The 144,179-nt window shown below is 39.4% G+C and overlaps 2 protein-coding genes and 1 pseudogene across 3 annotated transcripts; 1 reads left to right on the top strand and 2 right to left on the bottom strand.

Annotated features, from left to right (window-relative positions):
• Positions 1 to 31,751: 31,751 nt before the first annotated feature.
• LOC123847779 (macrophage metalloelastase-like) lies at positions 31,752 to 35,955 on the bottom strand (annotated as a pseudogene).
• Positions 35,956 to 59,376: 23,421 nt separating this feature from the next.
• PPP2R2A (protein phosphatase 2 regulatory subunit Balpha) lies at positions 59,377 to 143,750 on the top strand. Of its 2 annotated transcripts, XM_064585359.1 has the most exons (11): positions 59,377 to 59,702; positions 61,559 to 61,633; positions 94,638 to 94,776; positions 110,507 to 110,604; positions 127,016 to 127,181; positions 133,217 to 133,329; positions 134,017 to 134,194; positions 135,508 to 135,672; positions 136,614 to 136,783; positions 139,568 to 139,659; positions 142,749 to 143,750. In XM_064585359.1, the coding sequence occupies exons 3-11, from the start codon at positions 94,761 to 94,763 to the stop codon at positions 143,026 to 143,028; spliced, it is 1,278 nt and encodes a 425-aa protein (XP_064441429.1). In that variant the 5' UTR covers positions 59,377 to 59,702; positions 61,559 to 61,633; positions 94,638 to 94,760; the 3' UTR covers positions 143,029 to 143,750. The 2 variants fall into 2 exon arrangements, with proteins under 2 accessions (XP_064441429.1, XP_045736001.1); XM_045880045.3 differs by lacking the exon at positions 94,638 to 94,776.
• On the bottom strand, positions 82,307 to 83,483 carry LOC123848043 (calcyclin-binding protein-like). Its single transcript, XM_045880047.2, has one exon. It carries the CDS (start codon positions 83,437 to 83,439, stop codon positions 82,777 to 82,779), a length of 663 nt encoding a protein of 220 aa, XP_045736003.1. The 5' UTR covers positions 83,440 to 83,483; the 3' UTR covers positions 82,307 to 82,776.
• Positions 143,751 to 144,179: the final 429 nt, after the last annotated feature.

Below are 144,179 nucleotides of genomic sequence, written 5' to 3'. Positions count from 1 at the left end.
ACTGGATCTGTCTGGGGGTAATGCTACGTGACGGTGAACCATTGGGCATCTCTCCCCCACACCGTGCGCAGTGGGGGACAGCACGTTAGTAGCTTGAAACCCGCCACGATGGGACTATTTCCACCACAGAAACTGGCAAACAGAAATCAGTGCTTTTCCCCACCAAGAGCCACGTGTGAAACAGTTATCAGCATACCACTGCTTTTAAGAGACCAAGGAAAGGACAGTGGGAGGGAGGGACTGTATAGAAAGAACTCTGAGAATGGTTTTGTCTTTTCTTTCCTTGACTCAGTCACTTCAACAGACTCTGCTAGTTTCCTACCCAACCCCCATCTCCGTTTCTTCCTTACCAGCAACACCCTGACTTTGTTTAGGGGAGTATCATCCTCGACTACAAATACTTGCCCTCTCAAACTCCGTGATCAGTGGAGTTGGATTCTCTGCTGCCTACATTTCTAAGTGCTTTACCTACACATCTGCAACATGAAACTGAGAGCCATAGCCTTTGGGGGTAATAGACAAACACCAGGGACAGAGAAGGCATGCTCTGGATGCCCACAGATCATCTCAGCCAAGGGTCAAAATCTCAGTTTCAAGAATTGGAAAAACTATACACACCAAAATATTTTAAACGAAGGATGAAACAGGAAGTTGGAAGTTGCAATATTAACTTAAAAGAGACAAATTCCTTATGCTGCTTATGCACCTATAAAAACCAAGGCAAACGCACTCCTCAGGAAGTCCAAATCAAAATACAAAACCAATAATATCTAAATGAACATTATCGATGTAATATGCTAGATCACGTTTTGTTTAATTAACTCATACATGTTGTGTTTAAAAATAAGACCCTATAGCCTCAGGTCCATCTCTTGACTTAAGCTTCTCCGTCCTTTGACTTCGGTAATAGCGAGGCAGAGACCCTCTATTTGCATAGTGTGTTGTACAAAACGGCATTCATAATTTCAAAGCTTTGTTTGCTAGTTCAAGATGGTCCAACCCCATGCTTAACCAAAACTCTGCCAGCAGGTGATTTTCAATGCCAATTTAATGCGCTGTCATTTGATCTCTGCAAAGCAGTTTTGTTCATTTGAACGTGACGTTAACATCGCAGCTTTATTGAAATCTGTACTAAATAAGTATCTAATCCAATTATTGCTGGAATTGGTGACAGAAAATGTCTTCATGGCACATTTACCACTACATTTATAGCTAATGAACTGTTGCCAAGCCGGCATGCTCAGTGATCGGCTCCACACAGAACATCTGATTGCCCTGCCCTACAGGACTGATGTCCTGGCCCAGGGCTTTTGAGGTCATGTGTGGTGGTTTAAGCCGTTCCTATTTGTTCTATTTGAATTCCCGAAAACTTTCGGTTATATTTTATACTGTGATGTTATTTGAAGCAGTCTATCCTAAATGGTTGAGATTGCAGCTCCAGACGCAAAGCGCCTGAGTTCATTCTTGGCTCCATATTTTACTAGCTCCGTGGTCTTTGGCAAGATATTAACCTCCCTTTGTGCCTCAGTCGTCTCATCTAAAATAGGGGCACTAAGGGGTGCCTGGGTGGTCCAGCTGGTTGAGTGTCTGACTCTTTTTTTTTTTATTTTTTAAAGATTTTATTTATTTTTGAAAGAGAGAGTGCGCACACGCTCATGGGTGGGGGACGGCGTTGGGGGGGAGGACAGAGGGAGAAGCAGACTCCCTACTGAGCAGGATGCAGGACTCAATCCTAAGACCCTGGGATCATGACCTGAGCCTAAAGCAGATGCTTATCCGGCTGAACCACCCAGGTGCCAGAGCATCGGACTCTTGATCTCGGCTCAGTTCATGATCTCAGGGTTGTGGGATCACGCCCTGTATCAAGCATATTGGGCTCTATACTGAGCATGGCACCTGCTTAAGATTCTCTCTCTCCCTCTCCCTCCCGCCACCCGTCCCCCCACCCTGCTCTCTCTCGCTCTATCTCTCTCTCTCAATCTCTCTTAAAAAATAAAAAATAAAATAGGGACACTGAGAGTATAATCTTCATAAAGTTGCTGTCAGGGTACATGAGATAATACATGGGCTCGGAAGAGTGCCTAACACATAGGATGTGCTCAGTAAACCTTGCTGCTACTGTTTTTATTCTCACCGTTGGGCTTTCACTTGACATGAATTCAATCTTAAACACAAGTTCAAAGAGGAACACTTCTGATGATTCAGCTTAAGCACCAGCACCTTCCTGAGACCCTTCCTTACATACTCACTCCTGCATCGCACAGAATTAACCCCTCTCCTCTGAGTCCCCGTGTGTGCCATGCAGTCCTCCGGCACCAAATATGGAAACGTCTGCTGCCTTCCTACGTGGGTCTCCACCAGCTAGACCATAAGTTCCTACCGTCAGAGATGAATCCTGACCCGTCTTTGCAGACCAGTGTCTGGCTTGATGTCCAACGTGGAGTTGCCATCGGTAAATTCTGAAAGGGAAGAGGAAGAGAAAGAGGGTTGGAGGAGGGGAAGTAAAGAGAAGTAGGAGGAGGAGGAGGAGACGGAGGAGGGAGGAAGGACCTAGAAGGGAGGAGGAATTCCCACACCCCAACCTTTCCAGATAGATTTCTATCTCGAAGGGAGCCCCACCTTACTGATGGTGGACTAGTAACTGCATGTGGTGGGAAGGCGCTGTCTGGGGGTGCAGTGGGTGCAGCGGGAGCCTGCTCACCCTGGCTCCCCAGCGCCAATTATCCTCATTCCAACTTGGGAAGCTTGACACTGGCCATGGCGGGCGAGCATTCACACTGCCAAACCTTTCTCGAGAGCCAACGTTCCCAGCACAGCCCTGGCAACAGGGTTTTTCTGTGACTCCGAAAGCAATGAAATCTGCTTTCATACCAAGTGACACAAGAGTGTGTGAGGCACAGAGGGACCCCGAAAGCAGAGTCACCATTTGCCCAGGCTGAGGTCGACCCTGTGTGTGTGGGGGAGAGTTGGTTTGCCAACCCTCTGTGCACCCCCGCACACCACAGCCCTGGCCCCAGTCACATCTCTGGGGTCACACCTTCAGCATCCCCATCAGAGTCATCATGGAGGCATCCATGGCGATTCTTGTCTTGTTCCTGTGGATGGCTTCTAAGCTGTTAAAAGTAGGCTAATAATACAATGCATTATGTTAACGACTTACTAGTCATAACACCAAACAATCGAATGAACTATTGGCTTCATATTTTCATGAGAGTCCGTGCACGTGACTTTGCAGCTCGGTGCCAGTTACATTGCTATTTACATGGAGACCGGGGACAATTAGCACATTTATCTCACTTAGTCACTCGTCCCCCTTATCCCCGACTCTCCTCTCCCTCTTCCCAAAAGAAATGAAAAAACGTTTTCATTATAAACTGCTATCTGTTGGTGAAAGCAGCTATTTTTAAAAAATGATGTCACAGCGTCTAGAATGCTACATTGTTCTGTTGCAGAAAACACTCAATGGATTCTTCAGTTCTAGCTGTTTCTACATGTTAAGTGAACACTAAGTAACCTCCCCTCCTCATCGCCTATCTTTTTACACATTTTCAGAACTGTCACTTGATAGCTAGGGAAACTTCTGTGAGTTTATATTTCTTTCTGGCCTTCAAATAATACATATTTTCTTGTATTGTATGTGCATATAACCATCTTCATCCTTTATAGGACTTCAAGTCACCATCTTTGTAACTCCAACTCAGAATATTCCTGTTACATAACTATCTATTTGTATACTGAAGCAACATTTACTTATTCTAAAAACCTGAGTAAGTCCCAAACACTGAATTATTTTCTATAGGATACCCTCAGGAATAGAAAATATGGGTGTGTGTTTTTTTCATTTTTTGAAACAAGGGAGAGGCAGTGGGAGAGGGACAAGCAGACTCCTCACTGAGCAGGGAGCCCAACATGGGGCTCGATCTCAGGACCCGGGGATCAGGACCTGAGCCGAAGGCAGACACAACCGACTGAGCCACCCAGGTGCCCCACATTTGTCGTTTATAACCTAGCACCTTCTGCTTTTTCCCAAATGTTAGATGGGAAGCATTAGGTTCAGCCCATGCTCAAGGAGAGGCGAATTAGGTTCTGCTTTTTGAAGGGAGTGCCAATTTGTAGATTCTAATTTCTCAGGCCCATTTGATTTTCATTTCCTTCCACATATATTCTAGATCCCATTTGGTCCATCAGTTCACCTAGTTTCTTGCCAATATCCTCATTATTTTGTCCTATTATCCTTTTATAGCTTCCACCTAAAGGAAGGGGGATGAAAGCATGGTTCAAACCAAGCATCCACCTGATGCCATCCCAAGACAGTTGGGTGCCACTGGAGGTTATCACCATACCCGAGCAAACGGATGCTATTCCATGGCATCCTACCGTCAGCAGGCCCTCAACACAACACAGCTCTTCTGTTTCCCCAGTCACCAGAGTGGCTATTTCCTTCCTTCCCATTGCCCCCAAATGTCCCTCAACTCCATGAATCAGATTCAGCATCTTCCCTCCTCCCCAGACCCTGTAGTGCTCCTCCTCATCCACCCCCCCCCACTCAGAAATCTTCCCACACAGCCCCCTTCCCCCTCAGTCACAGTAGGAGTTATGAAGAGGTACCTCTGAGACCCAACCCTCTATGGAGTAGGCACTCAAGGGATATGTCTTTAAAAAGAGAAGGACCTGAACTCTGGGTCAGAAACCACCCACAGCTCAGAAACCTCATGGTTCCTCTAATCTGTCCTCCCTGTGTCTTCAGCTTCCCTGTCTAGACTCCTTCCCATCAGCATTTACACATGCTCAAATCTCCCCATCTTACAGAAAAACTTTCCCCTTCTAGACCAACCCTCTTCAGGTTAACCTGTTGTTACTCTTCATACTTAAAAAAGTTTTTCAAAGGGGGACAGAGTGATTTATGCTCCCCTTCTCCATTCCTTACTTCTTCTCACTTCTGGAACACACTCAGCCATCCACTAAAATGGCTCTTGCTAAGGTCACCTCCATGGTGCTGACGCCATGCTCACCTCCTCATCTTCTTCAAGGTTGTCACAGCATTGACACATGCGGCCATACTGCCCTAAAAAGGTTCCCCTCCCTAGGTTTCCGTGTCTTCCCACTTTCCAGCCACTGCAGACAGGCTCCATTTCCATGGGCCTATGAACACTGGGGTTCCTCGAGTTTTTCCCATAGCCTTTTTCTCTTTTTAACCTGCACAGCTATTCACTTCCATGGCTTTAAATACCATCTGTAGGCTGATAAACCACAAGTCTGTATTCCCCACTCATATTTCTTGCCTGAGCTTCAATTTTGGGACTCCAACTACCCACGAGACATATTCTCTGGGACACCTTATAGGTCTCGAACACTCCAAGGGGAAGCAGGATAATACGTGGTTACAAGCAAGGACTCTGCTGTAAACTGGTTCTGGTGTCAACTATGGCACTTTGTGGGTGTGAGGCTTGGAATAAATCACTCAGGCCCTCTGAACCTCAGTCTCCTCAACTGTAAAATAGGGGATAATAATATCTCCACTCATAAGGTGACTGTGAATAAGTCAATTCATGTAAAGTTCTTTGCATGGTGCCTGGTATGTGGTAATAATATGGCTCAGAAAGGTGAATGCTATGAGGATTAAATAAGACAATACATGTACAATCCATGGCCCTTGATAAGTGTGGACTAAGCATTATCTGGTATGATTCCATCTCAGCCTGAGTGGATCTCCCTGGGCCTCTCTGTCTCCCTCAGACAAGTCTGCTCTTCCTCCAGCATTCCGTCACTCAGCAAATGGGGCCTTTATCTCCCCCGCCCCTGCTCCCCATAGCCAAGCCATCACCAAGTTCTGGCTCTTCTAATTTATTACTCCCTTTCTAATCAGTCCACTTCTTCCATCCCCAGTGGCATGCCACAATGTGTCTTCCCTGGATTACCGCAAAGCCTCCCACCTGGTCTCTCTGCCTCCAGTCCTGCCCCTGGCCGATCCATCCTTCACACTGCAGCCAGAGCGATCAGTCCAAGATGTGCATCAAATCTTGTAATTTCCCTGAGGCCTTTGCATTGCCCTCAGGCTAAAGTCCAATGCTCTTAATTGGATTACAAAGCTAGTTATTGTATGAATTTTGCTTTCCTTTCTAGAGTGAACTCTCAAGCTCACACTTGTTTCAGCTTCTCTGCTTTCTCTAGCCTCTAGCATATTCTTCCAAAACCTCCTCACCTTGCCGACCATCTCGTGCTGGTCCTTTAGCTCTTAACTTGGATGACATCTCCTCCAGGAAGTTTAGCTGACTGTCCCCAAACTAGATTAAGTATAACTCCCAATTTACTCTCCTAGAACCATGTATACTCTCCAAAATTACAATTTTACTGTTGTAACTAGCTGTTTATTTTCTCCCCAACTTATATCATAAAGATCACCACATAATGGTTGAATGCATATATGATCAACAAATGAAGAGCTGTCCTTTATCCTGAATGGCCTGTGACACTGTTGATGACTCTCACGCCAGTATGGGTGGCCCTTTCCAACCTCTCCATAACAATATAGGTACGATGGAGGGTCCACGTGGGAAATTGGAGAGCTGAGTTTAAGTCTCATACCATTTACTAGCTATGAGATCTTGGTAAAGCCACTTATGCATCTAAGAAATGGGGACAATAATACCTTTCTCCTGGATTGCTGGGAAGCTCAAATAATGTATATGAAAGTGTTGTGTAAACTCAAATCGCCACGTGGTACCAATTCCGACTCTTTCCTTTTTGGAGTTATTGCTTTGCTCTCTTTCCTCCCTCAGGCTCACTCTCTTTTTTCCCCTCTTCTTCTTCTCATCCCCGCTAGAGGCACCCAAAACTTGCTGACAGTGGTTCTCAGAATACCCAGGGTCAGGGAATTACCAACCATTGAGGGCAAGAATGGAAGAGCATAGAACTGGTTAATCAAGACACAGAGTTGGAGCTCCTTAGACTCCTTGAATAGCATTGTCTCATCACTTCTCACTGGATGCCTCAGTGTCCCCCACCCTTTAGATGCTGGAAGAATTGCACATAGAATTCCTAGAGTGGCACATTGCTTCCCAATTATAAACACACTACATCATTATCATTCAGAGATCTCTACAGGACCTTTTCCTTCTCTGAATTAAGTTCTTCTCCAACAAATTATGGAGCATTTATGATGGAAAAGTTAGGAATTTGGGGATTTATATTAAAGCAAATACAACAGTCTGAGGCAAAAGAAACTAAGTGCTTTTAAACATTTAATAGATGCCAGGAGCTTTCCATATTTTTATTTCATTTTCTCTTTACAACAACTGTGGAGGTACCTATTATTTCCCTCTTCTTATAGATGGGGAAACTATGTTTCAGAGAAGTTAAGTAACTTTCCCAAGAATATGCAGTAGGTAAATTGTGAATTCAAATCTAGTTCGTACTTCTATCCTGAGCTTTCTATAATAGAAAAAGTGTTTAGTTCATTTGCTCTTAAATTTCTCCTTACCAGCAATTCAGAACTGCTTTTCCCTCCTTCCATTGCATGTCCTAAACCCATCCCAATCCTACATAATTTGAATACACTATAGAAATATCCTACTTAAACTGTTGGTTGACTAAGGGCTATAGCGAACTCACACCAAGAACTTGGAAGCCTGAGAGCAGATCACAAGCTCTCTGCAACAATAGCTACTCCCCATAACTCCGTTATTCTTAGAAATAGTGATGGAGAGGCTAAGAAGCAAGCTGGTAGCCCATAGAGAGAAGATGGGGGAAGAGGGGGAAAAGGAAGAAGACGAAGGGTCTTTCAGTGTGGCCCAAAGCTGAGACAGTGGCCAGCAACTCTAACTTACAATGAGGTTATTATGTAGATATAAGCACTATAGAGCTTCAATCTGAGTTTTACTTTCCTCATCTGTAAAACTGGGATCATTATCCTTTTTTTCCCTACCGGCATGTTGAGCCACTAAGCAAGCGGGAGATCACCAATAAATCAATGCATCAATAAACCAATGCACCAATGCATCAGAACAAATATCACAACCTAAAAAGAAAAATCATTCCTCCATTCTCAGGGTATCCATCAGCTTCCATGCCTTTCAGCCACAGGACCATTGGCCCTCCTCTTTCAAGCCAGGCCTGCCCTCAGATATTCTGCTGGGGCTGTGTGAACCCAAGTCAGCATTCCCCATGATGGGATCTAATCCGTTTAGCAGCAGGTGAGTTCTGCAGGATTGAACCATTCAGTGTGCAAGGCCAAGTGAGTTTTAAGGATGACAGATTGATTTTTGCTTCCTGAAAACAAATTTAAATTGATGAGACCTTAATGAATTCTTTCTCCTGTTCCTGGGGGAGGGGGAGGGTTCAGATAATGCTTTAATCACACTGTGAATAAGAACTGTTTGCCAAGCTCTCCGATTCCGAGAAGGCACTTGATTTCCCCTGCTGAAGAATTGTGTGCTTGTTCGGTGAGAGCAGTTTCAGGGTCTGATAAAAACTGTCTGTTTCCACTTTCGCTGTCAAGGACTCGCTCTTCAACTTCTCAGAAGTCAGTCAAGCCGCAAGGATTTATTTAGTCCAAGTGATCTGGACCATTCTAGGGGCTTGGTGGGGAGTGAGAGAATAGAATCCATAGCCTCTCATTCAATGCCACCTCTGTTCGAAGGATTTGGAGTACATCATTAAAAACAAAACAAAACAAAAAAAACTTAAAAAAAAAATCCCTAACCCTCCTGAGAACATTCTATTTGGAAGAAGCAGATAAAAACCAATAAATCTAATGAGTAAATTATACAATATATAAGGGGATGCTATGGAAAAGCTAGAAGGGGGCACGGGGAAAGAGAATGTAAAGTGAACTAAGATTATCAGTTTTAAAGAGGGTGCTCAGGGTAGGCATCTTGCTCACTTCAGTCGATAAGCCCACAGAGCCCACGTTGACACAGTGGTGGCAGCTAAGGTGGAGAGAGCAATTGTGGATCCAAGAGATGAGGGAGTCCAAGAAAATCTGAAGAATACATAGTGTGTCTCTAATACGCCACTGATATGCCGAAGCCAACCTGTGCTGGCTCATTCGAACCGATCACGCGCATTCCTTCCCAACTCAGTGTGCAGTGTTGTCATGTCTGTAGCTTGCGATCAGTCATGATGGGAGTATTTACACCATGGAAACTGGCAAACCTTACAAATCAGGGCTTTTTATAAAAAAAAAAAATTAAGAGCTGACTGTTAAGCATTTCTTAGCATCCCACTAAGTGGACTCTACGGCCTTGGAGAAGAACAGATATGTGCCCCTTAATGATAAGCATAAACATGGGGTCAATTCAGTACAACACTTACAGGGAGGGATCACTATGGCAAAGTTTCAGGGAACAGCTCTTTGGAAGAGGGCCTCTTAAGGGAGGAGCTAGGTCAAGTTTGCACAGTGGAGAAGAAAGAGAGGGCAGAGTGAGTAAAAAGGGGTGATTGCAGGGGCAGGGCATGCCCATTGGGCTGACATGGTGTTAGGAAAACCTGCATTGAGTGAGCCCCAAACTGACACCCAATTCAGTTTCTCACAAGGTGGGATGGGATGCTTCCCAAAATTGAACTAAAATTATCTTGTCTTTCATGCCCCCACCAAAATCATTCCTAGCTCTCCAAAAGCTTTGCAAGCCTTGATGAACCTGGTCCACACGTATCTTTAGGAATAGAATGTAGGCTCAGCGTCTGTTTGATTGGAGTTCTCCAAATTTTTCTCCATGGAAACACAAGCTGGTAAATAGAAACTAGAAAGCCGAGTGTCTGTGTTCTTTTTCCATCTCTGTAACTGCTTTGCTTGGTAACATCAGGCAAGTTATCTCAATGCTCAATTTCCCCACTTTAAAATTACCAACTCACATTCTTCACTCACTAGTAGATAAAGATGAACAATATCATCTTTGGGAACTATTCCAAGCTTTTTTAAAAAAAGACATAAACAATTATATGCTTATGAGAAATGGAATCATCTTATTTTTATTCCAAATATGAATATAAACATCCTCGAAAAGCTCAAAAGGGAGAGAAATCCCTATTAAATATTTCTGTTGTCAGGGAAGCCTTTTTCTCTCAGAGTATTCCTCCTCCAGACCATAAATTTGCAAAAGGAATTCTTGCTCCAGACTGTGGTTAATCTGGCCTCTAATCACTGGTTCAGAATATCAGGTGGTCCAGCAGAAGAAATCTAGTGGGGGTGGAGGAAATGTCCCGTTCAGATGCCATGTCCCGTTGGGCATGACATTCATTCTCTCAAATCCTCTCACCTCCCCAGCACTGTCCTTCTCCTGTCACATTCCAGTGCTGGCCAAGTCCAGCAATTTGCTTTGTTTCAACTTACACTGGTGCCTTAGGGGGTGGGAGAAAAGTCATCCAACTTGGCACATCGGTGATCCTTTAAATTCTTGATCACTGACATCGAATGGGCATTCAGGATCCACTCAGTCAGGTTACAGTGTTTTTCGGATGTGAGTTTTACCATCCTCACCACAGAAACAATTTCATATCTTCTCCACATCTTCCTTCACCCTCAGCTAGTAATTATCTTCGTTCAGCCTGCAGTAGCAAAAATACCATAGTCTGGTTGACTTAAACAACAGATATTTATTTCTCAAAGTTCTGGAGGCTGGAGGTCTAAGGTCAAGACTGGCAGATTCTGTGTCGGGGCAGAGCCCTTTTTCTGGTTTGTAGACCACTGCCTCCTGGCTATGTCCTCACATCGTGGAGAAAGAGAGAGGAAACAAGCTTTCAAGTCTCTTCCTCTAAGGACACCAATCCCATTAGGAGGGCTCCGCCTTCATGAGCCAATTATCTCCCAAAGGCTCCACCTCCAAATACTGTCACAGTGGTGATTAAGCTTCAAATTTAGGAATTTGGACAGGGGAACACAATCAGTTCATAGCACTAGCCTTGCCCTACTCCTAATTTAGAGCATGTAAGTCACCAGGCAAAACTTTCCCCATTTTCCCACCACTAAATCCACATTCCTACCTGCTACTACATCCGTTCTTTTTTTTCTCTCTCTCTTCTTGCAAAGAAGAGTCCCTTCTCCCAGAACCCAGTTCCTCCAAGTGGGTCTTTAATCCCATCTTCTCTCATTTTTTCAGAGACTCCAAATCATTGTTTATCACCTCTTTTTCCTTAATCTTCCAGGGAGGAAGGGATGAATAGAAAGAGAGAAAACACATGTGGCAATATGTTAAAAGTTGGTGAATATGTCAAAAAAAAATGGTCAAGTCATGGAGCGCCTGGGTGGCTCAGTAGGTTGAGCATCTGCCTTCCGCTCAGGTCATGATCCCTGAGTCCTGGGACTGAGCCCCAGGTCGGGCTCCCTGCTCAACGGGGAGTCTGCTTCTCCCTCTGCCCTTCCCCCTCTGCCCTTCCCCCTGCTCGTGCTCTCTCTCAAATAAATAAATAAAATCTTAAAAACTATGTTAAAAATATCAATAAATAAAATAATTCTACACATTAGAATAATTGGAAAGGATGTAAAATTATGTGTCCTGTTGATGCACAAACTATGTAATTAACAAAAATTGGTAAAGGAAAAGAGAAAGTAGGTGAGAGGTAAAATAAGTTTAGTGATTTTTAGTGATTTCTACATCTGTAATAATGGGGAGTCAAAACACATTCCTTGGGTCACCTGGCTGGCTCAGTCAGACGAACATGTGACTCTTGATCTCGGGGCCATAAGTTCAAGCCCCACATTGAGCATAGAGATTACTAAAAAAGGTAAACAAAAAAAGAACATTCCTCAAAGCTGACAAACCAACTATTAAAATAAGTATTTTATTTAAAAATATACACAAAAGAAGTTGTCAAATCTGGGTAAAGGGTATATTAGAGTTTTGTGCCATTGTTATAATTTTTCTTAAAATTTGGTATTATTTTAAATGCCATTTCTTCAGAGAGGTCTTCCTAAACTGTTAAATCCAGAGAAGTCACCTAATATTTTCTCTCCTAGGAAGCTGTTCTTTTCATTTGTAGAGCCTACCATACCTTCTAATTCCATAGCTACGACAGCCATCTCAGCCATGTTTAACTGATGATGCAGACATGATGAAATCCATCTGAAAGGCTGGTGGGAATGGACTCAGGGCCAAGACTAGGGTGAATGAGGCAAGTGAGGCATTCGCCTTGGGCACATAATTTTTTTGTATATCAATAGTTTGTTCCTTTTTATTTCTAAATACTATTCCATTGTATGGAAGGACCAGAATGTGTTTATCCATTCACCTACTGAAGGGCATTTAGTTCATGTGGTTTTTCTTTTTTTTTTTTTTCATATTTTTACATAAATTCTAGTTAGTTAACATGTAGTGTAATACTGGTTTCAGGAGTAGAATTTAGTGATTCATCACTTACATATAACACCTAGTACTCATCACAAGTGCGCTCCTTAATACCCATTAGCCATCTAGCCCATCCCCCACCCACCCCCCCTCCATCAGGGCACATAATTTATAGGAGCACCAAAACCTCAGAAGTCAAGATAAATAATGTCCTAAGATGTTAAAAAGTCAAAATTAATGTAAAAATCCATGATGGACAAAATATCACAATTTTAAATGAAAACAGGATCCAAGCCTGTACTTTCATGATCCTGCCTCACTCACCTTACCCTAATCTTATGTTGGTTCCAATAAAACTCTATTTTTTTTTAAAGATTTTATTTATTTATTTGTCAGAGAGAGAGAGACCATGCACACAAACAGGGGAAGGGGCAGGCAGAGGCAGAGGGAGAAGCAAGCTCCCTGCTGAGCAGGGAGCCCGATGCAGGACTTGATCCCAGGATCCTGGGATCAAGACCTGAGCCGAAGGCAGACGCTTAACGACTGAGCCACCCAGGCATCCCTAAAACTCTATTTTTAAAACCAAGCAGTTGGCCTATAGGCCATAATTTATCATTATTTTAAAAATATATAAAATCTCAATTACTAAGCTTTTGGTAAACCCTTAGAATTTGCTTCATCTTAGTCCCAGCCCTGGGGAGACCCCTCTACCGCTAGAAAGCATCCAGGAAATGAGCAGAGGGGTACATGTATTTGTTCAAAGATAATGGGCTAGCCTTGGAGAGGAGGGACAGTTGGGAGCTCAGAACAGACGGTGGCTGTCTGTCTGTCGCTCAGATTGTTGCTTGTCCTGGTTAATTTAAAAGCCCCTCCTTTGTGGTTCCCTAGCACCCCATGGACACTTTGCAAGCTGCATATTCAAGTATTACACTCATCAAAACTATTTATTTATAGTCTGTGTGCTCCCTGAAGGCCAAATTGTGTCTTTTATCTTGAACTCTAAAGCCTGAGCCATAGTATGTAATGGGGCACCCGGGATTCAGAACCTAGCGTTTTTATATTTGTGACAGGCTGCCAATCAGTGGGCTGAGTGGAGGACTCAACTCCACTGAATGCCCCTCAGTCTGCAAAGCTGTTTGGTGGTTGCTCTTGTTTGGAGGGGGGTAAGAGGAGATGAAATGAATGAATCCACAAAGCATCTAAGGGTTCTTTTGGGGGCAAGCAAATGGATTGAGACCCCAATTCTTTTCTTATCGGAGTCCAACAGTATTAGAAACTGTCCAATGAGGTTGATGCTGGCAGGGAAACTCTCAGAGGTGGACTGCCACAGGGAGGGGAATCTGAGCTGGGGGAGAGCTTCCTAGAAGGGTAGTTAATGCTATGAAGTGAACCTCCTTGGCAACAGGGTCCTGCTTTAGAGTAATGCCTAAGTATGTCAGTGTTAATTAAAAGAGTTCTAAACTTGGAGTCCAAAGTTGAGGCACCACTACCACGGATGGGGGGTCTGGACAAGTAATGCGTCATCAGCATAATGCATGAGCATCCACAGTTAGGAGCGGGACCAGCTTTAACAGCAACAGCGAGGCGTAACATAAGCAATGTTAGCAGTACACTGATTTAGCTACTGTTCTCCCTGCTGGCAGAACCAGGACTAGCCTAGCATTTTGGACTGATCTGATGCTCTCGGACAAATCAGAGATGCCTCAAGAGGGAGACGATGTACTTCCTGTGAAGTTGGGCGTGGGATCTTGCATGATTAATTGGAAAAAGAGAAGAGAGGTGATCACATTTGCACATCCAAGCTGCTGACCAGACCATGCTAGCTTCAGTAGATATTCAATAAAAGTTTGATGAATGAATGCAGGTTGTAATCTCTTCTGCCCCATTGTCTGGGTCCACATTTTACCCTACTGGCTAATTAGAGGAGAAGGGGCTAGATAATGAGAAGGAAAGTGAAGGTCAGTAGGAACTATGATGATTATATTTGCCAGCTACTAGCTTCTCTTAGATTAAAAAAAAAAAAAATCCTATCTTTTTACAAGAGAGACTGTATATTTACATACCATCTTTCCTCAAATCAGCAAATATTTATCATGCACTTGTGCTAAGTACACCTTTCCTCCAAAAAATTTGCCTATTAAAGTGTTTAGAATTCATTCTCAGTCAGCTTCATTACTATGCAGGATGACTCATGGATCTGCCTCTCCGTGGTATCGAGTAAAGAGGTTACGGCAGAATAGAGACCACATATTTGCATATTCAGATTTTCTTCCTTATTTAGACACACAAAGATCCTTTCACATCCAATAATACTTCTGGTACCATAAATAAGCAAGATCAAAGCAGGGCAGATCCAGGTTTTATAAAGTCTTAAGCTTGTGCAACTTAGGGGGCCTACTTTCACTGAAAAAGGTTAAAATTAAAATTAGATATGAAAGTAAAAATTCAATCAAAATGAGAAAATACATCACAACAAATAGCAATTTTTAAAAGCTGATACCTCTAGAAAAGCTGACCAAAAAAATCCAGAGAGAGTAATAGAATGTTTCTGTCAATTTGCTGCCTAATATCCCTCTATAATACATTTTTCCTATATTTTTTACTACATCATCTTTGATCATTTCTTGATCTGAAAGTGATTTTGTGATATAATTTATAGAGAGAATAGAAAGATAAAGCCCTCTTTTTTTCTAACATGGTTCTTTGAAATTTGTTTTTTTATTATTGATAGTTCCAATTTCTAGAGCTGTCATTAAATTTAATCTTTATCAGATTCCTTTCATATGAGCTGTAGAATTTGGAAGAATTTTCCACATACTTACCTTTGACTCTACATTTCAAGGCTTGTTTCTCTTCCACTCTCCTCCTGCTTCTGGGGCTGGGTATGGTGGGACACATCTGTACCCTGATAAGTCTTCTTACCCTGCACCTTCAGGTCACCACACCTGATGGCCAGCAGTAACTGAGTAGAAGTGGAAGTGACTGTGAACCATATAAATCTATTCCATTAAGCCCAGATTAAATTCACAAATCAATCTCCGCTTAACTGTATCCCCAAAATGCCCATGGCTATCCCAACACCACCATCATAAGGGGAAATGTGACAGAGAGCAAGACCAAGGCCAAGGACAGCAGCCCTAGTGAACTGGGGCTAAAATGTTTTAATTTTGAAAGTTTTATTAACGTGTAATTCCCTGTCAACACATTCCCAGGCCCCCCAACAGGGTCTTGGAAGGGGACTAAGCAAGTGAGAGGGGCCCAAGGCTTCAGATTCATTGGCTTGACAGTAAATCCTCCTCTATGGTTATAGATTGTCACCCTTTGCCCAGGTCAAGATGTTCTTGTGTGTCCCTAGAGGCTCTTTTGCTGCCAACTGGATCCACAGTCAAGCTCTCCACTATCCTCATCTCTCCCACATCCCTGGCCCAGTTCCTACAAAGGGGGCTTCTGTTTTGTCCTTTCTCTCTATCTTACTCTTGATGGTTCTTTTTTCCAGAGCCTTGAGTGTTCACTGATAACTCCAGCATGCTGGTGGGTCCACTCTCTTACAGAAAGGCCTGTTGGTCTGGGATGATCATGACCTCCCAGCTGGACTCTGAGAACCAGCTGCCCCAGACTCTCCCCTCAAGTTGTACTTGGCTTGCTAGATTCTGACTTAGGTGCCTCCCATTAGAAATGCTTTGAAACACTGTTGGAGTAAAGGAGAAGCATGCCTATAGGCTTTGGGCTCTGTACCTTGGACTTAAGTCCTTGGAGCTAAATCCTCAGATATATATTCTATTCCTGCCCTAATTTCTGAGCCAGTCATAACGAAGGGGCAGAAGTGGTCTAGAGAACCTCAGCTCTACTCCCACTCTCCCTTAGGAAAGAGTTAACCTAAGTCACCTCTCCCTCCTTCTTCCACCCACTTGCAAATTTGCTTCCAGTGTACTTCACTTTCCACTCCAGTAGACTCGTTATCTCAAAATTTCCTAAGTATGACACTCAACATATTAATTAGTGACATTCAACTCATGTCTTGTCAAATTTTCTATAATACACCAACTTTTGACCACTGTTTCTTAAAATTCTTTCCCTTGGTTTCCATACTACCTGCATCCTCACCTACCCCTCTTATTTCTCAGTTGTTTTCCCTAGTTTCTTTCCCTAATTATTGCTTAAATTTAGGCCTTCTCCATTGATCTGCTTCTCGGTCCTCTTCTTCCAAACAATCTCCCTTAGCGTTAACTATAATCTCCAGAGATGATTTAAATCTGCATCTCTGGCTCTGGTGTTCTCCTAGACTCCAGACTGTATTTTCCAACTGCCTTCTAGACCTCCCACATGTTTGTCCCGCCTGGTTTCAAGCTCCACACACCAAAGCTGAACTCCTAATCCTCACCCCTCAAGAGCTCCCATCTCCATTAATAGCCTAACCACTCCGTCTGGGCTAGAAATCTCTCATTTTCTCCCTCCTCCCTTCAACAAACCTTATGACTTGATCAGATCATGCAGGGTCCAGCTCTACCACAGCTCAAACCCTTCCCGGTCCATGCATTCTCTATGGCCATCTCCCTTAGCCAGGCGGAATTCTGTGCAGACTGCCACAGTGGCCCCCGAACTGATTTCCCTGTCTCCAATCATGCCCTAGTCCAATTTTCCCTGCTTACTGTTGGCTTTCACTCTTCTGCAACACAGATTCATTTTCCTGTTCAAAAACATTTTCATACTTGACAAAGAAAGTTCAGACTTGGGGATGTGGCCTTGAACATCTCTGTAATATGCCCACAGCCTAGCCTCCTACATAAGTCCCATGCCCTTCAAACTCCAGCCACCTAACCACACTGGCCTTCCCCATGCCTTGCACATGCTGTTCTGTCAGCTCCATGCTCCCCCTCTCCTCCCAAATCACCCTCTGCTCCTTCAAACAAGCCATGTTCTTAACTCCAGAGAATCAGCCTCTCCTCAGGGCCATGGCCTTGGTCTGGAATGACGTCAGTCAGGATGACTGGCATATGGTTCATATATATTTAGTTGGAGACCTGCTTCCCCATTAAGCAGTCTGCTTTCCAAGAGCAAGTAGTGGGTCTTCCTCCTACTTGTTTTTCTCTATTCTTGGCACTCTGCCTCTGCTCAGTAAACTCGAGGTTGTTGTGAAGGCCATGGTATAAATCCTCAGGGACAGCATGACTCACTGGTGGCGTGGCCAAGTTGCTCTGTAGAAAGGGCCCTGGGTTCACCATCAAAGGGACCCAGATTCCAAACCAAACTACACCATTCTTTCATAGTACGGCTTTGAGCAAATTCCTCCCCTACCTCTGGCCACAGCTTCCTCTTCAGTAAAATTGGAATAATCATAACGTCACAAAGATCAAATGGTGTAATCGGCACAGGAGTGTTTGGGCCTGGGAGCCTCTTAAAATATTGATTGGACCTCATCAGTGAAGTCCCTGCCAATCCCACCTTGACTTCTTATTTTTGTTTTTTCTTTTTTTAACCTGGGAAATGTATCACAGTCCAAAAATTTACTTTGGAATGAAAAACACTTCAAAAAATCTCTTTTAGAATTCACAGGGAGGGAATAAAATGAGTGGCTAACACAGGAAAGTGATGAGTGTCATAAAACCCTGATTATGGTGCTTACCACATTACATTATAATAATTTATTGGCTATATGTCTCCTGTGAGTTTGTCAAGGAAAAGGACTGTGACCTTTTATCCCTAGCACCCAGTACAATGTTGAGCACAGAGAGAGCTTTCCGTCTACGTTTCTAGGCTGGTTGGAGAGCAACCTCACAAACTTTCACCAATTAAATTGCACGTAGCTTTTGACCTAAATATTCCACTTCTAGGAATTTATTTAACAAACAAACTTGCACAAATGTAAACAGATTAATCTCCAAAAATGAGGTTTGTGGTATTGTTCATAGTAACAAACCAAGAAAATAAACAAAGAAACAAAAAACACCCCAAACGTCCAAATCAGAGGGCCAGTTAAATAAATAATTCACTCGCACACCAAGGAACACTATGTAACATTAAAAACTATGAGGTAGGAGCGCCTGGGTGGCTCGGTTGTTAAGCGTCTGCCTTCGGTTCGGGTCATGATCCCAGGGTCCTGGGATCGAGCCCCGCATCGCCTCCCTGCTTGGCGGGAAGCCTGCTTCTCCCTCTCCCACTCCCCCTGCTTGTGTTCCCTCTCTCGCTGTGTCTCTCTCTGTCAAATAAATAAATAAAATCTTTAAAAAAAACACAAAAACTATGAAGTAGCTCTCTGGGCACCGGTAAGAAAAGGTGTCCAATATATATGGTTAAATGAAAAAAAACCCTGTGTAGTGCAAATATATACACACATACACACATAGGCTTGTATGCACAAGAACAAGTTTCCTGAAGGATATACAGCAAACTTTAGAGTGGTAACCTCTACAGAATGGGACTAAGAAGTTAGGAGAAAGAGAACTAATTTTCATGTTCACTGTTTACCCTCCAAAACAATTTCAACTTTTTACCATCAGCAGGAATGAATTAAAACATTTTTTTAAATAGTAAATAAGTATCCGTTGAACAAATTCTACTTTGACCTTGTCAAGGTAGAATGTTTGATTATTAATTTTCATCAGCCCGATAAAGGAAGTGATATGCATAGACGCCTTTCTTTTCCCCTGACATGAGTTCAAAGACCATAGAACGATTTCCGGAACATTCGGCTGCAAAGCGGGCGTCTCTGGTGGTTTATCAGTGTCACTAAGAGCTCCAGATGCATTTATAATCCCACCCAGAAGAGTCAATTGTGGCTTGTTCTCTGTGATCAATTACCAGCCCGGTCTTACTCTCTTAGCGGAAAACACATCCTCCCCAGGACAAAAGAGAAGGGAGTAAATCCGCTTGCCAATTGTCTGTGCAGACTTCACCCTCTTTCGCTGGAAGCCCTGCGGCTGCCTGAACAGTTGTCCCAAAGCTGGCACTGCATAAAGGAGAGGGCTCTCTCGCAGCAAGTGGTGGTGATTAATTTTAAGCTGTCATGGAAAATGTTTTTTGCACTTCAGTGTCAGAGATCTGAATTATTATTATAGGTCTGATGTTCCCTTGCCAAAGCTGTGTGTTTGTTCCCCGGATGCAAAATGAACACAGAAAGCTCTCTGGTTGGCTCCCAGGAGCATCTTTTAGAGAAAAGACAAAAGGAATGCCGCCAAGCCAGCCAAGTCCTCCTGGGGCCCTCAGCGGGAGTGTCAGACCCTCCCCCACCTGCCTGCCTCCCTGCTCCAGGCTGGAGGAAACCCTGTCTATTCCCCTCTGCCCTTACATCGTCTGCCTGGATCCAGCTCGCCTTCGTGGGCCATTTGGAAACCCCAGAGGGTGATAGACACCTCGGAGGAGAAGAGGATAGAGAAGGTCAAGATTCACTACAGGGAAGAGAAGTTGCTGACAGTGCAGAAACAGGTGGAAGAGAGCATGGGGGCCAAGATCAAGCCGTACATGAGGTCTTTCAGATCCATGCCATCTGGATCTGAGTCAGAAACAAAACCGCACCCACTTCTGTGCCTACTACCCCTCCTCACTCCCCACACACAGGGGTGGGGAGGAAAGGGGTGCAAAAACTGACTAGCTTTTGCATTTCAATAAAATATTTATTTCTTGCATAATCTGCCAGCAAATTAGATCAAAGAGCTGTCAGTTTAAAATCATGCAATTCATTAAGGGAACAAACTTAAAATATACTTAGTCTAAAATAACATTTACCAAGAAGCAAGACTGATTTATGTAGCTAGAACAGATCTAGGAACTAGAAGAGAGTACAAAAAACAGAGAATCAGAACATTGGCTTTCTGGCACTGTAGCAAATCTCTTTTTAAAAACATAAGATCGTCATATTAATAATGACAACTACTATTTATTGAGATCCTACCCTGCGCCTGGCCAGGCGTTTTACACGGGTTTTATCTGTAATCTATCACATGGAAAATGTATTCAGTTATTCTCATTTTTCAGAGGAGAAATCTGAGAATCCGAGAACTTGCTAAGAGCACACAGCAAGTAAGTGGCGAGTGCTGCCTTGTCTGTCTGCCTGTCTGTCTGTCCGCTGAGCCAGACCGCTTCCTGGTGTGTGCTGTGGAGAGGGATACCCGTTACGGGTATATAGGCTACATTTTAAGCTAGTCTGGCATTCAAATATTTCTTTTCACTGCATCATATCCAACCCTTGACAGAAGACAGGTCCTAATTTAAGCTTAAAAAAAATATGGTCCTTGAAGTTATTCAAATACTGGCTATATAACAAGCCAGTGGGAGAAACTGACCTTGGGCCCTTGACTCAAGAAATATTGCTATATTTCATGTTTGAGTTTGCTGGAAGGGGGCTGAAAGACAATCTTGTATATAATATATGTTATAGTATCTATAGCCGTATGCCTCCAGATTTTTCTAGCAGCTTCATTGAGATAAAATTCACATATCATACAATTTACCCATTTAAAGTCTATATAGTTCCTTGGTTTTAGTATATTAACAGAACTGCCCAACCATCAACACAATCAATTTTTGAATATCTTCATCACCTAAAAGGAAACCCCATACCCATTAGCAGTCACTCCCTATTTCTCCCCAACTCCCTCTAGTCCCTGGCAATCAATGATCAACTTTCTGTCTCTATAAATTTGCCTAGTCTGACATTTTATATAAATGGAAATCACACAATACGTGGTCTTTTATGACTGACTCCTTTCACTTAGCATCACGTTTTCCAGGTTCATCCATGCTGTATGAGCATCAGCACTTTGTTCCTTTTTTATGGCTGAATAATATTCCATCGTATGCCTCGTCCACCTTTGTTTATCTGTTCATCAGCTGATGGGTATTTACGTTGTTTCCACCTTTAGACTATTATGAATAATGCTGCTATGAACATTCACATACAAGTCTTTCCATGGATATACATTTTTGTTTCTCTTGGCCAGACATGAGTGAAATTGCTGGGTCATATTTAACTTTTTTATATTTAACTTTTTAAGAAACTGCCAAGCTGTTTCCTAAAGTAGCTGTACTAACCCCAGATATTTTTTTTTGTCTTTTTTTTTTTTTAAGATTTTATTTATTTATTTGAGAGAGAGAGAGAGAGAGCACATGAGATGGGGGAGGTCAGAGGGAGAAGCAGACTCCCTGCTGAGCAGGGAGCCCGATGAGGGACTCGATCCGAGGACTCCAGGATCATGACCTGAGCCGAAGGCAGTTGCTTATCCAACTGAGCCACCCAGGCGCCCGAACCCCAGATATTTTTAAATCCAAGTTGTTTAATGGGATTTACAAGGCCCTTCCTAATCTGGTTACAGCCTACCTTTCCATCCTCATCTCCATCTATACCCCAATTCAAACCGTCTACTTCGATTATATCTTAGTACTCCCTAAAAAAAAAAAAATCTTCTGTCTCATTTGGCTCTGTAAACATTGTTTCCCATGCTTGGACGACTCCTCTCCAGGTTAATGCCCACTGGTCCTCAGGCCTCAGTTTCTGTGACACTTCTCCCCAGAGCACCCCACCAGACTGGCATTAATCTTGTGCTCCCTTGTGTGGACCCTGAATTTACTACTCCAGCAGCGTTTGTCACGTTACTTTATCATTGCCTGTTTGCTGGCCTTGGTCCTTTACTCCCTGAAAGTAAGGATTAAACCTTTTGTCCTCAGCTGAAAACAGTTCCTGATACCTCAGAGATTCCCAATAAATATTCGATAAATGTATAAATCCCCTGGCATATAGAAGGTCATCACTCCTCTTCCCTCATGAATGGAAACTGTGGTGCAAATGGTCTAGATCTCCCTTCACCCAAAGGAAATGGTTCACAAACCATCTTGGAAATGCACAATCTAATTTTTAAAATAAAACATTGGTGGTTCCTTCCTAATTCTGTTTTGCTTGGGCTAATAATAAAATGAGTTGGCATTTCTTGGGTATATATCAACTGACTGTAGAGGGAGCCAAGCCAAGAATGTGTTAGGTGGCGGGTAGGAATCTGTATGTGATTAAAAATAGGCCGTGTGTAATAATGAAAAACTGAAAATTACTCAAATGACCAACAATTAGGAAATAATTAAATTGACTCTGATAGTAGATAAATAATACCGCCATTAAAATTGTGAATATGGAAAGGTCTGTTTGAAATAATCTTAAAAATATAACTGGAACACCAACTATAATATATGCATTGATTGCAAGTATGCAACATGGTGTGTGTATAATGACAACAACAGAGGTCATGTCATAGAACCATATCATGGGTGTTTTCTAGTGAAATTTAGAATTTTGCTTTTTCAATGTTTTTTAGCTTTTGCTATAAAAATCTATAACAAATAATTGCCATGTATTGTTCCAAAAGTGTGTATCACAAATTGAACCTGCTGAGTTTTTCTAAGGTCTCTCATGGCACCGTTTAAGATTTGTTGGATTGGGGCATCTGGGTGGCTCAGTCATTAAGGGACTGCCTTCAGCTCAGGTCATGATCCCAGGGTCCTAGGATCGAGCCCCGCATCGGGCAGGGAGCCTGCTTCTCCCTCTCCCACTCCCCCTGCTCGTGTTCTCTCTCTCCCTCTCTCTCTGTCTGTCAAATAAATAAATAATCTTTAAAAGATTAAATTAAATTAAATTTGTTGGATATATATGATGCATTGCATCCCTTAATTTAAAAATCTATATGTACTTACATATTCCATACATATATTGTACACATATATATATATAAAATACATGTGTGTATGTCTTTCATAGTGCTCTCAAGGAAGGCAAAATACTTTCACCCTACCATTGCAACTTGCCTCCAATACCTTTGGGAGTCAGACAAAACAAGCACTGTGGTATTATCCCCTCTTCATCAATTTAACTTTATACATAAGTTGAAACTGAGATTTATGAGATGCCTTTCTCAAGGTTACACAGCTAACAGGGATCAGAAGCAAGATTAGAACCCAGGTGCCTTGACACAAACACAGCTCCTTAACTCTGCCCAGAAACTAGAGCTAACATGAGATGGGCCAGGGCCCACAAGTACTCAGGACCTGCAGAATTCTTTACTGAAGAATCTCTCACAGCATCCTGCACTAGGAGATGCTCAGGTAGCGTGTGTTCAAAGGATCAATGGATTGATGGGTCCATCGACGGCCGTGAATTTAACAGCTCAATGCGGATCAGCAAAAATTCTTTGGTATTCCATGGTGTCCGTCTTCACCAGAACTTCACCACGACTTCCAACTTTTCCTCTACAAAAATTCCATCATTTCATTTATTCATTCAGCAATTAATTGGTGCTTATTGATTATTAGGCAACTACTATGGGCAAGAAGCTGTGTTAGTAGTTTAAGAACTTAGAGAAATACGGTATTATTCTTACCTTTAATATAGGAGAATGAGATTTGTATTAAAAAAATCCCTGAAATTCCTGGCAAAATCTGAGGTTAAGAGAAGACAAACACTGTTCAGGGGATCCGGAGGGAAGAGATACGGTGTTTAGTTGAAAGAACAGAGGCAAGCATCATGGAAATGTGGCATTTCGGCAGGGCATTGAATGACAGGTACAATTTCACAAGAAGAGATGGGGGAGGACATTTCAGGAGAAGCAAAGCTTTTTAACAAAGGCATGAGGTAAAAATTTCACAAAGGCAAGGTTCTAAGAAACAGTCAGTTTCCTTGGAGAAATGCATTTCTGCTGAAATATGTTCTCTTTTTCCACAGGTCCCTTTGTCTAAAATGAGACAGATGGTCACCCAGTCACCTCACCCACCTTGTGCCTGCACTTGGGTCCCAGGGAGGTAGGAACACGCTATGGACTTGTGTGTTCATTTCCTATCAAGGTAGGAAGTATTATTAGCCCTGGTTTACAGCAGAGTGTGAAACAAAGGTGCAGAGAGACCGAGAACTTTCTCAAGGTCACAGGATGAGTCAGCTGGAAAGAAACCCTGGAACAAGGGCTGCGCCTCTCCAAAGGAAGTTGCAGAGGCATGTCTTCATGAGAGCACGATGTGTTCCCACCCCATCCCCTCTGCCTCCAAGTAGAGCCTCCTTCCTAGGAACCCCGGGCGTGTGCTGCAGACATTATTTACTCCATTCTCTCAGCACCCCTGCGGTTGAAGTAGGGTGAAGGCATGTTTACCTTCTTTTCTCAAATAGACAAACCAAAGTCCACAAGGAATCCTAAGCAGTTGATCTGATAGCATGTACTGTGTGCTCGAGTAAAGCCAGCTATTGGTCCCAGAGCGACGTTCCATGTGGCTCTTGGGCTGAGACCTCAGGTTGGTGGGAGAGGTGATGGGTTGAGCCGTGGGCCAGGCATTTGAAGACCTGGCTTGTGATCCCGGCTCTGTCACTTGCCTACAGTTCCATCTTGGGCAGTTGCTCAACCTCTTTGAACCTCTGTCCTCATCTGTAAATGGGAATACCCTGGTACATTTGTCCCTGTCCTCAACACATATTTTTAAGTGCTAAGGAACGCATCTGAGAGAATACCCACAAATCTATTAAAAATGGTTACTTTGGGGGAAGAAAGTGGAAATGATTGGCTTCTACTTGTTCTTGATGTACTTCTGTTTCATTCGGGATTGCTTACAATGACCGAGGCAAACGATAAAGGATACAAACAATAGCCATCTCCTAAATTACCACATAAAATGTACCTAGCACAGTGGTTGGTTGCCAAGTACTGCGGCCTCAATAAAAGTTGGTCCTGTTTTTGAAAATTAATCATTATGCTCCGTGGGGCAGCACAGGTGGAATGCAAGGCAGGAAAACCAAAGAACAATAAAAGAGTAACACAAAGTTTCTAATCAAGAGCTAAATTCCTTGAGAGAGAGAATGAATGGAGGAGAAAGTACACGGGTCCTAGCCTTGAAAAACGGACCTGGTGTTGAATCTGTCGCTGCCACACATCCATTCTGTGACATGGGAGAAGTCACAGCCTCTCTGGGCCTCAGTTTCCTTATCTGGAAATGGAGATAAAAATTCTCACCTCCTAAGTTTAGGGTGAGGATTATATGAGACAAACATGTCAGGTGCTTTAGGAGGCACTGAATATCACACCGACTGAGGGCCACAGACATAGAAACACTGTGGATATCTACGAAGCTCCCATTTTACCTGCGGGTGGCAGATTGTTCTATAGCGTGTCTCTAGGACCGTATCACAGGGCATCTCCTAAACTGCTTAAGCCATAAATTATCCTTTTAAAAATATTTTGTATTGTATATTTGAAATTTGCTGTTAAGTGTAGATCTTTGCTGTTCCTACCGTAACAACAAAATGGTAATTATGTCAGGTACTAACCTTACTGAGGTAAACATTTTGCAGTGTGTATGTGTATCAAGCCATCCCACCCTCCACCTTAAACTTACACAATGTTACATGTCGACGGCATCTCCATAAATCCGGAAAAAAAAACATCTTAACAGATATAAACTAAAGCCAAGAAAGCACATTGAAGGCCAGCCCAAGTGGATCTACCTTTCAGTCTTTCTGACCGAGACAGGCTTTTCAAGCTCACATACTTGTGGTCGAGTGCTGGCCTCGGTGATCTCCCGGTACTTCCTGCACATAATGTGTTTACCCTCCTGCAGCCTTTGGTAGCAGATGTTTTTCAAGAGCCATAAACTCAAGGAAGCAAAAAAAAAAAAAAAAAAAAAAGAGCCATAAACTCAGCAGTGATAGCTAGGAACATGCTTGCTTGCTTCTGGCCTTCCTTGTTCTGATTCAAAGAGTTTTCCCTGTGTAGGAACCTGGCCTGTGTGCTCTGTTTGGTGTACGTAGCTGGGGGATATTTTTATAGGAAGCTCTACATGGGGATGATCTCGGTCCACTTCAGCTCAGAGCAGTTGGCTTTCTGTTTCTTCACCTGTGAAATGAAGCGGCCTCGTTGTCATGACAGCCTAACGCCATGGCTTGTTGTGAGATTTAAATGAGGCACTATATGTGGCAGTGTTTTGCAAACTGGGAATAATAAACCATCCGGGAGAAAAAACACGAGGGGAGCGGAGGTCCCAAACTCTGCAACTGTGGCGCCAATGTTCTTGTCGAAGGAAAGCCTTAATGAAAACTTCCCCAAAACTCAGTGGAAGAGGAACATTTTGCTTCTGAATTTTATAGATGTCTTTTCTCCCCCTAAAATCGCCCACTTCTTGTGTCCTTACTCCCAGTGTTACGCTTTGGATCTCAGTTTGGTGCGTCGGCCTGTGCGTCTTGAGCTTTGGTTCTCTCTCTCCCCTCCCCTCCCTCTCTCTCTGCTACCGTGGGCTCTTCCAGGCAGAGGTGGGCACGGTGCTTCTGCCCTGTGAGGTGGGGGAGCAATATTTCTCTGAGGAAGCACGAGGGAAGGTCGTGGTCGGCACGCCCAGCCTGTCCTGCTGATTCCGTCTCTTAGTTATGCCACAAAGGACGACGCCGATCCCCTGAGGAAGCTTGTCTTCTTTCTTTTTGGGGGGGCTCCCAGTGTGCCAGTCACTGGGCTAAGTGCCTCACCTTTGGTCTCGCTCACATTCCTCACAACAGTCTGCGAGAGAGGACTTTTATCTATGTCATAGATAAGGAGACTAAGATTCTAAGAAAGAACTTAGGTGGCTTGTTCATAGTCACCCGGCTAATCAATGACCGAGGTGGGATTAAAATTGAGGTGCAGCTGGGGCACCTGGCTGACTCAGTCAGAAGAGCATGCAGCTCTTGATCTCAAGTCTGTGAGTTTGAGCCCCATGCTGGGTGTAGAGATTACTTAAAAATACAATCTTAAAAAAATAAGTAAAAGTTTTTTTAAGTAAAATAAAAATAAATAAAATTGAGGTGCATCCGACATGGAAGCTTTTAGCCACTGGACTACACTACTTCCTACTGTGCTAAAACTTGTATTTGACCTGGAGCAAATCAGACCCCCACCGCCCACCCCGCCTTCTTCGTTCATCGAGCTGGGACGTTCTTTGCTCTCCCTCAAAACGCTGGCTAACTCCTACCTGCCTTTCAAGACTCAGTTCAGGAGACAACTTTGCTGAGAAACCCCCACTGACAATCCCAAGCTGACTTCAGGGCCCCATCTAGGTTCCCACAGTCCTAACACGATGTATTTTTATATTTCCATTTTGGGTTTACTTGTGTGTCTCCCTCCTAACACAGCGAGCAACCTGAGGGCAAGTTCATGTGCATCCCCAATGCTTAACCAGTGCCTGGCACTGGACCGTAGTTGGCCCCATGTACTTGTCTGTTGAATGAATAAATGGATTAATATATAATGAATACCTGAACAGCAACAAAAGCTACAACAAAGAACAACCCAACCCTGCTCCTTACTTCTTGTACCCTCATCCATATCCACGCAGCCAACCAAGTAGCATTAAATCAATTCAACAAAGATTTATTGAGCTGTAGGGTGGGGTAGCAGAGTGCTGGCACTTTGCATCAGAATATCTTAGAAGCCAGGACCCTGGGCACAGACTTCTTGTCTGTAAAAGGAGTATAATAATCCAGCTTGATCACGGGATTGCATGGGGTCAAATCGCAGAGAGATATAAAAGCACTTCCCAAACTGCAAAGCAATATGCAAATGTGGGTGGTTGGTATTTTACTGTTATTATTATGTACAAGGCACTCTGTCAGGCCCCAAAGGAGAACTTGCAGATGAGTGAGCGACTGCCCACAGGACACTGGCAATATAATGAAGCACTCAAAAGGCGATGAAATAAGGCAGAAGTTCAAAGACCTAGAGGGGCTCAAAGGAGGGAGAAAAATCAGGGGCCGGGGGGCAGGGGCCAATTGTCAGGACAGGGGCCAAGTTAGACATTTGTCTAACACTGTGGGAACTGTGAGGGAGGTTTAATGACGAGGTCAGACTCCCAAGCCGTTTATGGTTATAGACGATGTCATGAGCAGCTGAAATATGTGGTATTGGAGCATAGCAAGGTCTTGGAGTGTGTGGTCAGTGAAGACATCAGAGACCTGGGCTGGATCTCAAAGAGGGGTTGGATTCGGGTCAGGGGAGAGGAGGCAAGGTGTTCCTTGCAGGCTGGAGGGTGCAAACAATGGCAGGCTGGAGCTTGGAGGGTCTGCGAGATGAACATGGAGAGCAGAGCCAGGGCTCATGGCACTCCATCGCCACCTCATCCCATGACCCCAGGCAAGGCATCAAAACCTTAGGAAGTGCCATGCTGGGTGGATCAATAGGCCATTCAGTACTCTATATTTGGACCATAGCTCCAGGGGAAATTTTGGGAGAGCCTCTGGTTGTACTATTTGGATGACTCTTTAATGATTAGGAAGATAAATTGTATAATAACCCATCCTGGAACAATCATTCATGAATTGTTATTAACTCTATCTGCATCTATAGGCAAAAAAAAAATTTTTTTAAGGCTATCTTAAAGGAATGCTCTATAATACATAACTGTTTCATGGGCTCTCAGATGGCTGATAGAAAAAAAAATTTTATATAAAAAGCAACTCTTAAAAAACCCCTGAATTACAGATATGGAAAGCAGATCAGAGGTTGCCTAGAGCTGGGGGTGGGAATGGGGATTAATTGTGCAAATTGTGCAATTGGCACAAGGGAATATTTGAAATGACCAGGGGTGGATTTTAAGGTATGTACATTACAGCTCACAAAACTTAAAAAAAAAAAACTATATAAATGTTTTCTTTAGTCTTTACCCATAAAACATTATTCTTTATAAAGAAAGAAATTGCAAGGACACCTGGGGATGCTCAAATTAGGAAAGCAAGGGGGAAGGGAAGAGAACCATGGGGGGGACCTGTGTGGGAAAGGGATCAGCAGTACTCTGTGTGACCCAGGGGAGGCTGAATTAGCCGAGATGGATGAAGGTGAAGTTTGCTCTGAGAAGTCAGGAGCTAGCCAGCACTGGTTCAAGTCTAGGCCCCATGCCCTGCTGTTGATGTTGCAGGATTTAAACAATGGATGAGGTGTGGTATATAAGGACTTTAAGGCCCTTTCTCTTTCTGTCTATGATTATATAAACTTGGTGACATGTGGGTTTGCCACCCACATTAGGAGAACTGATTAAACATACCAGATTTATGCTCCTTTCCTTTCCAAAGGGTCTGACTACAAAACTGGGCAAAAAGATTCAGCAAGTAGGAAGGGGACCTGGATGTCAACAGTTCACCCTCCTTTCCCTCCCCCAGAGTTTTATTTCTTTACAGTACCTAGAGGTTGAGAATCAATTCTGTTGTACCTTTGGGTCTTAAGGGCCTTGAGTTCAGTCCTCGGCTTGGCATCTAGAAGTTTCCATTGGTAGAACTCTGAGCTCCAGTCTTACTTCAGTGTTCCATGCTGCAAACCATCTGTTCCAGATGAGCTGACCAACAGAGAGCCCCCCAAACGCCTTTCGCATTTTCCATTCTGCATCTTCTTTAGATCATGGCCCCTGCATGAAATGCCCTACTGTGATCACCACAACTGCTTAAGTCTTAACCTACCCACAAGGCCAAAACCCAGTTGCTTCCTGCCACTGCCTCACAGGGGAGATGGTCGTGGAGGTGTGTCCTGGGAGAACCTCACTGGGAGCTGTCTGCCAGAAAAGGCCAAAGCTGGCCATTGTGGGGCTGAGGCTACAAGAGGCGAACTGGGAATCCAAAGAGGTCAAAGCCGGGGGGATGTTGACAAGATTAGGGGATCCAAACAGAACACTGATCCAGTGGGGTGTTTTTTCTTTCAAAGTTTTAATTTATGTATACTTTATATGTAACATTAAGAGAGTCAGTCCTGAAAAATAATAAAATTAGATTAGTTTACACAATTGCCACTTTTCTTCAGTTCCAAGATGTGTTCTGTATTTACTATTATTATTATTATTATTATTATTATTATTTAACTAATCTCTACACCCAACGTGGGGCCCAAACTCACAACCCCGAGATGAAGAGTCACATGCTCTTCAGACTGAGCCAGCCGGTCACCTCTTTGTAATTAATCTTAATTAAAATGATGCCCTTGTTGAAAAATGTAATGGTCATTGAAACATCACTCCTTAATTTTTGACAAGTCAGAGAGGGATAATTATAATTTCTCTGCCAAAAGCTCTTAAGAACTAACTTACTTAGTATTCTCCAAAAGGTATCCTCTTGGCCTTTGATGGTCTCTATTTTCAAACTTAACAGGAAAAATTGCAAATGAAGAGACTATATCCTGGAGGGGTTTTCAAAATTGAAAAATGTTATGAAAATTTCATATTTTTCATAATTATTAATCTATGGTCTCTATATAGATATTACCTTATTATTTGAAGATACCACTACATAAAGGCACACTAGGCACAAGGCCCACATGCAGTAAAAATGTAATTAGATGAAGTAAATTGATGCACAGCATTAGTTACACCATTCCCAACAACCAGACCCACTATGGCTTCCCAGCCTTTGGCGATGTGGTTGGATGGCTTGTCAGATTCAAGTTGATTACATCCTTGGAAGAAACAGTTGTATCCTTTGGAGTAGGTCCAATTCCTGGAAATCTCTCAGTAATCAAGGTGGAATAACCAAGGTCCACAGATGGTCTCCTCTCACCTCACCTCCCATATTTTTTTTTTTTTAAGATTTTATTTATTTATTTGACAGAGAGAGACTGAGAGAGAGAGAGCATGAGAGGGGGGAGGGTCGGGAGGGTCAGAGGGAGAAGCAGGCTCCCCGCCGAGCAGGGAGCCCGATGTGGGACTCGATCCCGGGACTCCAGGATCATGACCTGAGCCGAAGGCAGTCGCTTAACCAACTGAGCCATCCAGGCACCCTCACCTCCCATATTTTTTATGCACAAAGAGAAAGGGCTTGTAGATTAATGGATTAAAAACAGCAGCAGCAATCTTTTCCAGAGTCAGGGAAGCCCAGACAATGTGTGCTCTTGGGATAGTTTGGCTGTGGTCTGAAATCACTGATTAACCAGCACTTGTCATCTTTATAAAGAAAAACTTGACTCCTGGCTCCAGTTTCATAAGGGGCTTGATAGCTTGGGAAGCTTCCACCAAAAACACCACCTTTAAAGAAAGAGATTTTTCCTCCAGGTGTGGTGATAGTTTCAGCATTCAAACTGGGGCCACAGGTGGCTGGTTCCATAGTGTAAGGATGTGACATAGACTGGTGCTTTTACGACTCTCCTCAGAAAAACTGAACGTCACAGATGTCATCGTTAGAGAGGCAAAAATCCGTTGAAGTCAACATAAGTGTAGAGGGAGAATGTGATAGCCTTTGGATCTTTGGAACGGCTAGGCTCATGAACAGCAAGGAAAAACAAGTTTATGGGGGCGCCTGGGTGGCTCAGTTGGTTGAGCGACTGCCTTCGGCTCAGGTCATGATCCCGGAGTCCTGGGATCGAGTCCCACGTCGGGCTCCCGGCTCAGCGGGGAGCCTGCTTCTCCCTCTGACCCTATCCCCTCTCATGCTGTTTCTCCCCCGCTCTCTCTCTCAAATAAATAAATAAAATCTTTAAAAAAAAAAAAAAGAAACAAGTTTATGCCTTTGGTGTATTTAATCTAGATTTCAGCCTCATCAAAATGCAAGTCTCCTCCAATACCAGCTCAGGGTCCAGAAGCATGGGTGATGCCATCAAAAGGACTGGAGTCCCTATGAACTCATTGTGTGAAATATATCATAATGTCAGCCTCACCCCATCTCATCTGTCTGAATTTCAGGGGGTCACATCACTCCATACTTGAACGCCTTCTGGATGGCATAGTCAGTATCCTTCCACACCATGTCAATCAATTCTTGATTCCATAGGTGACACATGATGTTTTGTCCCTACTGGCTTCCCCATCATTGTGCTGGCCAAGTGAACAATGGACCCTTCACAGTGAAGTGCATACATCAGTGTTAGAAGAGATACATCCAATTGCCCACTCACATTTAGCCCCAAGACCGGCTACATGTCCTGGATTTTGCCCACCACCAAGTTGCTAATGACTCTCATTTTGAGCATTGGAGTTCTTTCCATCTGCATCTGGAGGCCATCAAAGGTGCCCAGGTACCTTTGTGCAGACACCACATCATCTTCTTCTGGACTTGTACTATTAGGCAGAGGAACAGCTCCAGAAGCAGGAGCTTGAAGGACCAGACTTAAGAGAAGAAACTTCTAAACTTCTCTTGAATAGTTCAACCCAATTAATTTACTTCGTTCCTTTTCAATCTCCAGCTAGCTTTTATTCCTGCCTTATATATATGCAGATATTTCCACCCCCGTCATTCCTCAATGTCTCTGACACCAGATCTCAGGGAACACTCCCACCTCTAAGTTCCTCATTATCTGTACTTCCTATTTAATAATACCTTATATTACCACTTAGCTTTTCATAAAAATGATCTGATTTACCAACTGTATTGTAAGACCCTTGAGGGCACACAAGCCACCCTGGGTTTCCAAATGTATTGTTATCGTTGTTTGCTTGCTACTTTTTATTTTGTAGGTTGACATCTCCCTTCTACTTCTCACTGTCTCCTTTGACCCTGAATCTTCAACTTTAGAGCAAAAATGTGTTCACCGGTACATTCACATGAAAGTGAGGTAAGGAACGTAGAGCTACTCTAGCCAGAGGGGAAGGAAACCCCAGCATTCAGGATCAGTGTCCACAAATGATGGCATTGTAAGCACCTCACATCAAGCCTGATTTTTCAAATTAGGGCTCTGTATTCTACAAATCCATGTCTAGAACTTTTAGGTTTTTCTGAGTCTTGTGTTGTTGTGAAAGCAAACAAACGCTCTTGGGGGGAGGGGGGAGGGTCCAGCCTGCATGTAATAGGTTCTCTCAGAATGAAAGGACTTAATTTAAAACATTTTACTGGGGGCGCCTGGGTGGCTCAGTCGTTGGGCGTCTGCCTTCGGCTCAGGTCATGATCCCAGGGTCCTGGGATCGAGTCCCGCATCGGGCTCCCTGCTCTGCGGGGAAGCCTGCTTCTCCCTCTCCCACTCCCCCTGCTTGTGTTCCCTCTCTCTCTGTGTCTCTCTCTGTCAAATAAATAAATAAAATCTTTAAAAAAAAAAATAAAACATTTTACTGGAAGTCATTCCAGATTCTTTGAGTACTATTGCTGGTTTTTGTCTTGCTTCTTAAATGGGCGTCCGCGGCACATTTCTTAAGCCCCTTTTATTAGTGAGGGGACCATACACATGTTTATAAATGACACTAAGTACAAGGGGAGGCGGCTAGTACCACCTCACACACATCCACCTGCCATGGAAGTCCAGGGGCGGGGAGATTGCTTTATCATTCATTCCAATGACTCGCGCTTGCGTCGGCATAGAATTGTGTTTAAAAGGGCTCTTCAAGGTAATTTAGTTCAAACTCCCAGCAAGTTCTGGGATTTGTTTTCGCATCTGGCTTGTGTTCGACCACTCCCCGAGGTGGCAGATCACTCCTGTGTGGCAGTCCCACCCACCACACCCAGCTCTAGTAATCAGGAATCTTCCCACAAGCGGGGATGGATCTTCTCGATATTTGTTTGAAATTGCCCCTCTGTCTGCTCCCTTCACTGAGTGTAATGTCTGGAATGACCAAGGCTGGTCTAACCCAACAGGGCATGGACAGCATTCAGCTGTTGTACCCCTGGATGTCAGAGATGATGTTGGAATATGCAGGGTGGCATATCCTCTCTCTCATTTCTTGCTTCCATCATTTCAGATAAGTTAAATTTAGAAAGTTATATAATTCTTAAACTTATAAGGGACCTCAAAGTTCATCTAGATCATGAATTTGCAACAGAAGCAAAAAAGCACCTGACTCTTTTCATGCATAAAATACAGACATACATACAGCACATGGAACAGATCTATGGTATATCTGGTGGTGGTCAATTTTTATGGGAGAGGGCAATTAGGAAAATATATCTTTAAAAAGGATCTTAGGGGAGAGATAATGAAAACAAAAAGTTGAGAATCACTGATAGGCCAACGTCTTCAGGTCAATTAAGTCAGAATCTATGAGGAAGGAGTGGGATCCAAACAACACCATTTTTTAAAGCTATTTTTCTACTAGAGCCAGGATTGAGCACCACTGACCTAGATGATGAACCCCCTCTTATCCCATGGGGCATTTGGGAACCAAAAAAGAGAAATCACCTGTCGAGATGAGCAAACTAGACAGGAGTAGCGTCCCTCTTGACTGCTATTCTAATATTGTTTTCACCATGCCATGATGCCTTTTTCAACTTTTATTCTATACAACTTTATTATGCTTTATAACATGTTAGCCTGTTGACAGTTTGGTCCATGTGTTTAGGCCAAAGTTTATCCTGACAGCTTGAGTAATGATGTACTTGTGAAAATGGAAAATGTGCTATATGCACACGGGTTTGAAAATTCAAGTATAAAAAGTATATTCTATTTCTCAACCCCAACTCCAGTCTCCCAGTCACCGTCAGTCAGACTCCCTCCCCCAGATGAGTGCTCTGTGCCAGGTGGCTGTCCAACAAGATTCTGTGCCTCCTTCGGTAGCTTTTAAATAATGAAATCACTTGATAATTAAGCAGAAAACGATAGTGCTCAAATCAGGGCTCCCAAGTGGCTTTACTCCCAGCTTCATTGTATCTTCCTTAGGGTTTGGTAACAAGTACACACTCTTTTCCAGGGGTGAAATAACATTACTTTGAGCAACACTACTACTATACTTTCATTTTATACCGAACCTGCCTATATTGAAAATAGTCCTGTAAAATACGACCACAGCAGGCTGTCTCATTGTCCTGTTAGATGTCAGCAGGAGTGGGAAATTACCCAGCACTTCACAGAAAGAGCTAGAAAACTTTGCCTATCACAGATTTCCTCATTTTTGCTTTGCTCTGCTTTTTTTTTTGCTTCAAAAGCAAATTGCTTTAAGCACAAATTGATCAAAATCCTGCATAACTTATATATTTAATAAGCTGTAAAAGTGGGTGCCTGGGTGGCTCAGTCGTTAAGCGTCTGCCTTCGGCTCAGGTCATGATCTCAGGGTCCTGGGATCGAGCCCCGCGTTGGGCTCCCTGCTCAGCGGAGAGCCTGCTTCTCCCTCTCCCTCTGCCTGCCGCTCTGCCTACTTGTGCTATCTCTCTGTCTCTCTGTCAAATAAATAAATAAAATCTTAAAAAAAATAATAAGCTGTAAAAGTCATGGTGGTCTTTCCAGATGCATGTAATCATATATTATCTTCGTTGGGTAATTTGGATAGTTTGATTATTGATTCCTCTCTTTTGGAGAGTTTTAGATTAGAACATCTTTCTTTTAAAACAAATTTTTTTTTAAGATTTTATTTATTTATTTATTTGTTGGGGAGGAGGGAGAGAGAGAGCACAAACTGGGGGAGCGGCAAGCAGAGGGAGAAGCAGGCTCCTCGCTGAGCAAGGAGCATGACGCGGGACTCGATCCCAGGACTCTGGGATCACAACCCGAGCTGAACGCAGATGCCCAACCGACTGAGCCACCCAGGCATCCCAAAATAAAACATCTTTCAAAAAAAAAAAAAAATAGAACGTCTATCTGTCTTTCTTAACAAGATATTCCTGATATCCCAAATGATGACCTGAGGCAGTGACAAGCAATTATCTCTAGACGCTTACGCTAGGCTGATAATTAATCTCCAAAATTCTGCTCCTCTTCCCCACCCAACCCTCAACACCAAAGTGTTACCTTAAGGAGAAAAACAATTTTATTTCTCGGGGAAGATAAATTCTTAAAACTGTTCTCTTGGAATTTATCCCTACCCTGAACATGCTGACATAGAAGTGATAACAGTTAAATTTAGAAAGTTCTTTCTCAAATCAAAGAATACTCAAGCTGAGAGGAAAAACAGCTCATTCCACCCCGTTATTTCATCTGGTCTGACAGAAAGAAAATGGAAGACTGGGGAGGTTAACTGGTTTGTCCAAGGTCACATGGGAAAATTCACTCATAGTAGGTCATTGTTGAGCGTCTACCATGTGTCCAGCATGTCCCCGTGGGTTTCTACTGGGGACACGAGTGGCAGTGCCAGGGCTGGAATTCAGGTTCCCTCCTCTCTCACCACCCTCCACTACAGTCCCCTCTGGGGGACCTCTGGCCTTGCCGCCTCAGAGGATTAGCATTCAGAGTGATAAAAATAAAACCATTTCCAGGAAGATGGAGCCTCATTTTTCTCAGCCCCTTCTGGCAGGAATTGAAGGATATTTGGGAGGAAGCCAGGGACATGAATGTGTCCTTAATTGTAGAGATGATGCCACTGTCCCAAAACCCACAGGACACAGCCTTGACTGATTTTATAGATAGCCCTCCTGTGATTATGCACCCCTTTATGAATCAAGAGGGTGGTGGGTGCTAGATGGGGGCTGTCACCCTAGGACACACACCACCAGAAAGCTGACCCTGTCAGAGCTTACAACCCAGACTTATCTCCCCTAGAACAGTGCTAGAGCCAACGGAACCATAAACAAAACAGCCCTGGAATCTGACTTTCGACCAACGACTTACTGTTCCTGAAATGTCTGTTTATTTTGGCTTCATGACTTAACAGGAATAGTGTGAGGTAAAATGACACGAATCACTTCGAGCCTTTCAGATGGTGAGGCACCAGCCTTGACTAGAAAAATAGAACAAGCCAGACAGACAGGCACAAAGTGTGCACATGTGCAAATGCACACAGGCGCGTGCGCGCACACACACGGAAGCTCAGACTTATCCCCACGAAAATAAAATCTGACAATAAGAAGCTTCATGGAACAGTGACTCTGGAATATCTCTATGAATGAATATTCATTTTGTTTAAAAAATTCATACAGATGGATAAACCTTGAGAACATGATGCTAAGTGAAATAAGCCAGTCACAAAAAGGCAAATACTGTATGATTCCACTCACACGAGGTATCTAGAGCGGTCAACAGACGTAGAAGGTAGAATGGTGGTAGCCAGGAGCTGGGGGGAGGGGAGAATGGGAAGTGGTTGCTTAATGGATACAGAGTTTCCATTTTGCAAGATGAAAATGTTCTGGAGATTGGTTGCACCATGATGTGAATACACTTAAGAATACTGAATTATGCTCATAAAATTGATTATGATGGTACATTTTATGTTATACGCATTTCATCATAATTTAAGAAAAAATTTTAAATAGAAATGAAGTAATACATGTTCTCCATCAAGAGTTTTCCATCATATATGAATCATATAGGGGTTGCAAAGGAAAAACCTTTCCTCTACCCTCTTGGGTTTGGTACTTGGGGCCTGTGAATTAAATTGCCAAAAGCCAGATGGGCGAGAGAGAGAAAAGATATTGTTTATTTACATAGGTATTTGGGAGCTCACAAAGAAAGCGATTCAGCTCAACAACTAAAACTAAGGATTTACACACCTAACTTAACAGGGGAAAAGGAAGGGGTAGGAAAAAGCTCCTATGGGAAGAACAAATGGTTTCTTTGGGAAAAACAAATGGGCTTTTAGCAGAAAAAAAAAGGGAGATAAGATAGTTTGTGATAATGTTTGTTTATGCAAGTGTGAGTGGTCTTCTTTATCTTCTTTGGGGCAAGAAACTTCCCTGGAGAGGGGATTTATGATCATTTCATCCTAGGTATCTTTCATGGGAGTAAAACTGCCCAGAAGAGGGGAATTATGACAGTCTCATTCCGAGGAGTTTCTGCTTTTAGTCAGATAAGTGTGTGTGGTGGGGGTGGGGAGGGGGGAGCAGTCAGACAAAGCTTCTTTCTGCATATGTTGATTCTCAAATGTCTTCAGCTCAAAAAAATTTTTATGCCACTGTGATGTAATTTGGACTACTTCATAAGTGTTCTTCCAAATATTAAAAAAAAGTGCTGTTTGTAATATTTCCCAAAACTTTAGTTAATATGTATGCCAAATGACCCTCTTCCCTCCTTGCAAAAGGGCCCAATACAAATTTGTAAAAACCTTACCTGTTAGTTCAACTTTAGTCCACGAAAAGCTGAGACTAAAAGCTCAAAAGATCTTTTGAGATCAGTTGTCATCGACAAAAGGCAGTGAAGTGATAAAACTGGGGGGGTATACGTCAATACAAAAATGTGATTTGACACCTGGGAGGCACCAGCTGTGGGTGGCACAGAGGATTTTATTTTTGCTCTAGATTCTAGAGCCGAGAAGAAATGATCTTATAAGAACATGCCCTCCTCAAGGGGCTGTTCACTGGTGCTCAGGACCAGAGCGATGCAGCTCTGATTGGTTTTAGAAGGGACGTTTGTCTATTTCAGGGCATTTCTCAATATTGCTTCTTAAATTCTAAGTGTTTCGCCTTCACTGCAAGTGTTTGAAATAAACCTAAGGAGTTTTCCAGGCAGAGTAGAAATTTACAGAGCCTTGATAGTCCAAGTGTGGTCCTGGATCGGCAGCATGTGGGAGCGGGTCAGAATGTAGAGTCTCAGGTCCCACCCCTGACATACTGACTAGAATCTGCATTTCAACAAGATCTTCAGGGGATTCCTATGTCCTTAAATGGCTGGTTGGAAAGGTGGAGTTCTGAGCTGCACCTTAGCCAATCTTTCCTAAAGTCTGAGACCTCTTGGCCTAGAAGTTTCAAGTTACTTACATGAACATATGAAATTTCATACCTATAGAATTTCTGTAAGAGTAATTGCTTCTGGAGGAGAGTGCTGGGAGAGGGAAACTCTCGTGTCATACCTTTTGTATGGCTTGAATTTTTTTTATTATGTGTATATATTATCTTTATTATGATAAAGTAATCACCACATTTCAATAGAACATTATAATTTACAAAGTACTTCCCAAAACATGATTTCACAAATACTCCAAACATCCGTGAACCAAGAAGTGATACATTCAGGTATCCCTATACTACAGATGAAGATTTTGAAGTATAGAAATAAAGATCATAAAGGAAACATTGTAAATTAGAGTCAAAAATAGGATCCAAGTGTTTAAAATGTTTTTATTACGAAAAATTCAAGCATTTATAAAATAAATAGACTATTATAATAGACTCCCATGTACTATCACTCCCACCTCCTACTCCATTATTTTATATATCTATATCTCTCTATATATTTTAAGGTAAAATGTACATACATTGAAATGAACAAATCTTATCCAAATCCCTTTTTTCCCTTAATTCCAATCTTGGCAAAAATCTGGCTTGATTGCCTCCCAAATGTAAATGCTATTGACGGATTTCCTGCTGTTCCCTACACTGAGTTGAATCATCCTTCCCTCGATTTAGGTTTGGCCAGAAGTGGAATGCCTTTGTTCTCTGTCAGAAAGCATATGGGATATTAAGTCTGATTGCTGCATTGTTACCCCGTGGCAAGTGAAATCCGGGCATGCCCCCTTCAAACCATCCTCCTGGCCAACAGCCTCCCTCCAAACTGAAAGCTCACAACCCCTTAGCTGTGTTGCACCCAGACAGAGCCAGCCTTGTGCCCTATCCCTCCACAGTGCCCACCACTCTGAGTCGGCTATTTGGGCCATCATAGATGCACTCGATTCTCATTTATTTAGTGTTATGGGCCAGGTGTTGCCTGTACGTGATCTCATCTCAAAGAGGTCTGAACTCAGAAGCATCCCATTTGCCTTTAAAAGCTGGAAAAGAAAATATAAGCTTGCCTTCCATCTCATTGCAGGAGATGAGTCAGCAGAACAGGAAATTCTCCCTGCACAAGCCCTTCTGATCCTGTGGGTTGGGTGTGTGTGGCATCGAGCAAGAGCTGGGAAAGGAACCGGCTTCTCCCCTGGAACCACTCTGAGAGGTGAACAATGTAAGCTGGTTGGTGAGTTTGGAAGTGTTGACACACACCTTGCCAATTAGAACTGTCCCAACATGTTATGGGGAAAGCTCAGCTGCTTCCAAATAAGGAACAAGGCAAATAGGGAAACTGGTGGTTGCCAAAATCTAGGCGGCTTCAGAGCGGGAGAGGTTAGTGGAGTCACTGCTGGTGAAACTCACCATGCATCGGAGCCAGCAAGCCCGGCTTTCAGGGATGTTTGAGGAGAGAAGTGATTGAAGGTGCGGTTAAAGAAGATCCTTAAATGCCCACACAAGCCCTAGTGGTGCAATTATGCACCCATAGTGAATTACAGAACGAAGGAGAGCTGTGGCCTCTGGGAACAGCTCAGGAGGAAGCCACCTCTGGCCCATTCGGTAGCCACAGTGCCAAAACCCCAGAGGGCACTCAAGCCGAGGCTGGGTTCTGCTCCTGACCAGCTGTGAGGCTTGGAGTAAGTCATCCCATTTCTGTGAGGCCCAGTTTTCTCATCTGCAGAAAGAAAAACACAATAAGCTCTCCATTTCTAAAATGCAGATCTTCCTCCACTGACGATGGAGTTATGTCCGGGTAAACCCATCATACGTTGAAAATACCCTCAAGCCGAAATGCCTTCGATGCTCCTAACGGACTGACCATCAGGGTTCAGCCTAGTTGACCTTAAACGTGCTCAGAACGCTGACTGACATTAGCCTAGAGTTGGGCAGAATCATCTCAGGCAAAGCCTGTTTGATAACAGAGTGTTGATGAGCTCATGTCATTGAACACTGTACTGAAAATGAAAAACTGAGCGGCTCTCTGGGTACAGAGCGGTTGGAAGTCTGTCAGTCGCTCACCCTCTCGATGGCGTGGCGGACTGGCAGCTACCAGTCCGCGGCCACCGCGCCGCATCGCAAGACGCGATCGTGGGGCACGTTGCTGGCCCGGGAAAAGATCCAAATTCGAAACTCTAAGTATGGTTTCTACCGAATACGCGTTGCTTTCGCAGCATCATACGGCGGAAAAATGTTAAGTCGAACCACTGTAAGCCGGGGACTGTCTGTACTGTCGCTCCATTACGAGCTGAAACTGGTGTAGCATTAACCCCACTTTTCCCTTTCCTTCCATGACTTTTCCAATGAGACAGTAAGAGAGAAATAACTGAGTGCGGCCGAGAGCGAAGCCAGGACTCTTTCAAATAACTATTCTGTGGGAAGCAGGCACTCGGTGCCGTGTGTGCGTGTGTGTGTGTGTGTGTGTGTGTGTACATTTCTATTGGGTGGGGCTGTGTCGAGGGGAAAAAGCATTCAGCCCGCTCTGAATGCTTCAGCTTTGCAGAAAAATAGATGCAGCAAAGATTGAGGAGCGAGATTTTGCACAGGAGAAGGAGGTGGGGGAGGAGTAAATGTGCTGAGATTCCAGCACTGAATTAAAAAAAGAATGAGGACACAGGAGGGTAGGCTGAGAATGAGCCAAGAAGTAAAAATATGCTGGGGCTTTTAAAAAGGGTGTAGCCAGAGCCGGTTAAAGCCTACCCTTCCACTCGGACTGGCCTTCCGCTCACCCCGCCCGGACCCATTCTAAATTCTTTCGAGGCGCGGGTCCCTCCCCCGCCTCCCCCGCGGAGAAATGATCTAGGAGCCTAGAGGAAGTGACACATTTTCCTGCTTGAATGGAGCAGGCCCCTGCAGCAGCTTCTCAGCAGTCGTCAGCAATCTTATCTCACCCCGGCCATCCATCGCGGGCGCCTGGTTCCTCAAACAATGCTTTCCTCTGGCCCAAGGAACCCCGGGTGAGGACTAGAACGCCCAGGCGGGTTCCGCGCTTAGAGGTTCAGGGTAACCCTGCGTGTTTCACGTTCCTTTCTAGTGCACCATCCAGTGGATAATCAAGCGCCCAGGGTAGCACTTACAGTTTTGTTCCACCAGAAAAGGGGTCTCAGTCCTGCCCCTGCACCTCGTGAATGCAGTGCAGGGCCCCTGGGGGTGAAGTAGGAAAATCCTAAGGTAGGTAGTCCTTGAGGACTGAATTTGCGCTGTGTGACCTTGGGCAAGTTACACAGCCTCTCTGAACTTCCCTATCTTCCTCTATAACAGGAGGGGTTGGGTTGGTAATAATAACTGCTTTGAAGGCTCCAATGAGGATTTAACAAAGTAGCAGGTGTGAAGTGCTTAGAGAGTTGTAAATATGTAAAAAAGCTCATTTCCCTACCCCGCCCATCTTAGACACCCACCCACACCCCCATCAGTCCAACCCACGCTACTATTTGCCTACCCCTTAATGGCACTTTTTATCAGTACCTTACCAGCTTAGCATTTAATTTTATGCAGTTATATTGTAGTTTAATCATATAGGCCTCATTCCCTCAGTCACGCCAAAAACATAAATCAGCATTCCAGGCGAACATCTTATTAGCAGCTCCCAAATGACTAACTAAATACTGTACTAACAGAATAATAAAACTACATAAAAATAGACAGTGAAGTTAAAAGCAGCGCAGGCAAAAGAAATGGCCTCTAGACCTCCCTGTTCCCACTACTGTTTTTGTCTTGCCTGGTGTGTGGCCTCTAGACCTCCCTGTTCCCACTACTGTTTTTGTCTTGCCTGGTGTGTATCTCTACTACCGAGGATTTTTCTTACTATGTTGTAATTACCTGGTTCCATACTCATCTCTCACTAGTCTATAAGCTCCTTGAAGGCAGGGACAATGCTGCTTTTATCTTTGTATTTCCAGAACTTAGCTTAACAAAGTACATCGTAGGTACATAATAACTGTTTCATCAGTTGCTTTGAACTAGCCCTTGAACTAGTGGATTTTTGCCTATTCTATTTGCTAATATAACCTCTGCAGCTGGAATAGTGTCTGGCACATTGCAGGCCCTCCATACACATGTGTTGAGTGATTGCCTTGGGACCGTCCTGGGCTGCACATTCTTCATTGGTATGAGGTTGGTTCACTGGGGTCAGTGGACTAAATTAGCCATTCTCAAATCCTGGTTCTCCAATGGCCCACAGCAGAATTGCACTGGGATTTTAAAAGATATAGATTCCCTTCCTGGACTCCACTCCTGAATGATTCAAAAGTTCTGAGCTAGCTTTGTAGCTTAAAAAAAAAAAAAAGAGGAAATTTTTCCAGATGATTCTGGTGCAGGAACAAAACGTAGGCCTCACCATTAGATATTTCTAACAATTCTCACGTAGTATGATTTGGTATATCACTTCGACTGTTTCAAAAGCCTGCAGATCATCAGAGGAGTTTACAGGGCTGATATAAGGTGAATATATAGAGCTTGATTTAAACAAAGTGTGCCTCAGGCGAGTAGTAATCATGCACCCTTTAAACTGAGATTTTTGTTATCATGTGTTTAGAGAAGTTAGAGAGGAACACATTTTTTTAAAGAAATAAATATATATTGCATACCTCTTTCTGTTCAAAATAAGATTTTTGACGTGTATTTTTTTTTTTCTGAACCGACCAACTTCTTAAGAGGCAGATAGCACAGTTTCAAACTTAAAATAAGTTGTTTCAGGGAAACAACACAATGTCATCCATTACTCAGGCAACCACCAGCTGGTTGCTTTCTGGATCGGGGCAGGCTCTGAATAAAGTACGATTTTATTTAATCTGAGCCTTAAGTGCATATGTCATAAAATGCTAAAGTTACTAGGGGTACAAAAACAAGAAGGGTTTTGTATTTTTTTAAATAAGATTTTATTTATTTATTTATTTATTGAGAAGAGAGAGAGAGAGCAGGCGCTTGCCTGCACACACAAGCAGGGGGAAGGGCCGGGGGAAGGGAGAGGGACAAGCAGACATAGCGCTGAGCACGGAGCCTGACATGGGGCTCGATCCCACAGTCCTGAGATCATTACCTGAGCCAAAATCAAGAGTCAGATGCTTAACCAATTGAGCCACCCAGGCAGCCCAGGGGTTTGTATTTCTTCAAGGACACACTCTACTTTGGTAATGGCAGGCCCAATCTACATTTCACCGATTAGGTATTCTCTCTTGGCTGGGATTGTTCAATTTTGCTTCTGTGATGGTTGAATGTACCTTTTAGATTGATGCTGACAGGCTGGCCCCTCGGTCCTCTTCACTTTGAAGCTTGCTAATCAAATGACAAAAGGTCACTTCTACGCCCCCATAAATATTTTTTCTCTCTCTCCCAAGTCAAAGATTTGGTCTTCAACTGTTATATCAGGGTACAGGTGGGGGATGAGGAGCCTGGGGTGGAGGAGGGAAGCAGGTCTATTTTAACTGCATCAAGTTCCCTCCCGTTCAGTAGCCCGGCATTTGCAAAGAAGCCAAGTAACTGGGAGAAGAGTCCAAGGGAAACTTATAGAGATTCAGCATCTCTTAACTGCCAAGTGAGGATGGGACAGTGAAGGTGCTGTGGTCATCTGTTGAATTACACCAGTGTGTTTATAGGTATTCTTTGTTTCCTTTTTCTATTTTGATGAAAAATTTTGCGATGACATTATCACTGAAAAACAACAACAAAAAAAACCCTGTGACATTTCACAACTTATAGGCCGTTCAGTCAACTTTTGACAGTTCTATCATGTTTCTGACACAGAAACATGTTCAGCACTTCCAGGATGGTAAGGGTGTCACATGTCTGCCTTCCTGATCCCCTGTACTTTGTTTCTGTCACTATGTGACTTCTGGTCACACAGGCAAACAAGGTCAGTAATATGGTTTCACAGTCCCCCAGGATATTCTGTGTGGTGACAGGGGAGAACATATCCCGCAACACTGCTGTCCACAGAGGTACTGGGGAGAGGTCTGCTTGGTCAGAATTGGTGAGTCACTGGCCCAGCAAGTGCATGCCATTGAGTTGCACAAGAAAGTTCAGGATTTAACAGGGAAATTCCAAACTGCAAAGTTTGGGCTGACTAAAAAAAAAACATGAAAGAAACATGCACAAATACCATAGCACTTTCCATTAATTTTTAGGAGCTGGAGTGACAAAATGGAGGTAATCAACATCTTGGATTTGGCCTCAGAGTTGATTTCTCTGGAAGGACCAGAAGCTCACATTGAAGGGCATGCAAATTCTTCTTCCTTTGAGATCCAAAGCTGTAAAGCACATCTCCAAGCGTGACCTGGAGGAAGTAGCTCCTCTGGTAACCAGTAGGACTTGTATTGAGCATGGAATCATTTGATGAGTGTCAGCTGATGGGGGTGGTATATGATGGCATGTATTTCATGACTGTACTCTCAGACTTTCTGCAGAGGGATGAAGAAGACTGGGGATGACTCTTCCATGTAAAACCAAAGTAGCCTGCATGTCATCTGCAAGGTTTGGAGTCACCCTTCTGTTTTCTTCAAAAACATGTCTCCGGTGAGCAGTTGGGAGAAATGTCACATTCTCAGCAGCAACTTTTGAGTGGAAACTCTTTGTAAATAAATGGAAAGAGATCACATTTTATTGCATCATACTCCAGTTCCCTCAACTATAGTATCGTCATCCTCATACATCCTAATACATACATTGTATTATTGCGACCTTGCATTTCTAGCTCAGTAATAATGGGAAAGGAGGATGAAAAGCCACACTTGCTTTGCACCAGTGACATTTTTCCAAAGCATTTGCTGCTAGTTGTTGGACAGAACAGGTGGTATTCACCCCATTTCATCTGGCTGTAAGATCTCATAAAAAGACAACACTTGATTGTGAGTGATACTTGTTTAACCAAGAGCACAGGGAATAATCGTAAAGGACCTGTATTCCATCAACATAAGGACTTTTACTATTTAGTATGAATCATTCCATATGACCTTTCCCCCACCAACAAATCAGTGGTTCTTAATATTTTGGGCCATGGGCCTCTTTAAAAATCTGACAAAAATTGTGGACCCTCTGCTTAGAACAGAGCACATGCATATATGCATGGAATATTTTTCATGCTATATCATGGGATTCATTCACCCCAAGTTGGAATTCCCCTGCTATAGACATAGGAGAAATAGAAAAAGAAAGTTCTGGAATGGATCTTCTTTCCAAAATTCTCTGAGGCCCATCTCCATGGTGACTGTTTAATATTCCAAGTTCTAGAGCCATACCTTCATAAGGTGAAACTTGAGATCCAGTTATTTTTGCCTTTATTTTTAACCTCTCTTCTTGCAATGGTTCTCTGCCTTGGCCGTATGTTAGAATCATATGTAGAATATTTAAAAATCCTAATGTGTGCCCAAAGCCATACCCCAGATCAATGAAATCTGAATTTCTGGAAGGTAGGAGCAAGGGATCAATAGTATTTCAAGCTCCCAGATAATTCGGATGTTAAACCGAGGTTGAGAAACCCTGTTTTTCTTTTTTTTTTTTTTTAAAGATTTTATTTATTTATTTGAGAGAGAGAGAATGAGAGACAGAGAGCATGAGAGGGAGGAGGGTCAGAGGGAGAAGCAGTCTCCCTGCCGAGGAGGGAGCCCGATGCGGGACTCGATCCCGGGACTCCAGGATCATGACCTGAGCTGAAGGCAGTCGCTCAACCAACTGAGCCACCCAGGCGCCCCGAGAAACCCTGTTTTTCTGCCTCTCCATATTTAAGAGTTTAATTCTGTTAGTATGGGCATTCCAGCCCCTGCAAACTCCTCTGTCGTCTATGTCTTTCTGTGACACTTTCAGTGTCTTTTCTGTGTGGGGTATAACAATTTCCTCTCTAAGCTAATAATTGTCTTTCACCTCATTATTTAGGATGTCACTGAGAATGTATTGTTCAGCTATCACTTAAGAAAGATTTCATTTGACTCAGAGGTTATGATGGGGAAAACAAGAAGCAGAAGAAAACAAAAGACATCCTGGATTATTAAACTCCATCCAATCTCATGGATATGCTTTACTGAAAGAACAGAAGACAAAGAGGAGGTGGTGGCCAAAAAAAAATTCTTGAAGCTGATTTTGAAGAGGTAGATGACTCAGTTAAATCTGCATGAGTGAAGAAGTCCAGAGATAAGGCAGAAACATCTAAGAAGTGATCCTCCTTTCATCAGAAGAGGTGAAGAGTAAGGTGAAGACTGAGTAGGTGGGATTAAGTAGGCAGAAAAAAAAAGTTCCTACAAAGTCATAATTTTAGAGCTAGAAGGGTCCATTAAGATACTCGAGTGCTATTTCTTTCATTTTATAGATGAGAAAGCAACCCAGGTTGGTGATGTCCCTGCCTGTAGTCTCAGCTGGTAGTGGGTGGGTCAAGCATGGGCCCAGGCCTCCTGAATACAAAGAGTTCTCTCATCTTCCATGGCTGGGAAGGTGATCACACCTAGACTTTTTTTTAAAAAAGATTTTATTTATTTATTTTAGAGAAAGAGAGAGAGCATGCACGCAAGCAGAGAGGGAGGGGCAAATGAAGAGGGAGAGAGAATCTCAAGCAGATTCCCCACTGAGCGCAGAGCCCAACTTGGGGCTCAGTCGCACCACCCTGAGATCATGACTTGAGCCAAAATCAAGAGTTGGATACTTAAGAGTTGGAACCACCCGTGTGCCCCTAAACCTAGACACTTTTGAGAGTAAAACGGGACAACAGGCAAACCTAGGTTTCTTTTCTTTCTAAAACTCATTTGTCATCTATCTTATTTTGCAGTATCTGTCATCTTATTGATAATTGTGCCATCAGTAGTCCTATTGGAAAGTGGTTTTATGGGGCGCCTGGGTGGCTCAGTCGTTAAGCGTCTGCCTTCGGCTCAGGTCATGATCCCAGGGTCCTGAGATCAAGCCCTGTATAGGGCTACCTGTTCCGCGGGAAGCCTGCTTCTCCCTGTCACACTCCTCTTCCTGTGTTCCCTCTCTCGCTGTCTCTCTCTCTGTCAAATAAATAAATAAAATCTTAAAAAAAAAAAGTCTTTAAAAAAAAAAAGAAAGTGGTTTTATCAGCTTTTCAATGACCTCCAACTCATCTCCCAGCTCTTCCAGTTGAGAACACTGGGCTGTCAATCAAAAGAAAAGTTTGCTGGGTTTTTGTTTGTTTGTTTGTTTGTTTTGTTTTGAGAGAGGGTGTGTGCACATGTGAGCAGGAGAGGGGCAGAAGGAGAGAGAGAGAATCTTAGGCAGGCTCCATGCCAGCACAGCCCCACGTGGGGCTCGATCTCACAACTCTGAGATCATGACCCATGAGATCATGACCTGAGCAGAAACCAAGAGTCAGACGCTTAACCAACTGCGCCACCCAGGTGCCCCTAGGGCTGGGTTTAAATATCTGCCATGACGTATGGGTCAGTGATGGCAATGGCGCCTCTAGTCAGTTTTCTGTAGGTGTTGCTCTTATGTTAGCCTGTTAAAAATTTACTCTTTGGGGACCTTCCAAGAACAGAGTGCATTTCCTTTTGTGAGAGTAATGCTGTTTCCAAATGGCTAATTATATATGTCTGCTGCACCATCTGTCTTTTTTTTCTAAAAAGGTCCAAGGTAGTTACCAGACTCTGAGATACTTGGTAAACCCCTTTGTAATCATTCTGTACTGATATAGAGTGAATTCCTGTTATAAAACCTAACATAGTTTTTTGGGACTCCATTTCTGATCAACCTTGGGACCAATCAGGAGTAGGACTCAGTCATGTTTATATAATCCTTATTAAATACATAGATGTCAATCATCAATATGCAATGTCCATCCAGCTGTTGTGGTCTCATTTTCAGATTTTCTTAACATAGCAGCTGGTTAATTCAATTGTCTTAATTCTTAGTGGCTTACCAACCACTGGCACCCCTCAGTTTGCTGTTACGTAGACTTTTGCTATACGGAAGTAGCTTAAGCCCATTTATTCCTGGATAGGTCAGGATTTTAGCTGAGGAGCAATCTTCCAACTTCAATGGAACTGTCCCTATCTGATCATGTTGTCTTGATTTTTATTAACCTCTTTCAGACACAGCTGCATTTTCCCTTGGATGATTTACTTGGAGCTATGAAGCCTACAGTGATAAGAGAGGCTCAATTGTGGAGGTGGGTACCTGTGCTGGAGGGAAGTCTTCTTAGGTTGGGAAGGGGACAGGGAACATAGGTGGGACACTCAGTAGCATTCTCATGTGACCTTCCGAAGAATCACACCTTTTCCTTCTGCAGCTTGGTGGGGATGGCGAACTTCACTGTGGTGGAGGAGGTTAAATCGTGGAGGTGGGTGCCTCAAATAGCATTTACAGAGTGGTGTCTTACCTAATTTCCCTCGCTGAAAGCAATTTTGAAGTTTAACTTCTGTTGTAGCTTTATTGCCTTCCAAATTAAGAAGTTATTAAATTTAAATGTTTATTGCAAAGCTACCAACATACCATGTCAGAGAGGTTTTTGCAGGTCTATTAAGTATAAGCCGGATTTGATTCATTAAGCTTTCAATTTTCTCCAAAGCCGTCTTCAAGTGTTTGTGGAAGCATACATAACCTTTCTTGGGGGGGTAGGAGTCTGTCCAAGGATGAGGGGTATAGTCATACCAGGCCACATTTGGGGGCTTCCGAGACTGGTTTATGTGTTTTACCCCCAAGGGAATTTTTACTCAGCCAGTTATGGTTTGATTGTTTTCAAAATGTGTTTGAGAACCTATCTTCTGTAAGTGCTCTGGGCCAAGGGACATGACTGAGATAAACAGTAGTTTGGTGGGATAATGGAAAGAGCATTAGATCAAATGGTTTGAGAGCCAAAAACTGGCTCCTAGCTCCCAGATTCTCCACAAACTAGCTGGGTGACCTCAAGCAAGCTACCAGCATTTAATAACGAATGCCTTAATATCTTGGAACCCCAGCATTCTCATTTCTCTCAATAAAGGTCTCTGTGAGATAACAGGCATGGCAAATAAAGCTAGTGTATTGTCCCAATGCAGAAAACTATCCTGATCTTGTCATGCATAATAACATGAGAAGTGAAACCTGAATTATGGTAAAAACTGAAATGAGCAGACCTGTGGCTCACTCAAAAATTTGGAAGGTGAACCCAGGAAGACCTGCATACACTTTCTCCCATGTTCCAGGCAGACTTTCCAGGATTCCAGGCAGACTCACCGTTGGGCCAGGCTTCGAATTCAGAAGTGCTATTGTGGAGGTAAGACATTGTGAAGCGTGTGTCAATATCAAAGGCTATTTTTTGAGTAATGGTTAAGTGACAATTGTATTCTTTGTTGCTCTGAGGGGCCTAGAAGCAACGTGGACTGGCCTTGGATATGGTAGAACAAGATCCTGTAATCAATATTAGAGGCCCCCTAGGTTCTTGAATGTATTCAGACCCCAAAGCTTATCTGAATAGTTAGTGCAAAACTGATGAATAGAAGGTCGGGTGGAAACACGTCAAAGGATTTGGTATTTGGGGTTGAATGTTCCATGGCTAAGAATGTATGTAAGGAAGAAAATGTGTGTAATGAGGACTCATGGAAGTACTGTTTCATCACTGTTGTCAATTAGTCCAGAGAAATAATGAAGGATGGTGCAGGATGTCCAGCCAGGAGGCTTGGAAGAACTATTAGCACTGAAGGGTTTCTCATGACCTGCTACAGGATGCCCTGAGCTAGAAATGAGTAGGGAGTGGGCAATGGCAGGATACAATAAACCTAATATAATGGATGTCCAAAATGAGGTTAAAGCACAGAAACAACAACTTAAGCCCAAAAGTGCATTATCACGCATTGGGGCAAAGTTGTGCACCAACTTCTGGGAAGGAATACAGGAGTGATACTAACTGACAGTATAGTTAGAAACGAATGAAGAACAGCTTCTAGCATGTCCAAATTGATCTTTATTGCAGCTCAAAAACAGCCTTTATTTGTAAGTAGAGATTTCTTTTGTTGTTGGTTGGCTGGTCATCAGTTATGACTACACATATTCTTTTTTTTTTTTATGACTACACATATTCTTTTTTTTTTTTTAAAGATTTTATTTATTTATTTGAGAGAGAGAGAATGAGAGAGAGAGCACATGAGAGGGGGGAGGGTCAGAGGGAGAAGCAGACTCCCTGCCGAGCAGGGAGCCCGATGCGGGACTCGATCCCGGGACTCCAGGATCATGACCTGAGCCGAAGGCAGTCGCTTAACCAACTGAGCCACCCAGGCGCCCCATGACTACACATATTCTAACATCACTGTTTCACCATCTCAATTAAAAAAAAGATTTACTTGTGACTTATGTGGAAGCACTGAACCTATGGGTGGTGATGTGCTAATAAATGTTGAACCACCAGCTTTCCGGTGGGGGCAGGAATTGTTTTAAGGGGTTTCAGGGGTGGGCTAATTTCTAGCATTTGCTGTTTTCTGAGGTATAAATATTCCCATCATGACCAACTTCTACCATACAGATGCAATAGATGTAAATAACTCCAAAAGCATAGAAAATAGTAAAATGGTAAAATAATTAGGAAGTAATGAGATCTGAGTGTGTATTATCTTTGTTTATAATATAAATAATATGATTGTTAGTATATAATTTTTAATAATGTCTGTTTTTTTAACAACCAGCTTGCAAAATGCTTAAAAATTTAACAACCAGCTCTTGAGAGACAATATGAGGTGGCTTCAGCACACCGTTGCCTGTGAGTGAAAGAACATCAGAGCATCTTTAGGGAAAGATAAAAAGAGAAAGGAATAGTGGTGAATTTTTTTTTTTATTTATGAAAAAAATACAGAGAAATGTGGGTTTATTCTCCATTCAAGTTAACACTTAACTAGAGAGTGATTATGCTCAAATAATGCTGGCTTATGGCTCAATGTTTTCTGTCCCATAAGTTTGGGGGAATGCTTCATGTTAGATCTCATTTGCAGCATATTCATGATGTACACTTAAAAATTACATAGTAATGGAGCGCCTGGGTAGCTCAGTTGGGTAAGCATCTGACTTCAGGTCAGGTCAAGATCTCAGGGTCCTGGGATGGAGTCCCTCAGCAGACTACACACTCAGTGGGGCCTCTGCTTCTTCCTCTCCCTCTGCCCCTCCCTCCACATACATGCAATCTCCCTGTCTCTAAAATAAATAAATAAAATCTTTTTAAAAATTACACAGTAAAGAACCTAATGTTCCCCAACCTTTTTGACTGTAGAATCCTTTTTTCCTCCACAGAGTACTTAATATTTCGTGGACAATAGATTGAAAAACACTGCTCTGTGGGTATGCAGTAAGTATCCCATCCCTCAATATTTGTTATTAATGACTTCAATCAGACACTTTATAGCATGTCAGTCAAATGTGTGGGTATGCTAAATCAGTGATTCTCAAATTTGACTGTATATCAGATTCACGTAGAAGCTTGCTTGCTAATTTATTTAAAATGTAAAACATGATGTTTTATTTTATCAAGTAGGCTCCGTGCCCAATGTGGGGTTTGAACTCATGACCCTGAGATCCAGAGTCACATGCTTTACTGACTGAGCCTACCAGGTGTCCCTAAAACATGATGTTTTAATATACATATATAAAATGATTACTAATCAAGCTAATTAGCATATCCATCTCCTCACAATGACTGCTTTGTGTGTGTGCGTGTGTGGTTTGTGTGCATGGTGAGAGCACCTGAAATCTGTCTTAGCAAATTTCCAGTATATAATACACTATTGTTAACCACAGTTATCATGCTGTACATAGATCTCTAGAACTTATTCATCCTACATAACTGCAACTTTGTACCCTTTGACCAATATCTCCCCATTTCTCCCTCCCCTCTGCCCCTGGCAACCACCATTCTACTCCCTGCCTCTACGAGTTCGACTTTAGCCTTATATATAAGTGAAGTCATGCAGTATTGTCTTTCTGTGTCAGGCTTATTTCACTTAGCATGTCCTCCAGGTTCATCTGTATTGCTACAAATGGCAGGATCTCTTTCTTTTTTCAGGTTAAATAATATATATGTCACATTTTCTTTTCCTTTTTTTTTTTTTTAAAGATTTTATTTATTTATTCATGAGAGACAGAGAGAGAGAAAGAGGCAGAGGGAGAAGCAGGCTCCCAAGGATCAGGGAGCCTGATGTGGGACTCGATCCCAGGACCCTGGGATCATGACCTGAGCCAAAGGCAGATGCTTAACCATCTGAGCCACCCAGGCGCCCTGTCACATTTTCTTTATCAACTCTTCCACTGACAGACACTCAGGTTGTTTCTATACCTTGGATATTGTGAATAATGCTGCAATAAACATGGGAACACAGATACCTCTTTGAGGTATTAATTTCATTTCCTTTGGATATGTATATCCAGAAATGGGATAGCTGGATCATATGGTTGGAAGCTTCTTAAAGGACCTACTAAATCAGAATCTTTGGAGTTGGGACCTAAAATCTTCTGTCAGACATATGAACTACCTGTAATGTCTTTGGTTGTTGTAGACTACTTTTTCTTAATAATATGCTAATGTGGGGGCGCCTGGATAGCTCAGTTGGTTAAGCATCTGCCTTCGGCTCAGGTCATGATCCCAGGGTCCTGTGATCGAATTCCCAGGGTCCTGTGATCGAATTCCACATTGGGGTTGCTGCTCAGCAGGGAGCCTGCTTCTCCCTCTCCCTCTGCTGCTCCCCCTGCTTGTGCTCTCTCACTCTCACTCTCTCTCAAATAAATAAATAAATAAAATCTTAAAAAAAAATCTGCTAATGTGTAATGTATAAATTCTTGAGCATGTAGTGTAACTGATAATTGTGAACTCAGGGGACTTTAGATGTAAGAACTTATCGATGCCTTAATATATTTGCAATTCTCTTTTAAAAAATATTTTGATACCAAATTTTAAGCTAAAAGTTACTGGAATAATTCTCTAGAAAGAATTGAGAGGTTTTTTGGTTTTCTCTATACATTTTTCATAATTTCTATGAACCGTTCATCGAATTATAATCAATAAAATTTCAATTACGAAGGAAACAATAACAGAGAATAAGACCTTGTATTTGTTTATTCAAATATATCAAGTTCCTACTATGGTCCAGAGATTATGTATCAATCTGAAAAATGAGCCATTAGGGAAGAAGATTAGGGAGCTGTGTGTTGACAGCGAAGCATGGAAAAGGGTCCAGATCACAATCCATGATTGTCAAATCCAAGGGACTCTTGACTACATTAACGGAAACATGGTTTTCAGATGAGAGCAGGTAACAGATGTGTAATTGTTGAGCCTGAATTGTTGTATTTAGCCCTGGGCGTGATTATATGAGGCATTTGGAAAAACTGGACTATATGCAGAGGTTATTGACTGAGATAATGCCTTGATACATAGATCAAAGCTGGATCAAGGAAGGAAGCTTTAAGGAAGCTGAGGTGATGATTATGGAGAAGAGAAAAATTTGGGAGATGTGGTTATAGTCTAATATTCCAATGACCTTCATATTCATGTTAAAGATGTCCCAGAAGGGAGAGCCAGGATCTGTAGAATGAAGTTGCAATGAAGTGCATTTCTATAAAATATAGGGAAGAATTATTTAGTGATTATAGCTGTCTAAAATCAGAAGAGATCTTAGTTCTTGATTAGTTGGAAGTTTTTAAGCAAAGGCTGAATGAACACTGGAAGGCGTGTTGAATGGGGAGTTCATCCATCATGAGAGTTGAGCTAGTTAGTCCCTAAAGTTCCTTCCAACCTTGAGCCTATATGTTTCTCTTACTTAGGCATAAAACAAATGCCAGTGTCATAGCTAAACTCAAATGCCTCCTAAAAAATCTACAGCATGGAAGTAGACTTATACATGTATACATTTGTATAAATTTGTATATATTTGTATACAAATAAGCTGTTTGGACAATAGTTTGTCCACATTGCAGAGTATTTATAATCATTTAATAAGCAATACTGCAAATAAATTTCGGAGATAACGTTTAATTTCACAAAGTTTGCATTTTATATCGAAAAGATATTCAGGGGCGCCTGGGTGGCTTAGTTGTTAAGCGTCTGCCTTCGGCTCAGGGTCCTGGGATCGAGCCCCGCATCGGGCTCCCTGTTCAGGGGGAAGCCTGCTTCTCCCTCTCCCACTCCCTCTGCTTGTGTAACCTCTCTTGCTGTGTCTCTCTGTCAAATAAATAAAATCTTTAAAAAAAAAAGAAAAGATATTCAGCTTATATATCTATAGACTGTATCTCCAATGAAGGCATAAAATAAGATTTTTGGTTACAATTTACAAATTCAAGGTAATGGCAAGAATTTACTAATCTTTTCTTCATCTTTAAATATGCACACTGTTAAAAGAACAAAAGAAAATATTTCTCTGTTTTATGGTAAAACCATGGATTAAATCACATCTGTGAATACAGCTATAACGGACTACAACTTTTACTTTAATATGGAATAGCTATAACATAGATTTTATCATCAGGCTCTAATACCAGCATTAGAATGGACTTTTAAAGAACTTCCAAGCTAAAGTTTATTCTTTCCCTTAATATTCATTGATTATAGACAATTGGGAGAAACATAAATGTCAAAGAAGAAAAAATTACCATTGTGCCATTGCCTAGAGACATTTCTGTGAACACTTTGGTACGTTTCCTTCCTGTCTTTTTCAGCTCCATGTATTTTGTGTATGTTTGTTGTACATATGATCATATTGTATTTGTGTTTTGTATCCTGTTCCTAAAGCATAAGCAATTTCCTCTGTTTTTACAAACATTTGACTACATAATAATCCTCTTGGTAGATTCACTATTGTTTTTTTTTAAACACCTGCTAGTGTAGGATATTTTAGTGATTTGATAGTGCGTTCTATACCTTGAACATTGTGGTGTGAATTGTCAATATAGTCTAGACTCTGAGGGGCTTTGGAAAACTGCCTTGTAGGCTAAATTTGTAGATATTAAGAAAGGATGTAAGAAGCTGACATCTGCTTAAAAACTTCCATATGACATATGAAGCCCTTGAACTTGTTCCATGTTAGAAAGCATAGCTGTAGTGAGTTTGCCAGAATTTTAAATTGTATCATTTTCTAATCAAGGACCTCTCCTTTTACCCTTGAGTTCATGGTCTTTTTTAGATACCCCTAATTCTAACTACCTAGAGGAGAGAAGCATCTAGACAGTGCCACTCCTCAGTTAGTGTGGAGGAAGGTTTGTATTCATCTTCACTCCAAGAAAACAAACAACTTTCAAGTGATTCTCCCCTCCTTATATGCAATGTTTTAAAAAGTAGGCTTGCAAAACCCCACTGTTGAGTCCCATTAGCTCCATTCTGCTGGTGAGATTGTAGGTGCCCTTAGTACCTCTTAGCTTAGATTGGAAGCAAAACACCTCCAGGACTTGTAGATTCTCCAGGAGCTCATCAGGAAAACCTCGAGTTTTCCTCTTGGTGTGTCTAGGCTGAACTCAGTTCTGCGGGGAACTATTATTTTATGCATCTTACACATGGTCAAGTGTTGAAGTTCTTGCTAGGGGCTTAATGACAAAAATGTTTGCATGAAGGCGTGTGGATCATGTGGATGAGGAATGATGTCCTATGGGATTCTCCTGGATAATATGTATTCTGAGACAAAGGAGCAGTTGGAAATAATTGGGATGAATCTATCTCTAAGCAACTTACATATTTAACTAACTATGCCTAATAGATGTAGATCAGAATGACCAAGATAATTTGTAAAATGCCTCTTTTTTTTCCAGGGTTAAGAAGGGTAAGTGAAAACATTTATGATAGGGTAAGCTCTAAGGAGACAGTACTTCAGTGGTTTTCTCCCCAAGCCAGAGAGATTTATTCATTCATCCTTTAATCCAACAAATTATGTGGCTGGTGATATGGAGATGAATAAGACATACTTCCTTCCTCAAAGAACTCTGTCTAGTAACAGACACAGATTTAGATAATTTTAACATGATTAGTAAGAGTGAAGTACATTAGATTTTATGAGAATATTTCAGAAGTGCGCCCAACCCAGCTTAAGGGAGATAGGGAATGAAGGAAAATATCAGAGAAAGTTTTCTGAAGGCAGTTACATCCAAATTGGTTTTTAAAGAACCAGGAAGAGTTTTACTAGCTGAGGAAGGAGAGAGAGATGGGCATGTGGGACTGTTGAGGCAGGGGTGGTTTGAGGGGATGATGACATTTCAGGGAAAAACCAGCATCAGCCAAGGTATGGAGCAGACATGGAATCAAGACTTATGTTCTGGTAGTGCTTGTTTGATATGCTTACTGGACATCTGTAGAAATGTCAAGCAGGCAGGTAGGGGTATGTGTCTGCAGTTCCAGGGTGAGGACGGCTGGAGATCTAGATTTGGCAGTGACTGGTATATACATGGTATTTACATCTGTAAATACTAAATGAGGTTGCCTGGGATAGAGAAGCACGTGCAGGGTGGAGGCCAGGGAGACATATCTCCCTAATATTTAAAGGGTGGTCTGGGAGGAGGATCCAGCAAAGGAAACTAAAAGGGGTGTCTAGACAGATTGGGGGTAAACCAATCATATAACAAGCAAAAAAGGGTCTCAAAAAGCATGGGGCGGTGAGTGGTTTCAAATACTGTTGGGAAGTCGAGAAAAAGAAAACCAAAGAAGTGACAATTGGATTTGGTTACATGGAGATCGTTAATGACCTTGACAGAAGACGTTTCCATGAAATGGTAGGGACAGGGCCCTAGTACAGAAGATGGAGGAGAGAATGTAAGATAAGGAAGGAGAGACCAACAAGAGTAACCCCCGTCTTTGGGCTACTAGGTATTCTGGCTTCTCTCCTTAAGGGCCATTCAGAAGAAAGGGAGGCAGTTTGTGGCCTGCTGAAATAACTGCTTAGGGTCACCGATCCTTGATTATTAGACCCATCTCAGCTTGTCCCATAGGCATGTAGTACCCTCGAGAGTTCGTACAATGTTCTTTAGAACAGCACCTAGCACAGAGTGCTATATGAACTTCTGTTATAATTATCCCAGTTTCTAGGCAAGCTTTATTGGCTTCTAAGAAGAACGAATCATTCATGTAGATCAAATCATTTTTCAGTAAGCGTGAAGATACAAATCTTACACCTAGCAAAAACTGAAGCATAAAACAGGAAAATGACTTATGTATAGGGGTGCCAGTCCTCTAGTTTAATGGCTTATTCTCTCTCTCAGTACTGATTAAGGTTCACTAGAGAGTCCAGGATTGAATTATTAAACAATGGCACAGAAAATCAAAAGGAAAACGAGTAGTAAAATCATAGGCACAGAAACACATTTATGAAATCAACCAAAATAGAAGTAAATACAGCACACAGTGCGTTAATGTTTTGCACTGGTAGCTGGAAGATGACAGATACAGGGTGGATTTTTAGTTTTGGTTTCTTCATTGGTTAAGTGAGAAATACTAAGATAGAAATGGAGGAATAATAATCCAATGGTGCAGTTTTTCTGTGTGGAGACATTTGGAAACTTGTTTTACAGTTGAACTGTTGTAGAAATCAAAAACAAAGTAGAAAGTGGAGATATGGAGAGGAGATGTAAATAATTGTAAACTTCCCCTTAGTCTCTGAATATCTGAGCACTCCTTTCAGCCTTAAGGTCAAATTCTGGATATTTTTACAGGTATTTGTCATATGCAAAATGTGGATATCTGTCTCCTAGGAGTGTTGTGGGGATTGAGATACGTAAAGTGTCCAGCAGTATATAGCGACTGCATCATTGATGCGTCTTTCAATGAAGTACATACACTAACCCTCTTGGATGATGGTGTTTCCTGTTTTGTTTTCTTTTTTCCTGATACCTCTTAACTCTGTTGAAGATGCTTTCAACACCAATCTAATAATAACGGCAGCAAACATTTATCATGTACATCAATTAAGTCATTTAATCTTTGAAACAATCCTGTGAGGTAGGATTGTTACCCTCATCCCATGCATGGCGTCAGCATTTGTCAGCCTGGCTTCAGAGCCCAGCTCTTTCCTTAACCACCGCTTCCACTCTTTCAGCTGGACCGACCTGGGCCACTTTTTTCGGCCATGTCTGCTACGAGCAAACTCAGTTTTCTGTTCAGAAAACCCTCAACTGCTTTCAGTCGCCAAGGACTCTCGTCTCAGTTCCCGGGGCCCATGAGAAGGTATTTAATTCACGCACATGGAACCAGGCCAGCTGCGTCCTTCTCAGGCCCGCGAACTTTCCCCTTGGCCGAGCCGCCAGGTCTGCACCCTCCGTCCTTTATTTCATTGGCCACAGAGTCACTATTTCAAGTAGAAACACGGTATGCTCCAAGACACAGGATCCCACGAATCCCCGCGAGCGAGCACGGTAACTGCACGGCTGAGCCCGCCCCGGAGTCCAGGCACAGGCGCGAGGGTTTGGGACACTGTGATGCGCACAGGACCGCGGACTGGGCCGGGGACGGAAAGCACAGGGAGCATTGAAAGACCTCAGACCAGCCGCGCGCGCCATAGGGCGCGGCGCAGGCCGGGCCGCCGGGGACGCAGCGCGCGGGGCGGGGGAGGAAGGGGCGGGGGCCCGGAGCCGGGCGGGCCGCCCCCCGCCCCTCCCCCTCTGGTCTCCGCCCCGGTCCTCGCTCCGCCCCGCCCCGCCCCGCCCCTCCGCCCCGGCCAGGCCGCTCCGCCTCCGGGTGACGTCACTGGCCAGGCCAGCCGGCGCCATTTTGAAAGTGGAGTCGCCTGCCCCTGCCGCTGCCGCCGCCGTCGCTGTCGTAGCTGCCGCCGCCGCTGCTGGAGAAAGAGCGAGAGCGGGGAAGCCCCAGAGTGAAATCCACCATCCTGCTGGCTGATCTGCCCGCCCCTCCTTCCTTCTCCCCCGACCCCCGCCCTCTCCCCCCCACAGGTGCCATCCGCCGCCATCCGCCCTCTCTACCCCCCCATCCCCAGGTGAGGGGGGTGAGTTCAGGAAGCAGAGACCCCGAGGAACCCAGCAGGGTCACCATTTGCAGCGCAACATGGCAGGTAAAGGAGAAATCACCCTCGTCCACTGACAAGGCACCGCTTCCTTCCTTCTCCCTCCATCACCCCCTAGCGACCGCCTGTGCCTCTCGTAGAGCCACGGGGCGCCCCTTGGATTTCAGGGAATTGGTCAAGTGGGGGGGTGGGGGTGGGGAGGGTTCTGGTGAGGCGAGGGGTCGCTGTGACCGAAATGGCTTTTTAAATGAGGGCTGGAACCGTGGCATGGGTGGGGGTGGGGTATGGGCTGGCGAGCCGAGGGGTAAGGCGTGGGTGGGGCGGGGTGGGGGCGAGTGCAGATTTGCCCCTACTGCTTAGGAGCCCGGTGTAACCTCCGCTCCCCCCGCTTTCTCCCCCGCCCCCGGGGCTTTTTTTAGGGTTTTTCCTTCATATAATTCCTATTTTTTCCCTAGCTGCAAGCTTTCTTGGGTGTTTATATTAATGTATTTTGCACTGAGAAGGAAGAGTACTTTACAAGTTAAAATACAATGGGGACCTATGTGTATTTTTCCCCCCACTGTGGGTACGTGTATTTTTGAGACCATACTCCTGAATTTTTTGTCTTGAACTAGTTCCCTTTCGTTTCTTACCCTTCCTGTCCAAAGAGTGCAAGGCCTTTAATACACCAAGTTGCATGAAAAATGTAATTTAAACTTTGGGTTTTGTATGTTAGTTTTTGTGCAGATGTCCTTTTCCCAAAAGGGTTTCATGGAGTTAGTTAAAATAGTTGTGGAGTTCAGTGATATAAATAGCCAAAGGGAGAGAGATTTAGGTAAAAGCTTGGGGGGGGGGGGGTGGCGAAGGATGCATAGAGAAAACCAGCTTGGAATATTTAGCAAGAATGAAGGTGAAGGGAGAGAAAGGTAATTGCTTTGAGGATGATTTTTACACATTTTGATGTTGCTGAATGTCTTCGTTCTACTAATAGAACCAATTCTAGATCTTGATTCAGTATCTTCCTCCATAGATACACAGGACATTTCCTCCACAGTGCTTGGAAGTGAAATAGAAACATTCGGGAACTAAACCAATTTTCCATGCTTCTTCCAATATTTCCAAAAGATAATAACCTTTAACTAATTAAACCTTTAAAAAAGTTAACGTGTTGGATTGACTTACGTTTTGCTGTAAACAAGTTGCTCTTTGGCCTTACTGAATAATTAGGTGAAATTAAAATTGTTTTGTACAAGATGATGACAAACTAGCGAAATTGTTGGCAAGGTCCTTTGGATTCTGAGGGATAAGGTGAAGGGAGGCAAAACAAGCTGCTTCTGACAGTCTCTTCACCAGCATTTATTTCGGTTTCTTTTCCTGTCTGGAGCCAGTGATTTGTTGGTAATGAAATGCAAAGAAATGGGTGGTGAGTGTTGTGTTTGCTGTGTGTGCGCTTTGGTGATTGGGTTCATATGAATAATTACTCCTCAACCCAGGCAGTAATGTTCCTGAAGTTTTCTCTTCGTTCCATGTTTTATGGTAGTTTATCCTTATTAACCCTTCTGCAGGCTTTTGTAAACTTAAAGGAAAACTGTCTAACTTTTGGTATTTACTTTTCTCTGGTAGGTCTTGTGTGACTGTGAGGCTTTTACTGTATTTTAGGGGAAGGGGAAATGGAAGTTTTGAACACATGTGCAATGTTAATGATAGTACATAGCCTTTAAATATTTAATACCTGGAATCTTTTTTTTTTAATGTAGTACCAACTATTGGAGACTAACCTTCCAAATTAGTGCTCTGGGCTGGTGGTTGTATGTGTGGGCAGTACTAGGCTATTAGTATCATGCCAACCATGGATACCATCTCTGTGTTTACGAGAGTAAACATGAACAGAACTCAGTTTTAATTGGTATGTTTTCTTTTTCCAGGAGCTGGAGGAGGGAACGATATTCAGTGGTGTTTTTCTCAGGTGAAAGGAGCAGTAGATGATGATGTAGCAGAAGGTAAGAAAGCATTTAATAATGCAAAATTTGAATATGGAATCTTCATAATCTTGATTACTGAAGGATTTCCTTGCAGCTAGGTCTGTTACAGTTTAAGAGCATACTGAGTTTATTGTCTAACAATGGAGGAACAGTTTTAAAAGTCACTTTTCTGGAAAATAGTCTTCAGTCTTTTATTATTAATACCTTGTATCATTATTTTTTATCTATTAAGTGAAAGGAGCATTAGATGATGATGTATATAAAACTGTCACAAGAAAAATCTAAGGTTCATATCGTAAAGGTTTCCTGACTCTAAATTTCATGTACAAATAAATGGTGATGCATTTTTGTGTTCATTCATCATTTTTAGATAATTGTGTTAAAATAGGCATTAACATTGACCTCAGAAACATTTTTGAATGACTTTCATTTTTTAGGTAAGATTTTTAGTGTTTAACTTGCCTACTCAGAGTGTGGTGTTGATTGACATTCTGTGAAGAAATGCTGGCTCAAATGATAGATGTTACTGTCTTTACAAAGATTAATTTAGGTGGATAAGAAAACAACAATGCTATGGATATATAGCATGGCTTCTGGGGAGCTTATTCTTGTGCAGTTAGAAGCTGAGTTTGATCAGTTGAAGCACTAATTCTTCTCCCAAAGTTATTAATGTATTTCAAAAACTTTAAGTTTTGAAACATTAATTTTGCACTCATTTAAGATGGTCTTAGGTGGTGGAGGCATTATTTCCCATAAAGTAGTTGTATCATTTCATTGTTCAGAAATATTATTTAAAGTTTGAATTTTAATGGTATTGTCTGAATTATAGTAGGAATTTTCCAACAGAACTCAAATGAATTAAATGTACTTTTAATTTCAAAAAAATTGTCTAAAGTTTATAAATCCTTCTCTAGATTGTATTGTTCTCATATTAAGATCCTATTTCTGACCTACTCTCTGCAGTACTGTTTGTTTTGAGGATTTCTTCAGGCGATGGTAGGATGATAGATTTGTGTTGAGCCAGTCAAAAGCTTGGGTTTGCCTTGTCAGTGTCATTCTTAGTAAAGTGTCTGATCAGTTTGGTGTGTTCTTTGGGGAGCCAGCTGGCATACACTGTACCTGTGATACTTCATAGAGCACTATCACATTTCTTTTCTATTGAATCCTCATGTTTTTCGGATGAGAAACCAGAAGTCTTAGTTAAGAGACTCACTGATGGTCACACAAATAGTGCAAATCAGGGTTTTCTGGTGAAGCTTGTGGTGGTTGACTTGTTGAGAGAAATCTTCTAAGTTCAAGGGTGGACTCATATGTTACTCATTTTGTAATTCCATTACCTGTTGAATAGTAGCCACTCAAATATTGGATCATTCGTGATGAGACTGCTGTATACTTGAAAACTATTCCTGGATTGATTTCCATTTATTTTTTATATCAAAGATCTGTTGAGGGGCTTCATAAATGTTGAGCACTGGGGCTGCAAGGTATCTGGAACATAAACCCATCCCTGAAGGAGCTCATAGTGTATTTGTTAAACAGTAGGCAGAGAGACCACATGGGCTTTATTTAATTAGAAGAAATTGATGGTTCTAGACTTACCTAACTGAATCAAATGATAGTTGGTGATATGTATGATGGGATCAGTTGTAGTTGTCTTCTGCTAATACTTAGTAGCTACATTTTGCTACTGACTGATTAAATAATTTTCTTTTGAGGTTGTTAGATCATACCTTAACATACAGTGCATTCCTAGCATCTTAACATGCTGAGGCTTGGTATGTATATTTTAATAAAAACATGACTTTAGATCTAGTACCTATGTTTATGCTAGTGTAGTAAGTATAGAAAGTACCTAATTTTCAAATTATACTCCTTTAATTTGGGTTTTTTTTTTTTTGCATACTGTAGTTTGCATGTCATAGTCTATTATGTTTATGTTACTAAGGGAAGATTTGCTTTTCTCAAATAAGATTAATATATTTTCTTTAAACAGGTTACATCTAGCTAAATCTTTAGCTTGCCTATTTTCTGTTAATGATGCATTGCAAGTTCTTTCCCATCAAAACCTCTAAATTAATTCTTTCCCCTCCTACATGCAGTTAGCTGTCATGGCATACCATTGTTACTTTTGCAATGCTTTGGTCTTCTTTCCATGACCAATTTCACCTTAGTTCAGGATCTCAGTATCTTTCATCCAGGTTGCAGTAACTTTCTAAACGATTCCCTGCTTCTTCTTCTCTCTTTTGCTTTTAAGTTAATCTTAAATGCTGTCCCAATTTTATGTTCCTCAGAAATCTTCGGTGGTCACTGCTTCCGTAGGATTATGAATTACATCCAGATATTTCAGCCTAGAATGTGAGACCTTCCACCAGTATGCCCCCTATTCTCTAAGTTCATCTGCTAATATGGTTTATGATCCAGCTAAATGGATGCTGTTCTTCAAACAGGTCTTGTACAGTCTTACTCTTGGGTCTTTGTTTTTTGCTGTTCCCACCTTAGAATGCCTTACACTCCTCCCACAGTTTAAAATTCTTCAAGTCATGTCTGTAACTCTTTTACTTATCCTCCTTTTTTGGAAATATCTTAAAAATCTTTCTTTATAGCACTTTTTATTTGTAATTTACCCTAAACCTCTGCTGTTAACACTGTGCAGGACTAATGCATCTTTGTGCTCTATGCAGAACATCCTATACAAACTACTATGCTTAGAACAATGCCTGGCACACAGTAAGTGTTGAGTATTTGTTGAATGAAGGAATGTGAATGTTACTGTTACGAGGTTTTGAAGGGGAAAGAGATCTGTTGAAAAGATGATTGCAATATACTTTGGAAATCATGGATGTATTTATTTGGCAGGCTTTATAACTGGATTGATGTTCTACAGCTGTGTAATAGAAAGAAGGTAGGAGACCTTGGGTTTTTATCCTGGTGACAAACGAGTGTATGTCACTTGGAATAAGTGCTTCTCTGGGTTCCAGTAAGCTTAGCCTTAAGATGACAGGACTGGATTAGATGATTTCTGTTGTTCCTTGTACTCTAATCTTGTTACTTCTCAAAGATGTTTTAGAAAAGAAACAGCCCAACATTATTACTACTGGTAAGTTGAGTTGTGTGAGATACTGGGCTCTTTGGGGGCCTTAATTTAGAAAGAAGTCTTTATTGGACTTAATCAAGGCTCAGAATTTGTTATTAAGTGCATTGCAGAACTAAGAATTTTGATGTTTGACCAAATACTGTGATTGATCTTTGGCCGATGTAGGCTCTTACTGGGATACTTACTCTATTATGCACAGGTCTCTTCAGGCACTTTTAAGTGGTTTATCTTTGGTATAGCTACTTGTCTGGGAGAAGGGTGAGGTACTAAAATCTCTTATAACTCAGACAGTCTCATGTCCTGCAGTTTTCCTTTTAATCTTCATGGTAATGGTAATAACATTTTATCGTATTCTGTACTTGAAAAATTTCCTTTATTGACAACTTGCTCAGGAGATAGTAGGTAGCACAGACGCTGGTGCTAGGCTACGTAGTTTGAATCCTACTCAGTCCTCTGCTAGCTGGGTAATCTTGGGCAAATTAATTCACTTCTTTGTGCCTGTTTTCCTCTCTGAAGTGAAGATCACAATAAAATCTTCCTTACGCTGTTGTTTTGGTGATTAAATGAGTTAATATGCATAAAACAGAAGCCTGGCACATAGTGTTTTAAGGGTTTAGCTGTTTCTGTTGGAACGTTTATGGCAAGTAAGGAAGAGTTGGGAGGATGAGAAAACTGGGGAATTTATTAAGAATTTCTCCTCAGCCAAAGTGAAAAGATGGTATGTACGTTTTATACATATTTTTTGATTCCATTAGTACAAAGTTTAAAAAACATTCAAAACTAAACCATAGCCTTAGAGACACATACTAAACTGGTAAAACTGAAGAATAGCTACAAAATAATTGCTATAAAAGCCAGTATGTGATGGTTACTTGTAATGGAAGGGAGTTGTTCTTGGGGGGGGGGGGGCGGGTCTCATGGAGATAGTGTTTTGACTGGGTGGTGGTTTTAGTGATTAACGGATTATCCTGGACATTTCTCTTTTGATTTTTGATTTTCTATATTTGTTAAATTTCACCCAAAAAAAGTGTGTGTGTGTCTGTGTCTATATGTTTTTAAATCAGTACTGTACTAAAAAGGGTTTAGAGTGAAAACTGGCAATCCCTACCTTCATCCACTCCCTAATCCTTCTAAAGGCGATTATATTGAACTCTTCCAACTGTATTTCCTGTTGCTTAATTTTTTGTGAATAAAATGATAAGTTCTATTTCTCATCCATTTTGGACATTTCCAATTGACTTTCCTCTCTAGTAGATGAAGATTAAGCTGTCAATATTATCACCCCATACCCCAATTTATCACCCCCATACCCCAATTTAACCATACACGTGGAATGGTTAAATTAGAAGTCAGTGCTTACATTGTTATGACCATGCAGATGTTCACTGCTGAACCAAGACTGCAATGTTTCTTGTGCATCCCTTCATTTGTCCTGAAGCTAGTAATTGCCCAATTTTTAATTTGCCTGGTTCTTTCTGTATTTGTGCTTTTTTATTTATTTATTTTTTGTATTTGCGTTTTTTAAAAAACACTTTGTTAGGGGAGATTTTGAACATTACGGGAAGTGTATGGAATAGTATATATATATTGAAGCCCCATCACCCAACATCATCAACCCATGGCCAGTGTAACCCATTTATACATCGCTTGATCCCTTCCAGTCCTTCATATATAGTAGTAGAAAAATTACTGATTTTGTTTTTAAAATCTGGGTTTAACAAACTAGAAAACCAAGGTCATCATTTTAAAGTGAAACAGTAAGGAATTTTTCCTAGTGATTTTTTTGTGGTAGCAATACCTGGTAATCTGTTATTTGCTTAAATTTTACTTGTGGAAATATTAAATATTAAAAATTCAAATACATGTGGATAATCTGAAGTGTGTAATTTTTGGTTAAAAAAGATAATTTTATTTTTTGTAAATTTTCATTATTTAATAGTTAATATTGTCGACTATTAAGTAATAATTTTAGATTTATAATATTTTAATACAAGTATATCTTCTCTCCATATTTGACAATCTTAGTTTTTTTAATAGGAAATTATTTTAGGATATGATTTTATTACATGAAGCCTTGTTTTTATGAAACTTGGATCCATATGCATGGCATCTGTCAACACTTTGCTTTCTGTTTATTTCTGGTAGGATTTAGACCTATGGACTGGTTCTTGGGGGAGAAAATTAAGTAGTAGAGTCTAAATATTCCCTAAATAAAACTGTGAAAAACAATTTTGGGGATATCACACAAAATTTAATGGTTTGGGGGTGCCTGGGTGGCTCAGTCAGTTGGGCGTCTGCCTGTGGCTTAGGTCATGATCCCAGAGTCTGCCTGCATTGGGCTCCCTGCGCAGTGAGGAGTCTGCTTCTCCCTCCCTCTCCCTGTACCCCTGTGTGCGCACGTGCGTGCACGCTCTCTCAAAAAAAAAAAAAAAATGTATTGTGTATATTTGTACATACGTACATTTTTCTGGTCAGAGAGGGTCCATAACCATGATCAAAACAGCTATTTTAGAGTGTGGTCTGGTGACCCCCTCAACTCTTTCAAAAGGTCTATGAAGTCAAAACTATTTGCATTATAATATATTTGCCTTTTTGACAATGTTGACATTTGCAGCAATGGTACAAAAGTAATATGGGTAAAGCTGCTAGTGTCTTAGAGTGAATCCAGGCCTTGGCACCAGATGGTCCCAGTAGTCATGGAAATCTTCACCGTGTACCAGCAGTTTGGAAATGCCAATTTTACATAGGAATGTTTTCGATGAAGCAGTAAAAACTAACTTTATTAAATCTTGATCTTGAGTACTTGTCTGTTAAACATTCTGAGTGACAAAATGAGAGGCACACCAAAGCACTTCTGCTACAGACCAGAGAACATGCTGTCTGGAGGAAAAGCATTGGTGCACTTATTTGGGTTTTAAGCTCATCTAGTTAGCTGCTCCTTTCATGGAACATTATTTTGTTAGAAAGAACTACTGACGAATAAATGATGGTTATTTAGACTTGGATATTTGGCAGACATTTTCTCAAATTAGCAGTGAATTTGTTGCCTCAGTGGACAGTACTTATTGCCCATGATAAAATTTGAGCTTTCAAGCAAAAGTGAGAATTTTGGAAAACATGTTTATGTCATCCTGAGTTGGATAACTTCCCAATACCTAAAGATTTTTCAGATAAGACCAGTAATATTAATGATTGCAATTTTTTGATGTAATGAAATGTGTCAACATTTGGAAGCTCTGAATTTTGGATGACTCTGAGTCAGTGTTTTACAACTGTCCAATGCCTGTGATGTTAAAAAATGCATAAGTAAAAGTGCAAGGTACAGCATTGGATTTTAATGTAACAGACTGATAAGAAACGACCACTTGTCCAGTTTTGGTGTAGTGTCAAAGGGATATCCATAACTACAAGAAAGGCTTACTAAAACCCTCCTCCCTTTTCAACCACATACCTGAATGAGGGTGTTTTCTTCGCATCTGTTACCACCACAACAGTGTGTTGAATGCAGTCGCAGTCAAGAGAATCGAGGCGTCTTCTATTAAGCCACACGTTAAAGAGATTTGCAGCAATGTAAAAACGGTGCGATTCTTTTCGCTAATTTTTTGTGGGAAAAGTCATTTTTCATCTTTTTTTGTTAATGTGTAGGTTTTATCATTAATATTTTTAAATTGATAAATATTTTAAAATTTGAAAGGCCTTTTGGGGTCCTCAGATTTTAAGTGTAAAGAAATTCTGCCATTCCAGAAATACTTGACAGCCGTTGGTTTAGTCTGTTAATAGGTTTCACTGTATTAATGCTTTAAAAGAGTCTCACAGACCACAAGATAAGTGATCAGAGCAGTATGCAGCTTTTGTGCATGAGTGTCTAAAGCTTTCCTATGACTTGATATTGTTTCAGCCTACTCCCTCGCTGTTCTTTAGATACCAAATTAGATCTGCCTTAAGCTCTTTCATCTGGTGATCTTGGTGAAGGAAGGATACCTTTAGGATTTTAAAATACCTATTTTTAAACTTACCTCCCTTGCAAAGATTACATACCAGTACATATTTGCCAAAATACTTTAAAAGTTTTTTAGGGCTTTTCCCACTATCTGCTCAGTCCAGTTAACATTAATACTTAATGTAGGATTACTGACTTCCTCAGAGCCTGGTATGGTGCCATTTCTGGGTTGCTGCTGGGTTATTAGAAATGAGTTGGTGACCTTGGCATTGTTTTACTTTGAGCCCAACATGTAGCAGTTTGATGTGTGTTTTTCTTGGAAGAAAGGCATAAAATTGACATGGTAACTTTCTACATCCCAACTCTATTAATTACCATAGGGAGGAGAGGGAGAGAGAACAGTGTTTTAAGTTTTACTTTATTTTTTTTTAAGTTTATTTTTTAGTAGTCTCTACACCCAATGGGGGCTCAAACTCACAACCCTAAGATCAAGAGTCGCATGCTCTTCCTACCGAGCCAGCCAGGCACCCCTAAATTTTACTTTAAAGTACAGCGTAATTCTATTTTAAAACAGTTGCTGAAGTTCCCATTCTAAGAATGCAGTATCAACCATTCATTGCTTAGTATTTTCAGTTTTTTTGTGGCTGTTTTTCTACCCTTTAGAAAACGTTTGTCAAAGTACGTAGGCCTTTTAAAACTAGCTGCACCAATTTCCCAATCCATGTTTAAATGCTGGGTTTGTTAAAAAAGAACTTCTTTTTTATAACATATGTTTAGTTAATTTTAGCAGTAGTTGATTAAAATGTCACCCAGGTCTTTGCCCGTGTCATGTGTGGAATCCTTGGCAAATAATGATGGAATGCTGTTCTATAAGCCACTCTTACCAGAGGTTGTACTTTTGTAATTTTAGTTTCTTTTGGTTGATTTCCTCTCTGAATGTTCCAGTATCAACTGAGATTTTCTCTTCTGAATTCTTTGAATGATCTCTTTTATACAGTTCAAGGGGGTTCATGGACCAATGACCCTACTTAAGAACCTCTGCTTTAACCTAAAGTTTTGCCTATGGTTATATGCCTACTGAAATTTGGAAGAGTCGAGGATATTTTATATGGAAATAATAGCTTTTAGACTGTTAAGAGGGTTATTTGTTTTCTTAGGAATCCTTTTAGTACTTATTTTTTCTGCTATGATATTAGAGGGATGAATCTTCTCTGTGACTTGCCAGCTTTAAAATATTGCCTTTTTTTTTTTTTTAATTAAAAACTTGTCTCTTTAACCATGGGTAAAAATATTAGAGGAATATATTGGGTTTTGAACCAGTTGCTTGTTTTGTATTTCATTCAGAAAGAATATAAATTTCTTCAGTTAGCCTGTATTAAGCGAGAACCCAAAGTAGATAAAAGGGATTGGTGAGAAAATTTTTAAAATTTTCTAAAGACCTGGAAAAATGTTAACTTTTAGAACTTGACATTCTAGAGTGTCAGGTCTCCTTTGTGTCAAAGTGGAAATAGAACCTTTTTGTCTCTGTCTCTATCTTTTCCAGCTTATCACAAGGTAAGAGACCTATGGGTATGGAATAGATGTGTTTCTAAGATAGCCTAAGAGGAATCTTTAATACATTCTTACTGGCTAATAGATTGGGAAAGCTCTATTTCAAGAGAGAAAGGCTGTTGTAGGCAATAAATCTTGTCAAATTCTTTAGGGATGCAGCATGCAAAAATGGTTATGGGAATTGGTAGTTGAGAAGGGATTGCTCCTAGTCTTTTTTTCTCCCTTGGTATAAAAGGAGAATTAATTTTTTTCTAGCAGCAGAACCAGTTCTTCAAGCAAAATATTTTTTAGCTTATAAAATTAAAAAAATCTTTTAATGCATTTTTATTATTAAAAACATGTAACAAAGTGTACCATGTTAACCATTTGTAAGCGTACACTTCACGTTGTTGTGAAACTTATCTCTAGATTTTTTTCATATTGCAAAACTGAAACTGGACCTGTTTAGCAGTTCCCCATTCTTCTCTCCGCCCCTGGTATCCACCATTTTGCTTTCTGTTTCTGTGAATTTGACTACCTAAGATATATCCCACAAATTGAATCATAATGGTATTTGCCTTTTTGTGACTGGCTTACTTCATGTCCTCAGGGTTCATCCATGTTGTAGCATGTGACAAGATTTCTTCCCCTTTTAAGGCTGAATGATATTCCATTGTATGTATATACCGCATTTTGTTTATTCGTTCATACATTGATGGACATTTAGGTTGCTTCCACCTTTTAGTTAGTGTGTGCTTCTAGTCTTTTTATATATAGCTGTGGTTCTGTGGGAAGGAACAGCAGAAGTACTTCCTTTAAATGATTGGAGGTGGACAGAGAGAGCCCTGGACAGAAGATATTAAAGAATACAGATTGGTACTGCTGTGTGAAAAATCTTTTTACCCCAGATTAACAGTTTGAAAACTAGAACTGGATTACTTTATTTTGTAGGCTCTTCCACGATAGGATTAAGCAAAAATCTAAATTTTTGACCAGAGTTTTAGCTCATTTGTTTTGCAGTTTCTGGTTTAAAAACAGAAAATCCCATGGATTTTGTAAATCACATTTCATTATCGTAAACCTCCTTATATTAACAGTAGGACAGCCAGTATGTTATTTCATTAATTAAGCAAAATATTCAGCATACTAGGAAAATTTGGCAACTGCATCGTATTTCTTTGTAATAAAATTGTAAGTAAGGAATGATAACGGTTGTATTTCTTGCAGTAGCCTTTGAGATAGACATTATTATCATTTTGTACACAAGGACATTGATACTCAAAGTTGAACACTGTTAACCTAAGATAATGAGTTAGTAAAACTATTCTGTTTGCCTTTTAGGCTTCCACATTGCTTCTCTGTGGTTCAGTTTTTAAAAATACTATTTGATTAAAAATCTAAATCTCTGGTTCTCATAGGGAAAGGGTAGAGCGCCAGTTACTCATCCACAAGTCAACAAGAATATGTTGAGTTCCGAGTGCTGTGGAGAATGTGAGGGATGTAGGTGTATATATCCTTCAATTTAGGTATATTAAGAACGTCAGTTTTATTACAATAAGCCTTTTCTATAACATTTTCTGGCTTGTGGTATTAACCTGTTCACATTACTGGGAGATCCTTGGCTAATCCTATGTAAAAAATTTATAGGTAATGTTGGAATGTGAATAATAAATTATTTTCCCTTTTCTGAGTTGACATGGTTTTTGGTATTGAGATGGTGCTGTAGTACAAATACTTGGTTGTTCTTGGAATTAAATGAAAGAATCACATGTATCTCAAGTTTTTCTAACTTCATAACTATGTCTTTCAGTGGTTTTAAATGCTTGTGAGTTGAATATACTAATGAATATTACTGGAGATCTCTCCAGGTAAATGTGGTAGTGTGTAAACAAGCCTTTTTCTCTCTTCCCTCTATCCTGTGTGTTTCATGCCTTCATTTGATCAGTCTGGCAGTTCCTTAAAAAGTTAAATATAGATTTAACCATACAACCCAACAATTCTTTTCCTAGGTATATACTTTAGAGAATTGAAACATGTGTCCATCAGACATGAATGTTTATAGCAACATTACTTATAATAGCCAAAAAGTGGAAACAGGCCAAATCTCTGTTAATTGATGATGCATAAGAAAAGGTGGTGTATCTATACAATGGAATATTATGCAGCCATAGGAGGAATGAAATGATGTTACATGCTGCAACATGGATGAACTTGGAAAACACGCTAAGTTGAAGAAGTTGGGCACAAAAGACCACATATTATATGATTCTGTTTATATGAAATACCCAGAAGAGGGAAATCTGTCAAGATAAAGTAGATTTGTGGTTGATGGGACCAGTGAAGGATGTGACTGCCATTGGGTACTGCATTTCTCTAAGGGGGTGATGAAAATATTCTGGAATTAGATAGTGATGGTTACACAGTTCTGTGAATATAGTAATGAGTGCTGAATTGTACAATGAATTTGACAAATAATGTAAATAAACTTTTTAGGTTACACATACAGATGGTAAATCCAAACGGTGCAAGAGGTATAGAATAAAAGTATGTCTCCCTCTTAACCCCATTCTCCCAGGTTCTCTGTCCCTAGAGATACTGTCACAGGGTTTCAGAAGTGTTTCATAGTTGCATGTTTTTAACTTAACAGAGCGTGTTCATCATTTTAGATTTGAAAGTAGGAAAATATATTCCAGAGATCCATTATAGGCAAGGTATATAGGCTTGTCTTAGAGAGGATCTAATGAATTGCCTTAGTAGCTACCTTTTTCTTTTTAACTGTCCTGTGATTTCTGTAGCTTCAGTCTGAAGAGTTGCTGAGAAGGTTGTACATGTTTGGGATGTGCATCTAGATGTGCAATTAGTAGACTCTAAAGCTAAGCAAAGTTATGAAGTAATGTCTAAAAATAAAGTAATAATGTCTAAGATACCCAAATCTTTAAAAATAACAATTTGGAGGGGCACCTGGATGGCTCAGTCATTAAGCATCTGCCTTTGGCTCAGGTCATGGGACTGAGCCCCACATCGGGCTCTCTGCTCAGCGGGAAGACTGCTTCTCCCTCTTCCACTCCCCTTGCTTATGTTCCCTCTCTCGCTGTGTCTCTCTCTGTCAAATAAATAAAATCTTTAAAAAAACCAAACAAACAATTTGGGTTCATTGATACCCGAAGTCTTTGTCATACCCCTTCATTAAACTAGATCTTAAGTTTTCTCCATTTGAATCTTAATTGTTCATGATGTGATGTCTGAAGTGACTAGGTCTTTTTTTCGATGATTATTTAGAACTAATCTAGACATCATAAAGTAGGCTAGATCCTAAAGACCTAATGTGTCTTTTTTTTTTTCCTCTCTCCTTTTGAGTCTTTGTTACTCAGTAAATACATAGCTCCTTTTGTTCATATGTCCACCATCTCTAATTCTTGACCAGATTGCTTGGCACTTTAGTTAACCTTGTGTAAAATGCCAAAATGTCACAGTTTTACACTGGTCAAGTTGGTGACAGTACAGCTTCATTAAATTCTTGTTATGTGATAATCTGTTAATATTAAGGGTTTTTATTATTTAAGGAAAAATAGTTCAATATAAACGTAAACATATATTTTAAAAGTAAGTGCTGGGCACCTGGGTGGTACAGTTGGTTAAGCATCCAAGACTCTTGGTTTTGGCTCAGGTCATGATCTTGGGATTGTGGGATTGAGCCCTGCGTTGGGTTCAGGGTGGAGTCTCTCTCCTGTGAGACTTTAAGACTCTCACTCCCTCTCCCTCTGCCCATCACCCCTGTGCTTGCATGTGCACGCTCTGTCTCTCTAAAATGAAAAATCATTTAAAAAAAATAAGTGCTCAATTAACTTAGCAAACTGCCAATCCGTGTTAAGTGTTTTGCATGCGTTATCATTTAATCTTCACAGCCAGCCTCTGAGGATAGGTGGTATTATTATTTTCATTTCGTAGATAAGGAAATCAAGAATTAAAGTAACCTGATCAGGGTCACACAGTGGTAAGTGGGGGAGCCAGAGGTTGAGCCTTGGTTTTTATGACTTTAGAACTACCATAAGTAGGGGCGCCTGGGTGGCTCAGTCATTAAGTGTCTGCCTTCGGCTCAGGTCATGATCCCAGGGTCCTGGGATTGAGCCCTGCATCGGGCTCCCTGCTCAGTGGGAATCCTGCTTCTCCCTCTCCCCCCTGCTTGTGTTCCCTCTCTCGCTGTGTCTCTCTCTGTCAAATAAATAAATAAAATCTTTAAAAAAAAAAACTACCATAAGTAAACAACAACAACAAAAATAAAGCCACACATAATCTCACCATTTTTAGATAACATCTATTAACATTTTGACTTAGATCTGTCCTTTTTCTGCTGTGAATGTATATTTTAAAAACTAGCATTAATGTGCTTTTTTTCCCCCCAGTTAACATCTAAGAAGATAAATGGCTTTTGTACTTAATTTGGGCATTTTAGTTTTTATAGCTTTTGCTATTGTAAATTTATTATGAACATCCTTGTGAGAATCTTACTACTTTAGGATATATTTCTAGAAGTGGAGTTATTGGTCAAAAGATGTGACCTTTTTTTATGGCTTAAAGAATGTATTACTAAATTGCCTTAGAAAGTTGGTGTGGGTTTTCACTTCCTCCAACAATGAATAGGAGTACCTATTTCCTGACCTGTTGACAGTGTCTAGCACAATATTGCCATTCAGTAAAATCTTTTCCACTTAACTTGTTTGAGCATGTTTAAGTATGTAGATTCTGTTCATGTCCTTTGTTGCTCTTTGTGGGTGCTTTTCTTATTCATTTGTAAAGGCTAAACCTCTCTCCCCTCCCATCATCATAGCTGAGGAAAGTTGTATGGAAGCTCAAAGAAATAATTTGGGTCTAGAGTAGATGGGAAAGTCTTTTTAAAGAAGTGATTTTGTTTTTGACAGGCAGTGGAAGGCAGAGGGTAAGAAAAAAACATTTGAGAACTGTTATTTGTTAGTTTTCTTATCTACAAATGGGGATAATTAATAGTACTTGCATTGTTATTTAAAGGATTAAATATACATGAGTGCTTAGTTTTGGCATATACTTAGTGCTCAGAAAATTTAGTTGGTGCAGTTACTTAGTTATTTAATGCATGATGAACAGAAATAACAAATTAATAATTAACAGAGTAAATGCCTTTTGAGTCCACAAATCAAGATCAACTAGTTGTTTTTGAGATTTGGGGCAGGTTATAGGCACTTTCAATAAGTACATGTTGCATTAATGAATATAGCTTTAGCTTAGTTGTGTTAGGAGTTTGGGGAATCCAAAGACAGAGGTAGGAAGATTGGTTTCAGCAGAATTTGAGTTAGGCTGGGATCTGGCACTTTGACTATTATTTGATTAATTTACAGTAAAAGTTTAAGCTTGTTCTTTAATTTTTTTTGTTTCATTTTCCTGTTCTCAAGTCCCTCCATGGTTTTGTTCTTTCCTGTGATTGGATACTCTACATTAGTGGCGGGGCTTTCAACGTGTGCTAGAGCCAAAGCATCCTTCATACTACTGGTTTCATTTTCCCCTCGCTGGTAGGTGTGGAGTTTGGGAGCACCTGAAAGTGTGATCTCAGAAAAATCCCGTTAGAATTGTTGACCCTGAACTGCAGAGGTTCTTTAAAAAAGCCCTGTTCTTCCTCCCCTCGGTGGCACTGTTCTGTTTCTTTGATGTTCTATGATGATCTGAATCCTTTACCAGACCTTGAGTAGGCTGATGAATATATGTAGAGCCCATAAAAAATTTTACAGGAGTCTGAAGAGAAAGCACATTTTATTGTACCAATGAACACCCTTATTTTTCTTTTTGATTCCTTATTCAGAAGTGCGCTGTGTTTTATTTTGTCAAAAGAATTGTATTAGCTGGATACCAATACTTCTCAAGCTTTATATGCTTACGGATTTCCCTGAAATCTTGTTAAAATGCACATTATGATTCTGCTTGTAGATCTGGGGCAGAACCTATGATTTTGCTTTTCTAACTCGCTCCAGGGTTGGTCATGTTGCTGCTACTGCTGCTGTCTTGGGCTGCAGTCTACACTTAGAGGGAAGAGGCAGTTTATAGCCTTTTCTCGGGGAAGGGAAAACAGGTAGGGTAGTATCTTAATTCTTTTACTCAGCATTTCTGACAAACTGAATAGATTCATTGTGCTGTTCTCACATCACTTAACATTTGTTCAATAAATGAATAAACACCTCCTGGGGAGCTTTGTACTAGCTGTTAAAAGAGCAGCTTGCATCATAGTGTGCCACTTGTTAGCCACTCCTAATTGTTAGATTAAATTTGTGTTTGTATTTCAAATTTAGTTCAGACCAGTATCTCAGTATTCTTAAAGGTTTGCTGTTGCTAGTAATTTGCCTCTTTAAATAGATTGTCCTAGTGCTGTGAAAAAGATGAATTTAGGAAGTAAAATCTTCACTCCTAAATTGGTTGTTCTATAATCTCTAATACTAATACAGATTTTTAGTAAGTATAAATGATTAACTTTTTAATTTTCATTTTTGTGATTTTCTCTTGGCTTCGTTAGCCTCGGAGGTGCCTTTTCGGTCTCCAATCAGGATTTCTCTCCCTCCCCAACCACCTAATCTTAGTTCAAAATGCTTATGAGGAAAAGTGACAGTTTTCTGTCTTCCTCACCTGTAACCACCCTTGAGTCCCCCCTTCCCCAGACTTCCAGCTGGTTTCTTCTGGTATTTATTTTCCTATTTCTAAACAGTATGTTCATACAGCTGTTAATCAGTTTTAGATGTCCTCAGATGTAAATGGTAGCTAAGAGTTGAATTGTGTTCTGCTCCTCTTCTCCTATTTTCTCGGTATTGCTGTACTGTTATTGTTTGTTTTTTTTAAGATTTTATTTATTTATTTGACAGAGCACAAGTGGCAGGCAGAGGGAGGGGGAGAAGCAGGCTCCCTGCTGAACAGAGAACGTGAAGTGGGTCTCCATCTCAGGACCCTGGGATCATGACCTGAGCTGAAGGTTGATGCCTCTACTGTTATTATTGTTTAAACCATTCAGGGTTGTGGTAGACTGAATAATGTCCTCCACTAGCCCTCAGAGATCCACATCCTAATCCCCAGAACAAGTGAATTTACTTTATATGGCAAAGGGAGCAAAGATGTGATTAAGGATTTTGACATAGATTATTTTGGATTATCCTAGGCCCTAAATGTAATCACAAGGATCCTTACAAGGAAAAGAGGGAGGTAAGATCTAAGGAGGAAGTAGTAGATGTGATACCAGAAGCAAGAGGTTGAAGTGATGCAGAGAAAGGGTCATAAGCTGAGGAATGCAGGTTGCCTCCTGAAGCTAAGAAAGTAACCAGATTCTTCCTTGGAGCCTCTGGAAGGAGTTAGCCAAGCTGATTCCTCGAGTCCAGTGAAACTGATTTTGGACTTCTGGCTGCCAGAACTTTGAATAAATCTGTATACTGCTAAGCCACCAACAAATTTGTGGTAATTGGTACAGTTGCCATAGGAAACTATAGAAAAGTGGACGTTATTATGTCTGTATATTGTTCACTGCGGCTAGGTATTGAATTATGATTGTATCCTTTCTACTATGACATTATTTTCTCTAGAGTTAATAATTACCTTGTTTTTCAGTTGTTATCGTCTTAATCTATCATCACTGTTTTCTTTGTGCACCTTTCAATATAATTTTCTACATGGTCAAAAGAAACCGATAACGCACACACGCACCCCACCTTCTGGAATTCTCCATCATGTTTCAGTCTAAAGTGATTTGCTTTGTTTTCTGTGACTCTGTCACTAAATCATCCTTAGATTTTTCTGACAGGTAACTAAATCTCCTGTCAGTATATTGAAGTACGTCAGATATTCTTATCAGTTTTACTTTTGCCTTGAGCTCTATCCTTCAATCTGGCCTGGCTTTTTTCTAAGTTTATTGCATAGCTGTTGTCCTTGGATTTTCCTTCATTCTTATTTTTACTTCACCATCATGGGAATTCTTTCTACTTCTTCTGTGTTGGATCTCTTTATTCCTGGAAGCTGTATCTTTTCCTCTTTTGATTTGCTCCCTCATTTTAGTAGTGCACAGCATCAGTATTTCGTGAGAAAGATTTCATGGGTGGGTATAGTTTTTGAGGTCTTGCCTGCCTGGAAAAGAGGTCTTTTTTTTTTTTTTTTTTTTTTTTTTTTTAAGATTTTATTTATTTATTAGAGGAGAAGCAGGCTCTCCACTGAGCAGGGAGCCGATGTGGGGCTCGATCCCAGGACCCTGGGATCATGACCTGGGCCAAAGGCAGATGCTTAACCAGCTGAGCTGCCCAGGTACCCCAGAAAAGATGTCTTTATTCTATTTCCCCACTTCAAGGTTTGGCTGGTAATTGGAAATCATTTTTCCTCAAAATTTGGAAGTCATTTCTTTTGTCTGCTGGTGTCCATTGTTGCATTTGAGAAGCATAATGCCACTCTGTTTACTCTTCTTTTTTCTTGTTTGGATGATGTGCCTTGATGCTGAGTTAGTCCTCATTGGACTCTTTCAACTTGTGGATTCATTTCCTTCAGTTTTTTCCTTCTCTGTTTTATTTGTTCTTTCCAGAATTTCTATTACATGGAATTTGGACTTTTTGCACAGATCCTCCAATTTTTTTCTTCTCTACAATTTTGTTCTATGTTCTAGGAGAGTTCTTCAGTTTTGTTTCCAACTCTTTCACCGATTTTTACATTTCCAGTTATGTGTTTAAGAACTCTTTTGTTTGTTTTTCAGCAACCTTTCTTTTTGAGAAGATTAGTTTTTTTAAAAAAATTTTCTGGTCTTGGCATTCCATTTCTTTTGAGTTTCTTTTTTGTGTCAGCGTACTGCAGTGTCTGGCGATCCTTGGTTGTCAATAGCATTTAAGAATGAGGAACTAATAGGTCTTGATCTCAGGGTGGTGCGTTGAGCGGCTCATTGTTTAGTATGTGTCCTCCCACTTAATCTTGTTTTCAGTTTGGGACTTCATCATCAGCCATAGCTCAAACTCTGTCTTCTCTGGTCCAGCTACTTCAGAAAGTAAAGTAGTTCTTCCTTGAGAGTGGGGTTTCCCCGCATCTTATACAGAGGTTTTAACCAGTAGCCATGTTTTGAGCCCCATTCCTCACTGTTCTTTCCTGACCTTTCACAGGGTCTGCCAGGTGAGTCTGCTCGCCTCTGCTTGGCAACCCCTTCCACATGCTTTTATTCTGTAAGTTACCTGGTTTCTATTTTCCAGCACATTCGTTATTGTCTTCCTTCTGCTCTTTCCCTGCATGCTCCTTTGTTCTTATTGTCTTAAACTGCTTTTATTCATTTATTGTCATTTTAGTGGGATCGAGAGGGGAGAGAGAACTGAGTTTTGGATTTCTGTGTTGAACAAGTGTATCAATAAAATGTTTCTAGTACTGTTTTCTTTGTGTTCCAAAACACTTGATAATCGCTTTGTCTACCAAAAAAACGGGAGAATTCACAGAATTCATATTTCTATTTTTCTATATAAAAGTAGAAGATTGCTTTCTTTGATTAAATTCTAAGATTGTGTACTATTGTTTTTAATATACTAAGCTTTGGAAAGTTGTGGAATTCTTTCCCTCAAGTACAGCAATAATGACAAAAATTAAAAGATAGTAACTTGGGCGCCTGGGTGGCTCAGTTGGTTAAGCGACTGCCTTCGGCTCAGGTCATGGTCCTGGAGTCCCGGGATCGAGTCCCGCATCGGGCTCCCTGCTCGGCAGGGAGTCTGCTTCTCCCTCTGACCCTCCTCCCTCTCATGCTCTCTGTCTCTCATTCTCTCTGTCTCAAATAAATAAATAAAATCTTTAAAAAAAATAATAAAATAAATTAAAAAATAAAAGATAGTAACTTGGATTTTTAAAACCTAAAGTTTAGGCACCTTTAAGGAATCAGCCAAAAGCAGTGAGGTTTTAAAAAATTTATTACTACCATTTTTAAACTTTGAAATATATTCTGATTTATTAAACTCAACGAGGAGTGGGTCTTTATGTTAATAAAGTGCTCACGGCCGTATCTGGCATACCTAGTAGGTGCTCATGAAATATCTGTTGACTGAGTGCATATGTGAAATTTGTTCACATATTTAAAATATCAGAGAAAGTGTTAGCTTTATTGGATTCAAATGAGTTTAAGTTTTATTTCTACTCCTAAGATCACTTAATTAATTAAAACATTTATCCCCAAGTAAAGACATTTGTAAGTATGATTAGAGTCACTTACTGATTGCAAGGCAGCTAAGATCATAATTTTCTTTTGGGTTCCTGAAGCCAACACGTAGAATTAAGAGAGTAATTATTTTTCCCCTGCATTTTCATGAGGAGCACTCATCCCCTGATTATTAGTAATATAACATCTGTACACTTAATACCACCTGCCTCTCCCTGCTTTCGATCTTCTCTTTCTCCCCTTTGCTCACTAGTAGCGCCAAGCCACTGGGGCTTTCTTGGTGGTCCGTGAGCACACACCATCTTGTTCTTGCTGAAGGCCTCGAACTTGCCCTTTTTAACCTGTAATATCACCTAGATTTTTTGTGTGGCCCTGTGTAAACTGATTACCCTCCCAGCCACAACTCAGTGTTACCTGCTTTTTTCCCCTCTTTTTCAAATAACCTTGCTATTATTTGGGATAATCTTGTTTACTTATTGCTTGCTTGCTTATTGTAGGCTTCCTCTCACATTTTAAGTTTCACGTATGAAGGAATGAACTCTTATTTCTTTTGTTTTACCACTTTATTGTTAGCATTTTGAATAGTTTCAGGCACATAACAGTATCTGGCACTTAGTGGGCATTTTGTAATTATTTGTTGGAAGGGTAGGTAAACTGTACAAGGTGTTTTCACATGTCATCCCATTTTAAAATATTTGAAACTTCGATTTTTAATTTTACTAAATGTACATCCTTTAAAGAAAAAATACATTAAGCTAAAGAAGAAATTATAGTACTGATATCATTCTTCCCAGTTTTGGGTAAACCAGGAAAATGAGGCCCAAAGAAAGAAGTACCCAGAGTCATACAAGCTATTATGGGCCAAGCTGCTGTAAAAGACCCACACAGTGGTTCTGAGAGTTAGCTAATTTCTCACTCATGTAATTCTCCAGTGGTAGAGAGGAGTCCAAAGTGTTAATAAAGTGCTTCTATATAAAAGTAGAAGTAGCTTTTGCTAGAGATTTTCCAGCATCCCAGGTTTCTTCTGTCTTGGTGTTTAGTATGCTTTTGTCTGCATGATCAGATCTGACTCAACATCTGTGTTCAGCCCACAGGAGGGAGACAAGCAAGGAGGACAAGTAGCTTCTTTTTAAGGATGTGACATGGAAATTTTACACTCCTATCCCATTGTTCAGAATTTGGTCACATGGCCTTAGGAGAGCCCAAGAAATGTAACCTCTAATTTCCTTTAAAACTCTGGTTTTGCTGGGGAGTAAAGGGGTACCAGGGTACCTTTTTTTATTAAGAGGAGAAAAGGGAGACATGGCCACTTGCAGGGACAGTTAGTCTCTGCTATAACTAGTAATTTTTAGAACTTTTACTCAGGCCTTTGATCCTTAGTGCATTGCTCTTTCCTTCCTACCTCATCTATACCTAACATTAGATATTTTCTTCAGGAAATTAAAAAATAAAAATATTACTCCAACTTTCATTGTCAGATAAAATGTTGGTTAATCCAGAATGGGGTAGGTTCTAGAGTAGTAACAGAATAATAACAGTTAAAGTCTTCAACTTTGGTTTGGTTGTGTCTTGTTTGATGAGGGATGGAATAGGCTTACATCTCCTTTTTAAAAGGCAAGAATCTTTCCCCAATTACCAGTGCCCTTATATAGCCTAGTTAGAGTAGGGGAGATTTTCTGTCTCAATGATGGTTTGGGAGAAACATGCCAGCTTAGATCTTGGTTTTCCTGCTGGTTAGGTGGGAAAAGTCCAGTCTGACATTTTTTTTTTTCTCTCTCATTGTAGGTGTATTCATGGTTTTAGGACCAAGCTAAATATGAAATGAGGTCAGACAGATAATATTAGATCTATACAATGAAATAATAAAGAGCTCTTTGCTGGGGGTAGAAGCCGGGGGGTAGTTCCATGATAGGCTTTTCAAGGCTTTAAAAAGAAACCCAAGGAAGAGAGAATGCCTTTTTTTTTAATGCAAAAATTCAGGTTTTATTTTTACTTATTCTTAAAATTGTGGGAGCTGGTATCAGGAACTTATAGGCAAATATCAGGAACTTATAGGCAAAAACAGCTTTTGTTTTCTACATCTTAGCTGAACAAAAGTACACACAATGTGGCATCATCATTAGGCAAGACATGCTTTTTTACATTTCACACAAGAATACCATATTATCCTTTTTTGAACAAAATGCCCAGATTCTAAGGAAACCATCTTTGGAGGAAGTGTTTAATAAGCGTATTTTATTTAAATAAATCCTCCAGGAGGAAATGGGAGCATTCACAGCCTTTACTTAGAAGAAGGCTATGCAAGCAGTTATCTGTCAAATTTATCTGTGCAGCTCACCAACATTTCCTCATTGGAAACATCAATATTTCCACATCACAGTTCCCAAAATGACTTTAAAGTCTTAAAATTCTGTGTCTCCTTTGGCTGGCTTCTATCTTGATTCCGCCCAGGCTTTATTAATGGTTCGCTTCATGTCATCATCTCCGTCTTCATAAATTTTCTTTAGAACATTCATCAATCCCTCACTAGGATCTGTTTCAGTGTCATAGGAGGGCTTTTCTTTCTCTTTGCATTCTTTTTCAACCTGAGTCAGGTAGTCCCAACGTGTGTTTTCTGGTTTTTTTCTACATAAGATAAGAACTGTATGTGTCTTGACTTTTTTTGAACTGCCTTCCACAGAGATGGGTTTTAAGAGATTGTTCACAATCATGGAGTAACTCTTCCCATTTAGATTCTTTACCAAAAGATCAAATGACCTCTCTGTGAAATGCACCTGCACATTCTCGGTGGGGACCTGATGAACTCCAGTTAAGGTAATGTAGATTTTCACAAACTTATCTGACTGATCCCATCCGTAATTACTGATTTTCACTGTATATCCTGTTGTAATGGGAGCAACCACAGCAGCTGGCTTTTCACTGTCAAGAAGTTCTGCTTTTCTCTGTGATTTCTGCTGCATCTTATTCTTGATTTCTGTCTCAATCTTGGATTTTTCAGCTGTAAGGGCATCACGTACTCTTTTTCTAGTGGCTTTTTCCAGCAGCACCTTCACCTCTTCTAAATCTTTCTGTAGCTCTTCCAAAGCTGAAGCCATGGTCGGGCTGATTAGGCAAGGCCCGAGCTGCAGACACGCAGGGGCGAGAATGCCTTTTTTTTTTTAAGATGTATTTATTGGGGCGCCTGGGTGGCTCAGTTAGGTTCTGCTTCCCTGCTCAGAGGGGAGTCAGCTTCTCCCTCTCCCCTCCCCCCCCGGTTGTGATCGCACTCTCTCTCTCAAATAAATAAATTTTAAAAATCTTGTTAAAAAAATAAAGATGTATTTTTTTTAATTTAGAGAGAGAGAGCGTGCACGGGTGGGGAGGGAAAGGGGGAGAGAAGGAATCTAAAGTCAAGCAGACTCCCTGCTGATCGTTGAGCCAGTCTCACCCAGAGATCATGACCTGAGCCAAAATTAAGAGTCAGACGCTTACCAACCGAGCCACCCAGGTGCCCCATAACTGTGCTTTAATTATCTTCACCAGTTATAAACATTTTGGCACATTTGCTTTCTCTCTACTCTTACACTTACACCTGAACTTCTGTTCCCAAATCTTTTGAAAATAAGTTGGAAACAGCATATGCTTTATCCCTAAATAACTTAGCATTAATCTCTTAAGTATTCTCTTACACAAACACAATAACATTATCATACCCAAGAAATTTAACATTAATTCAGAAATGTTCTCTGTTGCACAATTCATATTTAAACTTCCCCAAGTGGCTCAGAAACTACCCTTAAAGTTTTTTTTTTTCCAATCCAGGATTCAGTCAAAGCATTCTGTTAATTTTGAAGAGTCAAAGTTTGTTTTCTAAAATACCATAATTTCTGGATTTCACCAACTGTTTCCTCATAATAAAATCCAGGTTAAACATTTTTAGCAAAACATAATGCATACTTCCTGGTGCATCAAATCATGTAAATTTGTCCCATTATTGATGAGTCTTAGTTCGATCACCTATGTGCCACATCTCTCAAGAAAGAAACTTTTTTCATCTTTGTAATTAATAAGCATTCATTAATGGCCCTTGCCTGAGGCAGTTTGCTATTCCATTGATGGATGCAGAATGGTGATTTCCTAATCTTCCAACTCTTCCTCTCCTTTATGATATCATTGTGGACTTCTAGGTTATTCTGTGTGTTAATCTATTAATGTCACCCAGTCTGTTAATGCCACTGTTCCTTTTGTTGCTCAGATTGTCCTAAATTTGATCTATGAGAGACACCCATCAAGTTCCTCCTTTGCCCCGTTTACATGTCTCAGTCAGTCTTCGATCACTCCCTATTTTTCTGACGAGATGTTACAGATTGTCATTTTTCTGCCCACGACTTCGAATCATAAGAAGTCTTGGGTTCTTTTAGTGGGGAATGGTATTTAGAAACCATTTTATGTGCAAAGTGTGTTCCTAACTACTGGAATGTCATTTTGTTTTCCTAGACAGAGCTATGAAATTAAAAGGATTTTGCTGTTTTGTTTTTAATTTATGAGTTCATACAGTATGAACTACAGTACTTTGTTTCTTCAAAAGATAAGTTGCAAGAAAAAAATAGAAGGGGAACCTATAAATGAGAAAAAAACTTAAAAAATATATCAGTCAATTGTAGTTTGAAAACCTTATTGGATTGTAATTCAGACTGCTAAAAAAATTTTTTTTTTATGTAAGAATTGGAAATTTGAATGTATCCGGTATACTGGATATTTGATATTAAGGAAGTACTATGCTTTGTTTTGTTTTCCCAGGTGTAATGGTGTTTGGTTATTTTAAAAATGGTACTATCTTTTAAAGATACCTTTGAAAAATTTATGGGTGAAATAATTAGGTATCTGGGATATGCACAAAATAATATGGGATGGTTTTATGGATGAAACAAGAGTGGCCGTGAGTTTTCTCTTCTACCTGCTTTCGTATGTAATTAAAATAATTTGTGATGAAATTTGTAAAATACTAGTTTGTACTGATCTGCCAATTTTGATTCACTACCACAGAGTTCTTTTTTGCCTTCCCCACTCTGTGTTTGTATCTTTTTTCTCCTAGAGTAAAAACCTCAGTTCCTAAATCTGTAGCTATCTTTTGTCCAAATATGAAGATGAAAAGAACCTGGATCTTTGATGAAGTAAGCCAGTGGATTAAGTAACCCTGCATTTAATTGCCCTATCTTGGGATTTCTTACGGGAGATAACAAATAATTTTTTATTGTGATAAAATATACGTAAGATTTACTGTTGTAACCATCTTTCAGTGTACAGTTTATTGGCATTAAGTATGTGCACATTGTGCAAACCACCACTGCCATCCATCCCCCAGACTTTATATCTTACAAACAAACTTCATACCCACTTAACGGTAACTTCCCATTCTGCCCTTGCCCAGCTCCAGGCAACTCCCAGTCTAGTTTCTGTCTCTCTGAATTTGACTGCTTTAGGTACCTCATAAAAGTGCAGTTATATAGTGTTTGTCCTCTTGTAGACTGGCTTATTTTACATAGCATAATGTCCTTGTCTGAGTCTGTTCAGGCTGCCGTAATAATTTTTCTCACAGTTGTGGAAAGCCCCCAGTCAAGGCGCCGGCAGATTGTGTATCTGACCGGGGCTGGCTTCTCACTGCATCCTCACATGGCAGAAGAGGTGAGAGAGCTCTTTGGGATCGTTTCTAGAATGGCACTAAACCCATTCATGAGGGCTCTACCCTCATGACCTAATTGCCTCCCAGAGGCCCCACATCCTCATATCACACTGGGGAGGGTTAGGATTTCACCGTGAATTCGGGGCTTATTTCATCAGAGACCCAGGTTATTTGCACCTTCATATTCTGTCAAAAGTTAGCTACAGATTGGGGAACTGAGGTTCTCACTGTAAGAGAAAAAAGATACAAATGTAGAATGGGGAAGGTGAAAAAAGAACATTCAGTCCTTAACAGTGCTCAGAGCTTATCCATGTTACAGAATGTGTCCATTTCCTTCCTCCATTGTATTTAATACCACTTTGTTTATCCATTCATATATTGATCCATGGATTGTTTTCACCTTTTGGCTATCATGAATAATGCTGCTATTAACATGGTGTTCCAATATCTGTTTCAAGTCCTTGCTTTGAATTCATTTGGGTATATATCCAGAAGTGTAATTGCTGAATCATAAGGTGATTCTATGTTTAACTTTTTGAGAAATCACCATATTGTTCCACAGTGGCTGCTCCATTTTATTTTACCTTTCACCAGCAGTGTACATGGGTTTTAATTTCTTCACATCCTCATCAACACTTATTTTCTGGTTTTGTTTTTGATAATAGTCATGCTAATGGCTGTGAAGTGGTGTTTCAGTGTGGTTTTGATTTATATTTCCTTGATGACTGGTTATGTTACAAATATTCTTATATGTTTTTTGTATATCTTCCTTAAGAGAAATGTTTTTTCAAGTCTCTTGCCTATTTTTAAATTTTTTTTTTTTTTATTGTTGAGTTGGAGTTCTTTATATATTCTGGATATAATTCCTTATCAGATACATGATTTGCACGTATTTTCTCTCATTCCATGAGTTGCCTTTTCAGTTTTGTCCTTTGATGCTCAAAAAGGTTTTAATTTTGATGGTGTTCAATTTATCTATTTTTTTCTTTGGCCTGTTTTTCTTAGCATCCTAGTCAAGAAATCATTGCCAAATCTAATGGCATGAGCCCTTTTCCCTATTTTCTTATAAAAGTTTTAGGTCTTATGTTTAGGTCTTTGATCCATTTTATAAGTTTTGTAGGTAGTGCAAGGTAAGGGTGCAACTTCATTCTTTTGCATGTGGATATCCAGTTTCCCTAGCACCATGTGTTAAAAAGACGTCAAAAAGCATTTGACCATATGTGCGGTCACATGAGACCACAGGTGAAACAGAGTAGTGTTTATCTCTCTGGTCGCTATTTCAATGGTCTGTGTGTATGTCAGTACCACACTATTTTGATGATTGTAGCTTTGTAGTATTTGAAATAGGGAAGTGTGAAATGTCCAACTTTGTGTTTTGATGTCCCCCCCCCCCCAAATTGTTTTGGCTGTTCAGGTCACTTCAGATTCCATATGAAAGGGTAGATTTTTCTATTTCTGCAAAAAATGCCATCAGGATATCAGGATATTGATGGGGATTGCATTAAATCTGTGGATCACTTTGGGTAGTGTTGACATGTTAACAGTATTAAGTCTTCCAGTTTATGAGCAAAGGATGTCTTTCCATTTATTTTTTAAATTTTTTTTTGCGACGTTCTGTAGTTTTCGGTGTATGTCTTTCACCTTGTTGATTAAGTTTATTCTTAAATATTTTATTCTTTTTGATGCTTTTGTAAAGTGAGTTGTTTACATGATTTCGTTTTGGTATTGTTCATTGCTAATGTTTAGAAGCACCCCTGATTTTTGTGTGTCGATTTTGTGTCCTGTAACTTCATTGAGATAACAGGTAATTTTATTCCTTAAATAAAGTGCTAAAATGTTTGAAAATCCCTCTTCTTTGACTAAGAACATATCACCTAGAAATCTGATGAGAGCTCAGATACAGGGTTTATCCCACAGACATGCCTTACATGTCTGTGCAGGTTGGCTGCTTGTGTAGGATAGGTCCCGTGCAGCAGGATGTTATTTGTGCTTAATGTTGTTTGTGTTAAGTCCTGTCTTAATTCCGTTTCCTACATATTCATCAGTGGAGGACAAGAAACCTGAATTCTGCTTATCCCAGAGAGTATACACTCTGTACCAGATACCATCACATGAGAAAATCTGTTGACATCTGATATAGTTTTTGTTGATACTCCTCCTGCCCTGTTTATTAGTATTCTAAGAAAATAGGGCAAATAAATTATCTTAAGGGGAATGAGGGTGGGGTAGAGGAGTAATACAGTGTAGGAAAAATTTTTTTCACTGTTAAACCAAAAACGGATATTTTGTGTTTTTTGGTTTTGTTTTGTTTTTTTTCAAAAACGGGTATTTTGGTTTGTGAGTTACAGTGCTGTTGGTATTCTGACTTAAGATTTGTCTTTGATTAAATGTTCGGTTCTTTTCACAGTGCTAGGTACCTTCTTTACAACCATGGGTGACTAGTTCATGCTGCTGAACAGCTGTGTGTCTGGTTCCTTTTCAGATTATAAGTATATTGTTAAAGTGTTTCTATGCTAAGTTTGGTAACATTGCGTTTTTTGGAAATCATCAAAATTTAGTTACTTAAATTCCTGTAGTAGAATGTATCCTGGGGATTGATGATGTAGATTAAAACATCTTTGTTTTACCCAACAATAGAAATGAATTCATGGGTAGGAAAACCAACAGGCATTTCCTGTCATATTTATCAAAACAGGGTGTTTTAAAGAATGTGTAAAGTGCTTTACTTAAACAAATTGCTGTGTTGACTTCCGGTGGAAGATGATGATCTAAGCCCATATGTTAAAACAAATAGACAAACATAGACTGAAATGACCAACAAGATAATGGGAGAGTTCGGTCTCCGTGGAAACCCTGGAAGGGTGCCATAACTAAACTAAAAAGAATTTTGGCAGGAAAAGGTACAAATGAGAAATGTAGTGAGGGAAGTTCTCTCTGGTTAACTTGGTCGTTGAGAAGCCCTCCAAGGCTGTGGCTAAAGACCTATTTTGAGCTAAAATTTAAGGGTTGTCCGTGGGGTAGGGTAGGTGGTTGGTATGATATTTTGTACGTTGAAGCAAGGATTGAAACTAAATGACCCAGAATGGTTATTACCAAGGGCAATATGATCAGTGAAGAGCAGCTAGCTACCCATGGTTGCAGGAAGAGAGACTAACCATGAAGCACAAAATTTTGAAAGTTCCTGCCCTGAGAGCTGCCTTCGGTCTGCACTGCCGCTACTTGACTACATATTGTTGAGTCCCTCTGGTGACTAAGGAAGTGTGGCAGGCAGCCTCTAAGATAGCCCCCAGTGATCCCTGCCTCCTGGTATTCATGTCTTGTATCTGATTCCCCTCCCCTTGAGTGTGGCTGGACCGGGTGACTTCTCCAAGTATGACAAAAGTGAATGGGTTAACTTAACGGCAAAACTTTTCAGGTTAGGTTACAAAAAGGCTTTGGCTTTCATGGTGGGCTGTCCTCTCTCATTTGCTCTGAGAGAAACAATCTCCAATTTTGTGAACTTCTCTGTGGAGCTCATGAGGCAAGGACCTGGTGTTTCTGGCCAACAGCCAGTGAAGACCCGATGCCTGCCAGCAGTCATGAGTATGAGCTTGGACTGCAAGCAGATCCTGCCTCCATTAAGTTTTGAGTTGACAGAGACCCTGGCTGACACAGACTGAAGCCTTGTGAAAGACCCTGAGCTAGAATCCCCCAGCTAAGCCACACTCAGATTCCTTATCCACAAAAACAGAAAAATACTTGTTTGTTGTTTTAAGCTGCTAAATTTGGGATAATTTGTTAGGCAGCAATTGAGAACTAAGACAGGAAATAACAATGTGAACACATACACCCCCCCCCCCCAAGTTTTGAACTTCGTTCTGAATGTTTTCTGATTGAACCTAACACAATTCCCAGATGTTATATAAACATAGGTCTTTCTCTTTAAAGTTGAATATACAAAAAACTAGACACAGATTCAGTAGTGTAAAAGAAGACGACCATTATGAGCAAGTGATAGCCTATGATACAGACTTATTGCAAGAAATGAGAGAAAGTGTTGTGGTTTAAAGAAGAACTAATTAGTGTTCTCAAAGAGACTCATGAACATTTGAAGAAAAAGAATCAGAGAGCAGAAAGGAGTTCTTAAGTGAAATTTGTGATTCTTAAATGTTGACTTTTTGGAGAGGTGGCAGAGAGCTTTAGAAATAGTCCCATAATTCAGAGGAAAAACTGAGATGGAAACTATAGGCACAAGTATAAGAAACAACAAAGAATAGATCCAGTGTATAATAAAGGTTCAGAGTGAGAGATCAGAGCAAACATATAAAAGATAAAGTCAGAGAAACAGTAAAAATTATCTTGACCTAGAGAGAACAGATCACAAGGGTTCAGAATATGTAGCTAACATTTATTGAACACTTATTAGGTGCCAAGCATTTTTCACCTTGAAACTCATTTGAAATTTTCTACAACCCCCATATGTGGTAGGGTCTGTTAATGTTAGTCTTCTACAGATAACTAAAGTGCATACCAAGCAGAATAAATGAGATCCATACATAGGAATAGCCCAGTGGATTTTAAAATTTTAGGATATAGAAATAGATAGTACAAGTACCCAGACAAGAAAAAGGTTACCTGAAAAGGAAGGTGTATCAGATAGGCATTTCATTTGTTTTCTGTATGCTAGAACTGTATTTAACAATGTAGCTATTAAATTTAAGTTAGTTAAAAATACGATAAATTCATTTCCTCAGTTTAAGTGCTCAATAAATAACTATGTGTGGCTAGTGGCTGCCATGTTGGACAGTGCAGAATAGAATATTTCTATTACAATAGAAAGTTTTGTTGGGATAGCACCATGCTAAAAGATAGTGGAGTGGCATTTGGAAAACCCCAAGGAAAAAGCTATTATAACCTAAACATCTTAAATTGGTGAAACTAGCCTTCACATAGGCAGGATAACAATATGGCAGTTTTCAGGCTTGTGATGACTGAAAGTATGTCACTCAAGTACTTTTCTTGAAAAAACCCTACTCAGTATATCCAGGCAACTGGGAAGTTAGCAACTCAGAAGCATGATGAATCAGAGTCCTGTTTGTTTAACCCTCTGTTTCTCAGAATAACCTAAGATCTATAAAAGGGAAAACCTTCATTGATGGCAAATCTAAAGAGACTATCCTTCATAAACCAGATTTCAGGCTCTCAGAGCAGTGATTTCAGTCTACAACAGCTTAACTCCAGAGCTGCTTCTCCCTCTGACTGTTGTTAAATAAAGCCACAGAAAACAGGTTGTATTTTAAGGACACTTAATCCCCTGAAACCACTTTTGTTGAAATCACACAGAATATCTTTTTGCCGCCAAATCCAAGCTTACTTCTCAGCCCTCACTTTGTTTGATCTCTGTGCACTTTTTGGGCACAGTTCATCACTGTCTCCTTTTAGAAACACTTCGCCTGGCTTCCAGAAAAGCTCTTCCTACCTTACCAGTAGTTCCCTGTGCAATCTCCTTTACCAGCTGGCTCCTCCTCCTCAGTGCTAAACGTGGGAGAGCCTCAAGGCTCAGTCGTCAGGCCAGACCTCTTGTTTTCTGTAATCACTCACTAGGAAATCACATTTAGTGTTAAATGCCTTCTGTTAGCTGATGATACCTTAATTTATATCTCCTCTTCTTCCCTAAACTGCTGTCAAATCAATCTAGTTGCCTATATGACATTTCTACTTACATGTGTGGTTGAAATCAATACCCAAAGATGTGAAAATGAAATTCTTGGCTACTCTTTTTTTTTTTTTTTTACCATTAAGTATCCATCTCTCTTATTTATTTAGAGAGAGAGAGCACAGGAACAAGTGTGGGGAGGGGCAGAGGGAGAAGGAGAGAGAAACCCCAGCAGACTCCTTGGTGAGCTAAAGCCTTACACGGGGCTTGATCTCAAAACCTGAGAGCATGATGACTTGAGCTGAAACCAAGGGTCAGATGCCCAGCAGACTGCACCACCCAGGGGCCCCTTGGCTCCTTTCTTACCCTAAACCTGCTCCTTCCTGGTGTGTCTTTTTCCTCAGTAAATGAAACTGCCTTTCCTCCATTGGGCTTGGTTCTAAAACCTTGGATATATCCTTTGACACCTCTGTTCACCAGCTTAAATATGGCAGTGCTATCTTCAGAACATATTCTGAGTTTATCCATCTCTCTGTGGCTGCCCCTGAGTTCAGACCATCATCATCTTTGCCTATGCTACGCAGTAATTCAGGAACTAGTCTCCTTTTTTTCCATTTCCGGTTTTGCCTGTATTCACCCAGCAGGTAATCACTTTAAAACAAGGTAGAAGCCCTGCAATGGCTTCTTACCACTCTTCAAACAAATCCACGGTCCTTCTACCATGGCCTACAAAGCTGTATATGGTCAGGCCTCTGCTAAATGAGCCATCTCCTCTACCACCTTATTCTGTATTAGTGTTATCAAATTTAGCAAACTCATTTCTACTTAGGCTGCCTGCTTGGAATATTTTCCTTTACAAGTTTGGATGACTAATTCTCTGTTCATTTTTGTCTGTGCTTAAGTCACATCCTCAGAGAGGTTTTCTCTCAGCACTCTACCTGAAATAATGCCCCACCGCCATTACTTACATTCTCTTTTTGGTCTTCCTATTTTTATAGTACTTAACACTACTTGAAACGTTTTATATTTGTTTATAATATGCCCCCAACACTAGAATATATGTTCCCTGAAGGCAGGGAGTTTTTTTGTCTGTCTTATTTAACTCCTGTATCCCTAGCAGCTAGAAATGCTAGCATGACCCAGAGTATCTAGCGTGTAATAGATGCTCATTAAAATATTGTTGAAGGGATGACGTTCCTAAAAATGAGCAAAAATCACAGAAGTGCACAAGATTTAAAGAATAATGCCAGCTTCCAGAATTAGAGGAATAAACATTTAGTTCAAGTAAGTGGAGAAAACCTTTAATGTTTAATTTTCTTTTAATGAGATTCATGAAAGAAATTGCATCTTTGAACACGGTATTGTGAAAATTTCAAATCAGTGGATAAGCATGATTACAAATAATTTAAAAAGTATGGTGGAGACAATGAAATGCAGTGTAAATAACAGTTGAAAAGAAGGTCAGGAGTATCACCTTGAGCAAACTAACCTGCCAGAGCTGAGAAAAAGGATAAAAGGGAAAAGATGGGCAAAAAGAATTTTCTGACCTAAATTTCCTTTTTTGTCATAGAATGTGATGTATTCCTTTTGGTCGAGCATTTTGGTGCTTTGGTGCCTTGTCATTCATGACATAATCTTCTATATTATTTAGCCAATGGAGGTTAACTTTTTTCTTTAAACCAAAGTTGTATCTGCCATTTAGATGCCTGTTAAATAATGCTTAATATAAGACAAATATCAGTCTATTAATGGTATTAAGTACCTTCAACCACCATGAGAAACTGGACATTATTATTCTTGCTTTCATCTTTAGCTCTCCACACCTTATCAGTGATCAAGTCTTGCATTATATACTTCATAGATGTATTTTATTATATTTTTTATTTATTTTTTAAAGATTTTATTTATTTGACAGAGAGAGAGAGCGAGAGCAGGAACACAAGCAAGGGGAGTGGGAGAGGGAGAAGCAGGTTTCCCACTGAGCAGGGAGCCTGACACGGGGCTCCATCCCAGGACCCTGGGATTATGACCTGAGCCGAAGGCAGACGCTTAATGACTGAGCCACCCAGGCGCCCCTCACAGATGTATTTTAAAATCTCTGTACTTCTGTCCCCTCTTTTTGCCTCTGTGGTTTAGTTAATAAAATAGTTAATATTAATAAGACCAATTTTATAGGTTTGTTGTGAGGGTTAAATACCTAACATACCGTAAGTGCATTTTAAATGTTTGCTACTTATGCTAATATTGTTACTGTAGGATACTGGCTCAGATCACTATCATTGCTTACCAGAATTTGTCTCTAGATTTCTCTCTACTTTTGCCATTCTCCCGGTTCCCAGTTTTCTTCACTTCAGCCTGAGTAATCTAAAGGCACATCTAATTGGATTACTTGTATTTAACACTTCCGGGTATTTAAAACTTCCCAGTGGGCTCCCTTTTATTGTTGGGGTAAAGTCTGTAAAACTTTCTGTAACATATCTTAATGAACTCTTAACTTCTTTCTGTAAACAGGTTGCTCTTTTGTACTGGGGTTTGTAGGTGAGCAGTTCGTAGGTGAGCGGGAGGAATCCTGTCAAAACAAAATAGAGTTGGGTGTGACTTTGCCAGGACAGTTGGACAACGAAGGGCTTTCTGGTTCGTAAAGCATGGCCATAATAATCCTAGTTTGTAAAGATTTTAAGCAGATATTAATAACCAGATGCCCATTCTGGTTATAAAAATACCTTAAGGCATGCATAGATGTATAAGCTTTGTGCAGTACTACTTTGTATAATCTCCGTGGAAACTATATGCATTATATTTTGATAAGGCAACTTAATGAGGTGATTTGCTTTGTGGAATGAATTATGAGCCAGTTACTTTAGGTTTGGAATGGTCAATTTTGAGTTCTTCGTTCTAGCATTATATAACATTAATACACCAAGGCTTGTTTGTTAAGATCACACCTATAGAGTAAATGTATTAGCAACTGTTTATCTTTCTGTTCTTTGTTGCAGGAGGGTATGGTTCCATTCCATTTTATCCAAACATGATATCAGATTATCCAGGAACAAGTTAAAAAGAAGGGAGACTGGTTCCAGAACACATCTCTGGAAATTACCCTATGGACCCTGACTCTCATGGCAACATTACAATGTAGGTTCTGTATGAGCATCAATAGCCAGTGGTCTTTGTTGAGCCTATCACATAACATGTTCCTGTTCACTGAGTCAGAGGTTGAAAAAGGTTATTATAAAGGCTGTTAGCAGTTACTTTATTATTGGAAATCATGGTTTAATCAAAGTGATATTTTGGTCCAGAGACCTAGGAGTACAGAATCTTACCCACGACCAGTCCTGCTTCAGCCTGAGGCTTCATGAGTGTACAGACGGTTGCTGACTTAATGATGGTTTGACTTAAGATTTTTCAACTTTATGGTGGTACGAAAGCTGTATGCATTCAGTAGATGTTGTACTTTGAATTTTTATCTTTTCCTGGGCTAGCGATACATGGTATGATATTCACTCCCAGTTGGCCATGTGACCACAAGGGTAAATAGCCAATACACTTAACAATGAATCTGTACCCATACAGCCATTTATTTTTCACTGTCAGGATAGTTATTCAATAACTTACATGAGCTATTCAACACTTCATTATCAAACAGGCTTTGTATTAGATAATTTTGCCAACTATAGGCTAATGTAAGTGTTCTGAGCACATTTAAGGTAGGTGGGGCTGAGCTATGATGTTTGGTAGGTTAGGTGCATTTAAATGCATTTGAACTTCACGATATTTTCAATTTACGATGGGTTTATTGGGCTGTAATCCCATCTTAAGTCAAAAGTATCTGTATATGCAAAGCAGCAGCAAAGCGGGGCAGTTTTAACACTTAGTAGTTTGGGAGTTAGCCTCATAGCCTCAGGCTCCAGGGAGCTTTGTCGGACCCTTTGGAGAACTTTACCTAACCCAGGTTGGTCTCAATAGCCTAGAAACAGATACGGTAAATGCTTGTTTCTTTGCGCAGCAAAGCCCAGCTAACATCTTCTGCTTACCAGTGTGCCTACTGTGTGCCACATTCAGTGCTCATTTCTTTACATTTATTGCTTGGTTAGCCCTCAAAGCAAATCTGTGAGATAGGTATTTAAAGATGAGGAAACTGAGTCTTTAAAAGCCTTAGTTACTTCCTCGGGTTCATATAGGCAGGTGAAGTGAAAAAATGTCCAGTCTGACTTCTCATCATTTCCTCTACTAGTTTTTTACTGATGTGGCCCCAAGAATGTATTACAGGTGTGCTAAGATAATGATCTCTTTTTCCTGGGGATACTTGCTGGGCTGGATGGGGGGTTACTTAGCTGACTAGAGTTTCTGACTGAACAGACATGAACAGCCTAATCTTTTATACTAGTGTGCCATACAAATACTGTATTCTGTGTATGCCCTGACATAAGGAAGATCGAGACGCACTGGCCTGCTTCACTGAAAGTAACAAGAGTCCGCAAGAAGAAAGCATTTGCCCCTACTTCTTACAGCCATCCTCCGATCAGCCTCTCTGGCTATAGTAATATGCCCTAGTCAGTGCCAAGTGGGAAAGAGAGGAGAGTCTAGAAGGGAAACAGAAAGAAATGGTTGGAGCCCACTCCCCCAGGAGCTGGTGAGTGGGTCAGACCTTACTTCCTTCACAGGAGCAAGAGATTGCTAAAGGGATGGCACACACTCAACTTGCTTTTTAAGCCATAATATGTTCTGAAATCTTGAATAGACCACATTTCTGGGAGGAGCGGACTGACCTTTGAGAAAAGGTAACAAAAACTTTGAGCTCCCTCTAGAGGTCAGCAGTGACAAAGGAGCATCATAATGGGAAATAACTGAACCTGAAGCTAGCCTACAAGAAAGAAGCTAGCAAGAAACTAGCATTTTATAGATGCATTATCCAGAAAAATATTTTCTTTGGGGAGTAGTTAGTTACCTTTGAGAAGAAATTTGGGTTAATCATACTCTAATTAGCTATGTGGGGTCAATCCTAAATTCAGTGTTTGCTGTATTAGGGTATATTGAACTAATAAAGGGGAAAAGATCATGAAGATAGGTTGTGTTCAAACAAAATGGCATGCTTCTTAGTGGGAGCTCTGAGTGTTGAAGCAAACGAGATCAAAATGAGAATGAATTTCTGTGCTATCAGAACATTCTGACAGCAGGCCCTTGACTTTAGCAGAGCTAAAGGTGATCAGTATACCCTCTGTGTTCTGACCCCCCACCTCCCCAGCTTCTGAAAAGAGAACAATGAGTACAGATCAGTATGCAGAAGTCCAAATTGCAGGCATGTTAAAACTTCTAAGAAAGCTAACATACAATTTAAGTTTTAGAACCTCAGCTGATCAAATGAAAAATCTATTTCAGGACAGAAGTCTTAGTCCTGGTCAGATACTCCATGGATGAGAATTTAGTTACGTTGCTGACCTTTACAGTATTTACTCCTTTTGTTCTCAATATGGTTTATTCTTCTCTTCAGAACTCCTACATAGTTAGTATGTAACTATAGAATGAAAAAGTTAGAAGTCATGTTTAATTTGTGGTAATATTAAGGATATATGAAAGTTACACATTTGTTAAAAGTTCCTGAAGTGCCCCAAAAAAACAGAAGGATGGGAGCATCCCACAAAGGGATGCAGGAGCCAACCTGAAAGGGCTCTCAATGACCAAATCTGGAATAATTTGAACAACACAATAAATGACATAGTAAGATTATAACCCAAAGTATGAAATAAATAAATATGAGTTCATATAGATAAATAAGTGGGGGAGGGGAGACACATGTCCCCAACAGAAGAATTTCAAGTAATTTATGTAGATACTCCTCCTCAAAGGGGTGGAGCTTAACACCCCCAATCCTTAAATGTGGGCTGGACTTAATGACTTCCTACCTTATGGGGGGAGGGGATGACTTTATAGTGGAGAAACCTGGCAGTCATCAATAAGTAATATTGTTAAAATGTACCCTGGCCTGATACGATAAGAATGACATTTTACCTCTGTGATCTTCCTGCCAGTAAGCCATAAGAGCAAGTGTGGCCATGAGAAAAACCGTCTCAACTTTAGGGACATACTGTAAAGTACCTGGCCAGTACTCTTCAGAACTGTGAAGGTCATCCAAAACAAGAGAAGTCTGAGAAACTGTCACAGACCAGAGGAAGCTAGAGACAAGAGGACTAAATGTAATGTGGGATCCTGGATGGGGTCCTGGAACTGATAAAGGACACTGGAGAAAAATGAGTGAAAGCTGAATGAAGTGTGGAGTTTAGTTAATATTCCAGTGTTGGCTCTTCAGTTGTGACAGATAAACCATAGCAAATATAAGATGCTAACAAATAAGGAAATACCTGGGTTGAAGGTGTACGGGAACTGTCTGTATTACTGTCTTTGCGACTCTTATGTAAATCTAAAATTATGCTAAAATTAATTTATGGAAAACAGAGGTTCAGCTTAGTTAACTTTTGTGCTGTGTAGCTTTTGTTCAGTGATGTTTGAAAAATCATCCTCAGGTGTCTTGAAAAATGGGGAACTTCTCTGTTATGTGTTACATGCATTATCACTTGCGGTTAAGTAGCCTGTGACTTCTATGTGTGTGACTTTAAAAGTGAGAAAGACCCCATCTCATAAAAGGAGAGTGAGTAGTGATCAGTGACGTAGAATCTCTAGTACCATGGTTTACCGCTGTAGCAGTGGCAGGAGTTGAGCAGAGCAGAATCATGCTTCATTGCCTCAGTTCCGTTCTGATTTCACCATTGATTGGCATATAACTTACAGAAAGTAACGTGTTAAACCACTGTTGGCTGATGAATTCCAGGTTACAAAGAAAGAAATCTGAGATCCATTTTTGTCAGAGTGCGGTCTGGACTAGTGGACTAACAGAGATCCATGGTCATGGGTGGAGTTACGCAGCATTTGCAGCTGTATTGTCCTTTCAGGTCTTTAATTTTCCATATTCCAAGTTGCCTGAAAGAAGCACATTATTTTTCTCCTGCCATTATCCTGTTTTCTTCCTCCCCTAGATGTGTTAAGTATCTGAATACATGTTATATATGCTCTGTCCATTGTTTCTTTGCAAATTTTGAAGTTCATAACTGACTTACTCAAGGTCGAATTATATCTTAATAGTACAGCTGAGACTACATCTCCAGGTGCCGCCACCTTCTTGCCTAATGGTTAATGAAGGGCCAAGGGAAAAGAGTGGAAAGGGAGGAGGATTTCAAGAAAAATTAGAGCAAAATATGAAAGGATATTGGCAGAATAAGAACATCGGATGTTTCCCTTATATTCTCTAACACTTTAGATAACTGGAAGACATTAGTGAGCATCTTTATACATTTTTTTAAATTTTTGGATTATTTTGATAGGATGACTTCTGGAACCTTGATTCCAGTCTCTTGATTCCAAGAGAATCAGTGCTTTGTGGCTGTTGATTTAAATTATCAAATAGTTTTCCAAAATAACCAGATACACTTCTCTCTACAATGTAGGTAGAACAATTTATATTTTTTCCTCTAGTTTAATAGATAAGAAATGGTATCTTAATTAAAAATTAATTTAATTTTGAGTGGATATTTTCTTATATTTTACCAGTATTGCTCTTCTGTGAATTGTCTTACCATGTTGTATTAGCTGTTTTTGGAAATACAAGTATTTTTTCCTAGTCCACTTGTCTTTAGTTATTGTGTAAAAATCACATTTTTCTTTTATTACGTCTATATATGTTATCCCTCTGGCGTATTTCTACCCCTCCAAAACCTAATACAAAATTTTTTTTTTTTTCCTGGTGGGCCACATACAGAAGGGCTAAGGGAATGGGGATAGGAAAGGTGATATTTCAAGCAAGGCAGACAACACACCCAAGCTAAAGAAGGCAGCATAAGAGTGGGCATAAGTATAAATGTGGAAGCTGTATGTAAAACATCAGCCTTTCTAGAGAATTTGGCCAGTGCTATGGTACTAGAAAGGAAGATGGTATATTTAGGACAAAGGTTCATATTGTTTTCTTATGATACAATTTGCAAACAGTGAAATTCACCCTTTTTAGCATACAGTTCTTCAAAGTTTGATTTTTAAAAAAACATACAGATGGGGTGCCTGGGTGGCACAGTCATTTGAGAATCCGACTCTTGGTTTCAGCACAGGTCGTAATCTCAGGGTGTAAGATTGAGCCCCATGTCGGGTTCCAGGCTCAGTGCGGAGTCTAAGACTCCCTCTCCCTCTGCCCCTCTACCTTGTGCACATGCTCTCTCTCTCAAATAAATAAAAATCTTAAAAAAAACAAAACCATACAGACGTTTAATCACTCCCAAGATGAAAAGCAGTTCCATCATTCCAAAAAGTTTTCACGTCCCTTTGTAAGTCAACCTCCACCCAACTCCTAAGCAAACACTGATCTGTTTTCTGTCCTTCTAGTCGTGCCTTTTCCAGAATGTCAGATAAATGGAATTATATAGTATGTAACCTTTGATCTGGTTTCTTTAGCTTAGCACAATGCATTTTGAGTTTAATCCATGTTACTGCTTTTATCAGTAGTTCCTTTTTATTGCTGAGTGGTATTTCATTGTATGGCTATATTGTATTCTGTTTATTCCCCAGTTTGGGGTTGTGTCCGGTTTTTGGTGATTACAAATAAAGCTGCTATAAACATTTGCATCCAGATTTTATGTGACCATTGGTTTTTGTTTCACTTGGGTATCTAGTATTACGATTTTTAGGTCATGTGGTGTTTTAACTTTATAAGAAACTGCCAAAACTTTTTTCCCCCAAAGTGGATGTGCCATTCCCATCAGCTATATGTAAGAGTCCTGTTGCTCATAATTAGCACTAGGCATTGTCATCTTTTTTCTCTTTTAAATTTGAGTCATTCAGATGGTGTGTAGTGGTATCTCATTACTTATTTTACCTTGTAGAGATTCATCTTTGTCAGAGTTTTCAGGTTACTGTTACGGTAATGGCTATAGATGTGTTAACCTGGACTCCCTGTCTGAGCTCTGGAAACTAATTCCATAATGCTCTGATTGTTTTATTTATGCCGCACAAGTAGGATCAAATATGCTTTGTAATTTTTTTAAACTCAGTGATATAATGTAGACATTCTTTCTTAATACAAATAGTTTTTATTTTTTTGCCCTGAGAATGTAAGGTATACATGGACAAACTTTGGAGGGATATATACTGATATAATAATAGTGGTTCTCTCAGAAGTGGGGTTAAGAGTGATGATTGTCTTTTTTTACAAAGCAGTTTGTGAGATTAAAACAAAGAGTAAAGTTATTATAATTCCATTACAGATTTTACAGAAATCATAGTGTATATAAATACATCGTATACATATTTTATAATTTGTGCAAGTTTGCTAAAAGACTGTTTAGCTGTCACCTGTGGTTATCTCTTAGTGGTGGGATTTCACGTTTTCTTATTCTTTCAGTTTTTTTAAGTTGGTTAAAGTGATCACTGTATTGTTTTTTTACAAAAACAATTCTGTCTTAAATATTTATATACTTCGTTTCCTGTAAATGTTTTTAAGTATTTTTATTGCAGTACTGGTTTTTATCTTTTGCCTTAGAATTGTAAGATTACCAAGTGGTTAGTTAGAACCAGTGGTTCTTAATCTTTAGCTAATTTTATTGTGGTTAGAGAATGTGGTCTTTAAATTTGTAATTAGAATTCTTTAAGGGACTGTCTGTGGCTCAATGGATGAGTTTTTTAAAAATTGCATAGCTCTTTGGAAGATACTAATTTTTTATATTGGTATAAAGTTCTCTGCAGGTGTGTATCAATTGTATCTTTCCAATGTGTATACTTCCCCCCCCCCTTCTTCCCTGTCCCCTTTTTTAAATCTGTCAGGCATGGAGAAGCATATGTCAGTCTTACACTGTAGTTAAAATTTTTGTCAATTCCTGTATTTCTAATAACCCTGAATAATATATATTAAAAATCTCTGGGTGTAAAGATTCATGACTGTTAACATCTCTACCACACTTTTTATCAAATACACACATTATAAACTCTTGTTCTATTGAATTCTTTTTTACTTAATTCAACCGATGATTGGAGGCATTATTGGCATTTACTAGGCATTGGCCAGGTATGTTAGCTATTTGGTAGTTTGCAGGACAGTCTTGAACAAGAAAAAATCATCCTGCTCTGCATGACTTAGAATATTCTGCCAAATCTTCATGATGCTGAAAAAAACTTACTTATTCTGAGCCTGAAATATAACTCTTTTTATTTATCAAGTATTTTTTTGCATGAGTTTAATGTACATACTGAGGTTTACTGTGTAAATCAGGGGAAGATTCTGCTTTGAAATATTAGAATTTTTTTAAAAGATTTATTCTAGAAAGAGTGAGCAGGGAGGAAGGGCAGAGAGAGTCCCAAGCAGCCTCCGTGCCAAGCACAGAGCCTTACGCAGGGCTCAATCCCAGGTCCCTGAGATCATGACCTGAGCCAAAACCAAGAGTTGTACACTCAACTGACTGTGCCACCCAGGCACCCCTGAAATACTAGAATTTTACAAAGGATTCTTCATGATTTTGCAAAGTCACATCACCAGTGCAGGCTATTGATGGTTTTTGAGTTACCACTATTATATACCTGTATAAGTCTGCATTTATAACTGATCTCTTGTGGTTATTCTACATATAGTGTCATCATGCTTGAAAGTTTACATACTGGTCTTTTTAAAAAATATATATATATATCCCACCTTTTTTTCTGGGACTGCAGTGACCCATGTGGTAGATACCCATTAGTATCCTACAAGTCAGGTCTTTGTTCTTTTTTCCTGCTTTGCTCCTGCCCTTTTTTTTTTAATTTCCTCCCCTATTGCTAGCCCTTCAAGTTCTTGATCTTTTCTACTGCAGTATCTCATCTGTTAATGTCATCCAGTATATTTTTCATTTCTAGGTGTTCCTTCTTTGTTTTTTCTCTTCTATTTCTCAACATGTTCTTAATTCTGTGTTCTGGGGCATATTTACAACAGCTGTTTCAAGGTTCTTGTCTGCTGGGACCTTACTAATTCCATCATTTTTGTCATTTCTGGTTCCATTGGTTTATTTTTCTTCTGGTTATGAGTCACATAACCTACTTCTTTACATTCTGGTGATTTTGGATTGGATGCCAAACATTGTGAATTTACATTGTTGAGTGTTGGATTTTATTCTAGCACATCGTTACTTGAAGTAAATTTGATTCTTTTAAAGTTTACTTTTAGCTTTGTTAGGACAAATTCAGTCTTTAGTTCTGATTTAGTCCCACTACTAAGGTGATGCTCTTCTGAAGACTTTATCTGTGCCTCATTAATTATGAGGTTTCTCTGTTCCAGCTGGTAGGGATCTTTTTTTTTTTTTTAAGATTTTATTTATTTATTTTACAGAGACACAGTGAGAGAGGGAACACAAGCAGAGGGAGTCGGAGAAGGAGAAGCAGGCTTCCTGCAGAGCAGGGAGCCCGATGTAGGGCTCCATCCCAGGACCCCTGGGATCGTGAGCTGAGCCGAAGGCAGACGCTTAACAACTGAGCCACCCAGGCGCCCCTCAGCTGGTAGGGGTTCTTAACAATTTTGAGCCCTCATAAGCTTTTTGGTGGTTCTTTCCTAGGCCTTATGGAATGCTCAGATGGGTATTCATTTAAGGATCCTAAGTGTCCTCTCTGTAAATCCCTCCAACTTTCTTTTGATACTCTGCCACAAATTCCAGCTGATTCTGCTTTCTCTAACCCCCAGTTTCTCTCTCCACAGCTAAGTGACAGTGCTGGTCTGTATTTGAATTCTTCCTGTCTGACTGTACTGCCCTAAAGTAGAGTGGGTTAAATACACGATTCCATTTCTTTTTCTTGTCTAAAGGATTCAACAGTATTTTGAAAAGTATTTTGTTCCCGTTTTCTAGTCCTTCCCAGCAAGAGGATGCATCAAGACTGTCTTGTTTTCCCTCATGGCCAGAAGCAAATGACCAATCCTAACCCTCATCCTCACCTTCACCCACATGTCAGAGCTAATAATTGTTTGCTCACCTAATATGTGGCAGTTATTGCTCATTACTACTATGTATATATACCATAAATTTTCTCTTGTCTGATTTTTATGCTGAGAATGTTATATTTCTGTACCCTGTTTATTATACCACTTAAGAAATAGGGAAGATAGGTAACAAGAAGGAAATGTTATATCTGGTGAAATAAAACCAGACCAATAATACTGCTGTTGTCATGGTTACCACCAACTAACTACCGCTCCGCCTCCAAAAGAAAGCAGTTATTTCGCCTTCTTAGAATGAAACCCGGCTACTGATGGTTTAGAAGGAAAGGAAAACGTTGGAAGAAATGAGTTTCATTTTATATAATACATTATAAATCCTTGGTTTTTATTAACAGTAGATAAGATTTAACAATAAAGGTCAAAAACATAGTGCCTGTTAAGTTCTCACTAAAAATTTGATTGTGCCTTTAAGTGCTGTCTTTATGTTGCTTGGAATTCAGTCTCTGTCTAAAATTGCTGTGTGTTGACTTAGTGCACAGGAGGGCAGTTGAAAGGGAGTCCTTTTTTTTTTTTTTTAAGATTTTATTTATTTGAGAGAGAGAGACAGAGAGAGAGCATGAGAGGGGGGAGGGTCGGGAGGGTCAGAGGGAGAAGCAGGCTCCCTGCTCAGCAGGGAGCCCGATGCGGGACTCGATCCCGGGACTCCAGGATCATGACCTGAGCCTAAGGCAGTCGCTTAACCAACTGAGCCACCCAGGCGCCCAGGGAGTCCTTTTTATTAACTAAATTAGAATGTTCTTTTTATAAGATTAACAGGCAGTTTTTTCATTGTGAAATAACATTTTTATTGGCCATAGGAAATATCTTATTTTTTTCTTTAAAAGAGGAAGTTTTTGTTCTTTAATTTTTGTTTGTTGCTATTGGTTTGGGAGAATATGGCCCAGTTGATGGGCCATCCCTTGAGTTTAGTAGTATGACTCATAACAGTGAGGTTAATGTCTTTGCTTTTTAAAAGTATGTTATAGTTACTTTAATCTCAGAAGTAAAGTGTTCTCAAGTTTTCATTAATAGTTTGTTTTAAAACTAGTATCCAGGAATCTAAATTTTCATGAAACACATTTATATTTTCATCCTGCTGCTCCTTGGGACAGCAGCCCATGTGTTGTAAGATAGTTGTTTTATTTTACCCATAGCTCATTGTTCAAAGGTTCAAAATTATCTTCGGTCCAGCATTCTTGGCTTTGCATTAGAAGTCAGTGTCCACCCTGTAATGTTTTAGACTTAGTCTGTTCAGTGTGGGAACCAAGTGTGGCTTGTGATGACTATATTAAACAGTGCAGATACAGGACACTTCCATTCTAACACAGTTCTGTTGAACAGCACTGTTGTGGACTTTCTGCAGTCATCACCTCTATTTTTTAAAAATGGTATGGAACATTAGGAGGATATATTTTTTCTAGAAGTGGATTTATTACAATTTTCCAAAAACTGATACCTGTATTTGGTCAACCTTGCTGGGGTATAGTGTGGTATGGGAGCATGCCATGCTTTTTCCTCACCTTTTGCACATCATGGTACCCCTAGAAAGCAGTTAGGTTCAGTACGGCACACTGAGGTAAACAGGTTGTTCATGATGGGAGGGTAACAGATTTGGGTGCTTTGCAGTATCCACTCAAACTTACAACCCATTCCTGGCATGCCAGTATGCCGTGGCACGTGCAGTTCAAAGCTCAGTTTCATAGTGTTCGTCATAAGTGATTCCTGGATGTTTTGTGATTCTGTAAGCAGCATTTGATTTTCTTCTTCCTTTTATTTCTCCCTTTCATATGTCATATTCTCAGTGAGACCCTGTGAGATCTTGGCATTTCACGAGTCAAAAAAACTTAAAAAGCATCATCCACAGACTTGGAGATTTAATAGGTGCTTGTGTATATTTGATGGTTCTTATGCTTGTACAGATGGTTGAGCATCCAGACATCATGGTAGCTCTTTTCTTTTTGGGGGAAGGGACGAAGGAACGCCATTGACACAGTACCTATTTAAATTTCATCATATAAACCAGGAAAATAATTTACTTATCTGAAATAAGGCTATATTAAATACATGAAGTATAAAAATTACAGCAAGGAGGCCACAATTCTATCCACCCACCCCTCCACCAAATACAGTTGCTTTACACTATTCAACTAAGCAGTGGTTTTGTTGGCTATTTCTAAAGTTTTCTCTTTGTTCGTTGGCTTTTGGCAAGATGAGTAATAACAAACAGCAGTATCTTAATATCTGTAAATTGAGAAAGTTGTATACCTTTCACCCATTATTTCTCTTCCTTCCAAAAGGATTTAAAGTGGGTTGACTTCCTAGTGTATGGTATCTTTGGTTCTTGCCCTTCCCTAACATTCAACCTTTCTAGATACTTAGGCCAGTTGCTTAGTTGTTTCTAGGATTCCTCAGCCTATCTCCAGTGTACCTGTTAAAATTTTGTACCCTTGCTGCAAAGATGGTTCAGTATTAAGCATTTATAAACTTTACTGTGGAATTCTAGTTGTTGTAAAATAACCATTCCTGGGATGAGTGACCATTGTGAGAACAGATGTCTTTTTTTTTCTTTTTCAAATTTTTATTTAAATTCTAGTTAGTTAACATATGTAAGAACAGATGTCTTATTATTCTTGTTGCAGCTTGCTCTAAAATACTGGTCTTTTTCTCTTCTCTCCCTCCTCTTCCCTCTTCACCTTCTCTCTCTTACATGCGCACAGACGCAGACCCACACACGTCTCTTTGCTTCCCCTCCCTATCACATGTTCAGTGACTGCATTATAAATTGCTTCGTCAATCAGTACTGTCTTTAGTACCTGGGGTGGGGAGGGAGGGTAGTGTAATAAAGGCTGCTTTATTACTTGATCCTTGTTCTGTCTTCTAAGAATTATATAGATGTAGACTCCCCCATCACCACCATCCCCACCCCACATCTCTCTTCAGCCCTTTTACTATAATGACCTCCTTTCTGACTTAATCATCTCTAGATTTTTTTTCCTGTCCAGATCACCTAAGGAAGATCAAGACTTCTCCCCTGTTGGAAATCGAGCCCATCTTGGAGTATACCTGTCCCTCCTGCTTTTCACTACTCAGCAGGGAAGCTAGTCAGTCCTAGTGATACCATCATCATTGACTTATCCCTTATTAACTTACAGCCATGACAGCTTATCGACTTAACAAGTTGTGATTTCTTTAAGTGAATGCAACAGTCTGTACCTGGGAAAAAGATGAAATAATTTAAATACTGAGCCAACCCTGCCTATTCATTGGATGAACAGGAAAATGAATCTGCTGTTAGGTGTGAGCATTTTACCAAGTTGAGAGTCCTAGAGGTCATGGATATTTTTGGTGTAGCATGACTTTATATTCAAATTAAGTAGTTCATTTGATGCATTAGCCAAAGAAACCATAAACTAGCCTTGCAGTAGGGGAAATTGGCTGAGTTGGACTGATAGCAGAAAGAATTTATGTTTGTCTGAGGGGCTTGAATTTAAAGATAACTTTATTATGTATGATTTTTACCTTATTCCCCAATTTTAGAACCTAACCTTCAAATCAGTGAGTCCATATATTCTGTCTGATATTGTTAGTTTCTACTTATTTTTTGTCTCAAACTGTACTCTAATGTACTTTAAGTGCAGGGACTGTGTATGTTTTTAACCCTTTAACATATTCAGTACAGAAGTAAGTACAGTACAGAGCACCCAACAGAATGGCTTTTATGTTTGATTTCTTATTTGGCCCATTGCTTGTGCAGTAGTGTGTTGTTTAATACTTACATATTAAATAATATTTACAGTGTAGCTTTTCCAACATTGTTTTATTGTTGATCTTTAGTTTTGTACCATTGTGATTGGAAAATATACTTGGTATGATTTCAGTCTTCTTAAATTTGTAATATTTGTTAGGTGTCTTTTTATGTGATTTAATTGGGGGATTCTTCTGTGTGTACTTGAAGAAAATGTGTATTCTGTTTTTCTTGGATGGAATGTTTTATATATATACTTTTAGAACCATGTATTCTGAAGTATGCTTCAAGTAAAAAACTTTCTTGTTGAAAAAGAAAAAGTAATTTTTACTGAGGATACTTGTTTAAAATAAATCATGTCAAATTGCACTACTGGGTATTTACCCCAAAGATACAAATGTAGTGATCTGAAGGGGCACATGCATCCCAATGTTTATAGCAGCAGTGTCCACAATAGCCAAACTATGGAAAGAGCCAAGATGTCCATAAATAGATGGATGGATAAAGAAGATGTGGTGTATATATATACAATGGAATATTATGCAGCCATTAAAAAAAAAAAAAAAAAACACCCAAATCTTGCCATTTGCAACGACGTGGATGGAACTAGAGGGTATTATGCTAAGCAAAATAAGTCAATCGGAGAAAGACAAGCATCATATGATCTCACTGATACGAGGAATTCTTAATTTCAGGAAACAAACTGAGGGTTGCTGGAGTGGTGGGGGGTGGGAGGGATGGAGTGGTTGGGTGATGGACACTGGGGAGGGTATGTGCTATGGTGAGCTCTGTGAATTGTGTAAGACTGTTGAATCACAGACCTGTACCTCTGAAACAAATAATACATTATATGTTTAAAAAAAAAAAAAAAAAGAGTAGGAAGGGGAAAATGAAGGGGAGGAATCGGAAGGCGAGACGAACCATGAGAGACTATGGACTTTGAGTGAGAAACAGGGTTTTAGAGGGAAGGGGGTGGGGGGATGGGTTAACCTGGTGATGGGTATTAAGGGGGGCACGTACTGAATGGAGCACTGGGTGTTATACGCAAACAATGAGTCATGAAACACTACATCAAAAACTAATGATGTAATGTATGGTGACTAACATAATAAGATAAAATTTAAAAAGCATGTTAGGGGAAGTTGGTGGGGATGGGTCAAACAGGTGAAGGGGATTAAGAGTACACTTAACCATGATGAGCACTGAATATATAGAATTGTTGAATCATTATATTGTACACCTGAAACTAAAATAACACTGTATGTTAACTCTACTGGAAGTAAAATAAAAAACTTAATAAAAAATAGAATGGCTTTTAAATATTACGTTTATATATTCAGTTTTACACCTTTATGTTACATATGCAAACACTAAACTTACTCTTTCCTCCTGATACTACTGACCATGGGGGGCTTCTGGGTTTTTAACCTGGAAGTGGGGTGCTGTCCATACCATCTGAAGGTATATGCAAATTTTTGTACACACTTAAAACATATGCAGTTTTCTGGCACAGCATGTGTAACGTTGAGTAGATTCTCAGAGTGTTCCAAAAAGGTAAAGTGTCTTGGACCTAGACAATGGAAAAAGCGAAGAAAGCTTTCCAAAATCAAACTGGTCTTGAAAAAAATCACTAAAAACTATAAAATGATACGTTGGTCAGTAATTTAAAGATTTAAGGTATATAGTGTTTATTATATCAAGTCAAAATGCTTAAATTCTTACAGTGAGCTAATATAGACCAGAAAATGACCCTTCTCTTGTAGGAAAAGTTTACTTATTTCAAGTGCATATGACAGAGTCTTTCCAATTTGGCATACTACTTTATAGTGAAGAACTTGTTAGTTAACAGTGGTAATTTTTATAGTGTAGTTGTTTATCTTAATGCCTAATTGTGTAACTTAGATTTTTTTTCTTTAGAAAAATGGCTCTGGTGTCAAAAAGCAAGTGAAAACCCCTATAACTTACTTGATCTTACTGTGAAATTAGCACTGACTTTGGGTGTAACATGACCAATTCTAGTAGCCTTTGTGGTGTTTGGGAGCCATGAGAAGAGCTGTGCATGTGGAAGGTGCATAGCACAAAGCATTTCTGCTGTGTGTGTGTTCTGTTCGCAGACATTTGTTTAAGAGGCCATAATTTGAATTAATAATTTTACTGTTAAAATTCCATCTGAAATCATTTTTATATTTAAAACTTCCCCCCAGAAGAATGAAGGGGGCGGAAATCGGAGGGGGAGACGAACCATGAGAGACGATGGACTCTGAAAAACAAACTGAGGGTTCTAGAGGGGAGGGGGGTGGGAGGATGGGTTAGCCTGGTGATGGGTCTTAAAGAGGGCACGTTCTGCATGGAGCACTGGGTGTTATGCACAAACAATGAATCATGGAACACTACATCAAAAACTAATGATGTAATGTATGGTGATTAACATAACAATAAAAATTAAATAAATAAAATTTCCCCCCTTTTCAGTTATATCTGCTTTAATTTTCTAGGCTGCCTTTGGATTTGCATAAAGAAGCTTATCAAAAGTATATGAGAAAGAAAATTAGCAACATAATTATTAATGTTTAATGGTGCTATCAAAATGTTTCATAAATTGTTGGATTACAAATTCATCATTTTAGTGAAATACCGGTAAACTACTAGTATTTAAGTATTTATTACTTGTGTTATTAAAATAGTCTCATACTGGGCGCCTGGGTGGCTCAGTTGGTTGAGCGACTGACATGCTCAGGTCATGATCCTGGAGTCCCTGGATCGAGTCCCGCATCGGGCTCCCTGCACGGCAGGGAGTCTGCTTCTCCCTCTGACCCTCCCCCCTCTCATGTGCTCTCTCTCTCTCTCAAATAAATAAATAACATCTTTAAAAATAAAAAAATAAAATAGTCTCATACTGATTTATTGTGCAGAGAATGTTTTTTTGGAGAACCAAAACATTCATGAAAGAATCTTAGATTTACTTATTTCTGATGACAGGTTGATCTGTAGGCTTCCAACGTGTTAGGAAAAACATGCTAAGTTCTGAAACTAGTAAGTTGGGAAAGAAGAACTGACATCATCTTTTCTTTGTTTTTGTTTCAATTATACAGCAGATATAATTTCTACAGTAGAATTTAATCATTCTGGAGAATTACTAGCAACAGGAGATAAAGGTGGTAGAGTCGTCATCTTTCAACAGGAGCAGGAGGTAAGTGTTTAAAGTTTAATATCTAAATTTCAGGTTGCTCTTGGGGCTAGAACTTCTGTTGCACTTGAAGTATTTCATCAGAGGATGTTGGCTTTTTTTTTTTTTTTTTTAAGAAGTACCTGTTTATTCAAGCAGAATATCCAGTGGATAGATAGCTCTGCCTCTCTTAGCTTTGTGTGTGTGTGTGATTTTGATTTGAAAACACAGCGCTTTAATTGTTAGAAGATTTGGTTAGAGAGAGGAGTGGGAAGTGGTGGAATTAATCCAAGATTTTAACTGGTTTTGAAGCCTTGCCCCCCCCCCCCTTTTTTTTCTCTTAAAAAATTCCATAAAGCAAAATTGCTTCTCTCTTCTCAATGCCTAGTTTGCTTTGTGCAATTGGGGGTGGGAGGCTAGTTTAAAGAAAAAGCTGCTCACTTATTTTGACATCAGTTCATACTAATACTGTTACTGTGGTTTAAATAAAACGGTTTTAAATGACAACTGCATGTATACCCATGTAATATAATTTACAAGCTCAGTACCCCTTTTAAAATGAGTTGATTTGACAATTGTTTCCTTTTCTCTTTGAAGAAGGGAATTTCTCATTGCAGACTCTTGAGATTAAAGTGAGTTTTGTTTTGGGTATAGCCTAGGCACACTTCTAAATCTAATTGACAAGATTTCTCACTAAAATTTTATGCTAAACAAAATTTGTCACACTAGATTTTCCCTTGCTCTTTCCCTCCATTTGTAGATCAAAGTTGAAACCTTTTTAAAAAATCATTTGTTTTGAAACATTCTGTCCCTGTCTATATATCCAAAAAGAGTTAAAGTAATGTGCATAAATTGCAAGGGTTTACAAATAGATGTCTAAATCATAACAGAGAGTTAGGTTTTAAAGGATTGTGAAGTTCCTTAAATAAGCAAAGAATCTAGTAATAATACTACTACTTTGCACTTCTATAGCGCCTTTGACCTGAGGATCTCAAAGTGCTTTACAAACACTAATGAATTAATCCTCACAACACCCCAGTGAGGTAGGTAATTTAATTTTAAAAAAAAATGATTAATAGTGTCTGATTAGAAGATGCACAAACACTAAATATGTCTCCTTTTATTTATTTATTTTTTTTGGTTGGAAGACAATATGAAAGACTCAAGCTTTTCTTGTCAGAGACGGTTCTTGTGGGAAGTGGGGGACAAAATCAGTTTTCTGTTCCTGTTTTTTTTTGTTTTTTTAAGATTTTATTTATTTGACAGAGACACAGCGAGAGAGGGAACACAAGTAGGGGGAGTGGGAGAGGGAGAAGCAGGCTTCCCGCGGAGCAGGGAGCCCGATGGGGGGCTCGATCCCAGGACCCCGGGATCATGACCTGAGCCGAAGGCAGACGCTTAACGGCTGAGCCACCCAGGCGCCCCGTTCTGTTCCTGTTTTTAAGCAACTAAAATCTTGACCATAGGAATCTTGAAATACTTAAGAGTTGAAATGGAACCTTACAGATCATTACAGTTTCCCTTTCTTTACAAATGAGAAAGTCAAGGTATTAGGAGATCACTTGATTAGTGGCAGAACTAACAACTAGAACCCACAACTTCTGACATGTCATCTTTTCAGTATTCTTCAGTGCCTTTCATGTTAGATAACTAAAATATGAATGTTAATTTTGTCACTCAGAATTTGAGCTGGCATTCCCATAAGCATTTTCTGCCCTTGAGTGTTTTTTTCCCTGGAAGTTAATAACTTGTCTACACTTTGCTTTTGTTTTAAAGAAAGATGTTTGGAGTTTTCAGTAAATGTAGTAGGGTGTCGATAAATGTACTCAGTAATAGTTGAAGGCTGTCAGTAATACCTTAAATTGGTGTATATAAGTAGTATGTAAATAAAAGGTCTAACAGAGTTACCGAAACTGCTTGAACGTTTTACTTGTATTGGGAAACAAGGCCAAAAATTTGAAGCAGATATTTCTTTTGTGAAATGCTATCAAAGATTCTGAAGTACTGATATTTAAAATATATGCCCTTACAAGGAGGAGTTAGCAAAATGACTTTTTGAGAAGGGCCACTGGTATCTATCATTCTTAACTGCATTTGAGAATTCAAGACCGTTTCTCCCAAATGAAGGGGGAGAAATTGGAGGGGGAAGACGAACCATGAGAGACTATGGACTCTGAGAAACAAACTGAGACTATGGACTCTGAGAAACAAACTGAGGGTTCTAGAGGGGAGAGGAGTGGGGGGATGGGTTAGCTGGTGATGGGTATTAAAGAGGGCACTATTGAATGGAGCACTGGGTGTTATATGCAAACAATGAATCATGGAACACTACATCAGAAATTAATGATGTAATGTATGGTGATTAACATAACATAATAAAAATTAAATAAAAAAGAAGAGTTAAAGACCAATTCATTATCTGGAACTTCAGATTAGTAGTGTGTCCTCTTAGAATTACTTAGTGTATCAGTATTTTTAAGTGATAGATTAAATAATGATGTAATGATTGATTTCCTCCTTTGAAACCTGATCTTGTTAATACTAATTTGGTGCCTCTTACCTAATTTATTTTCCACATTTTTTTTTTTAAAGATTTTATTTATTTATTTGACAGTGAGAGAATGAGAGAGAGCACATGAGAGGGGGGAGGGTCAGAGGGAGAAGCAGACTCCCCGCTGAGCAGGGAGCCCGATGCGGGACTCGATCCAGGGACTCCAGGATCATGACCTGAGCTGAAGGCAGTCGCTTAACCAACTGAGCCACCCAGGCGCCCTATTTTCCACATTTTTAAGCCATATCTTATACTGGAGCTTCTACTATAGACCTGTCTTTAGGACAGTTTACGTCACTGATAATGTATGTGTTGCTTACATCTAGAGGCATCTTTATATATTTAGATTAGATTTTTATGAATTCACACCTATTGTATCTGTAAAACAGGGTTATAGTTTGAAGAGTGGAAGATAACTTAAAGGTGGTCCTTTCCTAGTTTTTAGATAATCACAGGAAAAGTTGTATCAGAAGGTTAGATTGCTTAGTTTAATATCAGAGCTCTGGAATTCGAACTTTATTTCTAAATTTCAGTCCAGCTTCTAACAACCACAGCTATTCATACATTTCAGGGCACACTGGTGCCTCTGTGGAGCATTTCTTAGTCTCTGATGATGGCGCTAGCTCTGTTTGCAGAACACCGTGGCATTTGCATTATTGTGGCTTTATCTTTTCACCTGTCGCTGGGTGAGAACTTCACTTAATTGGCAAATCAAACTGACACCTTTAACTCCCCTTTCTGTCTCACTTCTGTTAAACCTCAAATGTGTCAGGACCCCTGCCTATCATCCTGTTGGGTACCTCTTGCTGCCTGTCCCTCTTTTCCCCAAGGAAACTGGGTATTCATTTAGAGGGTAGGGTCTTCATTCAGTTCAAATATATTTCAGCCTGGTGATCCTGTAACATAACTAACATGTTCTTACAGTTTTTTGTTTGATAGAATCTCCTGATAGAATAAGGTCATGTAGGAAAATTGAGGCACAGGGTAAGATGGTTTCCATGAGGCATCCCACCTATCGTGTTTTGATATCCAATCCAGTGTTTATAGCATGTCCTAAAGTAGGTCACAGCTTATATGTAATAGCTTTTCACAACAAAGTAGATGGTGGGATATATTTTTTTGATAATGAAAATATTAATAAAGTTTTTCTTGGGAGATTCCAAGCCACTGTTAGGTGTGGTTGGTGTTCTATATTTTTTAGGGGAGCTTTGTTTTCATGGGTGCTCAAATTAGGTGGTTAGCAGTTGTTGAAATAGCTTGGTTCCTATTGACTTTGGACTGCTCAGACCTTCAGTTTTCTCTGAGGCTTTCTGATGTACATGGTAAGTTTAAGTGGTTTTTTAAAGGGACAGTTAAAGGAGAAAGGTGAAAAGGGAGGGTTTTTTTTTTTTTTTTTTTCAGTTCTTCCTAGATTATTATACAGCCTTTGTTTTTTGTTTTCTAGGAGTGCTAGTAATTTTCTCCCCTCTTTCTCTCTCTTTGTTCTTTTTTTTTTCCCCCAAAGATTTTATTTATTTATTTGACAGAGAGAGAGCAAGAGAAGGAACATAGGCAGGGGGAGTGGGAGAGGGAGAAGCAGGCTTCCCACTGAGCAGGGAGCCCGATGTGGGGCTCGATGTGGGGCTCGATCCCAGGACCCTGGGATCATGACCTGAGCCGGAGGCAGATGCTTAACGACTGAGCCACTCAGGCGTCCCCTCTCTCTTTTTGTTCTTATGTGGTATTCCTAAAACTCCTTAACAGGATATAGAAGAAACCTTAGAAATGCATGCTTATCACAAAAGATGGGTATGGGTTTAATATGATTGGATTTTGTTTTTAAATCATTTGGAAAGACTAGAATGGGGCTCAAAATCAACAAGATGTTGTTTTACAGAATTCAGTATCTATACAAAGGAGTTTAGTTTGATGTTTAAGTGAAGGAATAGAACCCACTCACTGTTCTAGGGTGATGTGGCAGCATTCACTTAACATGGTATTTACTGAGCACCAGTCAGAACAGCAAATTTAGCAGTGTCAGTGAGGAATGGTCAAAGGGACTGAGGCTGTCTGTAATAGCCAGGAGAAGAGATGATGTAGAGTCTTGATATTTAGAGATTCGTGTGAGAAGAAACGATTAGTTTCTTTTGTATGTGGAAATAAATGCATAAGAGCTGGGGATGCCCATCTGTCAGGAATATTATAGAAAGAATACACGAGTTCAAGAAAATACCACTGTGGTAACTTCCAAATCAGCGTATCTATAAAATGAGATTTCTTTTCTAAGCTACCAAGCTTTCACTATCTTCATTTTTCATTTACTCTTTGATTCTAAGTTTGTGTTTTTCAGAGTGCAAAATGTTGGAATCACCTGGGAACGTATATTCAAATGCAGATTCCTAGACTGTGTCTCAGAACCACTAAATCAGAATGTCTGGAGGCCTGAGATTCCACTTTTCCTTTTTTTTTTTTTTTTTTAAAGTCCTTTGGGGACTTCACCTGATAGAAAATGCAAAATTGAAATTGTCTGCATTCCACTACCAGGATAATGATAAAAGCTCCAAAATACAGCTTCAAGTTTATATTATCTAAAAATACATTGAAACAGTTTTCCCAAGATCATATGATACATAGAGAAAAATGCACAGAATCACAAGTGTACGGTTCTATGAATTTTGACAAAACAAACACACTTGTGTAACTCTTCCTTGGATTAAGAAATGGGATATTACAGGCACTTTAGAAGCCTTCTCTGTCCTTTCTACTGCTACCTTCTGCCAAAGTTAACTGTGAATTTGTTTTGCCTGTATTGAAATCTTTATATGTTTATAATGCATTCATAGAAATTAAGTGCAAAAATTTATAGGGCTTTTCAAGGGTTCTCAACCTTTGGTGTCATGGATTTCTTCAGCAGCCTCATCAGTTCTGTGGACTTCTCAGAATGTTTTAAATGTATAAAATACATAGAATTAGAAGGAAACTATATTGAAAGATGTTTTTAAGAGTTAAAACACTGAGTAATACGTGTTCTTTTGTGGACAGCTGGGGTATGATTTTAAAACATGTCACTTCTATAAGTGACAAAGTCACAGGTACTGCTAATATGGTGGTTTATCGCCTCTATCCATAATTGAAAGAAATGCTGAATTTCAGCTGGACATTAGTGGGAAAAATATGTATACTTCCACCACATCTAAGTTCACAAAATTGCTGGGTTCTATCCATGGATAGGTAGTATGTGGGCCCCAACTTAACAGTCTCTGGTAATGTAGTCTCCTTTTACCAATAAAGAGATTAGGGGCCCAGACGATAGGTTTACTCATCCAAAGTCATACAGTTAATAAGGTGAACCCTTAATCTAGAATCAACATGTCCTATTTCCCTGCCCATGGCTTTTCCCATTCTGACTTGAGTATAGCAACAGTAGTTTTTGTGCCAGGCCCTCTGCCAAGGTCACTAAATCTTACTTAATCTTCACAGCAAAATAGTAAAGATGTATGCACACTTCCTATCTGTAGCTCAGTTTATTACCAATTTATAAATTGAGATTAGAGAAGATAATTAACTTTTCTAAGATCACACATCTAGCAAAGGTGTGTAAAAGCTAATTCTGTATAAATGGGAAGAATACCCACAACATTGAATATTGTTTTTAAAAAATGAAGAAAATCTGACTTCTCTAAGTAATGAGCCTAAGTGGTATAAATCACACAGGAAAATCATTTTCATCACTTTATAGTAATGAGGAAGGTAGTGGATCTTGACTTTTTAATAGTAGCCATTAATGAATGATGTCTTCTCTGTAGTAGGCTTAAGGAGGGAAAAATTAGAGTTTGGATTGAGAGTTTAAATACCTGGAGTTGTAGTGCTCATTTCTGTTTGTTCATGAATTTATCCAACCACCTTTCTTGTTCAGCTGTCTGTTGTCCACATTTCTATCCAAACAGCTGTCACACATTTATCAACTACCTACTAACTTGAGGTTCTATCTCATTTAGAATATTATATTTTTCAAAAGTGGATTATCATTTAAAGTACCTTTGCTGATAGCTGAGCATATATGAATGTCACTAAATAACTGTTAGACAAAGTAGAATTCTTTTAAGTGTTATTTTTCTACACTAGATTAGATCTTGAAAGGATGTTTTGACATATTAAAGTAAATTACTTTTTCACTTCACCTGTTGCCCAGAAATTTGAATTAACCATATTTCTTATATTGTTCTCCCCAAATCCCAACAACAAAAAACAGATCGAAATCTATGAAACTAATAATACCCAGTGATTTTAGAATTTACTTTTTCTTCCCTCTGCCATCTTCTCTTCAACCTCATACAATACGTATTCTTCATTGCATTTTTCTCACAAGTAATTTTTTCCCTCTAATTAAAAAGTCGTGGGGATGCCTGGGTGGCTCAGTCGGTTGGACGTTTGCCTTTGGCTTGAGTTATGATCCTGGGATTCTGGGATCAAGCCCCGAGTCGGGCTCCCTGCTCAGCGGAGAGCCTGCTTCTCCCTCTTCCCACTGCTCTTGTTCTCTCTCTCGCTCGCTCTCTCTCAAATAAATAAAATCTTAAAAAAAAAAAAAAAAGTCATCATACTCATCGTAGATAGTTTAGGAAATATGGTCAAGGGGCAAAGAAAGTACCTATAACCACCAAACATAAACAACATTTTTGGTGTGTTACTAAAGTTTTGTCTTTCTAAAACGAGGTTATAATACATTTAGGGTGGTATTTTTTTTTTCCTCACGTAACGTATGTAAAGACCTTCCACGTCAAAGATTCTAAATCATCTTTAATGATTATATGATACTCCGTTACAGACATGTACTGAAATTTAATGTAGTCTATTGTTAGATACCACCTAGAGTGTTTAGTTCTTGCTTTCTGTTCATTTTCTGTCATAAATGACACTATAAAAACATTCTTGTAGTGGAATCTTTGGAGTACTTTTTACTTCTTTAGAACCTTATAGAAGTTAAGTAGCTGAAGCTAAGGTTATGAACATTCTTAGTCTTATATTGACCAAATCTCTTCTAGTAAATTTTACCAATTTATAGTTCAACCAAAAATTTCTCAATAGAGATATGAAATAAAATCAACAAATTGGTAGTTAAAAAGGTATTTTTTACTGGGTTTTAGTTTTACCTAACCTCTTAATACTTGCAATTCTTAAAATTGTTTGCTATATGCCCTATTTTTCTGATGGTGTATTTGTTAAACTGATTCGTACAGGCCATGTGTTGTGAGGAGAATATAAGCTTTTTCATGAGGCCGTGTTTTGCAGTTTTGTAGATTGGCTGCCTTTAAGTTTTGTTTACTTTTTTGTTTGTTTTTGTTGTTGGTTTCCTGCCTCTAAATTACTTAGACATTTACTCATATTTCATTTGTTCCCATTTCAATTCATTATCTGGTTGAAGTTTATTACCCTAATTCATATGATTTAGAGATCTTCCCCTCCTCTACGTCCCCTGCCCACTCCCAAATTGACAGGCAGGTTATTCCAATGTACTTACTGAAAATCTTTTCACAGTGATTGTTTTAAGTGCATCTTTATCAAACAACATTTTTTTTTTTAGATTTTATTTATTTATTTATTTATTACATTGAATGTAAGAGAGTGAGCACAAGCAGGGGGAGCAGCATAGGAAGAGGGAGAAGCAGGCTCTCTGCTGAGCAGGGAGCCCAATGCGGGACTCGATCCCAGAACCCTGGGATCATAATCTGAGCTGAAGGCAGACGCCTAACTGACTGAACCACCCAGGCACCCCTCATTTTTCCCATATTGTAATTAACTTGTATAGACAGGTTTTGAAATTTATTGAAGTTGTTTCTTTCTCATGTATCTCTTTATGCTCTTTTCAGAGTAAATAACTTGGTCAAAATAAAGTGTGTTGCAGGTTTCCCAGTTTGAGAAACATGACTTTAGGCTCCTGGAATTCCAGGCCATTGTATGTTTAGCTGTATCATGTTGTCTCTAAAAGGCATAATGTGGATTGCTCGGACTTGGTCCCTATCTGGAAGAAAAACTGATACGTCAGCATTATCCACTCATTTGATTCTCAAATTCTATTTAACACATGAAGAAATCGAGGTCTGAGGATTATTGCATTTAATGAACCTGTGAGGTAAAAACAGACAAAATTAGTAGAATTTTTTCTTTCTTCCTTTTTTTTTTTTAATCTAACGCCAGGTGGGGTCCGTCTGCTGAATCTTGTATCCTAGAGAAACCAACTCCTTAACAGTCTAATAAGTTGTCTAAAGTGCATGTTTCTTAGTATAGTATATAGTAGGCACTAAATGAAGGGGCACACACAACTTATTGAATGTAATTTAGTAAGTTCCTGCAAAATCTTGAAGTATTCTACCACTGTCATTGTGATCAGTTCAGAAAATGTTTGAAATTTCTTTTTTTGTTTTCTTTTTACATCATTGATTGTGTTGTTTTGCTTTATTTTAGAGAGTTCCACTTGTTTACATTGATAGTGGTTTGTTACCAGATATGAATTGATTTTGTACCATTTCTCTCACTTTCCCTGAATGGTCCTTTTCACAAGACTCTCAAACTCTTTAAACTACTTTGAAATAGAAAACAAATGTTTGCCTGTTAAAAATATAAGATTAAAGGAGCATTACTAAACAGTGACTAAGTTTTAGTAGTGTTCTGTTTGGAAGCTTAAAAAATATCCATTCCCATTTATATGAGATGATTAAAATACATTTAATTTTTTCTAAGTTATGTATTCGAGGAACAAAGGAAATCCTACATTTTCAGAGTTTCATTTAAAAAGAAGGAAGCTAGTAAAAGCACAATACAGTTATTTATATTTAGAATTAGCTGTTAATGGAATAGCAGGTGACTTTTTTCCCAAGATTTTTTTTTTTTTTTTTTAAGATTTTATTTATTTATTTGACAGAGAGAGACACAGCGAGAGAGAGAACACAAGCAGGGGGAGTGGGAGAGGGAGAAGCAGGCTTCCCGCAGAGCAGGGAGCCCGATGCGGGGCTCAATCCCAGGACCCTGGGATCATGACCTGAGCTGAAGGCAGACGCTTAACAACTGAGCCACCCAGGCGCCCCTCCAAGATTGTTTCTAATTCTTCATTATTCTTAATATGTTTATCATGGAAAATATGAAAACTGTATCATTTTCACAAAGAAAAAGATAAAAATCCAAATCATCCCATCTCATGAATAAGGACCAATTTGTCTGTGCGTGTTCTGGGTGTTTATGTTACTGTTTTGCAGAATGGGAAAGAATCGTGTTGAACATGTCATTCTATAACTTTGAGTTTTTATATCTGTTGATGTTTACTCAGGTTAATCTCATTCTCAGGGAAGTGATGAGACTGTTGTAACCATTAAATGGAAAGGAGTGCCTGTATAGTTGGAAGAACACATCCAGTCTGTTTTTCTAACTTAAGTGACAAAAGTTCAATAAACATGTAGCTTGTGGGAACTGCAGAGGATGGGTAGCAGGAAGCATTTTGCATAAATTAATATGGTTGAGAGACATTGATCTGCCATTGAATGTAATTGGCTCTATAGTATTTCATATTTCACTTGATGGACATTGAGGTTGTTTATGCGTTAAGTTACTGATACATCTTTGCATACATTGTTTTTCATTAGGTTATACTTTGAAGTGGAATTGTTGAGTATTTATATTTTTTAAGGCTTTCAATAAGTATTGACAGATTATCCTGCAGAAAAGCTGTATACATTTATACTTCTGCCAGTAGTATATGACTGTCCATATTTTGAGGAACATTAAAACATTTTTTTTTACTCAGCAGTTTAAGGGCAAAACGTTATTCCTTGATTTTGATTACTAATGATAATGAGCAGTTATACATATTTACTCACCATTTTTTATATAAATTGCCAACTTTTGACCTTTGCCATATTTCAAGGAAAGGTGTTAATATTTTTACTAGTGATTCCCCCCCCACCCCGTATTCCCCCGTTCAGTCATGGCTGCCACAATTAGAAAGGACAAGGACACTTTTTTCCTTGCATCTGTAATGAAAACCTTAGCAGCATGCAGGAACTGCTGCAGGTCAAATAGATGCATTTTCCTAGTGATTTTTAAGGACGTATATGAAAGACCGTAACGTGCTATCTTAAGATACAATTTTCTTACTGGTATACTTTCTTTAATATTTAAATATTTTACTTCTTAGATGTCAGCCTTTCTCTGCTCTTTGCTCTTGTTCTTTATACTAAAAAGTTCTTTTTCACTGTCAGAATACATAGAAATTCACCATTGTACTGTTACTTTGCTGCTTTTACTTATTTTTAAGCATTTAATTGTTTCTTCTGGAATTTTCTTTTGTATAAGAAGTGAAGTTCCAATCCTCTTGTCAAATGATTAGTTGGTTCTAACACCATTGGATTTAATATTGTTTTCTATTTTGTTTTGGTTTGCTTAAACCTCAGGGGCCTACTTGAGTGTATGACATAACATAGCAAGGTCCAATCTTCAAGGAAACGAACCTGTGCACACTGGTATGCAGGCGCACGTACATTGCACATCACCTGCTCCCGTTCACCTCTCCCTACATGAATAATCATTTCAGTGTATTCTTGCAATACGTATTTTGTTTTTATGTGCTGTACTGTTATTTAACTATAGCAAAATAACATATAACATGGAACTTCTCAATAGTTTCCAAGTTTATGATACAGTATCGCCACCATACAGATCGCTAGAAACCACCTCCCCCAACCCTGAATAACTGAAACTCTATAACCACTGAACAACTTCCTGCCCCCTTCCTCCTCCCAGGCCCTGGCAACCACCATTCTTATTTGCTGTATCTATGAAGTTGGCTACTTAAATACCTCATATAAGTGGAATCATGAAGTATTTGTCTTTTCTGACTAGATTGTTTGACCTAGCATTATTTCCTCATGGTTCCTCCAAGTTGTAGCATATGATAGGAGTTCCTTTTTAAGGCTGAGTAATATTCATGTGTGTTTGTATGTCATATTTTCTTTATTCATTTATCCGTCAGTGGACATTTAGTTTGCTTCCACCACATGGCTATTGTGAATAATCTCTTTGAGATCCTGTTTTCAATTCTTTGAAAATATATTTCAAAGAAGTAGAATTGCTGGATCACAGGGTAGTTTTATTTCAAGGACCGCCCCCATACTGTTTTCAAAGTGGCTGCACCTTTTGTGTGCTATATATATATATTTTTTACACGTTATTGAAATATACTCAAAAAAGCACACAAAGCATTAGATTATCACACAGAAGACATTTAGGTCAAGAAATAGATGGGCTGCCTGGGTCGTTCAGTTAAGTGTCCAGCTTGTCATTTTGGCTAGGTCATGATCTCATGGGTCATGAGATTGAGACCCGAGTGGGGCTCCGCGCTCCGTGGGGAGTCTGCTGGAGATTCTCTCTCCCTCTGCCCCTCCACCCACTCACACGTGCATGCTCTCTCTAAAAGAAATACATAAATCTTTAAATAAAAAAAAGAAATAGAACTTCCTACCCTTCCAACATAACCCTTCTCATTTCCAAGTCACTGATTTCTCCTTCCTCCCCTTATAAGCCTATTGATAAGCCTGTCTTCTAACACTTATTTTGATCTATAGTTTTAGAACTTTTTATAAATAGAATCAGACAGTAAGTGTTGTATCTGACTTTTTTGCTGAGTATTACATTTGTATAGAAATAATTTGCTCACATACATTGCTATATAATGTTCTTTTGTATTACTATACCGCAATTTGTCCATTATGTTGTAGATGTATACATTTTGGTTGTTTCGGTTTGTGGCTATTAATGCAGCTGTGAATATTCTTGATTGTATTTTTTGGTACACATAGTCATGCATAAAATTATTATGTCATGGGGTAGACAGAAGAGTAAAAAGTGGTTCTGCCAATTTTATTCTCATGAACAATACATGAAAATTCTGGCTGTGTTCCATATCTTTGCCAATGCTTTGTTGTTGTCAGTCTTTTTATAATTTCAAATATTCTGGAGGTTTTGAGTGTATTGTAATTTTAATTTGTACTTTTTTAACACTGAGATTTAGCATCTTTTTACGTGTTTACTGGCCATTTGGATATTATCTTTTGTGAAGTACGTATGTTTTCTGCTGGTTTGTCTGTCGTTTTTCTTCCTGATTTGTGATTTTCTTTACACTTTTTAAATATGATGTCAGGTATATTTGTTGGAAGAATTTTTCACTCTGTCTTACCTTTTCCCTTCCCTCAATGGTGGATTTTGACAAATAGAGGTTATTAATAGAATAACTGTATTGTATTGAATAACAATACAGTTTATCAATGATTTCCTTGAGCTTACTGCTTTTTCTGCCTTGTATCAGAAATACTTCTCTACACCAAGGTCCACGAAGACGTATGTGCCAGATCTTTTAGACGTGTGCTTGTCCAGTATTGGTAGTCACTTGCTCCATGCGACTATTTAAATTTTGATTAATTAAAATTAAATAAAATTTCAAGGTCATTTCCTTAGTCACAGTAGCCACATTTCAGGTGCTCAGTAACATGTGGTTAGTGGCTATCATATTGGACAGCACAGATACAGACTATTACCACCATTACAGAAAGCTGTCTAGGGCAGTGTTGTCCTAGAACCTGATTATTGAGCATTCACATTTATATTTCTGATTCACCTGGAATCAATTTATATGAGTGGTTTGAGGTAGTAGTAGGGGTCAAAGTTCATTTTCTTACATACAAGAGCAAATTGACCAAAACCATTTAATGATAAGACCATCCTGGCTCAGCAGTGCTACTTTGTTGTAATTCAGGGCTATTTCTGGGCCTTTTATTCTATTCCATTGGTTTATTTGTCAATACTATGTCATTATCACACTGTCTTCATTACTTTGCTTCATTACTTTGTCATGATATAGTATCCTTTATGTATTTATGAATTTTGTTTGTTGAAATGTGTAATTTCGTTTTGTGTACTGTGTTTTCAGCGTACAGGAAAAACACTATATCTCACCTCTCATTCTGTTCCCTACTTTTTTTTAACTAAGAGTTTGTTTTCAAGATCATTTTGTCTTACTATGTGTACCTCTAACCCATTTCTTCTGATTTCTGCACCATACTCTTTTTTTTTTTTTTTTTTAAGGATTTTATTTATTTATTTGAGAGAGAGAGTGAGATAGAGCCCAAGAGGGGGTAGGGTCAGAGGGAGAAGCAGACTCCCTGCTGAGCAGGGAGACCGATGTGGGACTCGATCCCGGGACTCCAGGATCATGACCTGAGCCGAAGGCAGTCGCTTAACCAACTGAGCCACCCAGGCGCCCCTCTGCACCATACTCTTAATTACCAGGTTAATTCCAACCTCCTTTACCATACCAGCACCACCCTTTATTCTTTTTGGTCATTTAGAAAATTTTTATTGAATGCCTGTTATATGCCAGGCACTATTACATGTGTTGAGGATAAAGCACTTCTAAATTTATTTTATTTATTTTTAAATATATAAATATTTTATTTAAATGTATAGATATTATATAAATAGATTGGTTAAGAAAGTATTTATTAACATATAATGTATTATTTGTTTCAGGGGTACAGGTCTGTGATTCAACAGTCTTACACAATTCACAGCGCTCACCACAGCACATACCCTCCCTAGTATCCATCACCCAGCCACCCCATCCCTCCCACTCCCCACCACTCCAGCAACCCTCAGTTTGTTTCCTATGATTAAGAGTCTCTTATGGTTTGTCTCTCTCTCCGGTTTCGTCTTGTTTCATTTTTTCCTCTCCTCTGCTATGATCCTCTGCCTTGTTTCTCAAATTCCACGTATCAGTGAAATCATAAGATAATTGTCTTTCTCTGATCAACTTATGTCACTTAGCAGAATACCCTCTAGTTCCATCCATGTCGTTGCAAATGGCAAGACTTCAATTTTTGATGGCTGCATAATATTCTGTGTGTGTGTGTGCGCGCGCCCGCGCACACGCACACACACACTACATCTTTATCCATTCATCTGTCGATGGACATCTTCCATAGTTTGGCTATTGTGGACATTGCTGCTATAAACATGGGGTGCATGTACCCCTTCAGATCCCTACATTTGTATCTTTGGGGTAAATACCCAGTAGTGCAATTGCTGGGTTGTAGGGTAGCTCTATTTTCAACTTTTTAAGGAACCTCATACTGTTTTCCAGAGTGGCTGCACCAGCTTGCATTCCCAACAGTGTAGGCGGGTTCCCCTTTCTCTGCATCCTCACCAACATCTACCTGACAAACCTTTTAAAACAGTAATTTTCCATAGAAGGTTTATGTAATTTCTTCTTAAAGCAATATTAGCATATACATATTTAAAGATAGGGTTATTTGATTTGGTGTGAAAGTATGGTAATGAGACCAGGATACTAATTCCCAGTGTGGATTATGTTTTGTGGTATGCCCTGCATTCTTAATATTGACAGACTCACTCAATAATAATTGATATTGCTGTCAGAGGGTTCAAATGTAACTGAACCATGAGTGACAATCCAGATAGTCAAGCTACTGGAAAAAAACAACCCAAAACATGCTTTTAAGATGATGATTCAATAAGGTTTTCTTTCCATATGGAGAACAATTACTAATGAGCCATTCTTATAATCAGGTAATCTTAAACATTTCATTTGATAAATTCACTTTTACTTTAAAATAGTTGACTATCTAACAATAATTTAAAAAATTTAAAAAATTAAATAAAATAGTTGACTATCAGTAATATCTTTCCTTTATAAACTGTTTTCCCATAGGTTCTTCTTTGAACTAGACTTTTAATGTTTTTGATGGAAAGGTTTTTAATTATGTGATAATAGGTTTAAAAGATGAAATTCTTTCATGGTTGTAATTCACACTTTTTTGAAGGTATCAGTGTTAACTGAAGAAGTTCACAAGTAGTCTCTATCCAATAGTTTAAACTATATTCACTCACACTGATACTGAAATAAATCATCAGTTTGTGCTAGGCTCATAAGAAGGCTAACTTAAGGAGGGGAGGCAATTGTTGATGGGTTTGTGGGATGATGTTTGCTGGGTAATGCTGAATGTGGACTTTAATGAGTAACAGAGCTCTGTAACAGTGGTCTTGGGGTGGGAAGTTGTGGTCAGATGATGCCATAACGTTGGTGAGAACTCTTAAATCAGAGTTTTTCAGCAGTGGAATGACCTAGAGACAGGCATGAGAAAGGAGGAGGAGGACAATACATATATTATTATTTTTTAAATATTTTATTTATTTATTTGACAGAGAGACAGCAAGAGAGGTAACACAGGCAGGGGGAGTGGGAGAGGAAGAAGCAGGCTTCCCGCTGAGCAGGGAGCCCTATGCGGGGCTCGATCCCAGAACTCTGGGATCATGACTTGAGCCAAAGGCAGACGCTTAACGACTAAGCCACCCAGGCGCCCCAATACATCATATTAAATAACTGATTGAAGATTGACCCTAAAGTGGGCAGAGAAACAAAGTGAGCCGCAGCCAGCTGCTTCTGACAAGCTTGTCTTATTTAATCTTCCCTTTTTATTTTTAATTTTATTTAATCTTGCCTTTTTAGATGAGCTCCCTCATTAAGGATGCTTGGATTTTTTTTTTTTTTTACCAATAGTCCTTTACCATTATATAATGGTAAATTAGTAATCAAATTGATCCATATTTTAATGTCACTTTTCCTGTTGAATTGGACTTAATTGTTATTGGGCTTTATTTAGATTTTCCCTTCTTTGGGGGGAGCTGTTTTATTTATTCCTTGAAGGCCTTAAATATAAAAAACAATATAATTGTATTTAAGGATGCAAGTGATTAACCAGAATTTTGCAAGGTCTGTTGGAATTGATCGCATGTTTTTTGAAATATTTCTCAACAATGGTCCAAATATTTTTGTTTCCATTTTAGAACAAAATCCAGTCTCATAGCAGAGGAGAATATAATGTTTACAGCACCTTTCAGAGCCATGAACCAGAGTTTGACTACTTGAAAAGTTTAGAAATAGAAGAAAAGATCAACAAAATTAGGTGGTTACCACAGAAAAATGCTGCTCAGTTTTTATTGTCTACCAATGGTAAGTGTGAAATTTTTTTCCTTTTATATGCCCACTATCTATATATATATCCTGTAGGATACTTACCCCTTTACAAAGAGGACTAGGTGTTCAGAAATTTCTACAAATAGACACTTGGAAATATGTCTTCCCCATAGAGAATGTGTAAATTTTTTTGTGTGTTCCCTTTTTTATTCTCTTTTAGTTTTTAAATTCCATGAGAAAGGTCCTCAGGTGTCAGTTTTCTTTTGGTACATACACAGTCTGTAGTGAACCAAAAAAGGACCTTACCATTGGATTTAGATCAGGTACCGCTTGTCCCACTTCTTGGCTTAGTAGCCTTGAGCAGTTTATAACACTTGAGTCAAATTTTCCTCATTGGCAAACTGGAGATGGTAATATCCATGTAATAATATTGTTATGGGTAGTAAATGTGATAATTTCTAGTATGCGTAGTAAGTTCTCATAAATGTTAAAGTGTGCCTGAACTCTCCAAAGAGTATCTCAAACTGTAAATACAAAATACTCCATCGAAGGATGGTCTCCATTCCAGGATACTTTCTCGGGGAGCACTCTTTCTACTTGATCCTTTGTTCAGTAAAGACACAAATTGGATTCGACATTCTGCCTTCTTCCCAACAAGCCTCATGGGTGGGAGAAGATTTCTTCTTAAAATGTTTTGTCTGCTCAGGAGAAGTTACCAAATAAGAGAATTGTGTAATGACTACCAGAATTTAAAGTGCTTTATGACAAGTTTAAGAACATTTCTTTTCTTTCTTTCTTTTTTTTTTTTTTTAAAGATTTTATTCATTTATTCATGAGAGACAGGGAGAGGAAGAAGCAGGCTCCCTGTGGAGCAGGGAGCCTGATGCGGGACTCAGTTCCAGGACCCTGGGATCATGACCTGAGCCACACACGCACCCTCTTTTTTGTTCTTCTAAATTTTTTTCATATGGATTGTTGTGACTTGGTTTATCCTCGGGCTTGGGTCTGAAGAGAACCATTAGAGTGATTGAGGTGGACTTCCAGGTTCTGGTTAGCCATAGTCTGTAAGAAATTTAAATTAGAACTTTCTTGAGGCTGGTATAAGGCACTATTAATGAAATCAGATTTTAGTACCTAGACCTTACCATTCTTTACCATTTGCTGATTGTAAACTCAGGAGACTTCTGGGGTGACATGGTGGAAAATGTCAAGTGCCCCTTTCATCCCATTTAGGCCTCATCACCCACTCTATCAAATTCTTAGAAATGCATTCCATAAAAGAGTGTCCCTAGCTGGCACCATACATGTTTGCTTCTCTTAGGTGCCCGTTTTTCTGATTGTCAAAACTCTCCCCAGCCAGCCCACCAAAACCCTCTACCCCCCTCTTTTCACATCAACTGCATTCACCTCTCTTCTCCTTATTAAAAGAAAAATAAATGATTTAAAGCTTATGACTTAGAGCATTATAGATGGAGGAACTGTGTTTATTCATGTCAGATGTTGGGTTCTAATCTTGGTTCGGTTTTAATTTATATGGTAAACTGAGCTATTTCAAATAGCACTTCACATACTGCTCTTACACATCAAATCATAATATAATTCTATCATTTATATGGTTTCTACTTTTGGAAATAAATGCCCCAAGTAAGTGTGTTGGGACATACATAATTCATGTATTGGGATATTTGTTCTTAATAATTTTGGCAGTTCACTTCGTATGGGATAAGTTACTTTTCTTTTTATAAAGGGAAATGTTTAAAATAAAGGCAGAACTAGGATAAGGGAGCCCTACGTACCTATCACCCAGCTTCAGCAGTTCTCAGTTCATAGCCAGTTGTTTTTTCAGGTACTTCTGCTTCCCCTCCTTCTCCGTGTTGTTCGGAAACAAATCCCATTTCAGTTCATTTATGGATTAAATCTTAATTACCTTTCACTTCTCCATTGATACCCACATGTGTCTTCCATGCAGGTTTACACGTGCTCTCTGTGGTTTGAAATAAGCAAGGCAGTGTTTAACCAGATGAGCCTTTCTAGACAGTAAACTCTACAAAGGCTCAGTGGAGGGAGAGACCACTGGGAATTCCAGTGGTTGGGTCTCGGGTATGTGACTCTATGTAGTATTTTTCTGTAGACGGAAACAACAGTGTCACCCAAATAGGTTTACCATGTAAATTTTAAGTCCTTGATTAATAATACAAGTTATTTTAAAGGGCTTCTGTCTTTTGTTGTTGTTACCATTAATGAATACTAAATAAAATACAATTATTTGGGGCTGTGGTACTTTTTTTGTGCTAAAAAACAGAGCCCACTTTGGAAGGATAAAACGTGTGGGGATTTTACAGACTGCTATGTCTGGATGTGGTGGAATGGGAAAAGGACGGAAGGACTAAAACTTAAGCTATATCTGGAAAGCTTTATTGTTTAAAAAGAGAGAAAATAATCATGGGAGAATGTCAACATCTTTTAAAACTAAGTAATAATTTTGTATTATTTGGTATAGTTGTCTCTGTGAGATTGAGCACAATAATACCTCCTCCCCTACATGTAACAGGCCTTTCCACTCAAATCCTGTAGGAGATTGGTGGAGAATAGGACTAAACATACCACCTTTGACTGACCAAAAGTAATCTTACTTTTGTCTTTGCATTGGCTTTCCATGGTCATCATAAACTGTCCAGTGTTTCCCAAATTGGTTTTACTTAAATAACTTCATAGTGCCCATCTTACAACTTTAGTTCATTTAATGTTTCTTCTGGTTACTGTTCTTTCTTGTTCATCTCCTTTTGCTTTCTTTGAGTTCTCCTAAACTCTTCCGCATTGCAGAAATGTCCACCTCTAACCTGTTGACTGTGGGTCTTGAATAGATGAGTAATACAGAGTTCACTAGTAAATGCCTTGTGTTTTAACAGCTTGTTTATAAGAATCTTTAATAATAAAGCTGCATTCCCACAAAGGAAACTTGGTAGCAAAGTCTTCCCTGTCCCAGTCTTCTTTTTATAGTGAAAAGGAGCACTGGGACTTTGGGACTTCTGGAACCCTCTTTACTTGTTAGTATTTTTTTTTTTTTAAGGTTTTATTTATTTGAGAGAGAGAGAGAGTGAGAGCGAGCATGCATGAGCAGGGGGGAGGGGTTGAAGGAGAGGGAGAAGCAGACTCCCTGCTGAGCAGGGAGCCTGACTCAGGGCCTGATCCCAGGACCCTGGCATCATGACCTGATTCACAGGCGGACCCTTAACCGACTGAGCCATCCAGGCGCACTTTACTTGTTAGTATTGACAGTATAGGGAAACACCATAGAGCAGTGGTTCTTAACCTTTTAGAAATGACACATTTCTTTGAGGAATCTAATAATCCCCTTATAGAAAAATACATATATTTCCATAATTTTGCATGCAGTTCTATGGAGTTTGGTTATTGTCACATACCTCCAGTAGGCCAAAATCTACAGTTAAAAAAGTCACTACTACAGAGCTTAAGAATTTTGATTTTTTTAAAAAATTTGTTACACTTATTAAAATATTTTATTTCTGACCTGCCTTGTTCCCAAGCATTGCACAGAAATTGTATAGTACTTTTCTGTCCTGTGTTTATGTTACTAAATTTTTTTAAACCTTTTTTTTTTTTAAGATTTTATTTCTTTGAGAGCACACAGGCAGGGGGCAGGGGCAGAGGGAGAAGCAGGCTCCCCGCTGAGCAAGGAGAGGGGACTGATGTGGGACTCAGTCCCAGGACCCTGGGATCATGACCGGAGCCGAAGGCAGACGCTTAACCAAATTTTTTTAACCTCTTAAGTGACAAATTTTATCACTTAGAAAATGGGTTTTAAAGTGTAATATGTCTTAAAAATCTGTTTACCCGGTTTTTCGTGATACAAAAAAATAATTTTCTTCTTAAAACACTATTAGGAACCATAAACTAATCACATCTTATTTGAAAAGTTTGATAAGTACATTGTGATTTCTTTATCTGGATCTTTGGTAAGGATGATGAATTTGGACAGGCCATAAAGACAGTTAATGGGGATTGGGCTAGGGGAAACTTTTCATCCTTATTTTTAGATGATAATTACTCCCAAAATTAAGAGTTTAGGCTTGACTCATTACATTTGGGGACAAGTAGAATATCCTAAAATATATAAATCTTTACCTAGACATAGCACATAGAAAACACATATGATTTAACTGTAAGATAACTCTAAACAAGATTAACTAGGGTTTAGATAAAGTAATAGATTACAAGTTAGTAAAGTTAGCAATTTTTTTCTGCTTACACTTCATCCTTGCAAAGGGTATCCACAGGGTTGGCTAGTACCCCCTTCAGCACCAGGCAGAGAGAGAGAGGTGGCAGGCCTAGAGGAGTCCCTAGAAAGGGTGACAGCATTTTAGAAAGTGCCTCTATGCACTGTTTTTTTAAAATCGTACCCATTGGCTTATGAAAGGACCATTAAGAATGCGATACTTTTATATGAATGCAATTTGAAGATTATAACAAAAGTATTAAATAAACATGCATGAGTCTGTAATGATTTAAATAAATAAGCAGGGAGTGGAGATGCTTCTTAGAGAATTTCAAATATATGGAGGGATGCTTCTCCTTTATAGGGACTGTAACTTAATTTTTCCTTTAAGTGTGGACTGGACTTTAGAGATTCATTTCCAAAGACTAGAGTATGGCAAGGGGGAAATTAATAACTGCAGTGGAGAAACCTGGCAGATACCGCCTTAACCAAGTGAACAGAGCTTTCATCACCAGTGGAAAAGTCATGTTAATACCATGTTATACCTTCACTTCACCTCTGATATTCTTTCTAAAACCCAGTGATCCCAGTCTGATCATGAGAAAACAGACATACCCAGTCGAGACATTCTACAATACCTCACTGCTGCTTCTCAGAACTGTCAGGATGATGAAAACTAAGAAAAGTCTGAGAAATTGTTAAAGTCAGAGAGACTAGGGAAACTTGACAACTAAATACAGTGTTGTTTGGATCCTGGAACAGAAAGGGATGTTAGTAGAAAACCTGGTGGATTCTCAGTAAAGTCTGGAGTTAGTCGGTAGTAATGTACAATGTTAATTTCTTAGTTTTAACAAATATACCATGGTTGCATAAGATGTTGACATTAGAAGAATTGGATGAAGGGTATAATGGAAACACTTTGGACTATCTTTGTAACTTTACTGTAAGTCTAAATTTACTCCAAGATAAGCGTTTCTTTAAAAAATACTATTAAAAACATTTAAAAAATACTATTTAATATATTCTTGATAACCTAGAGATTTTGTCTTAAAGAACTTGGGGACATAGCTTTTAATTGGTCATTTTTTTTTTTCAGACCCTGACCAACTTGACTTGAATCCCTAATACAACAGGGAAAGATAGATATAAACAGAGGCATCCAGTCTATGAAGGAATTTGTGGAGTCTTTGGTAGGATCTGCTAGGAAGTGTGGGACCAAGGGAGATAGATAATCCTTTATCATTTTTATTCTAAATAATAGGCTGTGTTTGTTCTCTTTTTAAAAATATTAAGTATATATATGTATGTGTTTGTGTTTACATACGTGGGTGCTTACACACACACACACAGACACACACACACCTTTTCCCCTCTCCAGCTTTAATTATTTTAATTATTTTTAAAGGACAAGGACCTGGCTGTGACGTGATTTTAATTTTGAGGGGCGCCTAGGTGGCTCAGTCTGTTAAGCATCTGCCTTCAGGACCCTTCTGCCCAGGGTCCTGGGATCAAGCCCCATGTCAGTTTCTCTGCCTCTCCCTCTACCTGCCACTCTGCCTGCTTGTGCGCACGTGCTCTCTCTCTCTCTGTCAAATAAATTAAAATCTTATTAAAAAATGGTACTTTGAGTGCCATTAATGTATAAATTTGTGATTTCTATGTATATGTGTTTTTATTCTCCAGGTAATGGGAAATTTGTTTTTTATTAAGTCACATAAGAGAGTTTATTCTTGGGACCCTTTTAGGTGAAATACGAAATAGCTTGTTTGAATATGCCTTAAATTTCTATTAGTATTATTCTTTTTTTGAGGACTTTTTTCATTTTTCTCTCCAGATAAAACAATAAAATTATGGAAAATCAGTGAAAGGGACAAAAGACCAGAAGGGTATAACTTGAAAGAGGAAGATGGAAGGTATAGAGATCCTACTACAGTCACTACACTACGAGTAAGTACTTAAGAAAAAATGATCGTAATTCTGATAGTGTTCTGTATTCATATTAGATAGTCTAGACCCTGAGCAGAACTTGAATAGGATTAACTATAATCTGCCCCCCCCCCCCGAACAATTTTATAACCAGATAGGACATTAAAAACTCCCGTTTTAAATAACCGTGTCCCACATAGAGGTCTCTCTGTGCCAGGGGCTGACCCAGGACCCAGTGCAACACTGTTTTATACAATGCCGCACTCTCTTTTGCCCTCATGGTTTGAATGTCAGCTCTTATACGTATCAAGATTAATTTTCTTTGGAGATAAAGAAGTAGGTAGAACTGGACCAGATATCCTAGTTGCAGCTAAGAAATACCAAGAATTAGATGCTCTGGGCTAATTTCCTTCTTAGCCAGTTCAAACCAGAAACATTGAGCTTTGCAAGTCTCCAGCAAAAGATTGGAACTAGAAAGCAAAACAAATTCTCATAGTATTGCTATCTATAAAAGAAGGTAAATTAACCAAATAATTTATTTTTTTCTCATTTCAACACTTTAAGGATCAACATCAGTTGCTTTATAAAGCTAAATCTGTGTAATATTATAGTGTTCCCTCAAAAACTAGGATAAAGAACTGAACCTTAAGTGCCGTTGTAAATAGTGAGCATTTTGTAATGATCGTTTTTCATGTGTCTTATTGACAGGTGCCAGTCTTTAGGCCCATGGACCTAATGGTTGAGGCCAGTCCACGAAGAATATTTGCCAATGCTCATACATATCACATCAACTCAATTTCTATTAATAGTGATTATGAAACATATTTATCTGCAGACGATTTACGGATTAATCTTTGGCATCTGGAGATTACAGACAGGAGTTTTAGTATCCATTTGGTTTCTTTTTTTGGTGTTTGGTAAAGAAGGCATGTTGTGCCCATACTAGATTTATTTTCCATCTCTCCTTTGGGTATTTTTATTTCTTCTCTTTGAAAGTAGCTCCTTACTTTATACCACTTTTTCTTTGTGTTTAAGTGATTAAACAGTGGGTGAAGTTCTTTGATAAAGAGCGTAACGTATTGATTTAAAAACAGGGTTCTTGGAATTTTAAGTACTATTATAGTAAGTTTAGTACTTAGTACTAAATACTTTGCTGTAATACTATGTATATTAAGTACTGCCTACACCATGAGTGTAGGTACAGTATGTGCCTATGAACAGATTTTTTTTAATGGTTGAGTTTTTTACAAAACAAATGTGTGGAGCATTATTTATTAAAAATGTAATTATAAAAATATTCTTAGTAAGGTTGGCAAAAGAAATTCATACAAGTCATGATGCATGGTGGTATGAAGTCAGTAGAAATACTCTCCAGATGCCACTTTCATTGTATTATCCTTCTGAGATTTTTCTGTACATGTACAAGTGTGTGTGATACAGACATACCTGACAAACACAATACACTATATACATATAGTATGTATGTGTGTGTGTGTGTGTATATATATATATAAAAACATACATATATATATATAAACATCCTAGATTGTTTATGAATATATTTGTTTCAAGTATCTTTTTAAAAGGTTTTGATCAGTGTTTGCAGTTATTGCTGCTAGTGTTAATGTTGTATGTATTTTTAAATAGACATCATTTGAAAAATTCACACTACTATAATTCATATTCTACCCATAGCATATGAAAGAGCCTGTTTCCCTCCACCATTACCAGTCTAGTTAGTGAAAAGTCCTATTTACCAACCATTTATATTTCTTTTTGTTCTTTTCTAGTTTTTTCATTGGATTTATATATACTCTTACTTTTTTTTTGTTTGTTTTTAAAGCACCTTTTTTTATATTAAGTGAATCAACTTCTTTGTGGTACAAATAGGTTCCCCTTTTTGCCCCCTTGAAGTTTTTTACCCTTGTTTTGTTTAGAATGTACACTAATAATATTCTGGGATTTGTATCATACTCAGAAAAAGAGGCCCATCTACAGTCTAACATGGTTTCTTCTAAGATTTTTTCCCAATCTCTAGCAGTTTTGATCCCTCTGGGATTTATACTCCTATAAGGAGTAGAATGCAATTCGGAATTAATACTTGTGCTTAAGTTTATGAATGAATTCTATATTTGAGAAATATAAAACTATATTTGCCCTTTTTTCTAAGTGGAAATTCCTTAATAAAATGCTATCCAGATATTGTGGATATCAAACCTGCCAATATGGAAGAGCTAACAGAGGTGATTACGGCAGCAGAATTCCATCCAAACAGCTGCAACACGTTTGTATACAGCAGCAGTAAAGGAACTATTCGGTTATGTGACATGCGGGCCTCTGCCCTCTGTGATAGGCATTCTAAACGTAAGTGTATGGTCTTTTTTTTCAAATGATAACATTTTCTGTTTTTTTGAAAACTAGCATCAGACGTGGTGACTACGTTTGCATGGGTTTACAAGTCTGAAAACCTGTGTGCCCAGGGCCTCCTGTACCCTTTGGTAAGCTGACTCCACATGAGGCATTGTAGGTTATTCTACTGGAAGAACATAAAAGGCTCTCTTGGGAGCATGTCTGTCGATGTCCCAGTGGATATATTTTTAAATGGAATGTTATTTTGGGGGAACTTGGGGCTGGGCTCTCCAGCTCTTTTTTCAAGTAGAGTGTTGTTTTTTTTCCTACCCTCCTTCCCTCCCTTTTCTCCTTTCCTCCTGCTCTCTCTTGTTGCTTTCTGTTTTGAGCTTTCTAGGAATACTTTTCTGAGAAGAGATTTCCTTGGTTTAAAAAAAAGTTTAAAAGCACTGGGTTAAAAAATTAAGGGGTTGCATTATTGTCTTCATGTTGTTGAGTGTTTTTAAAACTCATGAAAATTGGTACATGCCTGTTACCAAAACAGTTTTATCTGGCCACTAAAAAAAAATAAAATCTGGTATAAATTTGGATGGTGTGTTCCCTTGCGGTGACAGTACAGGCAAAGTCATGGACATATCTGCAGAACCTACAGACCTGGTGCACTTTGAAGTCCGAAGTCCTGGCTGTTCCTGGTTCTGCTAAATCAGCTCTAGGACCCTGGGAGTATATGCTTTTGTATCTTCAATGTCAATGTTAAGTCATTCCCCTTAAGAAACTTTAGGGGAGGTTATGTTCTTATAGTCAGAGAGATGTTTTTTCGGTTCTGCACTAGCCTGTCATCTGTAGCTTACTCTTAGGAAGTTTGTGAATGGTTGTCTCAGCAAGTGCTTTGTCCAAGCCAGAATATTACACAAATTGCCCTTTTTTTTTTTTTTTTTTTTTTTGCTTGTTTTTAGTGTTTGAAGAACCTGAAGATCCCAGTAACAGGTCTTTTTTTTCTGAAATCATCTCCTCTATTTCTGATGTAAAATTCAGCCATAGTGGTCGATATATGATGACTAGAGACTATTTGTCAGTCAAAATTTGGGACTTAAATATGGAAAACAGGCCTGTGGAAACATACCAGGTATTTGCAGTTTTTTCTTTCAATTAGCATATACCCTATTTACTTCTAAGTCTTTATAGAGAAGGATTTTGTACTATGTGTTAATCCCAATGCAGCATGGTTGACCCTTAGGCTTTTTCCTTCAGAGATCCATGAGTATGTTGCTTTTCCATATGTTAATTTTATATATACTTTTATAGGTTGTGTTGTCTATTCAGTTAAAGTGTGATTTTGCTACCAGTTTGGTTCATTATTGACAACTTTTTTCCGCACCACTGTCTACATTTAAAGTGAGGAGGGAAGAGTACTGTAATAAGGTCTAGGTGGGGAAGAGGATTGGGAAGAATGGCCAGTCCTAGTGGAGATGTCCTGGTTGGAGTATGCGCAGGAGTAGTTGAACTAGAGCTTAACTTTGGCGTGCCCATAGACTGGCATTTTGCCTTTTGGCTGATAACTGTTGTCTTAGGCTAAAGGAGAAGGGCTTGAAAGCCCAGTGGACGGCTTTAGGTGTTTGGCTGTCTATTGTAGGATGTTAGTTCTGGGTTCTCTTTTTGTCAGCCAGCCACTGCCATTGATCCCCTATCCCTTTCTTCTGGAGAAGAGAATAAAGACATGTACAGCTGGGGACATGGTGGGGGGCAAGCAGAAACTTGGGGTAAGCCCTAGACTACAGTGTAGAAAACACTTAAACACTGTTTTTAAGAATACAGAATTTATAAATGGTACCTTCCTTATGTTGTGTGTTTTCCATAAAATTAGAATGATGTTTCTCAAACCTTTTAATCCTCTTTGACAAACATAAACTACTTAAGACTCTTCCTTAATGGTATTTGAAAATTTAAAATAAATGCTATGTTGAAACAAAAGCAAAGAGATACATACTGCTTTGTTTTCAAATTACATTTGTGTAACTTCCAAGACTGTGATCTGTCTCCTGGTGTTTCTCACCACCACCACCACTCCTGGTTGCCATTGAGAAAAATTGATTTGAATCTTAACTTCATACTCTTAAAATTGTTTGGTGAGAATCCCTTGTATGTGCATTCTAAAACTTTGCCAAATTGTTATCATTAACTTAACTTGCCGTTTTTCTGCTTATGCTGAATTAGATTAGTGATTCGGAGTAGTCACATTTTATACTCAATATATACAGATTCAGCTGTTGAGTTTAATATAAGCATCTTGCTGAGCTATGTGTGACTAAAGGGTATTTTGATCTTAATAATTTTTTGCCTCCTATCCTGACCCTACCTGAGTTACCGTTCCTCAGTGTTAACAGATTTGTACTTAATGTTACATAGATATGGCCTGAATCATTCCATTATATTTAAAAGTTAAAATGGACACTTAAAAAGACTTTAGGTTGTTTCATAAAGAATAGAGAATTCTAAGCATTTAGAAGGTACCTACTCTTTTCTATCATTAATTCTTTTTTAAGGCTCTCTTTAAGTAACAATAGTTAGTAGATCAAGACAACCCCCCTGATTTGGTATTGGACCTTTCCTATTTTGTAATTTAACAGTGTTAATATTGAAATGACCTTTTAAATACCAGATTTATTTATTTTTTGGCTTATCCCTTTGTGAAATACTAGTGAATTCTACTTCAAAAAACAGGTATATTTTCATTAGATTTTGATATTCTGTGAGGAATATCAAGTGATAGAATTTTTTCAGTGATGCATACGTTGATTATATACAATTGATCTTTGAAGAGCATAGTTTGAACTGCGTGGGTCCACTTTATACATGGATATTTTGTTCTATAAAAAGAATAGAGTACTGCAAATGTATTTTCCTTGTGATTTTCTGAATAACATTTTCTTTCCTCTAGCCTACTTTATTATAGACTACAGTATATAATACATACTACATACACAAAATACATGTTAACTTTATGTTATCAGTAAGGCTTCCCCAGACAACAGTAGACTATTAGTAGTTAAGTTTTGGGGAGTCAAAAGTTATATGTGGATTATTTTTTTGAGATATATTTATTTGAGAGAGGGCAAGAACACGAGCTGGAGGGGCAGAGGGAAAGGGGGAGAGAATCTGAAGCAGACTCCACCCTGAGCATGGAGCTTGACATGGGGCTCGATCTCATGACCCTGAAATCACAAACTTAGCCAAAACCAAGAGTGGAATGGTGTAACTGACTCTGCCACCCAGGGGCCCCTATATGCGCATTTTTGACTGCAGGGGGATTAGCACCCCTAATCCTCGTGCTGCTCAAGGGTCAGTTATAATACCAAATCAGGGCACAGCCATGCTGTGCATAGCATAGGCACTTTAATGATAATGTAGGCTTCCATTATTTATGCCCAGAGAATGGTATTTAAAAAGGAAGTAAAACATAATATTGAGTATTTTTCTATCGGCAATTAATGGACTGAAAAAGCCAAGTGTTAACGTACTCAACTACTAAAAAAAAAAAAAAAAACCATATTCAACTACTGCTATAATAGTCTTTAATTATTCTCTATCTGTACCATTTTCAAATGTATTTTAGTCTAAATATTTTAGTCCAGCTTATAAAGAGTTCATGTGTCATGCCCCAAAGGGTATTTTCTCTGTCCTACAGGAGGAAAATGTGTGTTCATAGAAGGGACCTCATTTGTTTGTGGAAAGGATAAAATGCCTTTATTGTTTGTTGCTCAGAGAGTTGAGTTTTAGTAAGATTACAGAGTATTGTGTCTGTATATTCCTTTTTAAAAAAATGAATTGTTTAAATATTTCCGTAATATCACTTAGATCCTCAGGTGAAAATAAGTATATCTGTAATAATATATTTATATTTAAAACCCAGGTTCATGAATACCTCAGAAGTAAACTTTGTTCACTGTATGAAAATGACTGCATATTTGACAAATTTGAATGTTGTTGGAATGGATCTGACAGGTAATTGATTTTAATTTGAACTTCTCATTCAAATGTGCCTTTTATTAGAGGAAAGAAATGTGCTATTTCACTTCTCCTAGTATGATTGACATAAATTACAAATCCTCACTTCATTCTCTGCCCCCGTTCACTTGAAATAAATTCAATAATCTTGTAATAATAGCAGATAAAAATTAAACATTGTGTTTCACTAGTAACTATGAAAATACACCAAAAAATCTAGATATCTTAAATTATGATTTAAATATCTTTAAATATTTCCCTTTTTTGAACCAGATCAATGACATTTTTGACATGCCAGCAATTAAAATGGTGAAATTTCAGTTTGGTGGTTCATCTAGGAAACTTTTGAGAAATATTTAGGCAGTGGATATTTCATTTGGAATGTTAAACACCAGTTTTTCCAGTATCACATTAATAACTCATAGAAGTGGTAATTACCGTATGTAATTTAACCATATTACCATGAGTAATTAGGGTTTTATAATCCATAATTTTGCCACGATATATGATTTGTTTTTACTATATGGTGAAAATGTGTACCATTATTTCCAAGGACAAATAAGTCTTAATCTTCCAGTTTTTCTTATCAATATTTATTTACCATTTATTGTGTTCCAATAGAACAGAAAATAGAAGAAAACAATGTTGGAATTACTTAAACTTGCCTTCAAGGTCATTAAGAGGTACTTTTTATTTAACAGTAGTTCAATCAGTGAAGCTTAATAACATTCAAGTATCACGGTGTTCTGTGTTACAGAGGATGCTAGAACTTGGATCGTTTATCTTTGGTGTGATTTTTAATATTAACTTTCATCTGAATCTAACATGATACCCAGTAATAGGCTGGTCACAGTAAGCCTAGACTCAGAACAAGCAAGCTTTGCTTTTGAATGCCACTACTTAACACTAAGGCATCAAGAAGGAAGAAGGAAAGGGAAGAAGAGAAAGGAGAAATTTGCAGACAGAGAAAGAAGATACTGATACACTAGGATCTTATGCACTGCTACACCAGCTCTTCCTCACGTTGTTGAAACCTTGTTGGCAGTTTTAAGTTATGTTCCATTATCAAAAAGAAATTCTTGATTTCCTTTACCTTTTGAAAACTTGTTTTGAAATAATTTCAAACTGGGGGAAAATTTGTAAGAGTGACACAGTCTTATTTAGCCCATACTCAGGTTCTCCTGTTACTGTTTGCTGTGTCAGTCTTTTCCTTTATATCTGTCTCTATAAAGACACAAATAGACACACATACTTTATTTGTTAACCAGTTGGGAGTAAACTCCAAACATGGTGCCCCATTGCCCTTAAACTTTTTAATGAGCATTTCTTAAAAGTTAAGAGTCTCTCCTGTATTATGACAGGGCAGTCATCTAAAGCAGAACAGTTCCCGTTGGAGCCCATTAAAATTTCACCAGCCCTCTCAGCCATGTCTTTCCTAGCAAAGAAGAAAATCCAGTCGAATATCCAGTCCCAAAGTATATGTAACATTTAGTTGTCCTCTCTTGTTCTCCTTTAATCTGGAACGGTAGTTCATGCTTTCCTTGTCTTCTGCGACTGGCATTTTTGAAAAACAGGCCAATGATTTCATAGGAGGTTTCTTAATTTGAGTGTTATCTAATGTTTCCTCATAATTTGATTCAGGTTATACATTTTGGGCAGGTACACAGAAATGCTGACCTACGAAAACCTTTTAAAACTTACAAATAGCCATAGACCTAGGTGTCCTAATTATTGAAACCTCACAAATTCAAATAATACGGGGATGCCAATCCAAACTACATAAAATCATTTTAAAAGAAATACAGTTTTATTACCCTCAGGCACATGCACCAATTTGAGTTTGATTAAAATGTTGTCAAGTGTCCTTTGGAGGAATTGACATTACTGAATAGATGGTAATCATTTGTATTTCATATATGACCTATATCTTTGATACTTATAAATACTCCGTTGTTTTCAAGTATTACTTTAAACAGTTCCTTGATAGTCTATAATCTTATTTACAATAATTATTTAAACCATGTGGGAAGAACATGGTAAGTAATAATAGCACCAGACCCTTTCTAAATTAACAGTTTCAAACTTGTGAGGTTTTGCTTATTGGGTACTTAAAACTTGGCAAATGTTGAGCAGTGACGGATGGAAAGTTGAACTGACAGAGCTACCCTGGGTAGGGTTAAAATTTGGCAACCCTTTAGACGGATACTATTAAAAATATTTGTCCCCCCAAAAAGTGCTTAAAATGTATTTAATGTTATAGGTAAAATGATTTCCTGTTAAGAAAAAATTTATATCCTACTCTCTTAATTTTTAATTAATTTTTTTTAATTTTTTTTATTCATTTGTCGGAGGGGGAGAGAGAGAGAGAGCACACACAAGCAGGGGAAGCTGCAGGCAGAGGGAGAAGCAGGCTCCCCGCTGAGCAGAGAGCCCGATGTGGGGCTTGATCCCAGGATCTGGGATCATGACCTGAGCTGAAGGCAGGCGCTTAACCTACTGAGCCACCCAGGCGTCCCAGAAGGAGATTTCTTATAAGCATTCATGAGATAGCATTATCCCAACCAGACAACATCCTAGGAACAAATTCTATAGTTTATAATTTAAATCACAAAGTAAAGCATTGGTTTCTTATGAACAGCTATTTACCATGAATTTTGAAGGGTTTTAGAACCTGTGATCCCACAGTTGGTTGGTATTTCAAGAAGCTACCTACAGATTTAGTTAATCACAAAGCCTGTAGTTGCAAAAATATATTCAGCAGAGGTTATTTTAGTACTACTACTAAGAAGATATTCTTGAGAATACTTTCAACTTTGGTGATAGTTTTGGTAGTCATGAAAAGGAGACTAGAAATCTCCTAGTTACTAGAAATCCAAGTTAACTACCACTAACTAGTACCAGACTAGTACCAGTTTATTTGAATAATTGGTCCCTGGGTTGGTGTCAGCAAGCCTCTCCTTAAGTCCAGATCAGCTTGAAGTAGCTATTTCCTATGCGGTAATAGGCTAGGTTTCATCACTGAATCGTTTTGCTGGAAATTAACTTTTGCTCACTTATTTGACTGCGTCCTCTGTTTACTTTTGCAGTGTTGTCATGACCGGATCTTACAATAATTTCTTCAGAATGTTTGACAGGAACACAAAGCGAGACATAACCCTAGAAGCGTCACGGGAAAACAACAAACCTCGCACGGTTCTGAAGCCACGCAAAGTCTGTGCAAGTGGCAAGCGAAAGAAAGATGAAATCAGTGTTGACAGCCTAGACTTCAACAAGAAAATTCTTCATACAGCCTGGCACCCCAAGGAAAATATCATTGCTGTAGCTACTACAAACAATCTGTATATATTTCAAGACAAAGTGAATTAGGGTTGGCATTCCCAGCAGAAGAGCCCACTTCCTGCTTAGTTGAGATAGTTGAATCTAGCATTCGTACCTAAAAAAGAGAGAGGTCCATTGTGGCGCCCCTTTCCAGTGTTTGACAATGTGCCATTCGACAACACATTTTTTATAGCTACATGGAGAAATCTCTGTGGATTCATCACTGTGGTGTTCTCCATGTCTGCTAGCCATGTAGGTAAGGGTAGGGCACTTTTAATTTAAATGACTTCTTGCACCATCTTGCCTAATGGACTAGATTGGACTGTATCAACATTGATTTACTCCACTTTTTATGCCTTCCATTGTGATGACGTCAAACACAGTGAAAGCCTTCAGTCATGCTTATGGGATTTAATTGTGTATCCTCATTACTGTATCATTTGTGGGGTACACCCCTCCCCCTTTTTTAAATTAAATACAGCTCATTCTTACTGTGGCTTGTAGCATTCCTCCTCTTCTGGCCTCCTGGACTCTTCCCCTTCATCTCTTTTACCCTTGCCCCCTCCACCCAGTCTTGGTGGTGGTATATTAAAAAAAAAGAACGAACGAAAGCACACGAAATGAGTCAGTTTGGGGTCAGTGGTAAAGGGGCTATATGTTGCGAACAAATGTTTTAACAACAGTTGGCTGTAATCACTCCTTGCCGTGTCTGGCACCGAAAATAAGGAAAAAAATACTACTACTGAATAAAAGTGACAAAGAATGGAGAATCTGGTTTTCTTTTTTCTTTTTAATCTACCTCTTCAAGCTAATATTTTGTGTCATACTTTTGGGCGCAGTGAAATGAAATGAGTTTCCATTGTTTAATTGGTATTTTTGTTAATTATCTTTAACAAGTGTTCTTTTACATGGAGAAGGAGAGGTCTTGGTTCTGTATGAACGTGTTTTGAATATATACTGGTATTACTAAGGATTTCACAATCTATAAATTGCTAGAGATTTTCTTTTTTTTTTTTACTGTGGTTATAAGAGTATTGGATACATTGTATCTACACTTAACTCATCTGTTAATGAAATTGTTGTAAATGGGAACCAAATTTGTAGAACTTCATTTTTAAAGTCTTTTTACAGTGCTTAATTTCATTTTTGCCTTACTAAAGTCAAAGACTTAAACTTTTTTAACAGGTTAAAACTTTTTT

Source organism: Mirounga angustirostris, unplaced genomic scaffold (genome assembly GCF_029215605.1).
Source record: "Mirounga angustirostris isolate CCGP_5_RB_7025 unplaced genomic scaffold, mMirAng1.0.hap1 SCAF_2, whole genome shotgun sequence".
Classification (NCBI taxonomy): domain Eukaryota; kingdom Metazoa; phylum Chordata; class Mammalia; order Carnivora; family Phocidae; genus Mirounga; species Mirounga angustirostris.
Note: the sequence above shows the minus strand (reverse complement) of the source record. Positions and strands in the feature narration are given on the sequence as shown.

Excerpts from the sequence above, each read along its gene's own strand:
- PPP2R2A (XM_045880045.3), top strand. Across the intron at positions 127,182-133,216 it reads GTTTTTATTGTCTACCAATG|ATAAAACAATAAAATTATGG; the intron begins GTAAGTGTGAAA and ends TTTTCTCTCCAG. Across the intron at positions 133,330-134,016 it reads CTACAGTCACTACACTACGA|GTGCCAGTCTTTAGGCCCAT; the intron begins GTAAGTACTTAA and ends TCTTATTGACAG.
- LOC123848043 (XM_045880047.2), bottom strand. The coding sequence starts at position 83,439 with ATGGCTTCAGCTTTGGAAGAGCTACAGAAAGATTTAGAAGAGGTGAAG.